Raw genomic sequence first — 144179 nt, forward strand, 5'->3', positions numbered from 1 at the left:
CTCGGGCAATACTTTGACGTCGGTCAATATTCTCCAGTATTGCGCTCATAAACAGTTATTATAGGGTTATTACTTTTAGTCATATTTTCACTTCTACACATAGACAACTATGACACCCATCGAACAAACTTGACACCCATCGGACAAACTTGACACCCATCGGACAAACTTGACACCCATCGGATAAACTTGACACCCATTGAAAAAACTTGACTGCAATATGTGTGCGTAGCATTACTACATCTCATCAGATACAAAACAAAGCGTTTTAAAACCTCCAAAAGACATACCAGATTGTTCTCTACCAACATTTGCGAGAATTTCTACAGGTTCCCAAATCGGGAACTGCTCCCAAATTTTTAAAAAAGCAAAAAATGCTACTAGCATGTTCACTGCAGCGTTTTTTTTATTTGCCACAAAGACACAATGAGCCAACCTTCTCCCCTATAGATTGTGAACAGTACAAGGGCGGAAGCATCACTGATGCTTTTTACAGGTATATTCTGCTGTTCTCAGACACACAAACACCCTTCGCCACATTTCTCATACCAGGACAATCACGCAGATAGACGGTTCGCGCAGCCTTGTATTCTTGGAATAAAAGCAGGTTGAAATGACGAAGCACTTGATACTCGTTGTACAATTTTGTTTCTTGATGTGCAAGGTAATCACATCACTGGCTTTTTGTTCCGCTTCTTGAAAGCCGTTATTACCGGTCGATAGCTAACAAACAGAGCATAGTTCTGATTCTACGGTGAACGGAATGATCAAAACACCCTGTATGTAGTTAAGTCTATTGTGATCTACTTAAAGAATGCCATGAGAAAAAATTCGGTTTAAGCAACTTGGTAGTCATGTGATTGGATTTACGTCGTTTAGAAAAAAAAAAAACGCTTACCTAAACACGAAAAGAAATATGATTGGTTATTATAATTACAATACTTTTTTTATCACACCATGACTATATAAATAATTTGTTTTATGTTGAACAAAAGAATAATTATATATGTAATCAATGTTGCATGACGATTACCAATAAGACAACATAATATAGTGTGGGCTTGGTTTGTCATACACTTTTAGATTTCAGCGAAGAAAGTTCAGCAGCTTTTAACGTCAGCACATTTTTTTAAAAAAGATAAATATATATTTATATACAATTATTTATATATCAACTCTGTTTCACGGGTGAGTTTAGTCAGTTCTCCATCTTTTTTGATAATTATGTTTAAAATATCATTGACTGATATTATCGATATTTAGTCTCCTTGGTTCTTCAAAGATGATTTTTGATTTTTTTAGTTGAACAACATTTAACGTTGAAAGAATTTCAGAACGGAAAATATAGTTATATATATATTTACAAGAAATCACGTTACACGGGTAAGTTTAGTCACTTCTTCATCTTTTTTAAATATTATTGTGGTGATACTTTCGATTTTATAATACTGTCTGTTTTCATGTTTACTTTTTTGTTTCCTTATTTTCTTGTCTTTTTATTTTGCTTTCTTGCATTAAGTTTGTTCACTTGCATTTTTGTCAGTCTGACGCAGGTTTTTCTAACCTTTTATTTTAAAATTAATCACAGCCATCAAGTAGCAAAAAGTAGTTTCTTTTTAATACAAAGAATCACAAGTTTCTTCAGCAACATGTTTCTTATAAAACAAATGCTATTCAATATAACCAAACCCATCTCAGCCTCGTCCCCAGGGCATCTTGTATCGCCGTCCCAGGGTCAGCAAAGATACAAGATGCCCTGGGGACGAGGTTGAACTCAACCGACAATATTTCTTCCTACAGTCTGGGACAGCAATTAGAGGGCTTGGAACGAGGTTGACGGCAATACCTAATAATATATTTTGCAAAATAAAATTTAGAAAATGTTAATGATGTAACCTCAAATAGTTGATGACAAAAACTTTGGTGAAGTATAGAACTTGGCAAGAGAGTGTAAAAAAGTAAAAAATGATGACTCATGTTTTTCTCATGACAAGATGCGTGTAATTAAATAAATAAATACTTGAAAATATTTGCATTCCAAACTACTCTTTTGTAACAAAAACTCTCCTTCGTCGACGTTTTTAGTAATAATATTTTCAGTACTAATATAAAGGAATTCAATACATATACTACAAAGCGTTGAAAAATGCTCGGGCGTATATCTCAGTGTGTATCTTTAGGGGCGTCTAACTTAGAGCTGGGGATGAAGGTCTAAAAAAGAAAATTTTATAAAATTTTACAATTTTATATCTCTATCATCATATTAAAAGCTAGTGGAGCATTTATCATATGTTCTTCCTTCCTTCATTCCTATGTTTAAAGAGGGTTTTTTCTCTTTTTTTTTTACTGAACAGACAAAAGGCGCTGGGGACGAGTTTGAAACAGCCCTTTAAAACAAAGGCGGTGGCGTTATTAGATGAGCGTTTATTAAAAGAAAATACTGGAAGGACAAAACAATAAATTGAGAAAGAATTTAAATAAACGTAGCGAGCGTTTATTCAAGGAATTTCAGTAGTTTTCTCACAAAAAATTAAAGATAGGGGTGTACTAAAACGATAATTTTATAATAATAGGGAGGAGTGTGTTTGTGCATATTACATATAAACAATTTCGTGGTCAGATAGACGAAAGTAAAAAGAAGATAATTTTAATTAAAATCATGGATTTTGTTGTTTACGTAAGTAGAGCGATATGAACTTTAGACATATCATATGAAGTAGACGAAAGTGATAGCGATAGGAGAATGAGAGTAATTAAATAAAAATAGACGTGTATTGATTTATTGACGTCAAAGTTTGAAGTTAAAATACATAAAGACATTAAATTATGATGGTGCAATTCAGTCTTTATGTAAGTTAAGCTAGTTACTTCCTAACCTCCGGACTAGAAGCAACCTCGTCCCCAGGGCATCTTGTATCTTTCTGACATCAATTTTTATATTTACCGAAAACCTCTTTGGGGAAGAGACTATTTAAAGCTAGTCCATGACCCGTTAAAAAATCCACGGGTTTTTTTTGCTCTTTTTACACCGCTTTGCTTGCGTCTTGCTACTTACGGTACTATTTTGCGTGACAGACACATGTAGACGGGTATTAATAATATAAATTACTCGGTAGCCCGTGGATAAACCCATATATTCCATAAAATATATGTTTGTAATTATGTGTATGTAGAACGCTCTTATCTGTAATTAGATATGATTGCATGTTATTTTTTGTATGTAAGAATATTTCTTCTACAAAAGCGACTATATAAAACATCCCCCTATACCTTTTTGATTGGCTAGAACAAATCACATGACAAAATTAAAGTCATTTCACTTGCTAGGAATTTCATTGTCTGCCAACTTAATCTCAATGGCGGGTTGTGTAACTACAATGAATGTAAATACTTTGTCACAAATTTATGTTGGGACATATTCACGTTGCCTACTTTGTTTAAATCTTTTTCATTGAATTAACAAACGTTTTAGGATAAGAAACAACAAATTAAAAAAAAATTCTGCACGCGGTTTCTTTCACGGGTTTAAAAATGAGTATTTTACTACGCTAGTTCCAGTCTGTCTGTAACAAGCAAAGTAGATGTGTTGTTTTTGATTAAAAAAATAGCCGTAGCAACATTTGACATTTGCCAATTTATATTGTTTAAATAACACTTGGGGCATGAAGAAAAAAATCCAGTAAATTCGGACTTGCTATAGTTTCCAATTGTTTTGTCAAATGAAGAAATTATATACAATTAAATCCATGATAAAATGTCTGTTCCGCCTGTAAGTGCAGTTTTGTAGACTTGATTCATCCGTGCTCCGTCGGCGTTCACCTCCGCATTAGTTAAGAACCGCATGGCTGGATTTCTTGTGTAAGACCTGGTTACCAACGACGAAGGGGTCAGGCAAAAGAGATTCATATCTACGTAGTTCTTTTAACTAAGTCAGGAGTCAGTGAATTAGCTAGGATGGTCAGGCTGGCTATGAATAGGCTTGCTCATGGATAAAAAGGACCAGGACTAATCGATAATTCTGAGATCTAAAAGTGTTCGACCAAGACGGAAATCTATCGACGTTTTGTCCGATGAACGTTCTAAACGAGCTAAGGACATCTCCGAACAAACTGGAAATGTGGCGGGCATTTTGCCTGACGAGTCTCCAAAAATTATTTGGAGGGCTGCCATCGCACGTGATTTACGCGTGTGCCAAGGCATGCCTGTTGTTTTTAATTTACAATCAAATATTCTCGTCGTCAACTTAATTAGTCTGAGAAAAATCAAATTCAGGTATTTCCATTTGGATTTGGAGATTCTCTACGTATGCTAGACACGACACAAGATGGTATCACCCGACGAACACCTTTTCCCAAGTGGTTATGAACAAACCAACAAAATTTGCGGTATGCCGCATATCGATAAGATCTAAAAATATCATCTTCAAAAAAGATTCGAAGCAAGAGTGCTAGCGACTTATTTGTTAGAAACTTCGTCCTTTTTTTAAGTCCACGGCTTTCCTGATTGTGAAGAGCGACTAACGCTGTCCACAAAGTGTTCTTTAAAATCACAACAGCATTGAAATCTTCGTGCTCTGTTATAAATTTCTTATCAAAAACACAATAGAAACCTTATACCCAGGCGCTCATTTATAATACAACCAAAAGAAAAAGGTGAGGTCAAATTATATAAGTAGCGTAGCTGGAAGTAATTTATAGGGACCACCTCGTTACAGCACAAACAGTCAACAGCTATAGGCATCCTTTCGCACTTGCACATAGGCACCACTCACTGACCTGGTGTGTCTGCTTCATCGTCATTATAAAAGGGGAATTTGTTGTTCGTTTTTGAGTCGTTTTGGCTCAAACTGAAATCCAATTATGTTTACATTTCTGTTTGTGAACATAATTGATAAACGTAAAAAAATTCTGTTGGGAATATCATTAACGTTTTTTCTTTATTTCTCTAACTGCATGCGCCAACCTCTACACGGGGGTAAATCAATAAATACGTCATTGCATAAATTGCGCATATTAATGTTTTACCCAGTCCTTTTCCGCGTTCGAAGTTCAGGAAAGATGAGGATTGAAAATGGCATGGTCAAGTAAACAAATTCAGTTTAAACTTAAGCTGGATTTCCATCAGTGCAAGTTCTCTTATCGCTCTGGCTTTTTTGAACCATTGATATTTTTTCGCTCTGGTGGAAATTCCAGAGCGACACTTTTTTTTGCTCTTATCATGGCGCCGTAGATTAGTGGTTTATGGCGCCGTAGATTAGTGGTTATAGCTTTATAGTGGTTCGATTCCTCTTGACGGGGATTCAACATGGGCGAGTGAATGTTACCATAGCCCCGGGTTAACCCAAGCCATGTGAGGGAAATTGGGAAGATGGCACACTGTGTGGGCCGTTGGATGTTGCCGGGAGTTGTCTAGTAGAGCGCGGGCCCTAATTGGGTCTGCGTCGCTCAAAATGAGCATTAAATACTCTAGGACTCTCCATCTAAGCCATGGCCCCTCCTAGAAGTAATAGACAGGGTATATCCCTCGATATTTGTGAGGCTAGCCATGTAAAATATGCACATCTATCTATCTATCTATCTATCACTCAATTTCAGTGCGATAGAGCGACAATTATCACAAAGTTGTGATATTTATCGCTCTGGGTTTTCTCCCAAAAGTGCAACTTCAACAAAATACCGAATGCCCTTTTAAAGAAATTGAATAGATTCTATTGAAGTGTAACTTCAGCACATGCTTACACGTGTTGAGCACAAGAAATAGTTTCACATGTGTTATGAAGCGAGCAGTGTTGTAAAGCAAGTTTTATTAAATGGGAAAAACAAATAGGTGGAACTTAAAGGGAAGATGAGTATTTAGCAGAGGCTTTTCGAAATTTTATTATGTCTATACGACAAAAGTTGCAAAGGAGTATCGAGAAAAAAGATCGAGTGGCAAATGCTTGGAGGAAAGTTGAGGATGAATTAGGATGTGAAGAGGGTAAAGTTTATCCTTTTTCGTCAGTTCAATGCGCTATATTTTTGCGCTGTTAAACCTTGCGCGTATTCAGCTTGTTCTATTACTTAATTGGAAAAAATGTTTTTAAATTCAACTGTTTTAAAGTTAAGCTTTTCAAAGATGAGACAACTTAAAAAAAGATACAGCAAGGAAAGGAATAACCTAAAAAGGAAATCTGCATCGGGATCAGGTTTGGCTGACGTTGAATCGTGTGTCAAATTTTAAAGGAATACTCTTTTTTGTCTTGGCTTGATAAGCATTTAAATTAGACACAAAATCAAATATAACGGCTCCGGAGGATGAGGAGGATATTGATTCTTATTCGGAGGCGGCGGTTGAAATTATTTAATTAACAAGAATGACCCTACAACAAAGTCACCAAGTTTGGCCTAGATGACAACTATTGACCTCATTGTGCAATTTCACTTCTTAAAGCAGTTGATTATGCACTCCTTTCAATTCTCTTTCTCTATAAATTTGACGAACACGAGAAAATGGCGATTTTCTTCGTCTCTTTTTTTTTACTATTAAGGCCACAGCTTTTTCTTTTTTCTGAACTGTCTGCCATCTTGAAATGCGTGTGTACACATAAGAAAATTTCGCACAAATAATAATTTGTATTGGCATGCTGTCGCACTGAAACTCATTTGCAGCGTAGAACTCCTGTCGCACTAAATTTTTGTGTAATTTTAGAGCGATAGGAAGGTTGTATTTTAATACTTTTTTCTTTACTTTTCTACCAAGATGTAACTATTATCAAGTTTTAATTTTTTACCAGACAATACCTTTATAACGCGTAAAAACCTCTTTGAAAAATTTTGCGCAACTTCGGTTTAAATAAGTCTAGTTTTGAATTTATTTTGCTTTATGATCATTTTTATCATTTACCAGTCAGCTATTTCAGGTTAACTGTCTATAAGTTTTTTTTAACACAAATATTTATATATGGTTTACTTGCGGAGATTTATTTTGATCACATGCGTCATCTGTGAAGAATACTCACCAGACCACAGACATTTATGTCAACATTCTTTGATCTCTTTAATAAAAGCCGTATTCTATCTGTCTGTTTGCGCACGAGAAAAAAAGTCGTGTTGCGTAACATGAAATGCTACCAGTATAATAATTCTTAAAGAGTATTATGGTAGTTTTATTTATTTTTCGAATTTTTATTAGACACCTTTTGAATTTTCATCAAATTTTGTGTTGGACGTGATAAAAAAGGGAAAGTGAACAGAGATGTCTGCTTTTTGTTGATAACAGCGCTGGTTAATTAATCAAGTTTTGAATGTAGATAATCCCCAGTTACCTAGGGTGGAGCAGCTGATGCCAGTTGTGTCTGAAAGATTTCCCTTTTTTAGTCTCACACTCAAAAGTGCAATGCAATGGCTTCGCTAATTTTATAACGAATTGACGGCAGTCTAAAAGGCTTTAACGTCTTGACGTAACGTCGATAAAGTTAACAAATTATACATAACGGTTTTAGCGGCTTCAAAATTAAATGAAAACAACCCATTCTTCTTATACACTGTCACCATATTATGATAAAGGATTAAATAAGTAAATTAGTTCTCTCGAAGTGTGCTTATTACTACAACTAGTCGTTATCCCGTGAAAAAATTCACAAGAATTCATCTGCCAGGAATATCCACAAAAATATTCCCGTCACCATTTGCAGCTACCATTTGACACAGTGAGTATCCTAATATAGACTAGTCGTTAACCCATAAAAAACACACGAGGTGTCTCGTCTTTAAGTTACACGTTAGTTTGTGTGCCTGTAACACGATATGTTTTTTGCGACATGCATGCAGAATATGTCTGTTGTTAATTACACTTGTTGGCATTCCGTGGAAAAATCCAAGAACCACCGGTGAATCAATATAACACCAAATATATTAATCATGTATTTATGATGCCATAATAATAGAATTTCATGACTAACTGTAGCGAATGCTGTGCTGAGATCAATAAGGTTTGATATATCTCTTGACTCAACTGAATGATTACATGATCATTTGACTGGCCTGCCAAACAGCCAAATGTCTTATTATACTCGCACTTTGTCGGAATTTAAGTTTATGTATATTTTTAAAAGTCTTGGGTTGTTTTCCTTACTGATAACGTTGCGTAAATAGACTGTAGTAACACATGGGTGTTAAAGCACAATCTGGAGTATTTCCATTCAGACTGAAGAAGTAAAGAGGGGTAGAGTGGAACAAAATTCGAAAACGGACTTCAAATTCCAATCTTATCTTTTGTTTTTTCAAACCAATCAAAAATCAGTTATACAAAACTTTAACCCGCAAAATTATATCTTAAAAACAAATTGGGACACTGTGAAGTCTTAAGTTGTAAAGAATTCGTTATATAGTCTCCCTTTCTCTAATATTATTGTAAGAGAAAGTAAAAAAATGTGATCTCACATCAGTTTTAAAAAGTTGTGATGAAAAACAAATAAAGCAATACGGTAAAATTAAAAATAGCCATTTTACAAATTGTTTATCGGTATACTACAACCTGTATGCTGAATAATTAATTTAGTAGTATTAAAACTATAATTTGCTTCGTAGAAACAACGAACAAACGCACTAATAAACATTATATTTAGAAACAGAAGAAACGTTCTGTTAAGAGCATTTTTGAAGAAAGAACGTCAACGCGGGTGTGTTGTTGTTCTTTTAATTAATTGATCTAATGTTGCTACAGGACACAAAATAACAAATGCAATGTATCTCTATCGACTTTGTTGCGATAGGCGAATTTCCATGAACTTCTAGTAATTTTGTTGATAAACAGTATGAAAAACTTGTATTGATATTTCTTGAATTGAAATTGAAATTATCTTATAGATATTATAGTCATGGCAACGGCAGTACCTCCAACAGGATCTTCTCACCACGCATTGATCGCAAACAATGAATATCAAATTAAATTGGTCACGCTTCTCAATGAATGTTGTGACCACTTACGTGAAATTTTACATGATCCTGCCCGTGGCAACATGCCAAGGGATAAGAAACAATTATATCTGTCATTAAAACAATATAAGAAACGTTTAAACCATTTGAAAAGAGATCAGCTGGAAATCGTTTTTCCACAAGATAAGGAAACAGATTCGGGATTGTTTGACATCACTATTTTATGTGACGTTCTAATTAATTGTTGTCACGGTATACAAGCACCAATTGGTGGATGGAGGACCAGAACACCGCAACCAAATGATTTCAGTGTCGGTGCTGACATCATTCGAATCAGAAATGAGCGGAATAATGTTATGCATGGAAGAGCAATGAGTTCAGCACAATATAATCAGCTATGGAATGCCATAGAAGGTATATTAAGAAGACTCGGATACGACATAACAAAAATTAAAGATTTGAAATCTGGTTGCTTGAATGACTTAGACTTATTTAAGATTGAAATTATGAAAGCAGTTACTGAAATTTTAAATTTCAATGTTAACAAAAACCAAGACAATATAAAACAAAATCAAGATGACATCAAAGCAAATAAAGACAGTATTCAGCAAAACGAAGATGGTATTAAACAAAATCAAGGTGACATCAAAGCAAATAAAGATAGTATTCAGCAAAACGAAGATGGTATTAAACAAAATCAAGGTGACATCAAAGCAAATAAAGACAGTATTCAGCAAAACGAAGATGGTATTAAACAAAATCAAGGTGACATCAAAGCAAATAAAGATAGTATTCAGCAAAACGAAGATGGTATTAAACAAAATCAAGGTGACATCAAAGCAAATAAAGACAGTATTCAGCAAAACGAAGATGGTATTACACAAAATCAAGGTGACATCAAAGCAAATAAAGACAATATTCATCAAAACGAAGATGGTATTAAACAAAATCATGGTGACATCAAAGCAAATAAAGACAGTATTCAGCAAAACGAAGATGGTATTAAACAAAATCAAGATGACATCACAGCAAATAAAGACAGTATTCAGCAAAACGAAGATGGTATTAAACAAAATCAAGATGACATCAAAGCAAATAAAGACAATATTTATCAAAACGAAGATGGTATTAAACAAAATCAGGATGACATCAAAGCAAATAAAGACAGTATTCAGCAAAACAAAGATGGTATGAAACAAAATCAAGATGACATCAAAGCAAATAAAGACAGTATTCAGCAAAACGAAGATGGTATTAAACAAAATCAAGCTAACATTAAAGCAAATAAAGACAATATTCTGCAAAACAAAGGTGGTATTAAAGAGAATAAAGAGAATTATAATCGATTAGCAGCCGAAGTGGAAATAGTAAAGCAAACTATTTCTTCATCATTATGTGATCAGAAGAGTTCTCAGTTGGAAGAAACTATAAAAGAACAACCCAGGTGTGTAATTCTTTTTCTATATTGTTCTATCATTAAATTGATTCTGTCAACTTAACATAAAAGGCAAATATGGTAAAGTAAATAAGTTACCATTCAATTAAATTCCACTTTATCTTGGTGTAACTAAATCACTTTTCTGTAATGATTTCAATGCATAGGAGAGTCATCAGCAATAAGAGTACATCAGATTGAAATTATGACAGCACTGATTGAAATACAAAAATGTAAAGTAAATAAAAACAAAGACAACATTAAGTAAAATCTATATAACTTTAAGAATGGACTATTTATATTCAAGTTGATGTAAAAAAAACCCAAAACGAAGTTAGGAACATTCAAAACGATTATGATTGAAAGACGGAATGGGAACAGTAAAGTCCTTTGTTGTCATCGTGTCGTTCAAAAACTTGTCACTTAAACACTATTGACTTAAAACGGCCTAGAAAGAAGATACCTTTCTTTCAGAAAATAAGATTTTATCGTTTTTTAGGACAATATTTCATACAGTTACTTATTATTCTAATTTATATTTTAATGTTTATTTTAGTTATATACTATTAAAAAATTTCCGAGGAGATTTTCTAATACAATTTGAAGATGGCTGCTCCCACTGGTCTATGAAAAGTGTACAAGTCATCATTACTGAAAATTTTGTGATAGAATCAAAAGAACTTCATGTCGACAACGATTACATTGTGGAAGAAGAAGAAGGGACACTAATCCTGATTATTTACAATCACATTGCCAAATCGATTAATGGGTTATCAGTTAAGTTAGTTGACAGTGAAAGTAAAACTCATTTGATTCCAATTGAAGGTGAGTAAATTTAGATAATGTATTCTATCTAGTACGGAAAAAATGAATAAGGAGTTGGAACAATAAAAACAAAACAGAACAAAAAAATACATTACTTACTAATGTAGCTGTGCATGGGGGCAGAGCACAAGTAAAACAAGTTGGGAAAGCTATATTTACAAGTAGAACAAATTTAATCTTAAGGGTTTATTTAAAATATTATTCGAACCATAAAGAAAACATTGTCAAGATTTTGTTAGAATAGCAATCATTTCAACGATGCAAGCCATTTACCTCGACAAAAGTTTTACTTTGGCTATGCGAACGCAAAAATATATAAAAATTATTGCAAAGTTTCTTGAATAATAACGTTTAGTATTCTACACAAAAAACTTTTACGTCTCTAGCGCGTTGTTTTGTACAGCACTTTAGATTAAAATTGTTTGAGTAGAAATGTTGCAAAGTAAAATAATTTTTTTAATTAGATATTGCACTGGTCCGAGCACATATGTGTACAACCAGCTATTTTGATGTTAGAACCCACAACAGTGGAAGAATATCTGAACAGATAAAATGCATTGTAGGAGCAGAAAGAGAAGAAACAAATATTGAATTTATATGTGGTGGTAGCCTGCAAACAATGGAACCTAAGGAGTACGAAGCATTTGAAAGAGATTACATCCAGCGTTATTTCACCGTCAATGGTAAATGCATGGAAGAACCACTCCAAATTCCACCCCCAATGCCAAAAGTCACACATTCCTTATTCGCACAAAAGATAAAGGATGTTATAATCGAATTACAACCTCGTTTGTTTACAATATTTACTCATTATAACACGAAGGAACATATTCGATTTCTAAAACTGGATAAAGAATTTTCTTTGAGTTTGGAAAGCACAATTACTGATAACAAAAGAATTCTACTTGTGTTGCCAAATTATATCATCAACATTAGATACACAGAAACAACCGACGCAGTAAGAATACAAGATGAAGTCAAAGCGGGCGAAGAAGACTTGAAGGAGCTATCTATCATCACTAAAAAACATCTTAAAAATGGTCACCTGACAATGGTTAATGTTGTAGCTGCACCACATTTCGAAGATATCGAAAATATCCACCTTTGTGTAGATTGCAACTTACTCTCCAAAAAAACTTTGGCTGAGGATAGAAATATGACGAAGTTCTTTTCAAATATTTTGCAAAGCTCACAAGTACAAAATAATGTTCAGGACAACAAGGAACGGTATATCAACATAGTTGGTAAAGTCATGTGTTTTATGGCTACAAGAAAAGCACTCTATTCTGTTCCTTCACTCAGTAACAACGTCCACGAACAAATAAGCTCGTTAATACTTTCTCCACAGCAACTCCGTCATTTATACAACAACTCTTTAAAAAAAATTATAATCGGTCCTCTAGGCAGTGGTAAGACAGTGCTAGCTTTAGCACATTTGGAAATAGCTTACGAGCGCTCTGAGAATAGATCGGTCATATACTACGTTATTTGGGACGGCAACACATTGCTTAAACGGGATATTGTCAATCATACTAAAAGATTTAATTACAAAGCCGCTGTCGAAGTTGTTGTAAAGGATAATGTCGAATTAGCTAAGGATTTGAAAATGAATGAAGTGCCAACACCATACCAGTTATTAGAGTCATTGGTTAAGAAACATGTTGACCAAAACCTGCATCTAATAATTGATGAATTAAATGGAGAGTTATTTAACAAGGAAGAATCATCTTTGCTTAAACACTATCTGGAAACTGAAGACAAATTAAATAACTCTTTCATCATTTTTTTCCCACAATCCATTGAGAAACATAGAACATTAATTTCACACCAAAGAGTCACAATACATGACAAGTACAAGTATGAAGAAACAGGAATGAAAGTTTTAAAACTGAACAGAGCAATGAGAACAACCCGGATAATCTTTCAGTTTTTAAAGGCTTTTGAAAATGAAGTAGAACAAGACAAGGTAACAATGAAGCTTCCCGATCAGCAATCAAAAGAAGGAATGTCCACCAAAAAAAATATCGAAAAAATACTGAATTTCTTTTCCAAAATTTGGAAAAAACAACCACAACAGCAGCAAGAGCCACAACGGCGACAACAACAACAACAGCAGCAGCGGCAGCAGCAACCACCACCACCACCGCAACAACAAGGACAAACTACCAGTAGCAATGTCACGCCGATAATAAAAGGAGAAGAAGAAAGTTTTGAAACACCGGTTGATATTGATGTCGTTGCAGCTTCCATACCAGATGGGGATCTTTCGGGTAATGTTAGAATTGACACTTCATTAAAATTTAATACAGCGTATTCAATCGGTCATAATATCAAAGGAACAAAACCGTTATTGATACATCCGGCAAAAACTCCAACAACAGACAAAGAGTTTATACCAATGTTAGCACTTGTTTTACAAGATGTATGTTTACATCATGCCACTAAACGTTTGTTCATATATAACACATTCCCTCAAAAGGATATTTTTTACAGATTACTGAAACTGTTAAAAATTGATTTTCTTCGCTACGACAAGTACACTGACTGGAAAGTTTTAAATTGTGATGATATCACAGTTAAAAATCCCTTACAGAGTCAAACTTATAACCTGCTCACTACTATTGAGGGAAGTCGTGGAGTTGAAGCAGCCGAATGCATCTGTATAATTGAAAGCAATGATTGCAAGTTAAAACATTTGACGTTAGAAGCAATGTCCAGAGCAACACAAAATCTGGTCCTTGTTTCAACGTCCAACGTTTACCAATCAGATACAGTAAAATCATCAACTGGTAATATCATAAGTAAACTGTTAGCTGAACATTTGGTTGAATACAATGTAGAAGTCTCAAACGATAAAGATACGGAAATACCGTTCACAAAGTCTATGAAAAGTAACAATAAAATAGTTTTTAACATAAAACCACAATATTGGAAATTCAAAGAAATGATAAAAGATTTGGAACATGTTGGTTGTCAGGCAACGGATGAACGCCTAAATGCGCACGAGATCGTTAGGAAAAAGTAAGTAAAATTTTTAAACAATAGAGAACAAATCCTCTTCTGAATAGTTCTTAAAAGATTTTAAATTTAGTGATTCATATTAAAGAATTGGATGGTAATGGTTGTGTTATATTAAAATAAAAAGCTCACACGAGATGACTAAAGTGTGATCATTTCACAATCCTCTCTCCTTTCTTTTGTGAAATTTGTTCTAGAGAGGCAAAAAAATCACGACATATGTGTCAGGGCCTATTCTGTACTTAATAAAAACATTGTAAGAGTTTTCTGATGTTAAAAATGTTAACCTGCTGCTAAGCATGAAAATAAAAAAAATTATTAGACAAAATTTTGATCATCTTTTAATTTATTTTATTAAGTAAAAGTCATTAGTTTTGTTAGAAAATATGATATAAATGCAATATTAATAATTTTAGCTTTTATCCTCCTGGAAAAGTGAGCAATATAATTTGCTCATATTTGTCACCTACATCATGTATATTGAGATGGCAAAAGGACGCTAATAAATACACCGTTAGTAGACAAGAAAGTAAAAGTTTAACCTGGAATAACTTAGCAACTGACATTTCTTGCAATCAATACATCGTTAATGACATGGTAATTGGTGAATCGTGCAAGTTTTGTGTAGTTGCTAAAAATCATCTTGGTGTATCTGATGACAGCACTGTGTCTTATCGTCACGAGTAAGATTTTATTCAACTTCTATTAAAAACATTTTATAGCCATGTGTTAAAAAGTATGTCAGGCTTCAGGAATATTAACATGTGCTCAATTTTTTTAGACTTCCAGACGTCATGGGTGTCCAATTTAAAGGTAAGAGAAATAGTTATCGTTTTATCAGCATAATTTTAAGCTAGAAAATCACCACAACACTCTTTGTCACAAAATAGTCATAAAAAAATTAGCTTGACAAAATAGACAGAAATAAGTGTTGACTAATTGTGTGATTTAAAAAAAATTAACATTTATTAAAAAATTTTCTTGTTCATGTTGTTATTTACCTGTTACAAAAAGAATGCGGAATAGTTAAATATTTGCTTTCTTCGTTACCCATATTACAACAAACAAATTATTCTAATTATTTGTTAAACATTTAATTTATTACTGTACTTATACCATGGGACACGCAAAGTCAATTTAATGACACTATTGTCTGAAACAAATTTAGTCCTAGAACCTTTTAAGAATTTTTTTTCCATCTGGTGTTGCTTTTAAAACAGATCTTTACTAAAAACGTAAGAGGTTATTAGACGTTTTTGTTTTCCTTTTGTAAAATTTCGACAATGTTTTCTTTCTCGGTCATATGACATTAATTAAGAGAAACTAAGTGTTATCAAGTAAAAATAAATCTACTCTGCACATTGGTAATATATATCCTAAAAGGAGGCTTTGGAGTGACAAAACATCAAAGGCAAAAGTACTTCCGCTAAAATGTAGTGTGCTGATGTTGCTGTTGTGTCAATAAAAGTGATACAAAACTTCTCACTTGGTATTAATAAAGTTTTCAAACTTTGTCAATAGAAAAAATTTTGTTCAAATATTGCCATTAATTTTGTTACTATCTCGTCGTTGCTCGATTTATTCAAATCATTTGTTTAGCATAGATTATTAATAATTTAAAAGTAATACATATTTTCTGCATAATTTCTGGTGTAGTTTAGCCTAGTTAGCTAAGTTTTTTCTCGGATATCTAATTCAGTTTTTCTCAAACGAAAGTTTAGACGCAAACAAATGTCAGAGCAATTCCCTTAAATTTAAATTCAAACCACGCATTATTTATGGCTATATCGTACTTTGCTGGGCATAGTTAAAGAAGCAAAGATAAACTGCTCAACAAGTGTATGCAAAGTGAGAACGTCCTTTTGAGACCTACATTTACCTGCAAAAGGGATATTTTTACGAAGCGAATTGGGAATAGCGAATTCGGCGGCTAATTACCAGCGAAATATCTATTTGATTTTCACGGGAAACAAAAAAAACATGTGACCAATTTAACATTCTCAGTGTAAGCACTTTTTCTGGTATTAAAAACCGGATAGTTATTTTGAATTCTAAATAAACAGTTTTCTTATTGGTTAAAAGATATTTTATAAAATATTTCTACTTTTCGGGGAAGAGAATTTTTCAAAGCAAAATCAAAACAAACAAAACTTTGCATGCTCAGATATATTTAGTTGGCGAACTCGTTTAGCAATACAAACAATGAGGCTGAGTAAAAGAAAACAAAATAAGAACATCGGCAAGACTAAAACACCAATTTTCTCTCTACTCCCGAGAGAAATACATTTGGCAAAAAGAAATTTTAGCAGAATCAATCGCAAATGTTTTTATGAATCTTTGAAATGAATAACAAAATAAAAACTACTTTTACCGGTACATGTTATAATAAGGAACATTTCAGGCTGTAACGAATATAAGCGTATATATTGTAAATGTACCTTCAAGCTTCAAGTTTACTCCAATACAACACTAAAGCTTGCTGACTTACCAAATTTCACACCAAGTTTAAAAAAACTATTCCCTTTTGCCTTTTCTTTTTGAACCCGTAGCTAGCTCTCGGTCATACTTAAATTTCGCATAATAATTTGAAAGTTGATCACTTTGTGCAAAGTTGGACAATGTTGTATGATGCGAATTCTCCCTGTAAGTCGCTTGGCGCACTATTTACAGTAAAACTCTTATAACGACTACAGCCTCGTCTCTATGTTATATGGACTTTGCAGAGGGAAAAGCCTGTTATTCAAGTTAGTAATGAAAAGCCTTGTTTTCAAGTTACCCACATTTGAAAAATATTGCTAATAGTAACCACCCGGTGAGAAAAAACAAACAATCATAAGCAAATCAAATCATTTCGTCGTAAAATTTAGACTGATTTTTTCTTTCCTTGTTCTGACTAGAACGAACAAACTCCCCAAATTTATAGTGTAGCGTGTGAGTCTGAGTTAGTGTTAGGCAGTTGATTTTGATATTTAAAGCGCATATTTTGTAAATATACATCATAGATTCAATTTTACTCCAACACATACTCTAAAGCTGGCTTAACATACCGAATTTTGCACCAAGTTCGGAAACACTATTTACATTTACCTTTCGTTTTTGAACACGTGGCTCTCGGCCATACTTAAATTTTGCTGAATACTTTTCAAGCAAGATGCCTCGTACCACTTTACTGTTCCATGCAAAGTGGCTTTCCTGAAGTTGATCACTTTGTACAAAGTTGGTCAATGGTTTATGATGCGATTTCTCACTGTAACTTGCATGGCGTACTATTAACAGCAAAACTCTTATAACGACTACAGCCTCGTTTCTATGTGATTTGATTTTTGTAAAAATTACATTAGAAATTTGCAGAGGGAAAGCCTGTTTTTCAAGTTAGTTACAATATAGTATTGAATAACCTCGTTTTCAAGTTTTCCACATTTTTTAAAAATTATTGTTAATACTAACCATCCGGCGGGAAAAAAACAATCATAAGCAAATCAAAAGTCATTTCATCGTAAAATTTAGACTCGGTTGGTTTTTTGTTTTAACAATATCTTTTTCCTAAAGCTGCTGAGTTTGAATTTTTGCAATATCTAAGGCTCGTGCTCTTTTTTGTTCTTATAAAGAAACCCGCACAGTTTTTAATCGATCGCGTGTCAGAGAAACATCTTTGAAATGTTCGTGCAGACGAAATCGAATATATTGAGTACAGTCATTCTATTTTTATCACTATATCATACTCAACCAAAACGAATATGTTTCATTCAAGAAATAATGTTGATAGAAACTGGTCGTTTGAGGTGAGAGAAAATTTAATTTTGATAAAAGAAGTAGCTAGTTTTTATTATACATTATTTTTATTCCTGAGAAACCCGTTTACAATTAACGGAGTATTTACTAAGAGCTGTGTACCTAAGTCTCGTGTTCTTTAGAACTTGTTCTTATAAAGAACCGATCGCGTGTCAGAGAAACAATCTTTAACATATTCGTGCAGACGAAATCGAATATATTGAGTACAGTCATTCTATTTTTATCACTATATCATACTCAACCAAAACGAATATGTTTCATTCAGCAAATAATGTTGATAGGTCGTGTGAGGTGAGAGAAAATTTAATTTTGATAAAAGCAGTAGCTAGTTTTTATTATACATTATTTTTATTCATGAGAAGTCTGTTCACAATTAACGGAGTATTTACTAAGAGCTGTGTAATTTTAATTTTTTTTTAGAATTTAAACTGAAAAAACTAACAAACTCTTTTTGCGTGCTTGAGATTATGCTCTGTCTTGCAATTTTCTCCATACAATCTGAAAAAGCGTTATTTGTTCAATATTAATATTTAGTGAAGTTTTTTCTTTGTTCGTAAGAAACTAAATAAAGTCATGGAATAAGCATACTAGCCAGCCTCGGTTTTAGGGATTCATCGCCGTCTTCCCACATGCCATATAGATAAAAAAATCCCTAGGGACAAGAGTGCTAGATTAGACAATACTAATATTTGGTAAAATTTTTCCTTTGTTTTAAAAAGCTAATTGAAGATTCATGAAATAAGCAGACTATCCAGCCTCGTTTCCAGATCTAGCCCAGATTTATCTTTTTGTTATTTTCCGGCATAAGAAATAGATAAAAAATCCCTGGGAACGAAAGTGCTAGACTAGGTTGGTTTATAAAAACGCATTATGTTATCGTAGTAATTGTAGGAATAGCTATATTTACTTCCGAGATTTTTATTAAAAATGTCATGTGAAATTATTTTAACAGGCGAAAAATTTTAGGGTCTCGACATTAACTGAAACATTTCCGTGGTTCATACAAGTAAAACAATTTTCTGCTGATGCAAATTATCCTATACATGATGACGTCAACATATTAATATTAACTTGAATAAAAATAAATTATTACTATACTTTTTGTTTCTGTGTTTTCACAATTACTTTTTTTATGTTTAATACATTATAAAATGTTTTACAATAAAAAAAAGTATTTAATGATGTCATAAGTTTTTCGTTATCATGTTTCATTAATTTATAAATTTATAATTTTTATTCATTTATTATTTTATTTTTAGATATCGTGGAAATTATTATAACTAACGATATCGAGAAACTGCAAAAATTACTATCCATTCATCCAAACATCGTTCACATGAGAGATGAAGATGAACGCACACCATTGATGTGGACAGTACGGAACACCGACAATACATCAATGGTGGAAATACTCATCTCATATGGGAGTGATGTTTGGGCGGAAAATAGTGTGAAACGAAACAGTTATCATTCGGCTGCAATATATGATCGTCACACAATATTGGATATGTTATGTCGACATGATGTAACAAACATCAACCGTGGAAATGTTAACAACCGCACACCATTACATCATGCTGCAGATAATGGTCACATCTCATGTGTTGATGTTTTGTTGCGTCATGAAAATATTGATGTGACGATCGAAGATATACATGGAAGAACAGCTTATGATTATGCTGGAAGATGGAATGAACACAACCGGGAAATAATAAGACGAAAAATAAAAGAATACGAAGTAAGTTATTAAGTTGATTTAATAAATTAGAAAGAAGAATAAATTTGTATTTTATTTTAATTTGAAAATAATAAGGATTAAATAATTGTTTAAATAAATATTTAGGTATGGAATGTTTTTATTTTTTTAAATTTTGGTGCGAAGAAATTAAAAGTTAATAAATTAGAAAGAAGAATGAATTTTTTATTTCTTTTAATTTGATAATAATGATGATAAATGAAAGTTAAAAAACGAATGAAATGATTCGCAATAATAAAAGGATGGATGATTTTTATTTGAGTGGAGTAAACTAATTAACAAATTGAAGGATATAATGAATTCAAATTTAAGAAACTTAAGAATAAAATGTTGAATGTCAAGAATATTTTTTTATAACAAATTGGATAAAATGAATAAAATACTTAAGAATAAAATGTTGAGGTTGTCAAGTAGATTATTGTGACAGTCCAAAGTAGAAAGTATTTTTAATAAAAAATAGTGAATAATTATAGCTGTTAACAATTCTGACAGCATTAATTTTTATGTATGTAATAATAATGAGAGGAGATACTGTAAGAGATAAGTATATATTATAACGAAATTAAAAATAATAAATTTTATAAGAGAAAAAGAAGAAGTAAAAATACAATTTCGTACCCAGACTGTTTTTTATTTTACATCTTCTGAAATTGATAGTTATTATTGTTAGCATGAATTGAATATTATAGATCTGAAAATATTTAAAATAAAAGATATTTAAAACATTCAAAAATAAGAATGCCACGATGTTAAACTTTTTTTTCGTAATCCGAAATTATTTTATTTTTTGCACAGCGATTGTACAAATTTCGCGTTATAAAAGGATTTTATGAACAAATTGACAGATTGTCTCTCATTTAGAAGACATGGCCATGACGATGGTTGTTCTAATACTTAAGTAGCTATACTTTAAAATAACACATCTATTTATCTTTTAGGACAGGACGAAGTAAATATTTCAAATGATTTTGTTTTGAAAAACAACAATCAGTTTGTAAGGTGAGACGATACTTTATACAATTGGATATATTTCTCTTTTGTTATTTCTATTTTTAACTTTCTTTCATGAAATTTATTTATTTTTTAGATGAGGAACGAGTCCATTTTTTAGTTTTATTTTATATTGTAATAAATTTATTTGTAGTAAAACGTACTGAAACATTTTTCTGTTCGATTTTTATCAAGCCTTGTTTCGTTTATATTTCATTCAGGAAGCGACACATGTCAAAGGTCACGTGTTTTTTTAAACTGTCTCAAACTTGCCGCATGGTGCAATGTAGAGTGAATCTTATTTATTACAAACGTGAACTGATATACTTTCTCAACCTCGTCCCCAAGTCTTGTTAGGCCTTTATATTTTGAAGGCCCTGGCTGGTCACGTGACGACAGAATACCCACGTATAGTGGGTATTTTGAAAATAATTATTTGTCTCGCTCTTCCAAAATATACACAAGCAGTCGAGAAAAAAATGAAAGAACTGACACAATTATTTAGAACTAGTCGTTGCCCGTGGAAAAATCCACGGCTTCGCCCGTCCTTTATATTTACCCGTCGCAACAAAGTGGATAAAAATATATCGCATTTGATATTCGTGTTTCCGTAACATCATTTTCTAACTCAGCGGGGGGTCCGAGCAGAGACAGACAGACGGAATACGGCTATTATAATAGAGATGGTTAAAATAATATTAATAAGAAAAAAATATATATATATTTTTATATAAATATTTTTATATAAATATTTTTATATTGTAAAAATTATTTTTATTTATTTATAATAACATTGTTTAATGTATAAAAGAACTGTTAATAAATATTGTATAATATATTAAACATTCACACTTGCTTACCTGTTTTTAATTTCCAGTACTTCTCCCCTTTTCTTAAACTTCTTCCCATTTTAAAAAAGTTCATCTTATCCTGATTGTACTGAAGAATAGCAATTTAACATTTATTAAGTAAAATTCGAAATAATAAAGCAAATATAAAGACATATTTTTTTGTGTTTACATGATACTTGTCAAAAGCCGCCATTATATGGAATTTTTTTTGTAGGATGAAACCCAGTTTGACGTCATCTCCTAGATGGTAAAAGAAAGCCCATGAATATGTTGCCGCAAAACTCATAAAACATTTTTGTGAATAATTATAAAATTAATGTCTAAGACAAATAGAAGTAGTGCCAAAAAGCATTCTTTCTTTTCAGCCTCCCAACAGGTAAGAATCAACGAGTTGCGTGAACTATCCTCGTCCCCAGGATTTGTTGCCTGATAAGTCAAATCCGCTAGCGCTCAGGCTACATCTCAATAAGGCAAGAACCCCTGGGAACGTGGTTGTGCGTGGACCCATGAACAGAGTAGATACTTTTTCAAAACGAGTATAATATAAGATGAACACTTTTCACCGGATGTTTTGATCAAGGCTGTCAAAAAGCCTTTGGTAAATTTTAATCATAGTAAATGGAGTCCTGCGCAAATTTCAGCATAGATCCTGCGCAAATTTCAATACGCACTCGTCTTTTACGTTGCACCTAGGGCTTCCCTTATTATAATACAGGAATTTACGGACTTCTATTTTGATCTGCGCGTTATTTTTGCTTGCCAGAACCTTTGATCGTTTGCGTGAATTCCATCCTCGATCACAGGACATGTCGTGATGATCAACGCTTTCTGAATCAAAAACGCTTGCTGAGTTAAACTGTGTAATCAACAAAAACTCTGTCCATGTGGGCATTGCTATACATTTTCTACTCTTTTGCGGACTTTTTCGTGAGGGAAGTAGCAAAATAAGTTATTGCTCATCTCCAGTACCTGTTACAATCTCATCTTCAAACAAAACAAAACAACCGTATGATATATATAAATCGCTTATCCATGTGGGTATGGTGACATGATCCATCGATTTGGGAGATCAGTTCTAGAACTAAGTATGATTTCAAACTTCGTGTAAATTTGATTGATCAGCATTTTAAGTACAAATTGCGCGACCTCACTCAAAATTGGTTAGCTTTAATAAAGCTCAGAGAGTATGCTGATGCTGGTCATGAGTAAAATTCTGCTGGGGATTATTTGTTGATGGAACTATCCGTCCAATATGTCGAACCAAAAGATGTCAACAAGCTATATACAATGGCAATAAACAGATCTATTCTTTTAAATTTTAAAGCGTTGTTGGACTAAACGGTTAAATTGCGAGTTTGTATGGACCTACGGAAGGTAGGAGACACGATTGTGCTCTTTTGAATACTTCCGGATTACTTCAAAGTTTACAACATTCACATTCGCCTAATGAACAGTTATTGTGCATTTATGGTTATCTTGCATACCTCATTCGTCCACAAATAATATGGCCCTTTAAGGATGCGAATATACTACTAATCAAAGACCGTTAAATGAGGCCATGAGCAAAGTGAGAATATCTGTGGAATGTATATTTGGTGACATTGTGAATTACTCGCATTTTTAGAAAAAGTTGAAGATAGGCTTGAGTGCTGCTGGAAAAATGAATTCACTTTGTGCACTTCTTCATGATGAATTCAGAATTCTTAAAGTTCTCTGGAGTTTATCGGTTCATGTTAAGAAAATTTTGTACCATATTCGTTTAAAATCTTTGCAACGTCAGTGCAAAAATAACTTTTATATTCCATGCAAAGAACACGAGTTCGTGTAAAGTATTCACAAACTTTCTTTTTTCTTTAACTTTTGTGATCATTCGTCAATTGATTCTTGATCTTTCGACTTTTGCGCTTCGCTCTTTTTTTCTACAAAAAATAAGTAAAATACATTACAAAGTCAATCTTTAACAGAGACAGTCTGTTTAGAATTTTGAGGTCGACAAAACAGGCCCTGTTTAAAATATCTCTGCCCTAGAACTGTAATTTCTAAAAGACAAGGAAGTAGCAAAAACATATCATAACTTATGTTTATTAACATCAAAAATAAATATGTATTTCTAAATAACTATTTAGTGACAAGTATACAAAAGTCGTCCACAGAACATTGTTTTTTTATGCTTCAGGAGTATAGATTTATAGCATGTGTAACAATATTTGTATAGTATGAAGAATAGAATTTTTATGATGATATGTTATGGCTAATTTTATGTTGGTGAAGTTGATGTACTCTTTCTTGTGAGATAGCTCTGTCAAAACCATACTCTTCATATGCTTGAAATTCTTTTAAAATAATTTCTGAGAAAACATTGTCCTAGTTACTACATTTTCCAATGTCTTTCTTAAAAGTTTAGTTATAAATTCTTCGTCAACTAGTTCTTCCTTTTGTTCATCTTCCTTTTTAGCCTCAAACTCATTATTATTGTGCTTCTTAATGAAGTTTTAATCCACCTTTACTTTTGCACACTTTGTCACATACTTCACAGGAAAAATTGCCAAGTTCGATCCTAAATGATAATAATGTCGTCATATCTGTGACATACAAAAGGCTTTCCCTCCCTCCCCCCAGCAGCCTAGCTAGTTAGTCTTACTTTTTCTATCAAAACAGCACAAACAAAAGAAAAAATTACTTACGTCTTCACATAGATCGTTTGCGAATTCATTTAAATATTCATCTTCGTTTAAAACTTCAATAATATATTCAAAGTGTCATCCTCAAAAATATCTAAGGATACCAAAATACTATCATTTCCTCCTGCATTAGACGTTAGGGAGAACTGCAAATTAGATTATTTCTCATAAATAAGGTAGTAGCTAAATTAGGAGATTTTTAATAGCTTAACTTGGAGAGAATAGTCTAAGGAGATTGAAAATTTAATCGACGATATCTTCGCAATCTTTGTCGATCGCGCCATCATTTTTCCTGTACTACTTGCTGACTTAGTCATCTTTGCTTAGTTCGAATCTCATAGAATTTGCATGTCGGAAACGTGCGCACCAACCAAAATCGTTTTCAATCGACTAGAACAAGGTCCTGGGCAAGATTGTCCAAATAGCTTATTTTGTCTATGATAGCGTAATTAGGACATTATAGCCTAACCATCCGCCATCTTTTTTTAAATCAAAATAGTGTATTTAGGCTGTTTTTTACTAGAAATTAAAAAAAGGTTGCGAAGCATTACGCAATATGTTTTAGATATATACTGATTAATTTTTGTCATTTTGCAACATTTTAACGCCGTGTTACTTGTAAATTGTGTTTAATTAAGGTTGCTACTGTGAAGGTTTGACCGTGAAAAGTCTACCTTGTACCCCCATCGGAGAGCAACTCCTTCCGACCGCAAGAATATACATATTGTTCCAATGATCTCATTTTGGACAACTGTGTTCTTGTGAGATGCAGCTTTACCATGTTTGTATATATACGTCAATATTGGAAGGATTGGAAATACGTAAATTTCGAATAGCTGCAACCTGGGGGAAATAAGATCGAAGTTTTACCATTATATAAATGCCATTTGTATATACCTTTTTTGTATGATGTACCAAATTCATTACTTAGAGTCTATGTTTTGTCGAGCATGTGTCCAATGTAACAGGTGTGTCCATGTAAGATATGTTATCTATTTAAGTGCTATTAACGATTTCTGTAGCTACCATTCTCCGGAGAGAACACGCGGATGAGCTGCAATTCTCTTTGAAGTTTCAGAACGTATCACCTCTCTTTTCAACTTAACGTTAACGGAGTTAACTGGGATAGGTAAAGAGGATTCTGGATGGTCAAATAAAATCTTAACATTTCCGTTGCTTTCCTTCCACTGCATCACTACTTCCAAGCAAGCTCTCGTCTGCTTCAAACTTCCCATGCTCCAAGTTTAATAGAGCAGCAGGAAAAACAATTCCATTAATTATTTTACCCGATCATTTACAAAGGAAGCTTAGAGGTGATGGCCAAAACAATATTCTTCTTATTCTTAACTGGAAAGAGATCAGCAAGTAAATGAAAAATAATTAATTTTCCAAATACATAGGCAAAACTGCCTTTAACAAAGCGATAAAATATATGATTTGCGTTGTTTTCAGGCAATATTCAAAAACATATACTTGCTTTAAAACAACAATATGTACTTTAGAGCCACCTCCACAACTACTTAGTCTTCACAGTGCAGTCTTCACTAAAAAGTTCCATTTTTAACGATCACGATAAGAAGTAAAAAATTCTGGATAAGCGAGACACGAGTGCATTAATTAAAAATCTGCGAAAATCAAAGATTTTTGACCAGCCTCCACCAGGGCCATGTTCGTTTCGCCGTCCGATATGCAAAAAGAGACAACATGTCCTGGGATCGAGGTTGGTCCCTAGCGCTTTTTGTTTCTCTTTGATATAATACGGCGAGGTTCTAACACCTTACTGCAGCTGATATCTGGAAATACACCAACACTGAATGTCATAGACGTAAAAAACCCTAGGGACGAGGTTGTAAAATAAACTCACCGCGGAACAACAACAACTTTTTGGCAAAAATACAATACAACTATATATATGCGGAATATTTCTTCTCAGAAAGTACGAGAAGTTTAGATCGCGCGAAACTAAAGAAAAACGATTACTGAGAAATTTCGTAAAACCTCGTTCCACAGAATTATAAAATTAAATATTGATAATAATCACAATATTGTCAGTGTTGGCCGACGTAGATCCAACATTGATGAAGCTTTTAGCGCCAAAAATCCATGCAAAGTTATACTTTTATAAAGTTAAAACCCTTATTTTAAAAGAAATGCAATATATCGAGTTGTGCAATCCGTAGTGTGCGAAAATGTCACGAATTAAGGGGATGCTCGTCGTAAGGTACACTCCTTCAACTGGAAAATAATACTCGGAACGCTAATAATAATAGAGACTTTCGCGTTAACGATAGCAGCTTGTGGGTTTTTCTTCACGTAAAAATAACGGCATTAGTTATGAAAACCGATTTCTTAAAGCCACAGAATCTGCTGCGATGAATTTCGAAGACTCACGGGAAACAATAAAGAAAAACAAACAATCTACAGGAACGAAAACAATTTATTAACTTTATCAAGATTTATAAGACAGCTTCAAATTTTTGACAGAAAAACTATAACAACGCGGTGTGAGATTTCGCTTTCTTCTTTTTATCTCACGTATTGAAAGATAACATCTCTCGCTCTCATTGTACGCAATCTAAAAAGAAACAGAAAACATTTTTATATAGTATATTATATTATATATATAGCAAAGTCTCTAAATACATTAAAATCCAGTGCCTTTGAGGACAATATTTAGAGTTAAATTCTAAACTACAAATATATATCATTTTCTGGGACAGAGTGCTCAAAAAGTATGTTTACTAGATACAATATGCTTGATATAATTAATAAAGTCACGCAACTCTGTGTACTTTGAGGGTTCTCCTCTCTTGGGGATTGGTAGTTCAGTCGGTAGGGCGTTCACTTCATATTCATATGGGCTCAATCCCACGTAACAGTTGTTGCTTATTGAACAGAAAGTTAAAAGGTTTCTGTAGCTCAAATGGAAGCTTTTTAACACTCTATAACCGTCTATGTTGTCCCTCCTGGAAAAAATTGACAGGGTAAATATATTGGAATTAATGACTAACCACATAAAATATAGATCACTACTTTTTGTGGCCAAGACAACAGAATTGAAAGCACTGTTTTTCATTTGGAAAGTACAAATTGTATTTAAAAAGTTGCCCAAGCTTGCCCTCATACTTATGGCTTTTTTGGCCAATTGACACGCATACTAATCTACCATACTGAACACAAACGTTACGAAAAACAAGAACTTTGATTAAGGTCTATTATGTGGTTTCTTAAAGGGTCATTCAAGAGTAGTTTTTACGTATCATAACTTAACTATACCACATTATTGTAAGCTCATGAAACACAATGCAAAAACATAGGGTTGTAAAGAAAATGATGAAACCCTGAATATTTTTTTATCTTTTTTAATTATTTTTATATATCTAAACTTAATCTCTCAAAAACAATAATTACATTAACGGTCGCCACCATTATCGAACAAAAGTTCACTTGGTCATTCGGGACTTCACACGTCGTACATAGCTCACTTCTTGAAAAAATTATTGCAAGGTTTGAGTGTTGAAGAATTTAACAACATGCGAGAGTAGGTAAACAAAGTAGAACGTCCAGGTAAAGGCACCGTTTGATAAAATATTTCAGATTTAGAACAGTCAACAGAAACGGGTGCTTAAAAATGAGATGCGATAATGCAAATAATCGTTTAAATCATCAGAACGCTCTAATAAAAGTAAATAAATTTTTCTAAATCTAAATGTAGTCCAATTTGGGTGCAAAGATGTTGAAAATAAGCTAACTCTTTCAAAATAACACTAGTAAAAGTTAATTATTTTACCTTTACTGAAGTAAATTCTTTTCAATTTTTAACAGCTATCAGATGGCAGTGAACATTTTTTTAAGGAATTTTCAATTCTAATACACAGTTAAAGAAAGGAAAACAATAATATTCTGTTTCGTATGAAAAAATGCATACCGTATTTCCGTCATAGGAACCTCATTTCATATAAGCTGCAGTTAATTAAGATAGGAGAAACTCCAACAACATTAGATAACCCTTTGTGTAAACCATTTCTTGTTATAAGAAAAATCAACCAGTGTGTTTTTCTTTGTTATACAAGAATATGTAGCAACAACATATTATTTACTGACCCACATAATAAATCTAACGCATTTTTATAAAATCGTCAAACCAACTTTGCCTGTTACACACGCTGTCAAGAAAAGTGATACGAAACCTCTCACTTGTTATTAATAATGTATATTTTCCATATTGACCCATACTTTTCATCATTGTCGATAGAAGAAATTTTATTCAAATATTGCCATTAATTTTATTACTATCTCGTGGTTGCTCGATTTATTCAAATCATATTTTTAGCACAAATTATTAATAATTTAAAAGTAAGTTCTGGTGTAGTTTAGACTAGTTAACTAAGCTTTTTTCGCAGATACCAAATTCATGTTCTCTTGAACGAAAGCTTAGAGGCAGATAAATGTGAGAGCAGACACCTAAAATTCAAATCTACCTCACAGCAAACCATGGATTACAAGGAAGCAATGAGCACAATGTCGGCGTTGTTAAGGTGTATATAAAGGGACAACATCCTTTTCAGCCATATCTTGACCGAGAAACCGAATTTGGTAGCAAATTAGCAGCGAAATATCTTTTTGATTTTTACGAGAAACAAAAAACGTTTGGCGAATTTAAATTAACGTATTTCAGCGCTCTCATGGGTATTAAAAACAAGACAATTATTTTCAATTCCTAAAAGTGATGAATTTTTTTTAAGAATAAACACTAAATATTGCATTCTAATTAGTTAAAAATTTACAGCACAAAATTTTGTGGCTGGGAAGTAAGAAATGTTACGGGGAAGCGAATTTTTCCAAGCAAAGGCAAAACAAACAAGAAACCGCGGTCTGGTTAACATCATACTTATCAAAGAAACATTTCAGTGTACGCATTCCGGCCAAGAACAGAATAATGTGTCGCTAGGATACCGATCTGGATATTATTGGAGAAATTAATTAGCTGTATCCAGTTGCCTCGATTGTATGTCCATATAAATTCTGTATTAGGGGGATGGCAAGTGGGGTAGTAAATATTCATAAAAATAACTAGAACATTGTGTGTCAAAGGAGAAAGAAAAATTAGTGAAGAATAAAGCCAAACTTTGATATTCTGAATAAGATATTTAATAAAGCCCCGTTTGTTTGTTTGTTTGTTTGTTTGTTTGTTTGTTTGTTTGTTTGTTTGTTTGTTTGTTTGTTTGTTTGTTTGTTTGTTTGTTTGTTTGTTTGTTTGTTTGTTTCCTTGTTCGTTTCTTTCGCTGCAATGAAAAACTTCCCTACATAAACTTTCTGAATTCTAACTAACTATAAGGAACTCTACAACGTTTTTTTAAAGATAGCCTCCTTTCAAGTCATGTACAGATGGCACGGCAGCAACAACTTATTTCTTCATCTTAATTAACGACCATACTTCAATAAAAACAGGTAAAAATGAAGTCCTTAACTTTATATCAGGAAAGCACAACTGCATTAGCTTTCTCTTTACGCGAGAAAATTGTAGAGAATTTTTGTTCCAGTGAAATGATCAATAACAATAACTATAATCTTTTGTTTCGTGAACGAGTTCGTCGTCCAATTAGCTTCGTGAAATCCCTCGTAATGCCTGCCACGTGACTCTAGCAAGGCGCATAAAGAGGCTGTGGAAAAAAAAAAACCAACAGGCTTTATCGCCTGAAGGTTAGCGCCAAATGAAAAATAAATAATCTTTAAGGTATTTTACAATATGATATGGTAAGAGGAATTACGCACAAATTGCAAAATTTACTCTGAAATGCAAACCGACGCTTTTAGATCTGCCCGCCCTAAACATGTTTTTATTATAGTAAATATATTTTAGCTAAAAACGTTGTTTTTAGTTAAAACATATTCACCATAATCATATATTTATATATTCATTGCCTGTGTAAAGGATTTTGTAGATTTTTTGTACAAATCTTATAAGAAAATCACGGTAAAATATGTATTGTCCCTTTCTCGGAATTTATTTCTGTAGGCTGTATGAAGTTTTGTTAGTATATTCGGCATATTTCCTAAAAAAATGATTCAAATTAGCCTACTCATTTCAACGCGTTCACCTTCAAGCATAATATTTGTTAGAAGTTCATCCATATCAAGAAAATTGGACTCGTGATGGAGATTTACATACAGGTGGCTTCCATATGTTATAATATAATCAAGATCGCGATTTCAAACTTTTATGCGATTGCATTAACTACAGTCATAAGCTAAAACGTTGATTTGCTTCTTCAGTAAAACCGTACTGTCCACTCCCATGTACAGCTACACCTTCTTACAGTACGTGTTGCTATAATCTTTTTTTGCCAACATTTAGTTTTAACCTTTGGGCTATAGCTGGTGCTAGCTCTTTAGCTAGCTAGCTAGCTAGCTAATATTTTGATCAGACAGTCAGGGAGAACGTTAAATACGACTATTGTGTTTGAGTACGCTAGGTAGTGGCTCAATTAGAACAGTTTTCATAGTTAAAGAGAAGGATCAAATGTCGTTATTTCGACGTGGGGTGGGGACGGGCTTCGATCGTGACGTTTATCTAAATATCGATTTGGTTTAACATCACTGTGACTAACTCAGCTTATTTGAAAACGGAATAGCCTAATTTTTAATTTTTCCTGACTGTCAGTATCCATATACATGCATAGAAACCCTGTTCTGTTTTGCTTTTTCTTTTTCGAAATCTTTTGGACATATTCTGTTCAATTTTTTTGAGATTTTTGGAGAAAAAAACCTCGTGAAATCAGTTACTGGTTTCAAGATTTCTTTATGATTTTTTTTAAAGATGAAAGTCAGATTTATTAACATAAACCAACCTAGAATTTACAATATAAAACACAAATGACTAAAGACATTATACGTGGAAAGATAACACCTTGAACATTGAAAGGGTGACATTACAATACGAAACGACATATAACTAATATTGATTTAACAGTACATTTACATGCAATCGTAAATGGATGCTCTATTCGCCAACGCAAAGTCATTGAGATTAATATCCCTATCTAGCGTCGATCTAGAACCCCGAGCACATCGAATTGTCGACCGTACCAACGAGAAGCATATCTTGGTTCTTATAACATTCGTTGCTAAAGATACTTGAATGGACCTTTTTTCAGCAATTATATCGACTAAACGTTTAAAGAAGGCTTTGCACTCATCACCCATCGCACCATTTGTCGCGAATACTTCTTATTTACCGTTTCGTTTTTCTGGAATGTTCTGCTTATTTCCATATCCCTGTAGCTCTGAGCGTAGGCATTGAATACCCTTCAGTCTAAATATACTCTTTGGTCAGGAATCCAGAAACTGCGTGCACTCACATCCACTCTTGATTCATTTCCGTCGTTTGCCATGCGTTGTTGGAACCTTTCGCCATTGATTTGAAGAAGACTCAGCTCTACTCATACATCTTTACATACTTCCTTGAGAAGGTCTGCAGTTATGTTGAAAATCTTGTTGTGGAAGCGTTGTCAACCAATTTGAGACTCCCGTTCGCATATTAGATTCATTGATTTGTTTCTCCTCGTCTGTCATCTCAGCTCGCAATGTTTCAAGATCTTCTTGAAAGCGTCTGCGTTGTTCTGATTGAATTTGTTGCTTGGATTTGTCACCTTCTTCATTGTTCACCAGGAGAATTTGATTTCTCAGCGAGGCTGTCATTTTCTCGAGTTCTAATACTCGATCGTTGCATTTTTACAAAACACATCAATTCCCAATCCACCAAGCCTCGTGGGGAGTGCTAAAAGTTTCCTTTCATTATCGTTAACGATGTGACCACCAGTTACCGCAAGGATAAACTTGTGTGCGAATAACTTCATCGACAGGTGTCAGGAACTCTTCTATTCCAAAGATCGTTCTTAGAAAGTATGTAAATTTGTTCTTGTAGCCATCTGCGTGGTATGCAGCTTGCGGTTGCGTTACTGCTATGTCTGACAGTAGATTGATCTCCCTGACCCATTTGGTCACCATAGCTTTTACATACGTCTCTTTGTATTCAACGCTTCCTATTACAGCACCCATGTGTCTTTCACCCTCAACTGTATTTTAAATGCATGTACCTTCGAACTGCTTTCTGGCTTGTTCAAGTTTGCTTGATTTCACGATCAGCCAAGATTTTAATGGTTGTAGGAAGTATCCGAAACTGGGACCGATTCGCGTCAGATTGTGCCACCATTTTCGTATTGACTCAAGATTGCCGGATGGGGTGAGGTCATCAGCAAAAGCCATTGTTTTGTTATGATCTGTACCAATGAGATACATCGGAGAATAGAGAATGGGGTGTAATTCCTATTGCATATATCGCCATACCAACAGGGTCGTCTTGTTTTTTACCTTCTTTAGATATGCAATTCAGCACCTCCAATGACGAAGAGTCGTGGTGGTCGCGTGTAGCAATATTTTACAAAAGTCGATATTTCAGGACAGATAATTCCAATGTTGTGTAGTAATACCGATCTATTCAAGCTGTTAAAAGTATTCGCTGCATCTACAAGTAAAACTGCATCTGAGTTATCATCTTCAAACATCACTTTCATTGCGTGGATTGCTGCTTCGCTACCTGCTTTTTGTCCACGCATTTGAGATTTAGATGATGCAGCAACAACATCTTGTTTAACAACACTCATAACAATTTCCCCTGCAACTCGCCTCAAAACTTCTCCAACTCCAAATGGTCTTAGACTTGACAAGACAAGTCTTGAAGCTAACAAAGCTTCCAATGTACCATCATCAATTTCTTCAATGCGCATCTTCTTGACTACATTTGCAAATGCAGTTCGAAGATCTTTTCCAACTTTACCATATATTTTGGATGTGAGGATCTTTCTCCAGCAATCGGCGTCCATACCAGAAGGTTCTGCACCACCTTTCGTCAATAGTGCAGCTTTTAAAACCATGGCTTCATCTATCACGCCATAGATAACCGGCTCGACCGTTTTCGTTGTCCTTGCATTATCGCGTCTTCGCCAGCCTCTTTTGCTATGGGTTGCTTCATCCGTAGCAGATCGATAGTCTGATTATTTAGTGGCATGTTGTTCGTTGTCAGTTTAATCGCTCCATTCACGTTACCTTTCTGCATTAAATCTTCAAACCTCCGAGATATAGTGTTGATGTCGCTTTTTGTATTTTTGCTAGACATTCTTGACTCTATAGCCGCTGCCTCAGCAAGTAGCTTTAGAAAGTCTCCATTTCGCCAACGAGTTGCTTGGAGCTTGTGGTGGAAGTTGACTAACTTCGTATTCATGCACCTCGCTTGATTTACGGAAACGTAGATGCTGCAGGACCCCGCGGGCAGACTTGCATCTTTTTCCACACATTTCGCAGTATGATAGCGCCTAATCTTCGTTTTCATGACTTTCGTTTTCATCCACATCATTAATATTCCGATTTTCGTTACGTTCATTCTCACAAATTCTTGTTTCCCCCATGATTGTTTGCTGAAAACTGATTAAATCCAATTCCCCGTTCCCTCTATACGGCTAATTCGCAATGCATTATGGTAGTTGTATTCCGCGAAAACGTAAACAAACCATTCGTAGTAACAAAAATGGCCGAACAAGTACACTTCATCCTTAATTCTACTCAAAACCAAAGCGATATACAAAATTCTAATCAAGACAACAGTTTTTTTCAAAACTTGGGCTCTCCTGCAAGCATTGGCTCAAACTTTTCATCAAGTTCAAGCTTTTTATTGCAAGCTAAAAGTAAAGGAGGAGGGATAACTTGCTGTGTACCTCTCTGTCAAAACAACTCAAAGAAGAATCCAGACTTATCTTTTTATGTCATTCCTAAAGACTCAGAGCTTCGAAAGAAATGGCTTTTTATGATCAGTAGAAAGGATTTTGTACCTTCTACATCGCATAGAGTTTGCTCTGTTCATTTCACTGGTGGAAAGAAGACATATATGAACAATGTTCCCACAATAGTCCCAAAAACTATCAAACCAACAGCTAGCAAACCAAGAAAAACTCTCAACAGTACAAACTGTAAATTGCAACTATTTTCTCCTGTGAGGGCTACGACAAATGACATTGCTGCAGAATTATCTGTGGAGGAAGAGTTAAAACAAGAGTTGGAAAAATTGAGAGCCGAAATTAGTTGTATGAGAATTCATGAAAAGGAACTTGATCAAACTATTGAAAAACAACAAGCCACTATAAGTGACATAGCATTTTCAATTGACCGGTTTAAACACAATGAAGCACACTTTAAGTTTTATACCGGATTCGAATCTTATAAATTATTCAAAGCAGTTTTAGAATATTTACAACCAGCTGCAAATAAACTAATATATTGGGGTTCAAATACTAACACTGAAAATACAAAAAATATAAACTCTACAAAACGAGGCCGATCACGATCATTGAGCGCAGAAGAAGAATTCTTTATGATACTGGTTCGAATTCGATGTGGACTTTTGTTAGAAGATATGGCTGTTCGATTTAATATGTCGACAAGTCACATAAGCAGAATATTGATTACATGGACAGATTTTTTACATTCACAATTCCGTATGGCCTCTGATGTAAAGTTTTTATTTTTATTTAGACATTTTTGTAATATGCTTTTTGGATGTATATTTTTTCTTCTATTTATAATAGATCCAAAATTGGATGATGTTATGCGTTTCTTTCTTTCTGTGTACCACATATCACATTTATACTGAGTACATGTGGATTTTTCTATGTCTCGAACTTGTTCGGCATTGACATGAATGAAATTGTTTACAAATGACTTTTGCTCATCTGATAACTCTGCTATTTCTGGTTCAAAGTCAAGAGCCTGCAAAAATAAATTAACTGTCGGACGTAATTCAACTGTTTCACTGTTTGTCTGTTCAAAATTAAATTCTTTTATAGATGTGTCATAAAATGATGATGGTTTATAGTCATTTCCTTGTAATAAATATGCCATTGAAGTTCCTTGCCCTATTTCAAATAAGTCTGTCGCTAATTTTTTGACTTTTTCGGTTGAGGGCTCATGTGCAAACAGTGGTGTAGAACAAAATTTTCTATTTCCTGTGACCAACGGTCTTTTGCGACTTTCATTTGTGTCTTTCGTAAGGTCTGCTTTCTCGAATGCCATTGCAGAAAATTTTATTGGTGCAGAATTTGCACTTTCTCCAGGTACATGCCATTTTTGTAACAAATCTGTGCATGTCTTGTCATCAGGGACAATTTTTAAGTCCAACTGTTTGTATTCAACCAATTGAAATAGAACTGCTGCGACATGCTTACAGCATCCTCCTGCTCCAGCTTTACATAAACATTTCGCATACAAAATATCACCACTTCTTTGACACAGGTGGACATAAACAGAATATTTTTCTCTTTTCATGGAAGCAGCTACAAAACATTTCACAAGAAAAGTTAATTTTTCAGCCATAACATTACTTTTAACTCTCACTTTCTTCACGTAGCTCTCCTTGAATAGTTGGTATCCAAGAATTTTATGCTTTGTAGCACCCTTCGGCTTGCTATCACAGCTATTTCCAAGAACTAAATATTGGTGAATTTTCTCCTGGGTGATCGAAGGCATAGCTGCAAGATCAGTTGACCATTGACTTATATCTTCGTGTGTTCTTTCCTCCACTTCTTCGTCCCTCTCGGCATTTGTTAATTCTTTAAAAACAGGTCTTGGTACCACACAAGAGCTTTGAGAAAAGCTAGGCCCAAGATCTGTAGAGCTTAAAATTATATCTAAATCTGTATCCTTATTTATTACTTCCATTTCGACTTCTTTCACTCCTAAAACCTCACTAACTAACAATATTTAAATGTTTACATCAATAACACGGGTTTTGGATAAGGGAGATAATGATTTTCTTGAGGAGATTTGAAAATTATCACAAACAATAACGGCTTTTTGTTATTATCGCCACAATAAAAAGAATGCTGTTATTTATTTACAAACTCTCGCTTCTGGGAGGGAAAACTGTAGAATACAACTACCATAATGCATTGCGAATTAGCCGTATAGAGGGAACGGGGAATTCCCCGTTCCCTCTATACGGCTAATTCGCAATGCATTATGGTAGTTGTATTCTACAGTTTTCCCTCCCAGAAGCGAGAGTTTGTAAATAAATAACAGCATTCTTTTTATTGTGGCGATAATAACAAAAAGCCGTTATTGTTTGTGATAATTTTCAAATCTCCTCAAGAAAATCATTATCTCCCTTATCCAAAACCCGTGTTATTGATGTAAACATTTAAATATTGTTAGTTAGTGAGGTTTTAGGAGTGAAAGAAGTCGAAATGGAAGTAATAAATAAGGATACAGATTTAGATATAATTTTAAGCTCTACAGATCTTGGGCCTAGCTTTTCTCAAAGCTCTTGTGTGGTACCAAGACCTGTTTTTAAAGAATTAACAAATGCCGAGAGGGACGAAGAAGTGGAGGAAAGAACACACGAAGATATAAGTCAATGGTCAACTGATCTTGCAGCTATGCCTTCGATCACCCAGGAGAAAATTCACCAATATTTAGTTCTTGGAAATAGCTGTGATAGCAAGCCGAAGGGTGCTACAAAGCATAAAATTCTTGGATACCAACTATTCAAGGAGAGCTACGTGAAGAAAGTGAGAGTTAAAAGTAATGTTATGGCTGAAAAATTAACTTTTCTTGTGAAATGTTTTGTAGCTGCTTCCATGAAAAGAGAAAAATATTCTGTTTATGTCCACCTGTGTCAAAGAAGTGGTGATATTTTGTATGCGAAATGTTTATGTAAAGCTGGAGCAGGAGGATGCTGTAAGCATGTCGCAGCAGTTCTATTTCAATTGGTTGAATACAAACAGTTGGACTTAAAAATTGTCCCTGATGACAAGACATGCACAGATTTGTTACAAAAATGGCATGTACCTGGAGAAAGTGCAAATTCTGCACCAATAAAATTTTCTGCAATGGCATTCGAGAAAGCAGACCTTACGAAAGACACAAATGAAAGTCGCAAAAGACCGTTGGTCACAGGAAATAGAAAATTTTGTTCTACACCACTGTTTGCACATGAGCCCTCAACCGAAAAAGTCAAAAAATTAGCGACAGACTTATTTGAAATAGGGCAAGGAACTTCAATGGCATATTTATTACAAGGAAATGACTATAAACCATCATCATTTTATGACACATCTATAAAAGAATTTAATTTTGAACAGACAAACAGTGAAACAGTTGAATTACGTCCGACAGTTAATTTATTTTTGCAGGCTCTTGACTTTGAACCAGAAATAGCAGAGTTATCAGATGAGCAAAAGTCATTTGTAAACAATTTCATTCATGTCAATGCCGAACAAGTTCGAGACATAGAAAAATCCACATGTACTCAGTATAAATGTGATATGTGGTACACAGAAAGAAAGAAACGCATAACATCATCCAATTTTGGATCTATTATAAATAGAAGAAAAAATATACATCCAAAAAGCATATTACAAAAATGTCTAAATAAAAATAAAAACTTTACATCAGAGGCCTGCAAATGGGGCTTAGAAAATGAAGTTAATGCTCTAAACTGGTATCAAACCGAGAAAAATATTGAAGTCGAAAAATGTGGTTTCGTTATTAATCCAAAATGGCCGTGGTTAGGTGCAAGTCCTGATGGCGCAACAACTTTGAATGGGAATGCTCGATTGATTGAGGTGAAGTGCCCATATTCAAAAAAGGATTGCTCTATTTCTGACGCATGCAAAGATAAAAATTTTTTTTTACAAATATCGAATGGCAAGCCAAAACTCAAAGAAAGACATAATTATTTTCACCAATGTCAAGGTGTGATGGCAGTAACACAAGTCAATGAAATTGATTTTATTGTTTATACAAAAGTTGACCGACATGTGGAAACAATAGTTTTTCAAAAGGAAAAATGGAACAGAATTACTTTGCCTGAGCTAACACACTTTTATTTCACTTTCATGCACAGCAACATTACAGAACAACAGTGTGAGTAAATAAAATTGTTTCCTCACAATATTGTTTTGTCTTTATATTTCATGATCTAGTATATATATATATATAGTGTACGAAAGTTTATAATTTTTAGTCATTCGTATTTACATCTGGTACCAACTGTGGTAAAAAATTAACTAAATAACAACAAATAACCCATATCTTATTGAGTTCAGCAGCCATTGATAGTTTGAAAACTGTTTGTAAAATTCGGTAATTTTTTATACGTTCGATTGCTCGTTCGACATGTACACGTACAGATGCTATTCTTCTAGTTTCGTTTTCCTCTAATAAACTTAGCTGAGGTTTTCCATCTAAAAATGGTGGAATATTTAATGTTACTCCATCAGGTAAATCTTCCTCGAGCTCAAATCCTCTATCAGCCATCACAGAATCCCCAGGCTCTAGCAAATCGTATATACCACTATCTTTTGTTATTCGTTTATCCGAAAAGCGTCCACCATACAAATCAGAGACAAATGTCACTGATCCATCAGGAGCTATTCCGACTAATCCTTTTGCTGTATTATGGTGTTTGTAATTTGAAAAGGTACTGGACTGTGTGCGATATGACGTAGGCATTTCCACAAATACTTCTGTACAATCTAATATGACACGGGTATTTGGGTAACTTTTTTGAAAACATTTCGGCATTCTATTTTGTACTGTTTCTTTTGAAGCCCATATTGGAAGCATACGGAATTGTGAATGTAAAAAATCTGTCCATGTAATCAATATTCTGCTTATGTGACTTGTCGACATATTAAATCGAACAGCCATATCTTCTAACAAAAGTCCACATCGAATTCGAACCAGTATCATAAAGAATTCTTCTTCTGCGCTCAATGATCGTGATCGGCCTCGTTTTGTAGAGTTTATATTTTTTGTATTTTCAGTGTTAGTATTTGAACCCCAATATATTAGTTTATTTGCAGCTGGTTGTAAATATTCTAAAACTGCTTTGAATAATTTATAAGATTCGAATCCGGTATAAAACTTAAAGTGTGCTTCATTGTGTTTAAACCGGTCAATTGAAAATGCTATGTCACTTATAGTGGCTTGTTGTTTTTCAATAGTTTGATCAAGTTCCTTTTCATGAATTCTCATACAACTAATTTCGGCTCTCAATTTTTCCAACTCTTGTTTTAACTCTTCCTCCACAGATAATTCTGCAGCAATGTCATTTGTCGTAGCCCTCACAGGAGAAAATAGTTGCAATTTACAGTTTGTACTGTTGAGAGTTTTTCTTGGTTTGCTAGCTGTTGGTTTGATAGTTTTTGGGACTATTGTGGGAACATTGTTCATATATGTCTTCTTTCCACCAGTGAAATGAACAGAGCAAACTCTATGCGATGTAGAAGGTACAAAATCCTTTCTACTGATCATAAAAAGCCATTTCTTTCGAAGCTCTGAGTCTTTAGGAATGACATAAAAAGATAAGTCTGGATTCTTCTTTGAGTTGTTTTGACAGAGAGGTACACAGCAAGTTATCCCTCCTCCTTTACTTTTAGCTTGCAATAAAAAGCTTGAACTTGATGAAAAGTTTGAGCCAATGCTTGCAGGAGAGCCCAAGTTTTGAAAAAAACTGTTGTCTTGATTAGAATTTTGTATATCGCTTTGGTTTTGAGTAGAATTAAGGATGAAGTGTACTTGTTCGGCCATTTTTGTTACTACGAATGGTTTGTTTACGTTTTCGCGGAATACAACTACCATAATGCATTGCGAATTAGCCGTATAGAGGGAACGGGGAATTACTTCTATCGTCACATTTCTTTATAGATAGATAGATAGATAGATTGCTTTATTTATAGTCGATAATGTACAAAAGATTTAAAATATACTAATAAAATATACTAATAAAAAAACTAATAATATATAATAATAAAATACCATTTCTCTAGTAGAATCAATCCGGAAGCTTTTTGGCTGAAAAACATGAAAGACTCTACTGGAGAAGATGGTTAGTCTATTAAGACTAATTAAAATCGACTGTTTAAACGAAAAATTAAATAATCCCTAAATTAATTATGTATTCTGCACAGATCCGACATTTGCATTGGAAAGAAGAAAATTCGCCCATAGCTTTACAGAATTTAACCAAAGACTCTGCAGATTTGATTTCATCAGGAAGAGAATTCCATAATTGGGAGGCTATATATCCAAATGTTTGCAGCCCATATTTTGAAGATTTTATTCTAGGTCTAACTAAAGCACTTGATGACCTTAAATTATATCCAGTATCATTTCTAAACTGAAACACACCTTCCATGTAGGAAGGATTCAATTTCCATTTCGTCTTGTAGACCTCTTTTAGTAATTGTCTACAATGTTGCATATGAATTCTTTTCGTAGAAGAAATGGATTCCACTTTAGACTGAGACCTTGCCCTTTTTAAAACTCTATCCACCTTTGAAATAGATTTCCTGCTATTAAATCCCCAGACTAAGGGACAATAATTGAACTCAGATGCTATGAATGTTGCATATAATAAACTTTTCTGTTTATTATCAACAATCCAGGAAATTCTCTTCAGGGCATTAGATTTACAGCTAGCTCTTTTGCACAGTGTGTTTATATGATCTGCAAAAGTAAGTTGACTGTCAAATTTAATACCAAGAAGCTTTACACATTTGGATGCAGATAAAATTGCTCCATTTAAATTTAAATGCCGGATTTGTGGACTTTCTGGCTTTCCAAATATTATAAAATCGCATTTGCTTGCGTTTAATTGCAAGCCATTATCGGAAAACCATAAAGCTGCTGACCTAAAAAGTTGTTCTAACATATATTTTACTTCGTGAAAGGTTTCAGCTGATGCACAAAACGTATTATCGTCAGCATAGTTACACACTAGAATATCAGAGCAGGGCGGCATATTCACGTCATATTGAAAAAGAAAATCATTTAAAAATATGTTAAACAGTAACGGCCCCAAAATTGACCCCTGTGGTATACCAGAAAAAATTTCCTTCCAACAACCAAAAACCCCATCAATACCTACTCTCTGAAAGCGCTGCTTTAAATAGCTCCAAATAAAAGATAATGCACTAGAAGAAAATCCATAAGCATGAAGCTTAGCAATATAGGACATTTTCCCCTCCATGAACTCACTTATCTGTTCAAATAAGATTTTTTCAAACACCTTAGCCATGTTTGGCAGTTTACTAACTGGTCGATAATTTTCTTTGCAGACCCTAGACTTTGCTTTGTAGAGTGGAGACACATCCGCAAATTTCAAAGACTCAGGAAAGATGCATCTATCTACTGAGTCATTAAAACAGTGACTCAACTGCTTAACAAAAACATTTGCGTGAGCTTTGAGAAGATCTGCAGGTATGTCTCCCTCTGGACAAGCCTTGCCACTTTTTAAAGAACCAATATAAAGTTTTAATTTTTCAACAGAAACATGACAGAATTTCATTTCGTCCATGTCAGCACTTTTGGAGAATTTTGATTTGATATTTTTTATGCTCGGATGTTCTTTGAAACTTGAAATAATTGCATCAACCTCGGTACGAGAGCAATCATCAGCTGTTCCTGGATTGTTTTCAGGGATGTTGTTTACATTCAGTGATCTTGTGATATTTACGAAATAATCATTCATGACGTTTGCAATTTCAACTTTATTTCGTAAAACAGCATCATCTTCGACTAACGAAGTTATATTTTCCTTGATTGCTTTCTCGGAGAAATTTGGTTTCACGATTTTCCAAAATGCTTTGTTGTCTCGAACTTTCGACACGTCAAGTTTTCTGTAATAATTCTTTCTTACATCTCTGACAATCTTTGCACACTTATTCCTTTGAATTCGAAAAGAGTTCCAATTTTCAGCAGTTGGATTCGAATTATATACGTTTCTTTTTCTACTTCTTATCATAATTTCTTTGCGTACTCTCTTCGTAATAAATGGTGCATGATTGTTTCTAACCATCTTTTGCTTCACTGGCATATGTTTTTCAATTACGTTCTTAAAAGCTGTATCGAGGTTTGCGAAATTCACTTCCTTTAACTCCATTGACTTAGTAAGGTCTTTTTGGAATTCGGATTTATTGAAGTTTTTTATAGACCTGTACTTTATAATGCGGGGTTTCTTTTTTGGCATCTCCGCTTTTATAACAGTCACAGTGAGTTTGTGCCAATCGGACAGTCCTGTCTCCATTGCACAGCTATTTGTGAACATTTTCTTGTCAGAAACCCATATATGATCAATACAGGATGGGTTCGCAGGGTTCTTGTAACAAGTTGGTGAATCAATTAAGTTTGAAAGATTATAGTGAGTTTTTAAGATTGATAATTCGGATTCGTGGCTGTTGAAGTCGCCCATTATTATACAATTTTCGTAATGAAACGAATCTAGGACTTTACCAAGGTTTTCAAGAAAATAATCGCAGCGTTGATTGGGTGGTTTGTAAATGCCCAGTACGGGCCATTTTTGTGCACGAAGGATAACTTCGATCCCAACTATTTCGATATCTTCAGGTAAAGAAGGGAGTTTTATAGCATTACTAATTATTTCGCAATTAACATACAAAACCAATCCCCCGCCATTTTTGTTTCGGTCTCTTCGATAGGGACGTTTGAAACCATTTAAGGCAATTGAAGCATCGGTAAACGATTGATCAAGTTTCGATTCAGATATCAGCAGAATGTCCAAATGATCCTTGACAACCTCCTGTAAGGATAGTACTTTGCTTCTGAGTGAATTTATATTTAGATGTCCGATCAATAGTTTTGTGGGGTGCAATTTTTTTATGTTTAATAGCGCGCAATCGTCAGCCACTATAATTTGTTGTTCTGACGAAACGTTGGATCCATGCTCGACTTGTCAGTATTTTTCCAAATGTCCGGTGAGGTTTTTAATTAGATTTTTTGTCCCTTGTTTGTTTAAATGAAGCTTACTGGCATTGAGATGATTACACGTGATGTTGTTATGCTGTATAAAGCCAATGTTTCGTTGAATACATAATTCACGTAAAAAACTGTTTACATAACCCGCCTTCATTTTCAATTTATCATCCCTCGTTATTATTTCAGAAACTGAAACAATCATGTTTTTTCCCGTAATAACTTCAGTTGTCATATTTACAATTTTTGAAGCAATATTTTTAGGAGTTTCGTTAGACGGTAAATCGTTCGTTCCAATATGAATAATTAAATGATCAGGATTAACTTCGTCCAGCGTTGGTTTCAAATAATTTACCATGTGCGCCGTTTTTGCACCAGAAAATGACTTGACAATTATTTTTTGCTTTGATGTCAATTTGTTGTTAATTTTCCAGTGTGAGACATGCTTTAACATGCTATCTCCCACAATACAAGTTACGCTGTTTGATTCGGCAGGAATGGTTTCATCGCCTGTAGTTCTGCAAGCTTCATGATTCGTAATGGTTTATGATTGCGCTTAACTTAGGATAATTTGAGAGAATTAATCCCCACAAAAAGTCGAAAATAGGCTGATCCACAGAAAAATTTTATATCCCAGTAAGAAAGATTCAACAATTATAATTTGCTATCGTGGAATCTGCCTTGTGTATTCCGTAATGATTTAAATAAGCGCTCAACGTTTTTTAAGCACTTCCTTGAATAAGCGTCCAGTTAATTTCCTTACTGTTCAATAAGCGCCCTGCAATTAAGCACCTTCTTTAATTAAGTCCATATAAAGGGGGCACTTAATCAAAGACTGCCTTGAGGAACTAGGTGCTTATTAGAAAACATTTCTCTATTTTATTGGGAATAAAAAAAACATGCATCTTATGTCGTGAACATTTCTATAGAGCATAAATCGCAAATTTTCTTTACATCTTTTGTACATATTTTTCAAAGAACAGTAGAAATCAAAACTATTATGTCGTTCTTAATTTATACAATGCTTAGAATAGTTCTAAAGCACACCCCTTGGTTCAGCGCCCCTGTCAAAACTTAAATAAGTGCTCAAGCCGCTTATTTGGATCATTACGGTATTGCGGTATTTAAATATCACAACTGATAATGCTAAATTGAACATAGAATTTGTACAACAATGCTACCAAGTCAATTATTAAGAGCGATGCGCGATTCTTCTATACTACTTGCATGCAGTGCGTGTGCAATGCATTATTGTGTATATGCTATTCTACATTTAAAAAATGCACAATACTGGGCTCGGCTTTCTAGCTAGCTATTTACATGTAAGCTTGCGTGAAGCGAATAGTAGACACGCGTGGCCTGGATGACAAAATAGACCTTTCCTTTGCAAAATACCGTCGGAGGCCTAAGTGCCGACCGAGCTTGCGACTTCGATGCAATGACTGAGGGCGATATTTTCGGTACAGCACGAGGTAATAGGTTATTATTGTATTAGTTAACCGTTTTAGTTAGATAAATAAAAAATAAGAATTTTGGTTTAATGTTCTTAGAATAATATAATCCACTAGTACTACTTTCGTTAATACTCGAGGTCGAAATTCGAAACAATCCTGTCTAAAAACAAATATTTTATTTAGAATTCAAAATTTCCTATGAAGTAAATCTTTGTAAACAAAACAATAAGATGTTCGACACTCACAGAAGAATATAAAAAGTTAAATGTTCAACTAAAATTTAATTACAGCGAATATTGAAGCAAACTTTCAACTAGCTAGCTAGCTAGCCAAAAATAACATGGGCTGCAACGACTTTTATATTGGCTGAGTAACCAAGAAACCGAATGAACGGCAGGGGCGGACCTAGCCAATTTTCTTATTATGTCAGAGCGTTAAATATAGAAAAACAAGGCTGGCGTGTTCAACGCGATAGCTTCAGAATCTTTTGTTACTGGAACGAGTTCTACGTACTATAATCCGCCAAGCTAACAAAACAAATAATGTGCTTAACACTGTATAGAAGATTTAAAAAAACTCAACGGATTTTTTTAGCTTGATGCCTAATTAGAATGTCAACATTTTACAACTTGTTGGTAACAAAATGTGCTAAATTTGTGGACAGTAGTTATAAGTACAAAGGATACCTATCTCTCTTCTAATCAAAAACATCTAAAAAAAATGATGAATTTAGTTTACCAAAATAAACGCCAGAAATAAACTAGCCAAAAAAGTAGAGACCTGAAGACACATATAGCTAAATCTGCCACAAAATTGACTAAAAAGTGCTCTTCTCAGTCCAATGTTTTACACGTTTTGATTAGCTAAGATTATAAACAAAACGTTCTAGCCATATAAATATGGAGAAAAACATACCTTAGCTATTATAGGAACAAAAAAGATTAACAAAAACAACTCATATTAAAGATATTGTGCAGCGATGCTTGGCAGGAATATAAACTCTGTAGGTTAATTTCTTCGGATTAAATAAAAATATCCTTGTCTGTGTAGCACGTCAGGAAAAGGTAACATCTCTCAGGTTGTTGAAAGTCATGTTGGTAACGAAAAGATCCTTCTGAACATGTGCGACAGATATTTATACCAAACGCCTATAATCTTTATCAATACCTAGAATTAACCTTGACAGGGTTTGTGTTCTATAAAGTCTAGTTCTAACGTCAAAGCTTTACGAGAAAACATACTGCAGTGATAAAAAACCTTGACAGGGTTTATGCGCTATAAGGTCTAGCGCATAAACCCTGACACCCTGTCTTACGGAAGGACATATCATAGTAATAACTAGAAACAACCTTGTCAGGGTTTGTTTGCTATGAAATATATGCTAACAGTCTGACATAAAATAGATTTAGGCTAACATCAGTTCATTTAATTCGCGTTGTGATATAGTAGATAGCGCAAAGCAAACTATGAAGTAGAAGTACTTGAGATTCCAGGTATAATTTGAAAACCCTGGGATTTATTTCGGAAAATATTTCTCGTACACTGCAGCGTAACATTGGGTTCATTTTTTTACTACGTCGCGTTACAGGGTGAGGAGACTGTATTTGTTACAATTTCGTCTTCCTGTATTTAGTAGTTTTGATAAAACTGAGTATGAGATCATCCTTTTCTATGGGCAATGTAGCTAGTTAACTAGCTATGTTGAAGAACAGCGAGAAGAAATGCTGCTGAAACTGGTTAATTTAACTGCTAAACTTACCATTGTTGTTGTTTCTATCCAATGAAAATGTTTTTATTGACAAATGTATTGTAGGAGTTAATATATAATCATTTCCAATGCTTCTTAAAACATTTTTTTCGAGATTGTTTACATTATAAGGTATCATTTTTGGATGACGGGCAATACGAATCCATACCGGCCCGTCGTCAAGAGCGCTAAGCCAATCAGAATGCCTAAAAGTCCGTATTGGCCGCTTGCAAAATCCAGATGGTTAACAATATTCAATAACGCGTTATATGTGATCACATCTTGGTTTTTTGTTGCTAGTTCTAAAATCATTAAAACTATTTTATTTGGAAGCTGATCAAAATGTTTCTTCGATGCCTTTTGTTGTTGTTTGAAATCCGACGATTCCGACTGCTTCAACGATTTTGGTTGGTTGAGAGACGGGGTCTTCAATGGTTCTGGCTGGTTGAGACACTGGATATTCAACGATTCTGGTTGGTTGAGACACAAGATTTTTAAAGATTCTGGTTAGTTGAGACACGGTATTTTTAACATCTTGTTGGTGGAGACACGGAATCTCAAACCATTCTGGTTGATTTAGACACAGATCTTCAACGATTCTGGTTAATTTAGACACTGGACCTTTACATATTTATATTTCGTCACTTTGATTTTTGATTACTAACAACGCGCATAAAGGAGAGTTTACCATAAAAAAATATTCAAATTGCTTGAAAATTCGATGGAATGAAATAGCTATGAAGAGTCATCACAGCAGGAGTCCTTTTTTCCAAGGAAATAAGGACTCTCCAAGTCGAAAAACAGAAAAGTCCTTATTGCCTAGAGGGAGTACTTTTTTCATAGGATATAAGTAATGGGGGAGTATTTATTTCCTGAAATTATTCCAGGGAAGTAATTATTGACAGTTACACCGTGTTTCTTTTTCTTAATTTGCATGGGTATGATATTTACTGACTTTTTATGCTGATCTCTTTGACACATATATCCAATTTTTAGGTTCTATACCTCTTTAATCTTTGACATTGGCTATTCCTTCAAAATGCCTCTTAAATTTCAGTAAAATAATTTTAATCAGGATAATATAATGAATTTCCTCAATATTAACTTTAGAAATTAACCTCGCGACAGAACTTTATTTCACCAAGAAAAATTCTGCCGTTAATGTAGGAAATTTTATCACCTCTCTATTCTGATTTTTCCGACTTTAATTACAATTCAAAATTCGTGGAAGAACTTTTTGGCATCTTTATATTCCAGTTATTTAAGAGGGAAAAAAGCATACCTGTTATCAGAACCTTTAAACAGAATTTAAGATTTGTTTTAAAAGAAAAGTAATTTAATTCCAGACTTTGTTAATGTAAATAAAAAAATTGATGGCGCGTGAGCTTGTGGTTATGGAGTTTGATTCGTAATTGCAAGGTCCGTTGTTCGGTCCACAGGGCAGGAATGTTTAGCAAGTGTGTTTACTACAGCTACGGTTCAACCCATGCCATGTGAGAGAAATTGGGTTGGTAATTCCGGTGTATACTTATTATATACATTCCGAACACAGGACCCACACTGAAGTGGCTATATCCTGTATAAATATTCGGAATAATATTAATATTAATAATAAATGACTTTTTTCATAAATGACGTAATAAGACTGAAAAAGCCTATCAAAAGTTATGAAGAAGAGACGGTATCAGTCCTCAACTGGTCATAATATCTTCAAAATATATAGGAGGAAAATTCAAAGATAATAGGGCTAATGAAGTTAAGTTGTGTTTTTATATCAAGAACAAAGTACGAACAAATCACGTTGAAAAGTAGCCTCACTTAATACAATATATTAAGTGAGGCTATTTTTACTATAATAATATACGGAAATGATTGTTTTTTAAAAGAAAAAGACGTTCTTTTGTTGTTGTTTTTTTCGGTGTCGGGGGACACCATTTTTGTAAAGAAAGCCGTTAAATTTATTTCAGCAAATCAAGTTGTTCCATTTTGATCACGTGATGTAGACAAAGCAAACCAGCTAGCAAAATGGACATATTTCTTTCGGCGACTTCAAAAAGAATTTCGGCAACATCAAAAGAAAATGACGATATCAACTTTGCCTGTTACAGACACACAGACACACTCTCCGTATTATTATAACAGATATATAGAAGGAAAATTCAAAAATAATAGGGCTAATAATGTTAAGTTGTGTTTTTATATCAAGAGCAAAGTACGAGCAAATCACGTTGAAAAGTAGTTCAACTTAATGATATACGGAAATTATTTTTTAAAAAAAACTGAGACTTACTGCGAAATTGGAGTAGTTAATTTGGGAAAACTTTTGCTGGGTTTCAAGCGATTTTTTTGCGGCCAGAAACTGGCCGAGCTTTTTGATTGGCTAATTCTATTGTTCTTTGCCCACGTGGTCCATATCAGGGATAGCCCATTTCATCCGAATATTGGGGAAGTGGTTTCTTTCACCCTAACAAACATTACTAAACTATGAAGATTTTACCATAGTAAGATGCGACCAAACTTGGTAAACAACTTTCAAATAAATTAAAATGGCCACTGAAGCGGACATTGTTTAATATAAACTTGGTGTTTCCGCTGAGTCATTCGTTTGTCTCTAAGCTTTTGTTTGAGAGAAACTCATTTTATTAACCTGGAAGAAGAATGCTTAGTTAACTAGGTCAGATTTTTATTTCTTTGTTCTGAGTAGAACCAACAAACCTCCAAGATTTAGGAGTTAATTGAAAATATAGTGTAGCGTCTGAGTCTGAGTTAATAGTTAGGCAGTTGATTTCGAATTTCGCACCAAATTTAAAAACACTATTTGACTCTACTTTTCGTTTTCCAACACGCACCTCTTGACCATACTTAAATTTTCCATAATACTTTGCAAGAAAGATGCTTTGTACTGGTTCACTGCTCCTTACAAAACTGAGCGGCTTTGCAGGTTGTATGATGCCATTCTTTACTGTAAGTCACGTGGCGTAATAATTACAGAGAAACTCTTATAACGACTATAGCCTCGTTTCTACGATATTTAATTATTGTGAAAATAATTTTATAAAGAAGAAATATTACATCAGAACTTCGCAAAGATAAAGCCTCCTTTTTAAGTTCGTTACAATATAGTAATGAATAAACTCTTTTTTAAGTTGCTCTTTCTTAAAAAAGCAAATCAACAATTCATTTTATGGTAAAATTTAAACTCCGTTGGTTCTTTGTTTTTCCTGTTCACCTTTTTTTGCGGTCTTGCAGCATGCCATATAGATAAAAAAAAAAAACCTAGGGACGAGAGTGCTAGATAAGGCAATATTGATATTTGGAAATTTTTTTCTTCCTTCTAAGAAAAACTAAATAAAGCCAAGATATAAACAGCTGGTCATGCTATTCTCCAGAAAAACAGATATATATAAAAATCACTGGGGTCGAAAGTGCTAGACTAGGCAGTATTAATATTTGGTAAATTTGTTCCCCTTGTTTTATAAAAGGCTAAATAAGTCATGGAATAAACAGCTAACCATCCTATTCTCCAGGGATCATTACCTGTTCGTTCTTTTCCCGCATAAGAAGTAGATAAAAAATCCCTGGGGACGAAAGTGCTAGACTAGGTTGGTTTATAAAAACGCATTATGTTATCGTAGTAATTGTAGGAATAGCTATATTTACTTCAGAGATTTTTATTAAAAATGTCATGTGAAATTATTTTAACAGGCGAAAAATTTTTGAGTTTCGAATTTAACTGAAACATTTCCGTGGTTCATACAAGTATAATATTTTCTCCTGAATTTATGCTATACATGATGACGTCAACATATTAATATTAACTTGAATAGAAATAAATTTTGCAATTAATTATTTGATGTTTAATACATTAACTTTGTTTATAAAATGTTTTATAATTAAAATGTATTTAATCATGTCATATTTCACGAATTTATAAATTCATTTTTTTCATTCATTCATTTAGTATTTTTATTTTTAGATATCCAGAGACTAACGATATCAAAATTCAACAGTTATCATTTGGCTGCATCATATGATCGTCACTCAATATTAGATATGTTATGTCGACATGATGTAACAAACATCAACCCTGTAAATGTTAACAACCGCACACCATTACATTATGCTGAATTGTATGGTCACATCTCATGTGTGGACGTTTTGTTGCGTCATAAAAATATTGATGTGATGATCAAAGATAATCATGGAGGAACAGCTTATGATTGTGCTGGAGGGAGGTTGAAAAAACAAAACTGGGAAATAATAAGACGAAAATTAAAAGAATACGAAGTAAGTTATTTAAATAAATTGGAAAAGAATAAATTTGTATTTTATTTTAATTTGAAAATAATAAGGATTAAATAAATTTTTAAATAAATATTTAGGTATGGAATGTTTTTATTTTTTTAAATTTTTGTGCGTGGTATAAGAAATTAAAAGATAAATTAAGAGTAAAGTTTTATTTTTTAAAATTTCATAACAATAAGGAGAAATAATAGTGAAAAAACGGATGTAATGATTCGCGATGAGAAAAAGATGATATTTTTAAACGGAGTAAACTAATTAACAAATTGAATGTAGTGAATAAAACTTGAGAATAAAGTGTGGAGGTTAAAAATAGTGAATACTTATAGTTTTAATAATTCTGACAGCTTTGATTTTTTATGTATGTAGAAATAATGAACAGAGACAGCGGAATAAAAAAGAGATAAAGTGTGATGTGTGTGAACATGCCAACCTGGGCGTTGGCGAAAGCTTGCTGAAAGATATATTTGGATATGTCGTAGATTTTGTCGTTCTTATTATTTTTTAAAATAAAAAATTATAATGAAATTAAAAAAAATAAATCTAAAAGAACAGAGAAGAAGTCAAAATACAATTTCGTACCCAGACTGATTTATATTTTACATCTTCTGAAATTGATTGTTATCATTGAAAGCATGAATTGATTATTATAGATCTAAAAATAATTAAATAAAAAGTTATTTAAAAAATTTAAATACAGAATGTCACGATGTTTCGTAATCCGAAATTATTTTGCATTTTTGCATAGAGATTGCACAAATTTCGCGTTATAATGTGAGTTATGTACAAATTGACGCATTGTCTCTCATTTAGAACGCATGGTCACATGATGGCTGTTTTAATGTTGAAGTAGCTATACTTTCCAGTCTTATCCTGATTATACTGAAGAATAGTAACATAACAGTTATAAAGTAAAACTCGAAACAATAAAACAAATATAAAGACACATTTTTTTGTGTTTACACATCACAAAAGCCGCCATTTTGTGATCATTGATTTTTCGTATTATTCGCAGTTTGACTTCATCTCCCGTTTTCCAAAAAGTAGCACCATAAACATACTGCCCTAAAACTCCTGAAACAATTCTTGGCGAAAAAAATGAAGATGAAATTATTGAAACTAAATTTATTTTTGTGAGTAATTATAACACACTTGTCTAAGAAAAAGGGAAGTAGTGCCAGAAAGCATTCTTGCTTCAAAGGCCTTCCAACAGGTAAGAAACAGCCAGCTGCTTGGACCATTTTCGTCCCCTGGATATGTTGCCTGATATGTCAAAGCAGCTAGCGCCCGGTCTCCAAGTCAAGACGAAAGAACCTCTGGGGACAAAGTTGTGCGTAGACTTATTAACAAAGTTGATACTGTTCAAAAAGGAATATAAAATAAGATGAGCACATTTCGTGATAAAGATAAAAATCTCAAATTTCTAATTAACAATTACAGACAATAGAATTCCAACACCAACGATTTTGATTGATCTATTTTAAAAAAACATACTGCGTCTAATTCTAGTTGTTGTGTTTGGGTTAGCAGTCAAAAAATTCATTATTGAAGTGAAACTGCGTCTAAATTAGCTGTCAGCAAGTTTATTAAAAAAAGAAGTATATTGTAGACTGTATTCTAAAAACAGCAGCTTGTTTTGTAGCCCATAGAACCTTATGAGCACTTCAGAATAACAGATTATCTTTATACCAAATTTAAATTAGGGTATTAAATACTTTACGACGTCAGACAAAAGCATTCAAACGCAAACGTATTTGACTGATTTAATTTAAATAATATACTGCATGTTTGCGTAAATGATTGGGATTTTTATATACAATGTTAAATAGATGTCTGAAAATTTCATAAACAATATATAGCTAGCTGTTAGAAAATGTATTTACTGGATCACATTTAAAGAAAATGAAAAACGTTTTCTTAATTATTTACAATTACTTTAAGGCTAGGAGATTCAAAAAGTTAAAGTAACAATTAAAGTAAGAGCCCTTCACGAATTTCCATAACTTAATTGATAAAAGGATTTATTCTTCTTTTAAGTATAACTATTAAGTTAAACTATTTTTTCTGTCATTACAACTTTTCCTATTCTTATTAAAGGGAAACTAAGGTCAAAATTTTTTTTTTCATAAAAACGTTTATTATACTATTTAAAAAAGATACCTTAAATTTTTTTTCAAAAAAAATGTATTTTTATGAGGATTTTAGAGTAAAAAGGTTATTATTTACATCTCCGTTAGAGTACATAAAAAACTCTACGATGGAGAGCAATGACGTATGATCCGCGAGTGAGTAAGTGAAACCATACTATAAGGTTCGCCTGATTTGATGTATGAAGACATAAAAGATGAATTTTACTTCTTAACTATAATTGTACATTTTGTCTTTACTACTCAAAATGCCAAGTTGCCTGGCATATGGATGTTCGCAAACCACTGGGAGAGTAACTGCTAAAAAAGGTTTTTCATGATCCCAAAGCCAGTGAATACAACTGAGAAACTTCGCGCAGCACAATGGTTGCATAATATTGGTACTGGATTGAATGTAGAAACATTTCCATTTGGGAAAAATAAAGTTGTATGTGAAGACCACTTCCATCCTGACTGCATAAAAGATGATTTAAAAGGACGTCTATCGGGGATAACGTCGAAACGGAAAGAACTACTTTGTGGAGCAGTTCCAACTATTTTTAAACACAAAACTTACGAATTTATTAACATGGATGGCACTACCGTATTAAAACGTGATTCATCTTTAAAAAGAAAAATGCAGGAAGAATGCCTACATGTGAGTTACAAAAATCATGTTTTTTAATTTCAACCTTTTCTGGTACAACTCTTTTAGCGAACATATTTAATTAGATAGCCTGGTTTCTATATTGTAATTAAAATATAAATGTGTTTCGTAATTTTTTTTAAGTAGTGAAAATAAGTGGAAATTTTATAAAAATTTCCATGAAAAATTCTTAATAAAATTTGGAAAAACGCACGAATATTATTACTAGTATTACTTTTTATTATCATATGTTATTTTTGTTATCAATGTTAATGAAAACCAGGTTAAGTTTTCATGCGCACCTGGCTGGACTTCGAAGAAAAATATAAGGGTTGATCTACACTTCATTTTTTTATTCTAGACCGTAAAGAAGTTACTTAGTGAAAACAAAGAAACCACACTTTCACAGACATTACATTTCATAGTAATGCACCCAAGCCGTATATTGTCTGTATGCTGAAAAGCGTAGTTGTCTAAAAAGAATATAATATGTTTTGTTGTTGTGGAACCTAGGCCTTACAAAATGTTGTATACATATTTTTAAATATTCTTTGACTCACATTCAGTAAACGAACTTTTATGTAGATAAAGAACGCACTTTTTTTTCGCATATGAAGTAATATTTTATATTTGTTTTGAAAGGTAGAATAATAAGCTTACTTGTTTTGAAAAGATTTTATATCCTTGAAATTATTTTGATATCTGCGATGTCTAATGCTTGCTGTCTCTAATACGGTGCGATTTAAACAAAGAATATTAAAATCTTTATGCAAGGTAATACATGTATTCTCTTCCAGCTTTTCTCCCAGTAAAGTTGTAAACTCCAAACAACACTTGCATTCTTCAACAGTCATTAACTCGTGTATATCACATTTTTTACACTTACACCAATGTAAGTTTTCTAACCTGCTTGAGTCTAAATCCTCATCTTCGTCGTCGTCTGAAATATCATTCGCAGTTTTTGATGAACAAATGTTTTTCAACTGACTTTCAGTATATTCAGGTTCGTTATCATAACACCCTTTGCAAATACTTTCATCTGTTTCAGAACTATATACTTCGCTATGTTCACTAGCACAACTACTTTTTTCGCTACTATCCATGACTAAGTGATTTTGAGTCTCGCGGCTCATACGTCATAATTCTGTATGGTTCACGAGGAACCGTGAATGGAGTACACGGTTAATTTCAGAAAACCTTAGAACTTTAATGGGCTAAAACAGCCTAAATAATGAAAATTAAGAGTTAATTTTTTTTTCAATAGTTTATTTAGATGTTATACAACGTTCTTAATTTTTTTTTAATAACATTTTTTTTTGACCTTAGTTTCCCTTTAATATTCCGAATATCCACTTCATGTTTTAGGAGAATTCGTATTCGCCTAAAATTGTGTTTCCTGGAAGAGAAAAGCAAAATACTTATGTCATTGTACGGATGAACTTTGTTTTTAGTGCGGGCGTTGCAATGTTTCAAGGAAACGCAGAAAAATCAGTCTTAATAATATTTTGTCCGGAATTGTTGAACTAAAACTTTTTTAAAAAAAATAATTATTTGCCCTTAATTCCATCCGTACCTTACATATAACATAGGAACAAAAGTGCATTTTAATTGGTTTGAGTGCACTGAATTTTAAGTTTTTATATGTTGACGGAACAGTAAAGTCGAGATTAAGTCATGCGATTCATTTTTCTTGTTAAAAAAATTAAAATAATTTGAAGATATGAACCTTCATTTCCTGAAGCTTCCAGAGAGCAAATTTATTATTTTATGTTTTATACCGATGTACAGTATACTCTCCAATTAGCGGACACCATCGGTAAATCATTAAAGTGTCTAACGTTTGGAAAGTTTTACATTTTAAGCCGCAAATTAGAAAATAAGGCCGATTTTTCTATCACAAAGGAAAAATAACAAATTATAATATAATATTAACATAATTATAACGAAACAAACTTTCAATCTTTACAGATCTTTAAAGTCTTTCAAACAAATTTTAACAAATGACGGAGGATTACAGATTTTATTTCGAAATGTTTTTAATTATTTTTTGTTTTCTGCTATTTATCTTGACGATCTTTAGCCTCTATTGAGATCGTTTATTTTTTTTGAACTGTCCGCTAATTGGAGAGAAAAAAAACCATATTTGCTCTTTGGTGCAAAAAATATTGTCTGCTAATTAGAGTGTCCCCTAATTAAGTGTCCGCTTTTTGGAAAGTTTTTATGAGTCTTTGACTATAAAACGGTCAGTGTATGAGCAAAATGTCCGCTAATAAGATGTCTTTGCCTTTTAGAGTGTCCCCTAATTGGACAGAATACTGTATAAGAAAATGCTTTCAGGTTTTATTAAAAATTCAGCTTTTTGGAAACACAATATTCCTTTTTGAGAAACATTATATGCTAACAAATACACTTGCCTGGTGGATAATTAATATGACATTTGAAATATCATAGAATGGAGCTGCTATATTAGAAACAGTTTTATGCAAAATTGAGTGCATTAAAAGCTTTAGTCATAAACGATATTCAAACGCTTTCTTTGATTAATAAACAATTCTTTACAACTTTTTCTTGAACTAGTTATTATTATATAACATAAATGTAAATATGTAATAACTATTTTAAGAGCAGAGAAAGAGAAAACACGATCCTACGCGATGTGAAAATTAATGAATTATACTCTTATTTTTTCGTTTTATGTTATAAATTCAGCTTTACTTGCAGAAAACTGTTGAGTACATTATTCTCAAATATCAAAAATCATAATAATTATGACGTTTCCGAAATTTTATAATGGTTCAACGAACTGAAGTTTTTAGATCAATATAATATTCCTGTTAAATTATATTTAGATTTGAAGAACATAACTATTTTGGAAACAAGGCTACTTTCAGAAGGCTCCTCTATATGAAGAGTGTGACCGTAACATCGCGCTCACAATTGGCAATGGCAAACCAACTTTAAAGATTAATTCAGTATTCTCACCACAAGAGCATCTAATCACAAAAATAAATCAGCAAAAATTTGTTTTAAATTTTTCTTTCAATGGCATAATTGACTGGCATAACTGTAAGGTTTGCCTTTAATATTTTCTGAGCCTGAGCTTATGGGCGTTTCTGAAAATGGGTAAATTCTGGAATATAAGAAAGTATGATGATAACAAAACATTTATTTGGTTAAATTTCATCGAACCAGCCCAAAACCATATCAGACCAAATGTCAAGTCAATAGGTTAATATTGGAGTATGGAACTTTTAAGTAAAAGGACACTATAATACCCGGTTTAGCCTTATTTTGTGGATTTCTTATGTTCACTGCTTTGTAATTAGTATTAAAAGTCATGAGATAATATATGTTTGATATCTACTACTATTGTTAGTGGATCCTGGGTTTGAATCACATGTCAGGTTGAGCGCTCAATCTAGGTGTGCCTTAAAAAATGATTGTGTTCGATTTACGTGAAATTTCTTCATAGCGTCTTCTTAGGTCAAGCAAGAATCGTTTTACAAAAAATCTTTTTACTTTTTTCAGTATTAACATAAAATTTATAGGTATATAATCTTTAACAAAACAACTATGTAATTTTGTTATGCCTCATGCAAAAGTAAATTCTATCAGAAAGGTTTGAAATTACTCCTTTTAGATAAATATCAATTTATTTAGAATATTAAAGAAAGCATGTCAATCTTTTTTGTTACTACATTCGATCAAATTTAGAACGGAAATGATTTTCTTCCATTTTTCGGGCTTTTCCACAAAATAACTTAAACTATACCATTATCTTTTTTAGTAGGCTAATATTAAACACGTTTAATAACCATTAATTGACGTCTAAAACGTGCCATAGCAAAGTGTCTTCCAATTCAAAGTTCCCAAGCAACTTTTTCTTTTCATTTACAAGCATTATTTTGCATGTATCACTCATGAAACTTTAAATATGACAACAGGTATACATCAACAATCCTATTAGTTGTGCAATTTTGTATTATAATACCCTTGTGTGTACAACAATACTTTAATTGATTAGTTAATTTTAAGCCAATTCTCGCAGCTGACAGGAAAACAACATCAGCATATTTTTACACTAAGAATTGTAAAGAACTCAGATTATAATAAAATGCAAAACTTTAATCAACTCAAATTCAGTGCAAATAAAATGTCTCAAAAAGGACCGTTTCTACTGCGACAAAATTGTTAAATCAACACGGGACATACCACCCAATGCCCGCATGTGTAATTTAAAAATAGGATTGATCAATATGTGAAAATTCATCTAGGAAAATTGGGTTTAAACAACAATTCGTGTTGTCATAGTAATTAATAAAAAACAAGTATTTCAAATATTTCTTTACTTTGAACTTTCACCACAGTGAATTAGTTATCACAACATGTGATTTTGATAAAGCCATAAAGGCCTTTTGTTCCATTCCACATTTTTCATGCACGCCATATAATTTTATAAAGTTTACCATTTCCACTGCAAAATGTTAAAACATCAAAAAGAACTTTAAAAATGTAAACTCCTTCATTCAATTTGACTTTTACTGCTCTTTGTTTACACCATACGCAGGAATGTGTGTTTCGTTTAGCCTTTCTTCGTCTCGGAATAAAAAATGAACACATTGGTGAATATTTTACACGGAGCCAATTTATGTGCGAGATTACATGAGACACTAGCTGAGGCGGTAAAAGTTTTATTTATAAAGTGGGTTGACATTGATTTTCAAAAGAATGTCTTAAGATCTAGTGCTCATAATGTTGTATTTATTATAGTGTAGTTAAGTCTAGCTTAAGATAAACGTATTTCATATTCCGAGACAAGTTACCGAGTCACACCTTAGGTGGCTAGTGTTTGGAAACGAAACTTCAGGAACGAAAAGTTGTTTAATGACGCGCCGTTTATTCATTTTTGTGAAAAAGCGCATATTTCCCTTTGATTTTTTCAATCATTATGAGTCTTATATCATATGTATTGGATGTTGGATGGTTGGTTGTTACTTGTCGTGGATTTTAATGTATGTATTTAGTTCTTATCTTAAAACATATTGATTGCATCAATTATAAGGAACTTATAGCTAGCTATAACTAAATTACGTGCATTTTGGAAATTCATTCTGCAGACATTGATTCTATTTTTTATTCCATTTTATTTTATTTCTAAAGTTTTTACCAGTGTTGCTAATGATTTTGTATCTTTATTATGATGATACGATCATCTTGAAAATTTTCATTTCAGATGATTCTTCAGCCCAAAAGTCTTGACATCAATCAAATATAATTGTAAACACAAGGTTTCACTTATTTATAGACAACAACATCATTGGTTACATCACAAATTTATCCCCAATGAAGTCCAGGATTTTGCATTTGTTAGGTTGTTGAGATTTTTCAAATCGAAGAGAAATAGGCTGCGTAGGAGCTTTTATATTATTTAGTATGTATATGTAGAGCCTAGCATATTTGACATTGGAAAAAAAGTACATCACAGAATTAAGACGTAAATCACGAAATTAGGACGTTTTAGCTAATTCAACCGGGAAAAATTTCCACTTTGTTTACTTGCATTTTTGCAAAGTTATTTTATGGAATAGAAACCACGAGGGTGCCGATAAGCCGCATACACCGTTAAAAGTGCGGGTGTTTTCTGGCGAGTTATGCGTTTTGAAAAAAAATAGGTATTTGCCTGAAAAAACCCACAAAGAACCGAACAATGCTTGAACAAACAAAAAATATTCACCAAAAAAACACTCAATAATTCACCACAAATTATTTAAAAAAGTATAAAAAATAAAATGAACTAACTATATATGTGGTACCGAAGTGCTTAAAAAAACTGTTTTTGATGGTTTTTAATAAGATTTACTTCATAAATAACTTATACATAAGAGAACTAATCAATTTACTCAGAATTGTTTATGTCAATAATGCGTGTCCTATTCTATTTTAAAAGACGTATTGTTAAAAATCATGTCCGTATTAAAGGTGTTTAATATCTAGTAGTAAGGTTTAGGCGACCATTAAGGAAAAGGTTTTGGTTGAGATAGGAAGCAGAAAAAGAAGGCAAAGTAAGTATTATAAGTTGTTATTCATTTTACTGTTTTTTGTTTTGTATTTTTCCCCATTATGCAGCGAAATTTGAAAGTACGTCAAAATGCGTCCAGATATAATTAGAGGTTTACACTACTATTCCCACCGTGAATTATGTAATTGAATGAATCAATAATTAAATTTTGTGCGTTCTAATGAAACAACATATAAAGTAACTCGCCCGGTAATCACGCAGTCTCTTACGTATGACGCCATAATATTTATGAATATGTGTTCTCGACTATATAGTATATCCAAATGTGTATTATGTGTGAATTGTTTTGTTTAAGCGAAACATTTCTTTTGAATTAAAAAAAAAAAAATTTAACGAAAAATTAGTACGTCTACCCGATTACCTTCACATACTGTAAAACCCGCATTGGCATTATGAAAATGACTTTTAATCTGCAGTAAAATATTTTTTTACAAGAGGGCGGTTTAATCTTCCCCTATATGCATTACACACCTTGGTTGTTATAATATCAACCAATAAAAGTATCATTAATTAATAAAATACCACTAAGTATTCTAAATATTTGTTTACTTTGAACTTTCAATACATTGGATTAGTTATTGCAAATTGCGGCCGTAACAATAAACAACAGATTCTATGGTTCCCTCAAACAAGTTCTAGAAACAGGAAATATAATATAATTACGCTCGTCAAAACAAACATTTTTATCCAGCAATGTTTCTCAACAAATTGTTGTTACAATCTTGGAGGAAGAAAGGCAGAAGGAGAAATAACTATTTTATGTATGCTTCAAATGTATTGAATTTTCTGTTGCTTTTAATTTCAAAAGAATCAGTGCGCGAAGTGCTCGACCAATTGTTTTCAGCGAAAAATTAATCAAGTTCTAAAATCTCCTTTAATTGGAATTTCTTTATTCTGTGAAAGTCTGGCTCTGAAACATCGCTGTGTAGTAAAATTTGGACGGACAAAATACTGAATATATGTTGGTAAGCATTGCATGCAAAAGGTTTAACAAAGAGTTTCAAAATATTTATAAAGCTGGAATAATAAGCTTTTTAGAAAAGCTAGAGTATAGTTAACTGATCATATAAAAAAGTACCGATAAAAATGAGCCGGACAAAAGTTGACAAAACATGTGGAATATTAATCCTTATTTTTACTGATAAAATAAGATCCGATTCTAGAAATTATTTAGTTTGTTAACAACGGTATATAGCACATGATGTCGTTGCTAATTATGTATTTGTTATAATATAATTACATCACTATGAAGTTGCAAATTCGGTATGTACTTCAGAAATTAATCAGATCAAAAATACTGTAATCGGTGCACAAAGCCAATCATATCCGGTTATTTCAATTTACGAATAATTTATTCACAAAACTGCAAAAGTTTAAGTTTAAGCGCAGTATTTTAATAAAATCAAAAAGTTGTTTACTGCCTAAATCATTTATTAAATGTCTACTATATAATGAGAACGTATACTACAATCAATTACTTGCAAAGTTATTTTATGGAATAAAAACCACGAGGGTGCCGATAAGCCGTGTTTTCACTCGTTCACATTGCATCAGTATTGTCCCGTGACATTCATCGAACAAAGTGTGTGCGTAACGTTACATCGCGACAGAAAGATCCGCTTTGCTCTACTACTTGAAAAACACCTACAAGATCGTTCTCTACCGATATTAGTTTTTACACAAACAAAGAGAGAATATTTCTGATTCTACCGTTAACGCAACGATCAAAACATCTTGTAACACACAGTCAAAGTGTGTTATGACCTAATTAAAGAACACAATAAGAAAGAGTTTCTTGTGAAAGCTCTAAGCAACTAAGTAGTCATGTGATTACATTTGCGTCGTTTAGAGAGAGAAAAAACACTTACGTAAACACGAAAAGAAATATGATTGGTTAATATAATTACAATACTCTTTGTATTACACCATGACTATATAAATAATTTGTTTTATTTTGAACAAAAGAATAAGTATATATGTAATCAATGTTGCATGACGATTACCAATAAGACAACATAATATATTTTAGGGTTGGTTTGTCATAAACTTTTAGATTTCAGCGAAGAAAGTTCAACAGCTTTTAACGTCAGCACAATTTTTAAAAAAGATAAATATATATTTAGATACAAATATTTATATATGAAATCTGTTTCACGGGTGAGTTTAGTCAGTTCTCCATCTTTTTTGATAATTATGTTTATAATATCATTGACTGATATTATCGATATTTAGTCTCCTTGGTTCTTCAAAGATGATTTTTGGTTTTTTTAGTTGAACAACATTAAACGTTGAAAGAATCTCAGAACGGAAAATATAATTACATATATATTTACAAAAAATCACGTTACACGGGTAAGTTTAGTCACTTCTTCATCTTTTTTAAATATTATTGTGGTGATACTTTCAATTTTATAATGCTGTTTGTTTTCATCTTTCCTTATCTTCCTGTCTTTTTATTTTTTCCCATGTTGCATTATGTTTGTTTACTTGCATTTTTGTAATCTATATAACAGATAGAATGTTGATGTAAGAATTTCCAGTCTGACTCAGGTTGTTTTTAACCTTTAGTTTCATTTAGCAATCTAGTAGCAAATGTTTCTTAATTTTTTAATACGAAGACTCACATATGACTTTCTTATAAACATGTTTCTTATCAAACAAACCCTTTTCAGTAAAACCAACCTCATCCGACAATTTACTTCTTCCCAAAGTCTGGGACAGCAATTAGAGGCCTTGGAGCGAGGTTAACAGCAATACCTAGTAAATATATATTGCCAGATAAAATTTGGAAAATGTTAATGATGTAACCTTAAATGTTCAAGAAAAATTGAGTTGATGACAAAAACTTTGGTGAAGTATAGAACTTGGCAAGACTGTTAACAAGTAAAAAATGATGAGCCATGTTCTTCTCATGACAAGATGCGTGCAACTAAATAAATAAATACTTGAAAATATTTGCATTCCTTTGTAATAATATCTCTCCTTCGACGACGTATTAAGTAGTAATATTTAGTACTAATACTTTTAGTACTAATATAAAGGAATTCAATACATATACTACAATGCTTTAAAAACGCCCGGGTGTGTATCTTTAGGGGCGTCCAATTTAGAACTGGAGATGAAGGTTTAAGAAAGAAACTTTTGATAAAATTTTACAATTTTAATTTATCTCTATCATTATATTAAAAGCTAGTGCAGTGCAGTGCAGTATAGTCAAAAGTATACAAAGAGAGTACCCAGGGTGTAAACTCATTTCTCGAACGATTTTTTAATTTATTATTTCACAACTAAACCCATGAGACTTGTAGTATTTAAAAATATTTTCATTTTTGATGAGACGCTGAATAAAAGAAGTTTAATCGCCGGCAAACGAAAACCCGCGACTTCCCGTAAATCCCGGACTCGGCCCGTATAGTCAAAAGTATACAAAGAAAGTACCCAGGGAGTAAACTCATTTCCCGAACGATTTTTTAATTTTTTTTTTCACAACTAAAACGCATGAGACTTGTAGTTTTTAAAAATGTTTTCATTTTTGATGAGACGCTGAATAAAAGAAGTTTAATGTCCGGCAAACGAAAACCCGCGTCTTCCCGTAAATCCCGGGCTTGGCCCGTATAGTCAAAAGTATACAGAGAAAGTACTATGTGAGTAAATTCATTTCCAAAACGATTTTTTAAATTATCTTTTCACCACTAAAACGCTTGAGACTTGTAGTTTTCAAAAATGTTTTCATTTTTGATGAGACGCTGAATAAAAGAAGTTTAATCGCCGGCAAACGAAAACCTGCGATTTCCCGTAAATCCCGGACTCGGCCCGTATAGTCAAAAGTATACAAAGAAAGTACCCAGGGAGTAAACTCATTTCCCGAACGATTTTTTAAATTTTTTTTCACCACTAAAACGCATGAGACTTGTAGTTTTTAAAAATGTTTTCATTTTTGATGAAACGCTGAATAAAAGAAGTTTAATCGCCGGCAAACGAAAACCCGCAACTTCCCGTAAATCCCGGACTCGGCCCGTATAGTCAAAAGTATACAAAGAAAGTACCCAGGGAGTAAACTCATTTCCCGAACGATTTTTTAAATTTTTTTTCACCACTAAAACGCATGAGACTTGTAGTTTTTAAAAATGTTTTCATTTTTGATGAGACGCTGAATAAAAGAAGTTTAATTTCCGGCAAACGAAAACCCGCGTCTTCCCGTAAATCCCGGGCTTGGCCCGTATAGTCAAAAGTATACAGAGAAAGTACCCTGTGAGTAAATTCATTTCCAAAACGATTTTTTAAATTATCTTTTCACCACTAAAACGCTTGAGACTTGTAGTTTTCAAAAATGTTTTCATTTTTGATGAGACGCTGAATGAAAGAAGTTTAATCGCCGGCAAACGAAAAACCGCGATTTCCCGTAAACCCTGGACTCGGCCCGCATAGTCAAAAGTATACAAAGAAAGTACCCAGGGAGTAAACTCACTTCCCGAACGATTTTTTAAATTATTTTTTCACCACTAAAACGCATGAGACTTGTAGTTTTCAAAAATGTTTTCATTTTTGATGAGACGCTGAATAAAAGAAGTTTAATCGCCGGCAAACGAAAACCTGCGATTTCCCGTAAATCCCGGACTCGGCCCGTATAGTCAAAAGTATACAAAGAAAGTACCCAGGGTGTAAACTCATTTCCTGAACGATTTTTTAAATTATTATTTCACCACTAAAACGCATGAGACTTGTAGTTTTCAAAAATGTTTTCATTTTTGATGAGACGCTGAATAAAAGAAGTTTAATCGCCGGCAAACGAAAACCTGCGATTTCCCGTAAATCCCGGACTCGGCCCGCATAGTCAAAAGTATACAAAGAAAGTACCCAGGGAGTAAACTCATTTCCCAAACGATTTTTTAAATTTTTTTTCACCACTAAAACGCATGAGACTTGTAGTTTTCAAAAATGTTTTCATTTTTGATGAGACGCTGAATAAAAGAAGCTCAATCGCCGGCAAACGAAAACCTGCGATTTCCCGTAAATCCCGGACTCGGCCCGTATAGTCAAAAGTATACAAAGAAAGTACCCAGGGAGTAAACTCATTTCCCGAACGATTTTTTAAATTTTTTTTCACCACTAAAACCCATGAGACTTGTAGTTTTTAAAAATGTTTTCATTTTTGATGAGACGCTGAATAAAAGAAGTTTATTCGCCGGCAAACGAAAACCCGCGACTTCCCGTAAATCCCGGACTCGGCCCGTATAGTCAAAAGTATACAAAGAAAGTACCCAGGGAGTAAACTCATTTCCCGAACGATTTTTTATATTTTTTTTCACCACTAAAACGCATGAGACTTGTAGTTTTTAAAAATGTTTTGATTTTTGATGAGACGCTGAATAATAGAAGTTTAATTTCCGGCAAACGAAAACCCGCGTCTTCCCGTAAATCCCGGGCTTGGCCCGTATAGTCAAAAGTATACAGAGAAAGTACCCTGTGAGTAAATTCATTTCCAAAACGATTTTTTAAATTATCTTTTCACCACTAAAACGCTTGAGACTTGTAGTTTTCAAAAATGTTTTCATTTTTGATGAGACGCTGAATGAAAGAAGTTTAATCGCCGGCAAACAAAAAACCGCGATTTCCCGTAAACCCTGGACTCGGCCCACATAGTCAAAAGTATACAAAGAAAGTACCCAGGGAGTAAACTCACTTGCCGAACGATTTTTTAAATTATTTTTTCACCACTAAGACGCATGAGACTTGTAGTTTTCAGAAATGTTTTCATTTTTGATGAGACGCCTAATAAAAGTGGTTTAATCGCCGGCAAACGAAAACCCGCGATTTCCCGTAAATCCCGGGCTTGGCCCGTATAGTCGAATGTATACAAAGAAAGTACCCTGTGAGTAAACTCATTTCCAAAACGATTTTTTAAATTATCTTTTCACCACTAAAACGCTTGAGACTTGTAGTTTTCAAAAATGTTTTCATTTTTGATGAGACGCTGAATAAAAGAAGTTTAATCGCCGGCAAACGAAAACCCGCCATTTCCCGTAAACCCCGGACTCGGCCCGCATAGTCAAAAGTATACAAAGAAAGTACCCAGGAAGTAAACTCACTTCCCGAACGATTTTTTAAATTATTTTTTCGCCACTAAAACGCATGAGACTTGTAGTTTTCAAAAATGTTTTCATTTTTGATGAGACGCTGAATAAAAGAAGTTTAATCGTCGGCAAACGAAAACCTGCGATTTCCCGTAAATCCCGGACTCGGCCCGTATAGTCAAAAGTATACAAAGAAAGTACCCAGGGTGTAAACTCATTTCCCGAACGATTTTTTAAATTATTATTTCACCACTAAAGCCCATGAGACTTGTAGTATTTAAAAATATTTTCATTTTTGATGAGACGCTGAATAAAAGAAGTTTAATCGCCGGCAAACGAAAACCTGCGATTTCCCGTAAATCCCAAATCGGCCCGTATAGTCAAAAGTATATTTTCATTTTTGATGAGACGCTGAATAAAAGAAGTTTAATCGCCGGCAAACGAAAACCTGCGATTTCCCGTAAATCCCGAGTCGGCCCGTATAGTCAAAAGTATACAAAGAAAGTACCCAGGGTGTAAACTCATTTCCCGAACGATTTTTTAAATTAATTTTCACCACTAAAACGCATGAGACTTGCAGTTTTCAGAAATGTTTTCATTTTTGATGAGACGCTTAATGAAAGTTGTTTAATCGCCGGCAAACGAAAACCCGCGATTTCCCGTAAATCCCGGGCTTGGCCCGTATAGTCGAATGTATACAAAGAAAGTACCCTGTGAGTAAACTCATTTCCAAAACGATTTGGTAAATTATCTTTTCACCACTAAAACGCTTGAGACTTGTAGTTTTCAAAAATGTTTTCATTTTTGATGAGACGCTGAATAAAAGAAGTTTAATCGCCGGCAAACGAAAAACCGCCATTTCCCGTAAACCCTGGACTCGGCCCGCATAGTCAAAAGTATACAAAGAAAGTACCCAGGGAGTAAACTCACTTCCCGAACGATTTTTTAAATTTTTTTTTCACCACTAAAACGCATGAGACTTGTAGTTTTCAAAAATGTTTTCATTTTTGATGAGACGCTGAATAAAAGAAGTTTAATCGCCGGCAAACGAAAACCTGCGATTTCCCGTAAATCCCGGACTCGCCCCGTATAGTCAAAAGTATACAAAGAAAGTACCCAGGGTGTAAACTCATTTCCCGAACGATTTTTTAAATTATCTTTTCACCACTAAAACGCTTGAGACTTGTAGTTTTCAAAAATGTTTTCATTTTTGATGAGACGCTGAATAAAAGAAGTTTAATCGCCGGCAAACGAAAAACCGCCATTTCCCGTAAACCCTGGACTCGGCCCGCATAGTCAAAAGTATACAAAGAAAGTACCCAGGGAGTAAACTCACTTCCCGAACGATTTTTTAAATTTTTTTTTCACCACTAAAACGCATGAGACTTGTAGTTTTCAAAAATGTTTTCATTTTTGATGAGACGCTGAATAAAAGAAGTTTAATCGCCGGCAAACGAAAACCTGCGATTTCCCGTAAATCCCGGACTCGCCCCGTATAGTCAAAAGTATACAAAGAAAGTACCCAGGGTGTAAACTCATTTCCCGAACGATTTTTTAAATTATCTTTTCACCACTAAAACGCTTGAGACTTGTAGTTTTCAAAAATGTTTTCATTTTTGATGAGACGCTGAATAAAAGAAGTTTAATCGCCGGCAAACGAAAAACCGCCATTTCCCGTAAACCCTGGACTCGGCCCGCATAGTCAAAAGTATACAAAGAAAGTACCCAGGGAGTAAACTCACTTCCCGAACGATTTTTTAAATTATTTTTTCACCACTAAAACGCATGAGACTTGTAGTTTTCAAAAATGTTTTCATTTTTGATGAGACGCTGAATAAAAGAAGTTTAATCGCCGGCAAACGAAAACCTGCGATTTCCCGTAAATCCCGGACTCGCCCCGTATAGTCAAAAGTATACAAAGAAAGTACCCAGGGTGTAAACTCATTTCCCGAACGATTTTTTAAATTATCTTTTCACCACTAAAACGCTTGAGACTTGTAGTTTTCAAAAATGTTTTCATTTTTGATGAGACGCTGAATAAAAGAAGTTTAATCGCCGGCAAACGAAAAACCGCCATTTCCCGTAAACCCTGGACTCGGCCCGCATAGTCAAAAGTATACAAAGAAAGTACCCAGGGAGTAAACTCACTTCCCGAACGATTTTTTAAATTATTTTTTCACCACTAAAACGCATGAGACTTGTAGTTTTCAAAAATGTTTTCATTTTTGATGAGACGCTGAATAAAAGAAGTTTAATCGCCGGCAAACGAAAACCTGCGATTTCCCGTAAATCCCGGACTCGCCCCGTATAGTCAAAAGTATACAAAGAGAGTACCCAGGGTGTAAACTCATTTCTCGAACGATTTTTTAAATTATTATTTCACAACTAAACCCATGAGACTTGTAGTATTTAAAAATATTTTCATTTTTGATGAGACGCTGAATAAAAGAAGTTTAATCGCCGGCAAACGAAAACCCGCGACTTCCCGTAAATCCCGGACTCGGCCCGTATAGTCAAAAGTATACAAAGAAAGCACCCAGGGAGTAAACTCATTTCCCGAACGATTTTTTAATTTTTTTTTCACAACTAAAACGCATGAGACTTGTAGTTTTCAAAAATGTTTTCATTTTTGATGAGACGCTGAATAAAAGAAGTTTAATGTCCGGCAAACGAAAACCCGCGTCTTCCCGTAAATCCCGGGTTTGGCCCGTATAGTCAAAAGTATACAGAGAAAGTACTATGTGAGTAAATTCATTTCCAAAACGATTTTTTAAATTATCTTTTCACCACTAAAACGCTTGAGACTTGTAGTTTTTAAAAATGTTTTCATTTTTGATGAGACGCTGAATGAAAGAAGTTTAATCGCCGGCAAACGAAAAACCGCCATTTCCCGTAAACCCTGGACTCGGCCCGCATAGTCAAAAGTATACAAAGAAAGTACCCAGGGAGTAAACTCACTTCCCGAACGATTTTTTAAATTATTTTTTCACCACTAAAACGCATGAGACTTGTAGTTTTCAAAAATGTTTTCATTTTTGATGAGACGCTGAATAAAAGAAGTTTAATCGCCGGCAAACGAAAACCTGCGATTTCCCGTAAATCCCGGACTCGCCCCGTATAGTCAAAAGTATACAAAGAGAGTACCCAGGGTGTAAACTCATTTCTCGAACGATTTTTTAATTTATTATTTCACAACTAAACCCATGAGACTTGTAGTATTTAAAAATATTTTCATTTTTGATGAGACGCTGAATAAAAGAAGTTTAATCGCCGGCAAACGAAAACCCGCGACTTCCCGTAAATCCCGGACTCGGCCCGTATAGTCAAAAGTATACAAAGAAAGTACCCAGGGAGTAAACTCATTTCCCGAACGATTTTTTAATTTTTTTTTTCACAACTAAAACGCATGAGACTTGTAGTTTTTAAAAATGTTTTCATTTTTGATGAGACGCTGAATAAAAGAAGTTTAATGTCCGGCAAACGAAAACCCGCGTCTTCCCGTAAATCCCGGGCTTGGCCCGTATAGTCAAAAGTATACAGAGAAAGTACTATGTGAGTAAATTCATTTCCAAAACGATTTTTTAAATTATCTTTTCACCACTAAAACGCTTGAGACTTGTAGTTTTTAAAAATGTTTTCATTTTTGATGAGACGCTGAATGAAAGAAGTTTAATCGCCGGCAAACGAAAAACCGCGATTTCCCGTAAACCCTGGACTCGGCCCGCATAGTCAAAAGTATACAAAGAAAGTACCCAGGGAGTAAACTCACTTCCCGAACGATTTTTTAAATTATTTTTTCACCACTAAAACGCATGAGACTTGTAGTTTTCAAAAATGTTTTCATTTTTGATGAGACGCTGAATAAAAGAAGTTTAATCGCCGGCAAACGAAAACCTGCGATTTCCCGTAAATCCCGGACTCGGCCCGTATAGTCAAAAGTATACAAAGAAGTACCCAGGGTGTAAACTCATTTCCTGAACGATTTTTTAAATTATTTTTTCACCACTAAAACACATGAGACTTGTAGTTTTCAAAAATGTTTTCATTTTTGATGAGACGCTGAATAAAAGAAGTTTAATCGCCGGCAAACGAAAACTTGCGATTTCCCGTAAATCCCGGACTCGCCCCGTATAGTCAAAAGTATACAGAGAAAGTACTATGTGAGTAAATTCATTTCCAAAACGATTTTTTAAATTATCTTTTCACCACTAAAACGCTTGAGACTTGTAGTTTTTAAAAATGTTTTCATTTTTGATGAGACGCTGAATAAAAGAAGTTTAATCGCCGGCAAACGAAAACCTGCGATTTCCCGTAAATCCCGGACTCGCCCCGTATAGTCAAAAGTATACAAAGAGAGTACCCAGGGTGTAAACTCATTTCTCGAACGATTTTTTAAATTATTATTTCACAACTAAACCCATGAGACTTGTAGTATTTAAAAATATTTTCATTTTTGATGAGACGCTGAATAAAAGAAGTTTAATCGCCGGCAAACGAAAACCCGCAACTTCCCGTAAATCCCGGACTCGGCCCGTATAGTCAAAAGTATACAAAGAAAGTACCCAGGGAGTAAACTCATTTCCCGAACGATTTTTTAAATTTTTTTTCACAACTAAAACGCATGAGACTTGTAGTTTTTAAAAATGTTTTCATTTTTGATGAGACGCTGAATAAAAGAAGTTTAATGTCCGGCAAACGAAAACCCGCGTCTTCCCGTAAATCCCGGGCTTGGCCCGTATAGTCAAAAGTATACAGAGAAAGTACTATGTGAGTAAATTCATTTCCAAAACGATTTTTTAAATTATCTTTTCACCACTAAAACGCTTGAGACTTGTAGTTTTTAAAAATGTTTTCATTTTTGATGAGACGCTGAATGAAAGAAGTTTAATCGCCGGCAAACGAAAAACCGCGATTTCCCGTAAACCCTGGACTCGGCCCGCATAGTCAAAAGTATACAAAGAAAGTACCCAGGGAGTAAACTCACTTCCCGAACGATTTTTTAAATTATTTTTTCACCACTAAAACGCATGAGACTTGTAGTTTTCAAAAATGTTTTCATTTTTGATGAGACGCTGAATAAAAGAAGTTTAATCGCCGGCAAACGAAAACCTGCGATTTCCCGTAAATCCCGGACTCGGCCCGTATAGTCAAAAGTATACAAAGAAGTACCCAGGGTGTAAACTCATTTCCTGAACGATTTTTTAAATTATTTTTTCACCACTAAAACACATGAGACTTGTAGTTTTCAAAAATGTTTTCATTTTTGATGAGACGCTGAATAAAAGAAGTTTAATCGCCGGCAAACGAAAACGCACGAATATTATTACTAGTATTACTTTTTATTATCATATGTTATTTTTGTTATCAATGTTAATGAAAACCAGGTTAAGTTTTCATGCGCACCTGGCTGGACTTCGAAGAAAAATATAAGGGTTGATCTACACTTCATTTTTTTATTCTAGACCGTAAAGAAGTTACTTAGTGAAAACAAAGAAACCACACTTTCACAGACATTACATTTCATAGTAATGCACCCAAGCCGTATATTGTCTGTATGCTGAAAAGCGTAGTTGTCTAAAAAGAATATAATATGTTTTGTTGTTGTGGAACCTAGGCCTTACAAAATGTTGTATACATATTTTTAAATATTCTTTGACTCACATTCAGTAAACGAACTTTTATGTAGATAAAGAACGCACTTTTTTTTCGCATATGAAGTAATATTTTATATTTGTTTTGAAAGGTAGAATAATAAGCTTACTTGTTTTGAAAAGATTTTATATCCTTGAAATTATTTTGATATCTGCGATGTCTAATGCTTGCTGTCTCTAATACGGTGCGATTTAAACAAAGAATATTAAAATCTTTATGCAAGGTAATACATGTATTCTCTTCCAGCTTTTCTCCCAGTAAAGTTGTAAACTCCAAACAACACTTGCATTCTTCAACAGTCATTAACTCGTGTATATCACATTTTTTACACTTACACCAATGTAAGTTTTCTAACCTGCTTGAGTCTAAATCCTCATCTTCGTCGTCGTCTGAAATATCATTCGCAGTTTTTGATGAACAAATGTTTTTCAACTGACTTTCAGTATATTCAGGTTCGTTATCATAACACCCTTTGCAAATACTTTCATCTGTTTCAGAACTATATACTTCGCTATGTTCACTAGCACAACTACTTTTTTCGCTACTATCCATGACTAAGTGATTTTGAGTCTCGCGGCTCATACGTCATAATTCTGTATGGTTCACGAGGAACCGTGAATGGAGTACACGGTTAATTTCAGAAAACCTTAGAACTTTAATGGGCTAAAACAGCCTAAATAATGAAAATTAAGAGTTAATTTTTTTTTCAATAGTTTATTTAGATGTTATACAACGTTCTTAATTTTTTTTTAATAACATTTTTTTTTGACCTTAGTTTCCCTTTAATATTCCGAATATCCACTTCATGTTTTAGGAGAATTCGTATTCGCCTAAAATTGTGTTTCCTGGAAGAGAAAAGCAAAATACTTATGTCATTGTACGGATGAACTTTGTTTTTAGTGCGGGCGTTGCAATGTTTCAAGGAAACGCAGAAAAATCAGTCTTAATAATATTTTGTCCGGAATTGTTGAACTAAAACTTTTTTAAAAAAAATAATTATTTGCCCTTAATTCCATCCGTACCTTACATATAACATAGGAACAAAAGTGCATTTTAATTGGTTTGAGTGCACTGAATTTTAAGTTTTTATATGTTGACGGAACAGTAAAGTCGAGATTAAGTCATGCGATTCATTTTTCTTGTTAAAAAAATTAAAATAATTTGAAGATATGAACCTTCATTTCCTGAAGCTTCCAGAGAGCAAATTTATTATTTTATGTTTTATACCGATGTACAGTATACTCTCCAATTAGCGGACACCATCGGTAAATCATTAAAGTGTCTAACGTTTGGAAAGTTTTACATTTTAAGCCGCAAATTAGAAAATAAGGCCGATTTTTCTATCACAAAGGAAAAATAACAAATTATAATATAATATTAACATAATTATAACGAAACAAACTTTCAATCTTTACAGATCTTTAAAGTCTTTCAAACAAATTTTAACAAATGACGGAGGATTACAGATTTTATTTCGAAATGTTTTTAATTATTTTTTGTTTTCTGCTATTTATCTTGACGATCTTTAGCCTCTATTGAGATCGTTTATTTTTTTTGAACTGTCCGCTAATTGGAGAGAAAAAAAACCATATTTGCTCTTTGGTGCAAAAAATATTGTCTGCTAATTAGAGTGTCCCCTAATTAAGTGTCCGCTTTTTGGAAAGTTTTTATGAGTCTTTGACTATAAAACGGTCAGTGTATGAGCAAAATGTCCGCTAATAAGATGTCTTTGCCTTTTAGAGTGTCCCCTAATTGGACAGAATACTGTATAAGAAAATGCTTTCAGGTTTTATTAAAAATTCAGCTTTTTGGAAACACAATATTCCTTTTTGAGAAACATTATATGCTAACAAATACACTTGCCTGGTGGATAATTAATATGACATTTGAAATATCATAGAATGGAGCTGCTATATTAGAAACAGTTTTATGCAAAATTGAGTGCATTAAAAGCTTTAGTCATAAACGATATTCAAACGCTTTCTTTGATTAATAAACAATTCTTTACAACTTTTTCTTGAACTAGTTATTATTATATAACATAAATGTAAATATGTAATAACTATTTTAAGAGCAGAGAAAGAGAAAACACGATCCTACGCGATGTGAAAATTAATGAATTATACTCTTATTTTTTCGTTTTATGTTATAAATTCAGCTTTACTTGCAGAAAACTGTTGAGTACATTATTCTCAAATATCAAAAATCATAATAATTATGACGTTTCCGAAATTTTATAATGGTTCAACGAACTGAAGTTTTTAGATCAATATAATATTCCTGTTAAATTATATTTAGATTTGAAGAACATAACTATTTTGGAAACAAGGCTACTTTCAGAAGGCTCCTCTATATGAAGAGTGTGACCGTAACATCGCGCTCACAATTGGCAATGGCAAACCAACTTTAAAGATTAATTCAGTATTCTCACCACAAGAGCATCTAATCACAAAAATAAATCAGCAAAAATTTGTTTTAAATTTTTCTTTCAATGGCATAATTGACTGGCATAACTGTAAGGTTTGCCTTTAATATTTTCTGAGCCTGAGCTTATGGGCGTTTCTGAAAATGGGTAAATTCTGGAATATAAGAAAGTATGATGATAACAAAACATTTATTTGGTTAAATTTCATCGAACCAGCCCAAAACCATATCAGACCAAATGTCAAGTCAATAGGTTAATATTGGAGTATGGAACTTTTAAGTAAAAGGACACTATAATACCCGGTTTAGCCTTATTTTGTGGATTTCTTATGTTCACTGCTTTGTAATTAGTATTAAAAGTCATGAGATAATATATGTTTGATATCTACTACTATTGTTAGTGGATCCTGGGTTTGAATCACATGTCAGGTTGAGCGCTCAATCTAGGTGTGCCTTAAAAAATGATTGTGTTCGATTTACGTGAAATTTCTTCATAGCGTCTTCTTAGGTCAAGCAAGAATCGTTTTACAAAAAATCTTTTTACTTTTTTCAGTATTAACATAAAATTTATAGGTATATAATCTTTAACAAAACAACTATGTAATTTTGTTATGCCTCATGCAAAAGTAAATTCTATCAGAAAGGTTTGAAATTACTCCTTTTAGATAAATATCAATTTATTTAGAATATTAAAGAAAGCATGTCAATCTTTTTTGTTACTACATTCGATCAAATTTAGAACGGAAATGATTTTCTTCCATTTTTCGGGCTTTTCCACAAAATAACTTAAACTATACCATTATCTTTTTTAGTAGGCTAATATTAAACACGTTTAATAACCATTAATTGACGTCTAAAACGTGCCATAGCAAAGTGTCTTCCAATTCAAAGTTCCCAAGCAACTTTTTCTTTTCATTTACAAGCATTATTTTGCATGTATCACTCATGAAACTTTAAATATGACAACAGGTATACATCAACAATCCTATTAGTTGTGCAATTTTGTATTATAATACCCTTGTGTGTACAACAATACTTTAATTGATTAGTTAATTTTAAGCCAATTCTCGCAGCTGACAGGAAAACAACATCAGCATATTTTTACACTAAGAATTGTAAAGAACTCAGATTATAATAAAATGCAAAACTTTAATCAACTCAAATTCAGTGCAAATAAAATGTCTCAAAAAGGACCGTTTCTACTGCGACAAAATTGTTAAATCAACACGGGACATACCACCCAATGCCCGCATGTGTAATTTAAAAATAGGATTGATCAATATGTGAAAATTCATCTAGGAAAATTGGGTTTAAACAACAATTCGTGTTGTCATAGTAATTAATAAAAAACAAGTATTTCAAATATTTCTTTACTTTGAACTTTCACCACAGTGAATTAGTTATCACAACATGTGATTTTGATAAAGCCATAAAGGCCTTTTGTTCCATTCCACATTTTTCATGCACGCCATATAATTTTATAAAGTTTACCATTTCCACTGCAAAATGTTAAAACATCAAAAAGAACTTTAAAAATGTAAACTCCTTCATTCAATTTGACTTTTACTGCTCTTTGTTTACACCATACGCAGGAATGTGTGTTTCGTTTAGCCTTTCTTCGTCTCGGAATAAAAAATGAACACATTGGTGAATATTTTACACGGAGCCAATTTATGTGCGAGATTACATGAGACACTAGCTGAGGCGGTAAAAGTTTTATTTATAAAGTGGGTTGACATTGATTTTCAAAAGAATGTCTTAAGATCTAGTGCTCATAATGTTGTATTTATTATAGTGTAGTTAAGTCTAGCTTAAGATAAACGTATTTCATATTCCGAGACAAGTTACCGAGTCACACCTTAGGTGGCTAGTGTTTGGAAACGAAACTTCAGGAACGAAAAGTTGTTTAATGACGCGCCGTTTATTCATTTTTGTGAAAAAGCGCATATTTCCCTTTGATTTTTTCAATCATTATGAGTCTTATATCATATGTATTGGATGTTGGATGGTTGGTTGTTACTTGTCGTGGATTTTAATGTATGTATTTAGTTCTTATCTTAAAACATATTGATTGCATCAATTATAAGGAACTTATAGCTAGCTATAACTAAATTACGTGCATTTTGGAAATTCATTCTGCAGACATTGATTCTATTTTTTATTCCATTTTATTTTATTTCTAAAGTTTTTACCAGTGTTGCTAATGATTTTGTATCTTTATTATGATGATACGATCATCTTGAAAATTTTCATTTCAGATGATTCTTCAGCCCAAAAGTCTTGACATCAATCAAATATAATTGTAAACACAAGGTTTCACTTATTTATAGACAACAACATCATTGGTTACATCACAAATTTATCCCCAATGAAGTCCAGGATTTTGCATTTGTTAGGTTGTTGAGATTTTTCAAATCGAAGAGAAATAGGCTGCGTAGGAGCTTTTATATTATTTAGTATGTATATGTAGAGCCTAGCATATTTGACATTGGAAAAAAAGTACATCACAGAATTAAGACGTAAATCACGAAATTAGGACGTTTTAGCTAATTCAACCGGGAAAAATTTCCACTTTGTTTACTTGCATTTTTGCAAAGTTATTTTATGGAATAGAAACCACGAGGGTGCCGATAAGCCGCATACACCGTTAAAAGTGCGGGTGTTTTCTGGCGAGTTATGCGTTTTGAAAAAAAATAGGTATTTGCCTGAAAAAACCCACAAAGAACCGAACAATGCTTGAACAAACAAAAAATATTCACCAAAAAAACACTCAATAATTCACCACAAATTATTTAAAAAAGTATAAAAAATAAAATGAACTAACTATATATGTGGTACCGAAGTGCTTAAAAAAACTGTTTTTGATGGTTTTTAATAAGATTTACTTCATAAATAACTTATACATAAGAGAACTAATCAATTTACTCAGAATTGTTTATGTCAATAATGCGTGTCCTATTCTATTTTAAAAGACGTATTGTTAAAAATCATGTCCGTATTAAAGGTGTTTAATATCTAGTAGTAAGGTTTAGGCGACCATTAAGGAAAAGGTTTTGGTTGAGATAGGAAGCAGAAAAAGAAGGCAAAGTAAGTATTATAAGTTGTTATTCATTTTACTGTTTTTTGTTTTGTATTTTTCCCCATTATGCAGCGAAATTTGAAAGTACGTCAAAATGCGTCCAGATATAATTAGAGGTTTACACTACTATTCCCACCGTGAATTATGTAATTGAATGAATCAATAATTAAATTTTGTGCGTTCTAATGAAACAACATATAAAGTAACTCGCCCGGTAATCACGCAGTCTCTTACGTATGACGCCATAATATTTATGAATATGTGTTCTCGACTATATAGTATATCCAAATGTGTATTATGTGTGAATTGTTTTGTTTAAGCGAAACATTTCTTTTGAATTAAAAAAAAAAAAATTTAACGAAAAATTAGTACGTCTACCCGATTACCTTCACATACTGTAAAACCCGCATTGGCATTATGAAAATGACTTTTAATCTGCAGTAAAATATTTTTTTACAAGAGGGCGGTTTAATCTTCCCCTATATGCATTACACACCTTGGTTGTTATAATATCAACCAATAAAAGTATCATTAATTAATAAAATACCACTAAGTATTCTAAATATTTGTTTACTTTGAACTTTCAATACATTGGATTAGTTATTGCAAATTGCGGCCGTAACAATAAACAACAGATTCTATGGTTCCCTCAAACAAGTTCTAGAAACAGGAAATATAATATAATTACGCTCGTCAAAACAAACATTTTTATCCAGCAATGTTTCTCAACAAATTGTTGTTACAATCTTGGAGGAAGAAAGGCAGAAGGAGAAATAACTATTTTATGTATGCTTCAAATGTATTGAATTTTCTGTTGCTTTTAATTTCAAAAGAATCAGTGCGCGAAGTGCTCGACCAATTGTTTTCAGCGAAAAATTAATCAAGTTCTAAAATCTCCTTTAATTGGAATTTCTTTATTCTGTGAAAGTCTGGCTCTGAAACATCGCTGTGTAGTAAAATTTGGACGGACAAAATACTGAATATATGTTGGTAAGCATTGCATGCAAAAGGTTTAACAAAGAGTTTCAAAATATTTATAAAGCTGGAATAATAAGCTTTTTAGAAAAGCTAGAGTATAGTTAACTGATCATATAAAAAAGTACCGATAAAAATGAGCCGGACAAAAGTTGACAAAACATGTGGAATATTAATCCTTATTTTTACTGATAAAATAAGATCCGATTCTAGAAATTATTTAGTTTGTTAACAACGGTATATAGCACATGATGTCGTTGCTAATTATGTATTTGTTATAATATAATTACATCACTATGAAGTTGCAAATTCGGTATGTACTTCAGAAATTAATCAGATCAAAAATACTGTAATCGGTGCACAAAGCCAATCATATCCGGTTATTTCAATTTACGAATAATTTATTCACAAAACTGCAAAAGTTTAAGTTTAAGCGCAGTATTTTAATAAAATCAAAAAGTTGTTTACTGCCTAAATCATTTATTAAATGTCTACTATATAATGAGAACGTATACTACAATCAATTACTTGCAAAGTTATTTTATGGAATAAAAACCACGAGGGTGCCGATAAGCCGTGTTTTCACTCGTTCACATTGCATCAGTATTGTCCCGTGACATTCATCGAACAAAGTGTGTGCGTAACGTTACATCGCGACAGAAAGATCCGCTTTGCTCTACTACTTGAAAAACACCTACAAGATCGTTCTCTACCGATATTAGTTTTTACACAAACAAAGAGAGAATATTTCTGATTCTACCGTTAACGCAACGATCAAAACATCTTGTAACACACAGTCAAAGTGTGTTATGACCTAATTAAAGAACACAATAAGAAAGAGTTTCTTGTGAAAGCTCTAAGCAACTAAGTAGTCATGTGATTACATTTGCGTCGTTTAGAGAGAGAAAAAACACTTACGTAAACACGAAAAGAAATATGATTGGTTAATATAATTACAATACTCTTTGTATTACACCATGACTATATAAATAATTTGTTTTATTTTGAACAAAAGAATAAGTATATATGTAATCAATGTTGCATGACGATTACCAATAAGACAACATAATATATTTTAGGGTTGGTTTGTCATAAACTTTTAGATTTCAGCGAAGAAAGTTCAACAGCTTTTAACGTCAGCACAATTTTTAAAAAAGATAAATATATATTTAGATACAAATATTTATATATGAAATCTGTTTCACGGGTGAGTTTAGTCAGTTCTCCATCTTTTTTGATAATTATGTTTATAATATCATTGACTGATATTATCGATATTTAGTCTCCTTGGTTCTTCAAAGATGATTTTTGGTTTTTTTAGTTGAACAACATTAAACGTTGAAAGAATCTCAGAACGGAAAATATAATTACATATATATTTACAAAAAATCACGTTACACGGGTAAGTTTAGTCACTTCTTCATCTTTTTTAAATATTATTGTGGTGATACTTTCAATTTTATAATGCTGTTTGTTTTCATCTTTCCTTATCTTCCTGTCTTTTTATTTTTTCCCATGTTGCATTATGTTTGTTTACTTGCATTTTTGTAATCTATATAACAGATAGAATGTTGATGTAAGAATTTCCAGTCTGACTCAGGTTGTTTTTAACCTTTAGTTTCATTTAGCAATCTAGTAGCAAATGTTTCTTAATTTTTTAATACGAAGACTCACATATGACTTTCTTATAAACATGTTTCTTATCAAACAAACCCTTTTCAGTAAAACCAACCTCATCCGACAATTTACTTCTTCCCAAAGTCTGGGACAGCAATTAGAGGCCTTGGAGCGAGGTTAACAGCAATACCTAGTAAATATATATTGCCAGATAAAATTTGGAAAATGTTAATGATGTAACCTTAAATGTTCAAGAAAAATTGAGTTGATGACAAAAACTTTGGTGAAGTATAGAACTTGGCAAGACTGTTAACAAGTAAAAAATGATGAGCCATGTTCTTCTCATGACAAGATGCGTGCAACTAAATAAATAAATACTTGAAAATATTTGCATTCCTTTGTAATAATATCTCTCCTTCGACGACGTATTAAGTAGTAATATTTAGTACTAATACTTTTAGTACTAATATAAAGGAATTCAATACATATACTACAATGCTTTAAAAACGCCCGGGTGTGTATCTTTAGGGGCGTCCAATTTAGAACTGGAGATGAAGGTTTAAGAAAGAAACTTTTGATAAAATTTTACAATTTTAATTTATCTCTATCATTATATTAAAAGCTAGTGCAGCATTTATCATATCTTATTCCTTCCTTCATTCCTATGTTTAAAGTGGGCTTCATGAATATCATTATTAAACAGCCCCAAACTCGTCCCCAGCGCCTTTTGTGTCTTTTTTTTAATGAACAGACAAAAGGCGCTGGGACGAGTTTGAAACAGCTCTTTAAAGAAAAAGGCGGTGGTCTTATTAGATGAGCGTTTATTAAAAGAAAATACTGAAAGGACAAAACAATAAATTGAGAAAGAATTTAAGTAAACGTAGCGAGCGTTTATCCAGAGCATTACAGTAAAGAAGATAATTATAACCATGGATTTAATTAAAACCATGGATTTTGTTGTTTACAAAAGTAGAGCGATATGAACTTTGGACATATCATGTGAGGTAGACGAAAGTGATAGCGATAGGAGAATGAGAGTAATTAAATAAAAATGGACGTGTATTGATTTATTGACGTCAAATGTTAATATGGAAATAAATAAAAGATATTAAAATACAATCGTGCATTTCAGCCTTTATGTAAGTTAAGCCAGTTCGACTTCCTAACCTCCTGACTAGGAGCAACCTCGTCCCCAGGGCATCTTGTATCTTTCTGACATCACTTTTTATTGTTTACTGAAACCTTTTTCGGTGAAGAGACTATTTAAAGCTAGTCCACGGATTTGTTTGCCCTTTTTACACCGCATTGCGTGTGTCTTGCTACTTGCGCAACAGACAGACGTAGACGGGTATTAATAATATAAATTAGTCGTGGATAAAGCTATATATTCCATAGATTTAAGTTTGTAATTATGTCTATGCAGAACGACCTTATTTGTAATTAGATATAATCATTAATAATATATAATTGCATGTTATTTTTGTATGTAAGAATATTTCTTCTACAAAAGCGACTATAAAAAACATCCCCCCAAAAACTTCCATTTACATTCTTGATTGGTTAGAACAAATCACGTTGCAAAATTAAAGTCATTTCACTTGCTAGGAATTTCATTGTCTGCCAATTTAATCTTACTGGCGGGTTGTGTAACTACAATGAATGTAAATACTTTGTCACAAATTTATGTTGGGACATATTCACGTTGCCTATTTTGTTTAAATCTTTTTCATTGAATTAACAAACGTTTTATGATAAGAAACAACAAATTAAAAAAATTTCTGCACGTGGTTTCTTCCACGGGTTTAAAAATTAGTACATTACTACGCTAGTTCTAGTCTGTCTGTAACAAGCAAAGTAGATGTGTTGTTTTTGATTAAAAAAATAGCCGTAGCAACATTTCACATTTGCCAATTTATATTGTTTAAATAACACTTGGGGCATGAAGAAAAAAATCCGGTAAATTCGGACTTGCTATGGATTCCAATTGTTTTGTCAAATGAAGAAATTATCTACAATTAAATCCATGATAAAATGTCTGTTCCGCCTGTAAGTGCAGTTTTGCAGACTTGATTCATCCGTGCTGCGTCGGCGTTCACCTCCGCATTAGTTAAGAACCGCATGGCTGGATTTCTTGTGTAAGACCTGGTTACCAACGACGAAGGGGTCAGGCAAAAGAGATTCATGTCTACGTAGTTCTTTTAACTAAGTCAGGAGTCGGTGAATTAGCTAGGATGGTCAGGTTGGCTATGAATAGGCTTGCTAATGGATAAAAAGTGTTTGACCAAGACGGAAATCTATCGACGTTTTGTCCGATGAACGTTCTAAACGAGCTAATGACATCTCCGAACAAACTGGAAATGTGGCAAGCATTTTGTCTGACGAGTCTCCAAAAATTATTTCGAAGGTTGCCATCGCACGTGTTTTATGCGTGTGCCAAGGCATGCGCGTACGATCGCACGCCTCTTCTGAAAAAGCCTGTTATTTTTAATTTACAATCAAATATTCTCGTCGTCAACTTAATTTGTGTGAGAAAAATCAATTTCAGGTATTTATTCACTTTCTTTGAAGCCAGTATACACCCCCATTCGGACCTGGATATTCTCTACGTATCCTAGACACGACACAAGATTGTATCACCCGACGAACACCTTTTCCCAAGTGGTTATGAACAAACCAATAAAATTGGCGGTATGCCGCATATCGATAAGATCTAAAAATATCATCTTCAAAAAAGATTGGAAGCAAGAGTGCTAGCGACCTATTTGTTAGAAACTTCGTCCTTTTTTTAAGTCTACGGCTTTCCTGATTGTGAATAGCGACTATCGCTGTCCACAAAGTGTTGTTTAAAATCACAACAGCGTTGAAATCTTCGTGCTCTGTTATACATTTCTTATCAAAAACACAACAGAAACCTTACACCCAGGCGCTCATTTATAATACAACCAAAAGAAAAATGTGAGGTCAAATTTTACAGTAGCGTAGCTGGAAGTAATTTATAGTGTCCACCTCGTTACAGCATAAACAGTCAACAGCTATAGGCATCCTTTCGCACTTTTGCACATAGGCACCACTCACTGATCTGGTGTGTCTGCTTCATTGTCATTATAAGAGGGAATTTTTTGTTTGTTATTGAGTCGTTCTGGCTCAAACTGAAATTCAATTATGTTTACATTTCTGTTTGTGAACATGATTGATAATTGTAAAAAAATTCTATTGGAAATATCATTAACATTTTTTCGTTATTTCTCTAACTGCATGCGCCAATCTCTACACGGGGTAAATTAATGAATACGTCATTGCATAAATTGCGCATATTAATGTTTTTACCCAGTCCTTTTCCGCTTTCGAAGTTCAGTAAAGATGAGGATTGAGAATGGCATGGTCAAGTAAACAAATTCAGTTTAAACTTAAGCTGGATTTCCATCAGTGCGATTTCTTAAAAAAGATACAGCAAGGAAAGGAATAACCTAAGAAGGAAATTTGCATTGGGATCAGGTTTGGCTGACATTGAATCGTGTGTCAAATTTTAAAGGAATACTCTTTTTTGTCTTGGCTTGATAAGTATTCAAATTAGAGACACAAAATCAAATATAACGGCTCCGGAGGATGAGGAGGATATTGATTCTTATTCGGAGGCGGCGGTTGAAATTATTTAAATAACAAGAATGACCCTACAACAAAACCACCAAGTTTGGCCAAGATGACAACTATTGCCCTCATTGCGCAATTTCACTTCTTAAAGCAGTTGATTATGCACTCCTTTCAATTCTCTTTCTCTATAAATTTGACGAACACGAGAAAATGGCGATTTTCTTCGTCTCTTTTTTTTACTATTAAGGCCACAGCTTCTTCTTTTTTCTGAACTGTCTGCCATCTTGAAATGCGTGTGTTCACATAAGAAAATTTCGCACAAATAATAATATGAATAATAATTTGAAACTCATTTAGAGCGTAGAACTCCTGTCGCACTAAAATTTTGTGTAATTTTAGAGCTATAGGAAGATTCGCTCTAATGGAAACCCACCTTTATGAAAGACAATTTTGGTTGTATTTAAATACTTTTTTCTTTACTTTTCCATGTAACTAATATCAAGTTTTGATTTTTTACCGGGCAGTACCTTTATAACGCGTAAAAACCTTTTTGAAAAATTTTGCGCAACTTCGGTTTAACCCTATTCGGTCCGGTGGGGGGGGGGCGGATTCCGCCCCCCCTGACGGTTTTTTTAATAACTCCTGATTGCTTTCTTATATGGCTATGATACTTACTGAGTTTCACCATTTATCTATTAGACACCTGCATGCTAAATTGTTAGGTCCCATACCTTTCAGAGGCTTTGATATTGGCCATTACTCGAAACTACCCCTAAAATCTCTATGAAATCCTTATAATGGGGAAAATATAATAACTCCTGTTAGGATAATCCTTAGAACTTGAAACTTGCAAGCTTTGTTTCATCAAGAAGAATCATTTTGAATAATTTTAACACGTGACTATTCCGATTTCCCGATTTTGTCGGATTTTACCCGAAAATCCGGAAAAAACGGATTGTCGGGCAATTTTTGGCAATTTTTTATTAGATCCATGTAAAAACCGGAAAATATGTTAAAAGAATTTTATTTAGCTTTCAGAAACTTCAAACAGAATGTAAAAATTCGCTCTAGAACGAAAGTAATTATTTTTTAAGCAGATAGTGGCATTTTTAACAATTTTCAAGCCTCTGATGACGTCACAGAAAATGTGCTGACGCAAGCAAACATTTTTTGCCACCATTTTGTTCCTTTTATGACGTACTATAAGTGTGCCAAGTTTGATTCAATTTGAACAATCTTATGAAAAGTTATTGAGGTCATAGTATGTTCGAAAAACCCCGGACCGAATAGGGTTAAATAAGTCTAGTTTTGAATTTATTTTGCTTTATGATCATTTTTATCATTTACCAGTCAGCTATTTCAGGTTAACTGTCTATAAGTTTTTTTTATCACAAATATTTATGTGGTTTACTTGCGAAGGTTTATTTTAATCACATGCGTCATCTGTAAAGAGTACTCACCAGACCACAGACATTTATGTCAACATTCTTTGATCTCTTTAATAAAAGCCGTATTCTATTTGTCTGCTTGCACGCGAGAAAAAAAGTCGTGTTGCGGAAACACGAAATGCGAACAGTATAATAACTATTAAATAGTATTATTGTAGTTTTATTTATTTTTCGAATTTTTATTAGACACCTTTTGAATTTTCATCAAATTTTGTGTTGGACGTGATAAAAAAGGGAAAGTGAACAGAGATGTCTGCTTTTTGTCGATAACAGCGCTGGTTAATTAATCAAGTTTTAAATGTAGGTAATCCCCAGTTACCTAGGGTGGAGCAGCTGATGCCAGTTGCGTCTAAAAGATTTCCCTTTTTTAGCCTCACACTCAAAAGTGCAATGCAATGGCTTCGCTAATTTTATAACGGATTGACGGCAGTCTAAAAGGCTTTAACGTCTTGACGTAACGTCGATAAAGTTAACAAATTAGACATAACGGTTTTAGCGGCTTCAAAAGAAAATGAAAACAACCCATTCTTCTTATACACTGTCACCATATTATGATAAAGGATTAAATAAGTAAATTAGTTCTTTCGAAGTGTGCTTATTACTACAAACTAGTCGTTATCCCGTGAAAAAATTCACAAGAATTCATCTGCCAGGAATATCCACGAAAATATTCCCGTCACCATTTGCAGCTACCATTTGACACAGTGAGTATCCTAATATAGACTAGTCGTTAACCCATAAAAAACACACGAGGTGTCCCGTCTTTAAGTTACACGTTACTTTGTGTGCCCGTAACACGATATGTTTTTTGCGACATGCACGCAGAATATGGCTGTTGTTAATTACACTTGTTGGCATTCCGTGGAAAAATCCAAGAACCACCGGCGATTCAATATAACACCAAATATATTAATCATGTATTTAAAGATGTTATCTAGATAAGAAGATTAAATTGGCTGGGGCACTTGGAAAGAATGGAGGAGGATAATTGGGTAAGAAAGTGTAGAGACTTGATAGTTCCTGGGGCAAAGCCCAGAGGCAGACCGAGAAAGACTTGGCAGGAGGTTATAAGGACAGACTTGATAGAGAGGAAGTTGAGTTTAGATCTAACACAGTCTAGATCAGATTGGAAGAGGGTCATTAATATACCCCGTCCAACCCATGCTAGCATGGAAAACAGACGTTAAGCCGAGAATGATGATGATAATGATTATGATGCCATAATAATAGAATTTTATGACAAACTGTATCGAATGCTGTGCTGAGATCAATAAGGTTTGAAATATTTCTTGACTTAACTGAATGATTGCATGATCAGTTGACTGGCCTGCTTGATAGCCAAATGTCTTATTATACTCGCACTATGTCGAAATTTAAGTTTATGTATATTTTTAAAAGCCTTGGGCTGTTTTCCTTACTGATAGCGTTGCGTAAATAGACTGTGGTAACACATGGGTGTTAAAGCACAAGCTGGAGTGTTTCCATTCAGACTGAAGAAGTAAAGAGGGGTAGAGTGGAGCAAAATTCGAAAACGTACTTCAAATTCCAATCTTATCTTTTGTTTTTTCAAACCAATCAAAAATCAGTTATACAAAACTTTAACCCGCAAAATTATATCTTAAAAACAAATTAGGACCTGTGAAGTCTTAAATTGTAAAGAATTCGTTAAATAGTCTCCCTTTCTCTAATATTATTGTAAGAGAAAGTAAAAAAATGTGATCTCACATTTCAGATCTCACAAACAAATAAAGCAATACGGTAAAATTAAAAATAGCCATTTTGCAAATTGTTTATCGGTGTATTACAACCTATATACTGAATAACTAAGTGAGTAGTATTAAAACTATGATTTTTTTCGTAGAAACAACGAACAAACGCACTAATAAACATTATATGTAGAAACAGAAGAAACGTTCTGTTAAGAGCATTTTTGAAGAAAGAACGTCAACGCGGGTGTGTTGTTGTTCTTTTAATTAATTGATCTAATGTTGCTACAGGACACAAAATAACAAATGCAATGTATCTCTATCGACTTTGTTGCGATAGGCGAATTTCCATGAACTTCTAGTAATTTTGTTGATAAACAGTATGAAAAACTTTTATTGATATTTCTTGAATTGAAATTGAAATTATCTTATAGATATTATAGTCATGGCAACGGCAGTACCTCCAACAGGATCTTCTCACCATGCATTGATTGCAAACAATGAATATCAAATTAAATTGGTCACGCTTCTCAATGAATGTTGTGACCACTTACGTGAAATTTTACATGATCCTGCCCGTGGCAACATGCCAAGGGATAAGAAACAATTATATCTGTCATTAAAACAATATAAGAAACATTTAAACCATTTGAAAAGAGATCAGCTGGAAATCGTTTTTCCACAAGATAAGGAAACAGATTCGGGATTGTTTGACATCACTATTTTATGTGACGTTCTAATTAATTGTTGTCACGGTATACAAGCACCAATTGGTGGATGGAGGACCAGAACACCGCAACCAAATGATTTCAGTGTCGGTGCTGACATCATTCGAATCAGAAATGAGCGAAATATTGTTATGCATGGAAGAGCAATGACTTCAGCACAATATAATCGGTTGTGGAACGCCATAGAAGGTATATTAAGAAGACTCGGATATGACATAACGAAAATTAGAGATTTGAAGTCTGGTTGTTTAAAAGACTTGGACTTATTTAAGATTGAAATTATGAAAGCAGTTACTGAAATTTTAAATTTCAATGTTAACAAAAACCAAGACAATATAAAACAAAATCAAGATGACATCAAAGCAAATAAAGACAGTATTCATCAAAACGAAGATGGTATTAAACAAAATCAAGATGACATCGAAGCAAATAAAGACAGTATTCAGCGAAACGAAGATGGTATTAAACAAAATCAAGATGACATCAAAGCAAATAAAGACAATATTCAGCAAAACGAAGATGGTATTAAACAAAATCAAGATGACATCAAAGCAAATAAAGACAGTATTCATCAAAACGAAGATGGTATTAAACAAAATCAAGATGACATCAAAGCAAATAAAGACAGTATTCAGCAAAACGAAGATGGTATTACACAAAATCAAGATGACATCAAAGCAAATAAAGACAATATTCAGCAAAACAAAGATGGTATTAAAGAGAATAAAGAGAATTATAAGCGATTAGCAGCCGAAGTGGAAATAGTAAAGCAAACTAATTCTTCATCATCATGTGATCAGAAGAGTTCTCAGTTGGAAGAAACTATAAAAGAACAACCCAGGTGTGTAATTCTTTTTCTATATTGTTCTATTATTAAATTGATTCTGTCAACTTAACATAAAAGACAAATATGGTAAAGTAAAATTTTCATTCAATTAAATTCCACTTTATCTTGGTGTAACTAAATCACTTTTCTGTAATGATTTCAATGCATAGGAGAGTCATCAGCAATAAGAGTACATCAGATTGAAATTATGACAGCACTGATTGAAATACAAAAATGTAAAGTAAATAAAAACAAAGACAACATTAAGTAAAATCTAAATAACTTAAAGAATGAACTATTTATATTCAAGTTGATGTAAAAAAAAACCAAAACGGAGTTAGGAACATTCAAAACGATTATGATTGAAAGACGGAATGGGAACAGTAAAGTCCTTTGTTGTCATCGTGTCGTTCAAAAACTTGTCACTTAAAACGGCCTAGAAAGAAGATACCTTTCTTTCAAAAAATAAGATTTTATCGTTTTTTAGGACAATATTTCATACAGTTACTTATTATTCTAATTTATATTTAAATGTTTATTTTAGTTATATACTATTAAAAAATTTCCGAGGAGATTTTCTAATACAATTTGAGGATGGCTGCTCCCACTGGTCTATGAAAAGTGTACAAGTCATCATTACTGAAAATTTTGCGATACAATCAAAAGAACTTCATGTCGACAACGATTACATTGTGGAAGAAGAAGAAGGGAAACTAATCCTGATTATTTACAATCACATTGCCGAATCTATTAATGGGTTATCAGTTACGTTAGTTGACAGTGAAAGTAAAACTCATTTGATTCCAATTAAAAGTGAGTAAATTTAGATAATGTATTCTATCTAGTACGGAAAAAATGAATAAGGAGTTGGAACAATAAAAACAAAACAGAACAAAAAAATACATTACTTACTAATGTAGCTGTGCATGGGGGCAGAGCACAATTAAACAAGTTGGGAAAGCTATATTTACAAGTAGAACAAATTTAATCTTAAGGGTTTATTTAAAATATTATTCGAACCATAAAAAAAAACATTGTCAAGATTTTGTTAGAATAGCAATCATTTCAACGATGCAAGCCATTTACCTCGACAAAAGTTTTACTTTGGCTATGAGAACGCAAAAATATATAAAAATTATTGCAAAGATTCTTGAATAATAACGTTTAGTATTCTACACAAAAAATTTAACGTCTCTAGCGCGTTGTTTTGTACAGCACTTTAGATTAAAATTGGTTGAGTAGAAATGTTGCAAAGTAAAATAATTTTTTTAATTAGATATTGCACTGGTCCGAGCACATATGTGTACAACCAGCTATTTTGATGTTAGAACCCACAACAGTGGAAGAATATCTGAACATATAAAATGCATTGTAAAAGCAGAAATAGAAGAAGAAGATATTGAATTTATATGTGGAGGTAGTCTACAAACAATGGAGCCTAAGGAGTACGAAGCACTTGGAAAGGAATACATCCAACGTTATTTCACCGTGAATGAAGAATGCATGGAAGAACCACTCCAAATTCCACCCCCAATGCCAAAAGTCACACATTCCTTATTTGCACAAAAGATAAAGTATGTTATAATCGAATTACAACCTCGTTTGTTTACAATATTTACTCATTATAACACAAAGGAACATATTCGATTTCTAAAACTGGATAAAGAATTTTCTTTGAGTTTGGAAAGCACAATTACTGATAACAAAAGAATTCTACTTGTGTTGCCAAATTATATCGTCAACATTAGATACACAGAAACAACCGACGCAGTAAGAATACAAGATGAAGTCAAAGCGGGCGAAGAAGACTTGAAGGAGCTATCTATCATCACTAAAAAATATCTTAAAAATGGTCACCTGACAATGGTTAATGTTGTAGCTGCACCACATTTCAAAGATATCGAAAATATCCACCTTTGTGTAGACTGCAACTTACTCTCCAAAAAAACTTTGGCTGAGGATAGAAGTATGACGAAGTTCTTTTCAAATATTTTGCAAAGCTCACAAGTACAAAATAATGTTCAGGACAACAAGGAACGGTATATCAACATGGTTGGTAAAGTCATGTGTTTTATGGCTACAAGAAAAGCACTCTATTCTGTTCCTTCACTCAGTAAAAACGTCCACGAACAAATAAGCTCGTTAATACTTTCTCCACAGCAACTCCGTCATTTATACAACAACTCTTTAAAAAAAATTATAATCGGTCCTCTAGGCAGTGGTAAGACAGTGCTAGCTTTAGCACATTTGGAAATAGCTTACGAGCGCTCTGAGAATAGATCAGTCATATACTACGTTATTTGGGACGGCAACACATTGCTTAAACGGGATATTGTCAATCATACTAAAAGATTTAATTTCAAAGCCGCTGTCGAAGTTGTTGTAAAGGATAATGTCGAGTTAGCTAAGGATTTGAAAATGAATGAAGTGCCAACACCATACCAGTTATTAGAGTCATTGGTTAAGAAACATGTTGACCAAAACCTGCATCTAATAATTGATGAATTAAATGGAGAGTTATTTAACAAGGAAGAATCATCTTTGCTTAAACACTATCTGGAAACTGAAGACAAATTAAATAACTCTTTCATCATCTTTTTCCCACAATCCATTGAGAAACATAGAACATTAATTTCACACCAAAGAGTCACAATACATGACAAGTACAAGTATGAAGAAACAGGAATGAAAGTTTTAAAACTGAACAGAGCAATGAGAACAACACGGATAATCTTTCAGTTTTTAAAGGCTTTTGAAAATGAAGTAGAACAAAACAAGGTAACAATGAAGCTTCCCGATCAGCAATCAAAAGAAGGATTGTCCACCAAACAACCACAACAGCAGCAAGAGCCACAACGGCGACAACAACAACAACAGCAGCAGCGACAGCAGCAACCACCACCACCACCGCAACAACAAGGACAAACTACCAGTAGCAATGTCACGCCGATAATAAAAGGAGAAGAAGAAAGTTTTGAAACACCGGTTGATATTGATGTCGTTGCAGCTTCAATACAAGATGGGGATCTTTCGGGTAATGTTAGAATTGACACTTCATTAAAATTTAATACAGCGTATTCAATCGGTCATAATATCGAAGGAACAAAACCGTTATTGATACATCCGGCAAATACTCCAACAACAGACAAAGAGTTTATACCGATGTTAGCGCTTGTTTTACAAGATGTATGTTTACATCATGCCACTAAACGTTTGTTCATATATAACACATTCCCTCAAAAGGATATTTTTTACAGATTACTAAAACTGTTAAAAATTGATTTTCTTCACTATGACAAGTACACTGACTGGAAAGTTTTAAATTGTGATGATATCATAGTTAAAAATCCCTTGCAGAGCCAAAATTATAACCTGCTCACTACTATTGAGGGAAGTCGTGGAGTTGAAGCAGCCGAATGCATCTGTATAATTGAAAGCAATGATTGCAAGTTAAAACATTTGACATTAGAAGCAATGTCCAGAGCGACACAAAATCTAGTCCTTGTTTCAACGTCCAACGTTTACCAATCAGGTACAGTAAAATCATCAACTGGTCATATCATCAGTAAACTGTTAACTGAACATCTGGTTGAATACAATCTAGAAGTCTCAAACGATGAAGATACGGAAATACCGTTCAAAAAGTCTATGAAAAGTAACAATAAAATAGTTTTTAACATTAAACCACAATATTGGAAATTCAAAGAAATGATAAAAGATTTGGAACATGTTGGTTTTCAGGCAACGGATGAACGCCTAAATGCGCATGAGATCGTTATGAAAAAGTAAGTAAAATTTTTAAACAATAGAGAACAAATTCTCTTTTGAATAGTTCTTTAAAAAATTTAAATTCAGTGATTCATATTAAAGAATTGGATGGTAAGGGTTGTGTTATATTAAAATAAAAAACCCCCACGAGATGACCAAAGTGTGATCATTCGCAATCCTCTCTCCTTTCTTTTGTGAAATTTGTTCTAGAGAGGCAAAAAAATCACGACATATGTATCAGGACCTATTCTGTACTTAATAAAAACATTGTAAGAGTTTTCTGATGTTAAAAATGTTAACCTGCTGCTAAGCATGAAAAAAAAAAAATATTATTAGACAAAATTTTGATCATCTTTTAATTTATTTTATTAAGTAAAAGTCATTAGTTTTGTTAAAAAATATGATATAAATGCAATATTAATAATTTTAGCCTTTATCCTCCTGGAAAAGTGAGCAATATAATTTGCTCATATTTGTCAAGTACATCATGTATATTGAGATGGCAACAGCACGCTAATAAATACACCGTTAGTAGACAAGAAAGTAAAAGTTTAACCTGGAATAACTTAGCAACTAACATTTCTTGCAATCAATACATCGTTGATGACATGGAAATTGGTGAATCGTGCAAGTTTTGTGTTGTTGCTAAAAATCATCTTGGTGTATCTGATGACAGCACTGTGTCTTATCGTCACGAGTAAGATTTTATTCAACTTCTATTAAAAACATTTTATAGCCATGTGTTAAAAAGTATGTCAGGCTTCAGGAATATTAACATGTGCTCAATTTTTTTAGACTTCCAAACGTCATGGGTGTCCAATTTAAAGGTAAGAGAAATAGTTATCGTTTTATCAGCATAATTTTAAGCTAGAAAATCACCGCAACACTCTTTGTCACAAAATAGGCATAAAAAAATTAGCTTGACAAAATAGACAGAAATAAGTGTTGACTAATTGTGTGATTTAAAAAAATTAACATTTATTAAAAAATTTTCTTGTTCATGTTGTTATTTACCTGTTACAAAAAGAATGCGGAATAGTTAAATATTTGCTTTCTTCGTTACCCATATTACAACAAACAAATTATTCTAATTATTTGTTAAACATTTAATTTATTACTGTACTTATACCATGGGACACGCAAAGTCAATTTAATGACACTATTGTCTGAAACAAATTTAGTCCTAGAACCTTTTAAGAATTTTTTTTCCATCTGGTGTTGCTTTTAAAACAGATCTTTACTAAAAACGTAAGAGGTTATTAGACGTTTTTGTTTTCCTTTTGTAAAATTTCGACAATGTTTTGTTTCTCGGTCATATGACATTAATTAAGAGAAACTAAGTGTTATCAAGTAAAAATAAATCTACTCTGCACATTGGTAATATATATCCTAAAAGGAGGCTTTGGAGTGACAAAACATCAGAGGCAAAAGTACTTCCGCTAAAATGTAGTGTGCTGATGTTGCTGTTGTGTCAATAAAAGTGATACAAAACTTCTCACTTGGTATTAATAAAGTTTTCAAACTTTGTCAATAGAAAAAATTTTGTTCAAATATTGCCATTAATTTTATTACTATCTCGTGGTTGCTCGATTTATTCAAATCATTTGTTTAGTATAGATTATTAATAATTTAAAAGTAATACATATTTTTTGCATAATTTCTGGTGTAGTTTAGCCTAGTTAGCTAAGTTTTTTCTCGGATATCTAATTCAGTTTTTCTCAAACGAAAGTTTAGACGCAAACAAATGTAGAGCAATTCCCTTAAATTTAAATTCAAACCACGCATTATTTATGGCTATATCGTACTTTGCTGGGCATAGTTAAAGAAGCAAAGATAAACTGCTCAACAAGTGTATGCAAAGTGAGAACGTCCTTTTGAGACCTACATTTACCTGCAAAAGGGATATTTTTACGAAGCGAATTGGGAATAGCGAATTCGGCGGCTAATTACCAGCGAAATATCTATTTGATTTTCACGGGAAACAAAAAAAACATGTGACCAATTTAACATTCTGAGTGTAAGCACTTTTTCTGGTATTAAAAACCGGATAGTTATTTTGAATTCTAAATAAACAGTTTTCTTATTGGTTAAAAGATATTTTATAAAATATTTCTACTTTTCGGGGAAGAGAATTTTTCAAAGCAAAATCAAAACAAACAAAACTTTGCATGCTCAGATATATTTAGTTGGCGAACTCGTTTAGCAATACAAACAATGAGGCTGAGGAAAAGAAAACAAAATAAGAACATCGGCAAGACTAAAACACCAATTTTCTCTCTACTCCCGAGAGAAATACATTTGGCAAAAAGAAATTTTAGCAGAATCAATCGCAAATGTTTTTATGAATCTTTGAAATGAATAACAAAATAAAAACTACTTTTACCGGTACATGTTATAATAAGGAACATTTCAGGCTGTAACGAATATAAGCGTATATATTGTAAATGTACCTTCAAGCTTCAAGTTTACTCCAATACAACACTAAAGCTTGCTGACTTACCAAATTTCACACCAAGTTTAAAAAAACTATTCCCTTTTGCCTTTTCTTTTTGAACCCGTAGCTAGCTCTCGGTCATACTTAAATTTCGCATAATAATTTGAAAGTTGATCACTTTGTGCAAAGTTGGACAATGTTGTATGATGCGAATCCTCCCTGTAAGTCGCTTGGCGCACTATTTACAGTAAAACTCTTATAACGACTACAGCCTCGTCTCTATGTTATATGGACTTTGCAGAGGGAAAAGCCTGTTATTCAAGTTAGTAATGAAAAGCCTTGTTTTCAAGTTACCCACATTTGAAAAATATTGCTAATAGTAACCACCCGGTGAGAAAAAACAAACAATCATAAGCAAATCAAATCATTTCGTCGTAAAATTTAGACTGATTTTTTCTTTCCTTGTTCTGACTAGAACGAACAAACTCCCCAAATTTATAGTGTAGCGTGTGAGTCTGAGTTAGTGTTAGGCAGTTGATTTTGATATTTAAAGCGCATATTTTGTAAATATACATCATAGATTCAATTTTACTCCAACACATACTCTAAAGCTGGCTTAATATACCGAATTTTGCACCAAGTTCGGAAACACTATTTACATTTACCTTTCGTTTTTGAACACATGGCTCTCGGCCATACTTAAATTTTGCTGAATACTTTTCAAGCAAGATGCCTCGTACCACTTTACTGTTCCATACAAAGTGGCTTTCCTGAAGTTGATCACTTTGTACAAAGTTGGTCAATGTTATATGATGCGATTTCTCACTGTAACTCGCATGGCGTACTATTACCAGCAAAACTCTTATAACGACTACAGCCTCGTTTCTATGTGATTTGATTTTGTAAAAATTACATTAGAAATTTGCAGAGGGAAAGCCTGTTTTTCAATTTAGTTACAATATAGTAATGAATAACCTCGTTTTCAAGTTTTCCACATTTTTTAAAAATTATTGCTAATACTAACCATCCGGCGGGAAAAAAACAATCATAAGCAAATCAAAAGTCATTTCATCGTAAAATTTAGACTCGGTTGGTTTTTTGTTTTAACAATATCTTTTTCCTAAAGCTGTTGAGTTTGAATTTTTGCAATATCCAAGGCTCGTGCTCTTTTTTGTTCTTATAAAGAAACCCGCACAGTTTTTAATCGATCGCGTGTCAGAGAAACATCTTTGAAATGTTCGTGCAGACGAAATCGAATATATTGAGTACAGTCATTCTATTTTTATCACTATATCATACTCAACCAAAACGAATATGTTTCATTCAAGAAATAATGTTGATAGAAACTGGTCGTTTGAGGTGAGAGAAAATTTAATTTTGATAAAAGAAGTAGCTAGTTTTTATTATACATTATTTTTATTCATGAGAAACCCGTTTACAATTAATGGAGTATTTACTAAGAGCTGTGTACCTAAGTCTCGTGTTCTTTAGAACTTGTTCTTATAAAAAACCGATCGCGTGTCAGAAAAACAATCTTTGAAATATTCGTGCAGACGAAATCGAATATATTGAGTACAGTCGTTCTATTTTTATCACTATATCATACTCAACCACCAAAACGAATATGTTTCATTCAGCAAATAATGTTGATAGGTCGTGTGAGGTGAGAGAAAATTTAATTTTGATAAAAGCAGTAGCTAGTTTTTATTATACATTATTTTTATTCATGAGAAACCCGTTTACAATTAATGGAGTATTTACTAAGAGCTGTGTACCTAAGTCTCGTGTTCTTTAGAACTTGTTCTTATAAAAAACCGATCGCGTGTCAGAAAAACAATCTTTGAAATATTCGTGCAGACGAAATCGAATATATTGAGTACAGTCGTTCTATTTTTATCACTATATCATACTCAACCACCAAAACGAATATGTTTCATTCAGCAAATAATGTTGATAGGTCGTGTGAGGTGAGAGAAAATTTAATTTTGATAAAAGCAGTAGCTAGTTTTTATTATACATTATTTTTATTCATGAGAAGTCTGTTCACAATTAACGGAGTATTTACTAAGAGCTGTGTAATTTTAATTTTTTTTTAGAATTTAAACTGAAAAAACTAACAAACTCTTTTTGCGTGCTTGAGATTATGCTCTGTCTTGCAATTTTCTCCATACAATCTGAAAAAGCGTTATTTGTTCAATATTAATATTTAGTGAAGTTTTTTCTTTGTTCGTAAGAAACTAAATAAAGTCATGGAATAAGCATACTAGCCAGCCTCGGTTTTAGGGATTCATCGCCGTCTTCCCACATGCCATATAGATAAAAAAATCCCTAGGGACAAGAGTGCTAGATTAGACAATACTAATATTTGGTAAAATTTTTCCTTTGTTTTAAAAAGCTAATTGAAGATTCATGAAATAAGCAGACTATCCAGCCTCGTTTCCAGATCTAGCCCAGATTTATCTTTTTGTTATTTTCCGGCATAAGAAATAGATAAAAAATCCCTGGGAACGAAAGTGCTAGACTAGGTTGGTTTATAAAAACGCATTATGTTATCGTAGTAATTGTAGGAATAGCTATATTTACTTCCGAGATTTTTATTAAAAATGTTATGTGAAATTATTTTAACAAGCGAAAAATTTTATAGTCTCGACTTTAACTGAAACATTTCCGTGGTTCATACAAGTAGAATAATTTTCTTCTGATGCAAATTATCCTATACATGATGACGTCAACATATTAATATTAATTTGAATAAAAATAAATTATTACTATATTTTTTGTTTCTGTGTTTTCACAATTACTTTTTTATGTTTAATACATTATAAAATGTTTTACAATAAAAAAAAGTATTTAGTGATGTCATAAGTTTTTCGTTATCATATTTCATTAATTTATAAATTTATAATTTTTATTCATTTATTATTTTATTTTTAGATATCGAGGAAATTATTGAATCTAACGATATCGAGAAACTGAAAAAATTACTATCCATTCATCCAAACATTGTTCACATGAGAGATGAAGATGAAAACACACCATTGTTGTGGACAGTATGTTACACCGACAATACATCAATGGTGGAAATACTCATCTCATATGGGAGTGATGTTTGGGCGGAAAATAGATGGAAATATAACAGTTATCATTTGGCTGCATTTCAAGATCGTCACACAATATTAGATATGTTATGTCGACATGATGTAACAAACATCAACCGTGGAGATGTTAAGAACATCACACCATTACATTATGCTGTAATGTATGGTTACATCTCATGTGTTGATGTTTTGTTGCGTTATGAAAATATTGATGTGACAATCAAAGATAAATTTGGAAAAACAGCTTATGATTGGGCTGGATGGAGGAATAAACAAGACCGGGAAATAATAAGACGAAAAATAAAAGAATACGAAGTAAGTTATTAAGTTTATTTAATAAATTAGAAAGAAGAATAAATTTGTATTTTATTTTAAATTGAAAATAATAAGGATTAAATAAATGTTTAAATAAATATTTAGGTATGGAATGTTTTTATTTTTTTAAATTTTAGTGCGTGGTATAAGAAATTAAAAGTTAAAAAATTAGAAAGAAGAATGAATTTTTTATTTCTTTTAATTTGATAATAATGATGATAAATGAAAGTTAAGAAACGAATGAAATGATTTGCAATAATAAAAGGATGGATGATTTTTATTTGAGCGAAGTAAACTAATTAACAAATTGAAGGATATAATGAATTCAAATTTAAGAAACTTAAGAATAAAATGTTGAATGTCAAAAATATTTTTTTATAACAAATTGGATAAAATGAATAAAATACTTAAGAATAAAATGTTAAGGTTGTCAAGTAGATTATTGTGACAGTCCAAAGTAGAAAGTATTTTTAATAAAAAATAGTGAATAATTATAGCTGTTAATAATTCTGACAGCATTAATTTTTATGTATGTAATAATAATGATAAGAGATGTATATATTATAACGAAATTAAAAATAATAAATTTTATAAGAGAAAAAGAAGAAGTAAAAATACAATTTCGTACCCAGACTGTTTTTTATTTTACATCTTCTGAAATTGAATGTTATTATTGTTAGCATGAATTGAATATTATAGATCTGAAAATATTTAAAATAAAAGATATTTAAAACATTCAAAAATAAGAATGCCACGATGTTAAACTTTTTTTTCGTAATCCGAAATTATTTTATTTTTTGCACAGCGATTGTACAAATTTCGCGTTATAAAAGGATTTTATGAACACATTGACAGATTGTCTCTCATTTAGAAGACATGACGATGGCTGTTCTAATACTTAGGTAGCTATACTTTAAAATAACAAATCTTTTTATCTTTCAGGACAGGACGAAGTAAATATTTCAAATGATTTTGTTTTGAAAAACAACAATCAGTTTGTGAGGTGAGACGGTACTTTATACAATTGGATATATTTATCTTTTGTTATTTCTATTTTTAACTTTCTTTCATGAAATTTATTTATTTTTTAGATGAGGAACGAGTCCATTTTTTAGTTTTATTTTATATTGTAATAAATTTATTTGTAGTAAAACGTACTGAAACATTTTTCTGTTCGATTTTTATCAAGCCTTCGTTTATATTTCATTCAGGAAGCGACACATGTCAAAGGTCACGTGTTTTTTTAAACTGTCTCAAACTTGCCGCATGGTGCAATGTAGAGTGAATCTTATTTATTACAAACGTCAACTGATATACTTTCTCAACCTCGTCCCCAAGTCTTGTTAGGCCTTTATATTTTGTAGGCCCTGGCTGGTCACGTGACGACAGAATACCCACGTATAGTGGGTATTTTGAAAATAATTATTTGTCTCGCTCTTCCAAAATATACACAAGCAGTCGAGAAAAAAATAAAAGAACTGACACAATTATTTAGAATGGTTAAAATAATATTAATAAGAAAAAAATTATATATATTTTTATATAAATATTTTTATATAAATATTTTTATATAAATATTTTTATATTGTAAAAATTATTTTTATTTATTTATAATAATATTTTTTAATGTATAAAAGAACTGTTAATAAATATTGTATAATATATTAAACATTCACACTTGCGTACCTGTTTTTAATTTCCAGTACTTCTCCCCTTTTTTTAAAACTTCTTCCCATTTTAAAAAAGTTCCTCTTATCCTGATTATACTGAAGAACAGCAATTTAACATTTATTAAGTAAAATTCGAAATAATAAAGCAAATATAAAGACACATTTTCTTGTGTTTACATGATACTCGTCAAAAGCCGCCATTATATGGAATTTTTTTTGTAGGATGAAACCCAGTTTGACGTCATCTCCTAGATGGTAAAAGAAAGCCCATGAATATGTTGCCGCAAAACTCATAAAACATTTTGGGAATAATTATAAAATTAATGTCTAAGACAAATAGAAGTAATGCCAAAAAGCATTCTTTCTTTTCAGTCTCCCAACAGGTCAGAATCAACGAGCTGCGTGAACCGTCCCCAGAATTTGTTACCTGATAAGTCAAAGCCGCTAGCGCTCGGGCTACATCTCAAAAAGTCAAGAACCCCTGGAGACGAGGTTGTTGACAGAGTAGATACTTTTTCAAAACGAGTATAATAAAAGATGAACACTTTTCATCGGATGTTTTGTCAAAAAGCCTGTGGTAAATTTTAATCATAGTAAATGGAGTCCTGCGCAAATTTCAGCACAGATTCTGCGCAAATTTCAATACGCACTCGTCTTTTACGTTGCACCTAGGGCTTCCCTTATTATAATACAGGAATTTACGGACTTCTATTATGATCTGCGCATTAATTTTGCTTGCTGGAACCTTAGCCCGTTTGCGTGAATTCTATCCTCAATCACAGGACATGTCGTGATGATCAACGCTTTCTGAATCAAAAACGCTTGCTGAGTTAAACTGTGTAAACAACAAAAACTCTGTCCATGTGGGCATTACTATAGATTTTCTACACTTTTGCGGACTTTTCCGAGAGGGAAGTAGCAAAATAAGTTATTTCTCATCTCCAGTACCTGTTACAATCTCATCTTCAAACAAAACAAAACAACCGTATGATATATATAAAACCGCTTATCCATGTGGGTATGGTGACATGATCCATCGATTTGGGAGATCCGTTCTAGAACTAAGTATGATTTCAAACTTCGTGTAAATTTGATTTATCAGCATTTTCAGTACAAATTGCGCGACTTGACTCAAAATTGGTTAGCTTTAATAAAGCTCAGAGAGTATGCTGATGCTGGTCATGAGTAAAATTCTGCTGGGGATTATTTGTTGTTGGAACTATCCGTCCAATATGTCGAACCAAAAGGTGTCAACAAGCTATATATAATGGCAATAAACAGATCTATTCTTTTAAATTTTAAAGCGTTGTTGGACTAAACGGTTAAATTGCGAGTTTGTATGGACCTACGGAGGGTAGAAGACGCGATTGTGCTCTTTTGAATACTTCCGGATTACTTCAAAGTTTACAACATTCACATTCTCCTCATGAACAGTTATTGTGCATTTATGGTTATCCTGCATACCTCATTCGTCCACAAATACTTATGGCCCTTTAAGGATGCGAATATACTACTAATCAAAGACCGTTAAATGAGGCCATGAGCAAAGTGAGAATATCTGTGGAATGTAGAAAATTTTGTACCATATTCGTTTAAAATCTTTGCAACGTCAGTGCAAAAATAACTTTTATATTCCATGCAAAGAACACGATTTCATGTAAAGTATTCACAAACTTTCTTTTGTGTAAATTCTTTGAAATATCACGATACAATGTAAGAACTACGTTTATATTTCACACACAGAACACAAGTTCGTGTAAAGTATTCACGAACTTTCTTTTGTGTAAATTATTTGAAATATCACGATACAATGTAAGAACTACGTTTATATTTTACACACAGAACACGAGTTCGTGTAAAGTATTCACAAACTTTCTTTTGTGGGAATTTTTTGAAATATAACGATACAATGTAAGAACTACGTTTATATTTTACACACAGAACACGAGTTCGTGTAAAGTATTCACAAACTTTCTTTTGTGGGAATTTTTTGAAATATAACGATACAATGTAAGAACTACGTTTATATTTTACACACAGAACACGAGTTCATGTAAAGTATTCACAAACTTTCTTTTTTCTTTAACTTTTGTGATGATTCGTCACTTGATTCTTTATCTTTCGACTTTTTCGCTTCGCTCTTTTTCTCTACCAAAAATAAGTAAAATACATTACAAAGTCAATCTTTAACAGAGACAGTCTGTTTAGAATTTTGAGGTCGACAGAACAGGCCCTGTTTAAAATATCTCTGCCCTGTCATTTCTAGAAGACAAGAAAGTAGCAAAAACATATCATAACTTATGTTTATTAATATCAAAAATAAATATGTGTTTCTAAATAACTATTTAGTGACAGTATACAAATGTCGTCCACAGAACATTGTTTTTTTTTGTTTCAGGAGTATAGATAAATTGCAGCTGGTGCTGTCACCTAGCTTACTTTAAATACACAACATCGAGTACTATAGGAATACAAACATCGTTCGAAGTTAACCTTTACCCAAAACGTCATTTGTTTAAGCGAATAAAGACAACACGGTTTTGTGTGATGACACAGTTACACAGTTCTTTGTGTGCTGTGAAATTCTATTTGTTGTGATTTTCCATATGTTTCCACAAACCAGTTAGTATCTGATTTCAATATATTGCAGGATAAAAAAATTCACTTATGGAACTAAAAACCCCGCAAAATTTACTACGCTTAAGGGTTATATACTCATAACTTTTGTAAATCTGTTGCAAAAGTTTCTCTTTAAATGATATATACTCATAGCTTTGGTAAATCTGTTGCAAAAGTTTATTCTCTTTAAATGATATATACTCATAGCTTTGGTAAATCTGTTGCAAAAGTTTATTCTCTTAAAATGATATATACTCATAGCTTTGGTAAATCTGTTGCAAAAGTTTATTCTCTTAAAATGGTATATACTCATAGCTTTGGTAAATCTGTTATTCTTTTAAAATGGTATACACTCATAGCTTTGGTAAATCTGTTACAGAAGTTACCTAGCCTTAGGTGGAAAATACCCAAAGCTTTGGTTAAAGTTGGTCTAGATACATTTCGAAATATTATGTTAAAGAAAGAAAATAGATTTACTTGAGAAAGAAAAAAAACTCCTAAATGGCGACTTGGAAATAACTTTTTGTGTGAACCAGTACTTTCTAAGGTATTTTCCAGAATATAAAAAAACATTTTGAGGGGGTGTATACAAACTCACAAATTCTAGATGAATTAATTCGTAATACCTTCTTCAAACGTGTAGATTTTTGTGAGTAGGCTGTTTAGCTCTAAATAACAACAAAAACAACAACATATTACTTCCTACAAAAACAAATTAGCGATTTTCATCTCTATATATGATTACAATCTATCCTGCACATTAATACGCGCCATTTGAAATGGAAAGCATTTACTATGCACGTGTTAAGGTACCCAGGATATATGAAACACGCATTACCCAAATTGATGTAAAATAAAACTATGTAAGATGAATTTGTTATCGAATAGTATTTCGACTTACCGACTCTCAAGGCTCAGAAGAACAAACAGAAAAACCAAAACCTTCACAATCTCTACAGTAATAAGGTCTAGTTCCGAATTTGTACCAAAAAGGTTTTTACTTTTCTTGTCTGTTGTATGAGAACAATTTCATTTTAAAGCACAGTTATTATTTACCCAGGATAGCCTTTTCAGTTTCTAATAATGCTAAATGTGCTATTTTGCTTTTAAAGCTCTAATTTGAGCTATGAAAAACATTTAAGCACAATAGCTGCTTGTTTAACCCTATTCGGTCCGGGTTTTTTTTTAATAACTCTTTAATGTTATGTTGCATGGCTAGAATACTTATTGAGTTTCAATATTTATCTATTAGACACCTGCATGCAAATTTTGTCATGATAATTTGATATTCTATCTGAATATCCTCATTTGAAAAGCATAGAACTATTATAAAATTTTGAATAACGTCATAATTATTACAAACTAGTCGATAAGGCCCGTGGAAAAATCCACTGAGGCAGGATAAAAATTTTGATGACGTCAGCAACCTACCATTAATAATTTAGAAGTTTTGTTTTCACGTTGCATCTATCGTGTAGAGATTAAAGTGCTGATCAAGAAAAGGTATATGATCATGTGCTTTTGATATGAGCAGTTATTGAGATATAAGGAGAGTTTTAAAAATTTAAATCAGTAATGGCCTCATCAAGATCGAAAAATTTTTTTTTATAAATTTGTATACCTATTGCCTTCATCGTATAGATCTTGAAACGCTGATCAAAAAAATGTATAGGATTATGTACTTTTGACAAACGGTTGCAGAGATATCAAGGTTTAAAGGTTTTTTGATGACGTCATCAACCCGTCCGGATTCGGGGACCCAGGTTTGGAAAACTCACACAAATTGGTCCTAGGTTTTCTCTAGTTACCTACGCAGTGAAAAATCATTGACGTCACCACCTCGCTTCCAAGTTATTTGGCCTCTAAGTTTTAGGTGCACTGTAATGGCTTCATTAATTTAATATAGGATATTGACGTTAAAGTAGTGTTATTGACGTCGCGCCGTAACGTCAGAAAATTTAACATATTAGACAAGTTTTTCGGCAACATCAAAGGAAAATGAAGACATCCACTTTGCCTGTTACAAACAGAGACAGTCTCTGTATTATTATAAGAGACTAGCTACGCCTTTTCTTTTTTCCTTATATCAGAATATAAGATAAAGCTAGCTAGCTTTCATCAGTCAAAAATGTACAAAATAGTACATAAAGCTATACACCGTTTATTAGCTTGGTATTAAAGAGCATGTCATGAAAAAAACAAGCTGTTTATTGATTACTAGTCGATAAGGCCCGTGGAAAAATCCACTTAGGCAGAAGGACAATGGAAAAATAGGTTGTTTTAGATTTTTTGCTGCCGTCAGCAGTGCAATTACAAAAATTTCTGGCGAAATTTAGTTTATTCGTTGCCTGTACTGTGCAGAGGTATAAACGCTGACTAAGAAAATGTATATGATCATGTCTTTTTGATAAGCGGTTAATGAGATATAACGGTTTTAAAATTTTGCTGACGTCAACAATGGCCAGTCAACCCCCCAAAAATTTTTTTTAAAAAATTTGTATACCTGCTGCTTTTATTATATACGTCTTGAAACGCTGATCAAGAAAATGTATAGGATCGCGTATTTTTGACAAACGGTTGCAGAGATATTAGGGTTTGAAGGTTTTTTGGCGACGTCATCAACCCGTCCATTCCGAAACGGATTCGGGGACCTAAGTTTGGGAAACTTACCCAAAGTGGTCCCTAGTTACCTACGCAGAAGATGACGTCAGTTATTTTCACTCGTTTCCAAGTTATTTAGCCTTAAATTTAAAAGTGCAATGCAGTGGCTACACTAATCTTAATATACTTTCCTTTGGCGTCAATATTGCTCTAACGTCAAAGTTTGCTAATTTACAGAACAAATTTATAGACGATGTTTTATAGACTTTATTAAAGAAATTTTATCCACTTTGCAAAAGTCACAGACAGACAGACAGACAGACAGACAGACAGACAGACAGACAGACAGACAGACAGACAGAACTGGCGTATTATTATATAGATTATAAAATTCAGGAAAGGTGTTTTAGCCGTTTTATTTCAAGAGATACTCCTCTTAATTTGCGAGCGTGGCAATCGACTAATTTGAAAAAATAATTTTTTATATGAAAAGTATATTAAAGTTGAGGACGGACTGGTTACATTTTCGGACTCAAAATAATAATAATAAAAGTAACAAAATTATAAGAATAAAAATTAAGGAAAAAAGTAACGAAAAATTGCTCATTTTCTTTTAAAGCAGTACTTGTGCCGTGTAAAGCATTAGACACCAGCATGCAAAATGTTTAGGTCCCATATATTTCAGAGGCTTTGATATTGGCTATTACTCGAAACTACCCCTAAAAATCTCTTTGAAACCCTTTTAATGGGGAAAATATAATAACTCTTGTTAGGATTTTGTTTAGAACTTGAAACTTACAACACAACTTTGTTTTATCAAGAAGAAACATTTTGCATGTTTTAGTCACGTAGTTAATCCGATTTATCGATTTTTTCGGGTAAAATTTTAAATTTTTACCCGAAAATCGGAAAAAACGGATTGTCGGGCAATATTTGGCAATTTTTCATACGATCTATGTAAAAACCGGAAAATATGATAGATAACTTTCATTTAGCTTTCAGAAACTTCAAACTGAATGTAAAAATTCGCTCTAGAACTAAAGTAATTATATTTTAAGCAGATAGTGGTATTTTGAACAAATTTCAAGCTTTTGATTACGTCACAGAAAAAGTGCTAATGCAAGCAAAAATTTATTGCTGCCATTTTGTTCCTTTTGACATACTATAAGTGTGCCAAGTTTTATTCAATTTAGACAATCCTATGAAAGGTTATTGAGGGGGAGGGGAAGAGGGAATCCCACCCGGTCATAATATGTTCGAAAACCCCGGACCGAATAGGGTTAAGCTTCGTTTTCAATGGTGACTAATGCGAAATAACATAATTAATTTTTGAACATAATTTCTTAGTTCAAAGTGGAAACATGTTTAGTTTGTGTTATTTCAAACTCAAAACTTCAAGTTTCATGAAACAACGTGAACTTGACATCTAAATTTTTTGGTACTGTTCCTCTTTACTTCATGAAATAAGGAAACATCAAAGGAATACTGATATTTTTATGCAAATATGAGTTGCAAAACATACAGTGTAAGAATTTTCGAGATAAATACGCTTTAGAAACACGTATTTAAGGTTTAAAAAAGAACATTTTATAATAAAAGTGAATTTGTTTTTTTCATTGGCGGAACGTTAGCAGAAAGGATCGAATTACACTTTTATAGCCCCTGATATGACTTGATCATCGATTGAACCCACAATCTTCCGCACTGGAGGCAAAAGCTCTACCACAAACCCACCATTTTATGGTGAACGCTCTGCCTCAAGGACACCAGTCGTTGAGGGTTAAGCATGTTTAATATTTTATTTATAACTTCGTTTACTTTTAATCCCCAAACATACTAAGGTATACCAGGTAACAATGCTTTTGAGATATCAAGATTTAAATTTTGTGAGAAAAGGTTCCATTTATTTTCCCATTTTTTATCTGTTGTAGGAGTTACAAGCTCTATAAGTTTTTCAAGAATACAAAAATAAAAAATATGACAAAAATAACCATTTTGATTCTTTATTGATTCTTAGTACAAGTTTGATTGTATTTACTTCCAGTATAACACAATGACCGATTAAGCACCCAGTGCTTAATTAACCGCTCAATCTGAAGAAACACCGCTTTAACTTAGTGTCGAAAAGCGCCTAATGCCCAAGTATGCATTCACTCTGATTGACTGTCCATGGTCTTTGACTGTGGGGCTATTTAAGCTAGTGGGTAAGCTGTGAATTAATACAACAAGTAAATAGTCAAGTAATTCCAAGATGTTACACATTTCCAAAGAACGTGTAGTCTCAAAATGAGAATATTTATCAAATTCTGCATTACCTTGGTCATCAGCCTCTGCTTCCTTGTCTTTATTTTTTTCTTTGACATCTCCTTCCTCTTTTTTCTTGCTTTTCCCTTCCTTTTTCTCTCTTTCTCGATCTTTCTCTTTCTTCTTTTTCCTAAGGAAATGCATTGCTGACTTTAAAAAAAATGAATCAAGTTATATAGGTTGAGAGGATTATCAATGGTAAAAAATACTGCATGCACAAACTAAACAATAATTTTAAACATCTGATCCGGCATTGTAAAAGCAGCATCAAATACTTCTACTTTTAAACACACCAAAACGTAAGCACTCGTCAATGCTTTTGAAAACGTGCTACGAAATACCAGTGCTTTTTGTTTGTGAATGAGTAACTTTAGCTTATAACATAAAAAAAAATTATTCACCCTGATGCATTCTTTTAAGTTGGTATTGAGGAAAACTAAGTGACCAGCCTGCAAACAACTTTTCCTAGCTACTTTTTTATTATATCTGACACATGTTTGTTACCATTATATTTCCATTATTTAAAAAAAAAACGATGCACAAATAATTTTGAGTTTAATATTTTTGCAGAATATAGGTATCAAATGTTGCAAATGTATGGAATAAAAACATAAAAATAGAAAAAATACGTTTTATAATGATATATAACTATAATATAAGTGAATAGTAAGTGAGAATATTCATAGCATATTATAAAAAGATTGTTACATCATTTTCCATTTCACCTAATAAATCCACACCAAATCCTCTTAAAGTAATAAATTCTAAAAAATTCAATAGCAGATGGCTACTACAAACAATATTCAGTTTGGATAGGTAACGTGACAATTTATTTTAGGGTAACTTTTTACTTGTGATTTTTTTGCATATCTCTGTAAATAGCTAGCTAGCTATAACTGTCCGCTGTGAAAGTCAGATTAAGGAAAACGTAAATATTTTAATTGTTAACTTGAGTGTCAACTACAAAATAATTTAGATATCCATTGTTAAAATTATATTTTTAGTATCTAGATCCAAATAAGTAGCCATTTAATTTTGACAGCCACGAAAACAACATTGACTTCAGGATTTGGATTATAAAAAAAAAAATCTTAAATAAAAACTTTGAGGTGATTATTTTAACAAACATTTGTTCTTTTTTAATCGAATCTGCTTCCAACATCTCGTAGCAAACGGCAGTAAACTCAACTTTAAATTGTGGAAATACAACAATTATTTAACGTTTCAGTCTGTTTTTGCTTTGTTCAACTTTATTTCCAGTCAGGTGCGCACTTTTTGCCATGTTTTTATCCTCTTTAGAACAGAAATCAGTCCTGGCAAAACATTTTTATTAATTTAATTAAAAAATACGAATAATATTTAATAAAGTTGAACAGGCGGATCCACAATACTTTGAAGCTGATGCTGCAAAATTGCTAACTTATTTATGTTACTTTATTCTCTTGAAGTCATTAAAGCAACCATGTAGAATCAACATTTATCTACAATTGGGTAATGAAGTTTGAAAAAACAAGAAGAGGAAGATCTTAATTATACAATTTGTATAATTAAGCAATTCAGAATTCACAAAACCAAAAATAGATAAAGAAACAACCAAGGTAACAAAGAATCCAATATACAAGCACGCAAGAACTATCATATTTTCAAGATAGGAATTTCGCAAATTACATTTCTAGTCTATTTTGAAAAAATGGAACACATTAGTACCTGTGATATTGCCAACATACAGTATTTCTTTATTAGATAATGAAGAAATCGTAATTTAAACAAATTCTGACGACAACTTGTATCAAGTGACAAATAACAACAAGTCAGTGATCATATACATACTTGGAGGATGATCTATCAGGAGACTTGGAAGTTGATTTCCGGGATTTTCTTCTTGCAGGAGAACGAGATCTTGATTTTGATTTTTTTCTAAATAAATTTAATAAAAATGAAGTTCAAAAGAGGTTTAAAATCTCTTTTTCAAGCAGTTCTTTTTATGAAGTAAATTTACAAAAAAGTAAAGATTTGACATCTGTTATAGATGCACTTCTCCATGCAGGGCTTCCCAATCAAAAACACTTCATTCGTGAGAAATAAAAGTGTTTTCATACCTGGATCGTCTTCTAGGAGACCGCGATGAAGATTTGGAAACAGACTTTCGTCTTTTGCGTCGATCTCTAAATAGCAGTTATTTATAAATTTATTTATTTTCATTATCCACATAAATTAATGGGTAGAAGTAAACACTGTGCTTCATAAGTTAAATACCTTATTAAGGGCATTATACCTGACACCAGTAAATAAATTAACCAATGTTAGATATATTTTTGTTTGAACGATTTTAGGAAAACATTGGTGTAATAAAAATAAATACTGAATGTATTTATTTTTGTGAATGTGATGTGAAAGAAATATAAGCGGCTTCTAGAACAAAAATCTAACTTATAACTTACCTGGAACGAGATCTTGATTTTCGACGTTTTGGAGACCTGAAATAACAAATACCCGAGTTACAATTTCGTCTCTTTTTATAAAATTATTTTGTAGATACACATTATTCATTGCAGATCTTTAATTTTGTGTACTAAACCTATTGATTCTAACCCTACCTTATAGAAGATGTTAATTAGCTGTTAACAACTAATTTGAATAGTATGGGGCAATTTATAGCTCGGTAATTTGCCAAAGTTTTGTTATATTAGATTATAATTGATCGAGGGAATTGATTAACACCAAAGCTGGAAGATTTGAACAGGTTTTACTGAAGGTTTTGGAGGGTGTGGAAGTAAAGTGAACAAAGAATTGTTAAGGAAACTGATCAGCCAGAAAATGTAAAAAGTATAAAATTGCTTTGCTAAAAATTCTGTTCCACGTAGCTTCCATATTTTAAGTCTGTTTAAGGTAACTTAAAAAGAAGTGAACAAAAAATTATGGAGGAAACTGATCAGACACAAATATGGAAAGTACAAACTTGCTTTCCCTAAAATTCTATTTCACGTGGCTGTCATATATTGAAAGACTGGTAAAGGTAACTCAAAATGAAGTGAACAAAAAAAATTACTAAGCAAATTAATCAGCCACAAACATATTAAAGAAACTGAAAAGTGTGAGTTTGCATTCATTATGGCACAGCGTGAATTTTTAGAGGAAGTATGAATTCATTCAAAACGTGCTGCAGTGTGTGGTGTAAAACAACCAAAAGTGTACAAAAACAAACAAAAAAGATCAAACCACTGGAAGTTAAAAAACTGTAATTTCAAGCACGGAAGATTTAAAAGAACGTAAATACCTTGAGCGAGATCTACTTCGACTTCGTCTACTGCTTCGTCTGGGAGATCTATAAAGAAGGGATATCATGAATCTGATGCTAAGATATTTCTTTACTAGCAATTTTAGATTTGCAAATACCTGGTAACTATGTGAAATTTAATATAGTTAGTGCCATATTAATTCAATGCTAGAACCAATATTTTTAAATCAGATGAACTGATGTAAGTTTTGATGAATGACTTTAAAGTTGATTGATGTTTTGTGTCACTCAATCGCCACACTCTGAGCAATAAATATCATTCATAAAAACACCCTTTGCTAAGTCAGGATAAAGAAAATTAAACCAAAAATATAACACCAAGCATTATTATGTGAATAATTACAAAAATTTCTGGAAATATTATTAATGACCATGATCAGATTTGAACAATAGGAAAATTTTTGAATATATGACATTTTCCTTTTTATTGTAAGCATTGGCCCTATTGTGCTTGCAGGCTAACACTCCCCCAAACTCCTTTAAGTTAGGTTAATTAGACAGAGAATGGTATACAACCAGAGGAAAACATAATAGATGAATTATCATAATACCCAGCCTTTGTTTTGTCCAAAGCCGCACTAAATGATAAAAACACAATGCAACAATTCACCAATGGTTGTAATTACGTCCATTCAAAAAAGTAAAATAACATTAAGTTGGTTTAAAAATACAGAAACTTACATCGAAATTAAATTTCCACAATGGAAAACAACATTTGGTTGGGAAACTATATGGATATGCATTTTTATTTCATTTTTTACTTAAATCTTTTATCATATCTTTTATAAGAAGTCTAGAAGTCAGTTGAACAATTCAGATATTTAAGTGACAGGAAAAACAACTACAACAAAATTTAAATACCTTGAACGAGATGGACTGCGACTTCGTCTACTACTGCGTCTTGGTGATCTGTGAAATAATAAACAATATCCAAAATTAGATGCTTACACAACAAATGTAAAATTACATTTACCGATGTGTTGATTTTAACATTTTAGACATAAAATAAAAGTCCTTGTTCAATCAATCTGGCTTTTGGTACCTTCAATCATAAATAACAGCTAATATAAGCTGGTTTGTTGCACATGATACAACAATAAATAAGTTCTTAACAGTTACTGTCGCAGTTTCTATTAAGAGAACTATTTGGTCCAATGATTCTAATTACCACCCAAGTTTTTTATCCACAAAGGTAAATAAAAACTCATTTTCTATTAAGATTTTCACAAAAAACAATAGATTTAAAAGGTACTCGTACAACACAGGGACACGTAATAGAGGAATTATTATAATACCCTGTTTTTGTTTTGTCCAAAGCTGCACTAAATGATAAAAAGAACAAGATACAAAAACTCACCTAATAAAATGTGGTTGTGTGAAGTGTTTTAAAAAAATATAATTATTAAGTATTATTAAATTTTGTTCATTGACAACACAGAAAGTTGCATTATCTTGGCAAAAAGTTAGGGTTAAAAAAATCTCCCTCTCTTTAGATTTAAGTTTGTTAATATATAAACAATAGTATATACTACCTTGAATAGCTTCTTCTTCGCCGCACTGGAGATCTAAAAATTAATAAAAAACAAATTTTGAATTGTTCAAACAACAGCAGGAGCACAAAAACCGAATAACAACTTGAAAACTGCATTAATAGGGATTTAGAACTTTTACACTGTATAACGTGCTTTTCTATTCAAAGTCATGTATTATATTATTTTTCATTCAGGTGATCATGTCTAGAAACATGAAAATGGTCACGTTTGCTTTAATTAAAGATCAAAAATAAAATATTAGCTTGGAGTATGTAAGTAAAGGTAAGTAAAAAATAATTTAAAGGCACAACAGATCGGGACTAATTGAAAACATATATTTAAATATATATATAAACAAATAAAAAACATAGTGCCCTAGCTTCGTTAATACACAGGGACGTAGGGCAACTTATTTTTAGCCAATTACATTCTACATTTCTGCAATCATACCATTTTATAGCTTCAAAAATTATTCGTGCCACAGATCTGTCACAAGAGGCAGAACATACTGCAATAAGACTGCATGGTCCATTTAATAAAGATCATAAAATTGTTGAAGTGGGGACTAATTTATGCAGAAATGAATCATGGCCTAAGAATGTATCTCAATTTACTAAACTAATATACATCAATAGAAAAATGATAGATTAATACCTAGTACGGGACCTTCTACGCTTTGGAGATCTAGACCTAAAAAATATCAAAACATTGGACACCATAAATTCTTAACAACTACAAGCGCTTAAAATAACGGACTGTCAACGGTCAATGACTGCCAAAATTTAGCATTTGACTATCAAGATACAAAAAAGGAACGGTAAAATTCACTGGCAGCTTATTGTGCCTTCCACGAGGAAAAATAAAGACGCTCCTAAAATTCACGCAACAAAAATAACACATAGTTCAACAAGAGTGTAGCTATATGGCAAAGCGTAAAGTGTATAACCGCTAAAACTCAAAGCGAATAAACAATTAACATTTACAACAAGCTTCAAAAAAAAGTTTCATATATCACTTGTGGGCAAATTAAATTGTGAAAAACACGTCAATTTTTACTTAATTATTATGCTGTTTTCCTCGCCAATGGTTAAATTTCATATGTTTAAGATTTCCACATTGCTTCTCAGACTTTTTTTTGATTCCCCCAAAATTGACTTGACCTGTCATTTTAAATTCTCAGCAGTCACGGTATTTTAAGCAATGAACTTCATACAGTTAATTCAAAAAGTAGAGTGGAAAATAGAAAAAACTGTCATTACATTTATCCTAAAGCAATGGTATAAGAAAGAAAAGAAATTTACACAATTCCTGTTTTCACGGGGATATTTGTTTTATTCACATTTTGCAAATCTATTAAAAATTGTAGTTAAAACTGCTTGTTGATCTAATTTGTTCTACATATCTTCAAAATAAATAAATATAATCAAACAATATGAATAATGCAATGTGTAGAAACATTTTGAAATTGATCCTAAATACATCTGATCCAGACAGGTCAAGTACCTTGACTTGCGACGTCTAGAACGGGACCGAGATCTGGATCGTCGGGTTCGGGATCGACTGCGTCTTCTTGTAGGCGATCTATAATTACCAGTGGAGTCGTTTGGAATCGACTTAACATCAAATAAACTAAAATTATGAAAAAACTGTCCCCAAAAATCTTATTAAAAAAGAAAGAAAAAGTTGAGGAAGTGAGGTTGAGATGACAAAGTTTTTGTATCTTAAACAATATGGCAAAAATAATGAACTACAGAAATCACATTTATAGGCAAAAATGTTTTTACTTATCTTATTTTACAACAAGATTCATATACAATCAATTCTATTTTTACAGTCTCTTTTAGAATGATAGTAATAGCAATCGATTATAAATTAATATAACACATTACAACTTGTCTTATTCCAAGTACTCATGTCAAATCTTTAGGATCGAATCTTCGTCCTCAGTTCCCCAATTTAAATTAACACAAATAAGAAAAAATGCATTTGGGAAAAAGTGATAGGAAAAGATTGAAAAATAACTTTAAAATATCATACCTTGATCTTGTTTCACCTAAAAAAAGTAGTAAATATTTCTCAGTGAAAACTTTCATTTCATCATTTATTTCGGTTTTGTAAATAATAGTACGCACAATTGTTTGGGATTATAGCTGGCTAATTTTCATCATACCTAATTGGTACTGCAACAAAATGTAAACATGAAAATTCCTGTTTTAGTATTTCTGTGATATGTTAGAAATAAAATAAAATATGTATGTTATATATTTCCAACAAAATTACATCATCGATGGAGTGCTGTACGATTCAATGCCTGAGATATCTTAACCTACATCTCAGTAATGGTCGATCTAACAGCAAATAATACATATTGTTGTACTCGAGTTGAGTAATTCAAAAAAATGTTTTTACGGTACATATAATTAGAAAATACAAGGATTACAGATTATTTATAGCACAACTTGAGCCTTACATTCCTCATTAGGAACTAAAGTTCTTCTAAAGAAAACAAATTATTGTTAATAAGAAAGAAACTACAAAAAACAACTTACGGTCGAAAGTGGGGCGTTTTACAACATCACGCATAGTTCTTATTGTAGATCTACCTGTTGCAATCCGTTCACTCTCGGGCTTCACAACTGGGCTCTTCGCATGAGTTACTCTAAAAATAAACCATTGCATGAATTTTATTGCAAGAGGTTAAATTTTAGACTAGATAGATAAAGGTATAAAAACAATAATAATTATTATACTTAAGAGAACGATTTCCAAATAAAACTCCATTATACTGCAGAGCAGTAGGTACAGATTCAACCATGGAAAATTCAATGAAGGCATATCTAAAAAGAATTAATAACAATTTTTTACACAACTGTTACAGACTTCAATCAATACTTAAAAGCAGTTTTCTTTTCAGTCAGCCACTCAGTATAAAAGATGGTTTTTGTACCTTGAATTTTGCATAAGTTGAAGAAAAACTGGTACACAATTGGACTTAACAGAGTTCAGAATCCATATGAAATTAAAGTAGATGGCCCCAAAATAGGGTCATAAAATCTTAAACACTAATCAAAATCGAACCAAATTTTCTGAAAATTCTTAAAACCATAATGTCTTTAACATAAGTAAAATTTTGGGAAAACTTGTTTATCTCACTTATTTCAGTATTCCTGATTTCTACAGAAAATGACTTCCTAAACAATTTGTTTGTCAGAAAATTAATATGCATTAAACAAATTTTTGGTTGACAGAAAGGCAAAAACAACATACAGTACTGTCATAAGGTTTGTTAACATTGTGTTCGTGTAACGATTGTGGTGCATGCGAACCACAATGCCATTGTGGTCTCCACGATTACCAAAAATTCCAACATTGCATCGTGGCCTCCATGCTAATATCATTATCTTCACAAAGGATCGTGTGTCCCATGATCATTTTCGAGAGATCCATGATTTCTTGTTATTGTATAGCAATTATAATTTAATTGTTTCTTTCAAAAAAATATGTTATGACAGTTAATTTGTTTATTTCAGCTTTTATCCCGTTCAACGAAGCATGTTTTTTGCTCTTGCTTGATATATTTCTACTATCCCGTTTTTATGATTGTTACACAATCTATGGCGATCTTTTCTCTTTCTGCGATCCCGTTTTTACTGTTTCTAAACGATGTGCAACGATCTTTTCGCTTTCTACAATGCTGTTTCCATGATATTTAAACGTTCTACAGTGACCTTTTTGTTTGTGCTTTTTCATGAATTTTAAACAATCTACAGCAATATTTTTGCTTTCTACAATGCCGTTTTCCTATAAATCTATATCCTATAGATCTATAGCGATCTTTTAGCGTCTTACCATCCCGTTTTCACGATTTTTAAATGACCTGAGGCAATAGTCTGGCTTTCTACGATCTAAACGATCTACAACGATCTTTTCGCTTTCTACAATCCTGTTTTTATAATTTTAAAACATCTTTTTGTCGTCGCTCAATTGACGAAGGATCAAAATCTAATATAACTACATCTACCAACAAATAAAAAAAATGTTAAACATTTTTATCGCTGCTGGTTTTAAATTTATTTAATTGTTAAGTAATTTATTCTTTGTTGTTGTAACAATACAACAAATCTATTGTGGACGCCACAATGTAAAGTTTAATCTTTAATCGTGTAAGCCACGATGTAACGTTCGTGGAGGCCATGATTAGTAAAAAATAATGCACTGTGGACTTTCGTGGTTCGTGTGCAGCGCGGTAAAAATACGAACCATGATGTTAACAAACTTTTTTACAGTACTGTAAGTTTTATGAAAAATTTAACTTCAAATCAACTTACTTTTGTTCTTCAGATTTACAAAGTCGCATATATTTAACTTCACCAACTCCAGAAAAGAATGCCATTAACTGTTCAGAGGTAATCTAGAAAAAGAGATCAACAAGTGAACAAAAATAACATTCGCTTTATACCACAAATAAGGAATTTCCAGCAAAAACCAAATAGTTGATAATGAATTAAAGTCAGGAAAAGCGCTAAAAATCTTTCTTTAAAAAGCCAATCAAAAGTGCTGCATGTATCAGCAAACATATATGAAATTAAAGCAACATTGCAGACATACCGAGTCGTGAATGTTTTCTACAAATATTGTCCTTTTAATTTCTTCCAACTCCATCGGATCTGTGGTGCATGTTATCACCGGTGGTGGAGGCAAACCTGGTATATTTGTGGGTACCTAAATTATCCCAAAAAAAACATTTGGGTTAACAAAACTGCAATATTAAGAATCAATACAAAATTTGTAAAAATCGAAGCATCTACACACCTACCCACAGACATATAAGTCAAGTAAGATGTGCTATCAATACCACATGTGCCAATTTAGTACCTAACCTATTTGATGCACATATGCCAAAATCTTCAAGAAGTCTGCCATTGTCTGTTTTGTTAAAGTTGTAAATAAATACCCTGTTTTTATCATAAAAAAAAACATAAAAATGGTATTACATCTTCAACAGGAAAGGCTTGTGATAAGTACCCATTTGCTGTCATTTGGGCATATGCGTTTGTTGTGTTGAGTAAATGCTGACATTCTACCTCCTCTGGAATTTCCTCTAAAAAAACAAAAATTATTCATAAAACTAGCAGTGGTTAAATATAAGGCAGGCGGGGATACAACGTTTGATTTTAAACAAGTTAGACGTATTGATAGTTTTGAAACCAATTGTTTGTTTGACTTAGACTTTGTATGATTCCCTCTGTTTTTGCTTTGTACGATTATATTTTGATGGTGTTAAAATGAGCTACGTTGATGATTTAACTTCCCAGGATCCTGTTTTGATATTTTTTTTAAACAAAGTTACTGTGATGTTTTTGCTTCCTATATGATGTGGTTTTGTTAGCTTTGTGATAAAGAATAAAGATATTGAATATATCAATTATCAAATAATAATTAGTTTCTTCAAAAATTGTGTAATATACATGTGTTACACTAAAAGCGATTTGGAAACGATTACGAAATGATTTTTAATTCAACGAAGCGATTTAAAACTTTTTGAAACTAATTGGAACAAATTTGAAACATTTTTTTTTTGTAAAAATTATTTTCCAATTTAATTTTAAAATCGTATAGAGATCATTTCAAATTAAATATTATACATATTGAAATGATCAGTTTAAAAATGATAGGGCGGACGATCCCTAACAATCTGAATATTATGTATAAAATATCTTTACCTTGATTTAAAGGCACGACAATAAGTGCCTTGTCAATGAAAACTGTGTTTGTCAAATGTTGAGCCACGCCACACTGTTCAGAGTTTTCATACTTAATATAACATAATTTAACGGCTACCGGTAGAGTGTCACTAAAATTCACAAAATGATTTGTGTAAAGTAAAATAAACCAGGCAATACAATTCCATATTTATAATTCATTAGTTGCATCTACGCCATTTCTTCTTAGGAAGTAACCTATAGCAAATATATACTGCAGGATTACATTGAATGACTAAACGAAGAGAAAGGCTGCGTCAGATCATTTATTTCCTTTGATTTAACAAATAAAGTTTTAAAAGGTTTTTGCACTGAAAGACTTATACTGAAAGACTATCCTTTTTTAAAAAAAAAAATGAGAATGAGTTTAAGATTTATTTTAGCAGCATGTGTTTACATTGTATGTATTAAAAATAAAACAGGTCCCTCAAGAGCTTGTGGCAAAAATTAAATCGCAAATGAGCCATGCCAAAACATTCTTTACATACAATTATTGTGTAACACTTCTCTTTCAAGAAAGGAAAAAAAAATTAAAAATTTTAACAAACATTTTTTATACATTTAAGAATATGAAAATAATATAAAAACTAAATTAATACATGAAAACAAAATAATATTAAAATTTTACTCAAGAATAATATTGGAAAACACAAACCAAGCTTTAATGAATAATGCTCAATGTTTTAATCCTTCATTAAGAAGAAAATATAAACATAAATGTTCTAAAATATAGCTTTGCAGGTAAATTGTGCAATTTTTCAAGAGCAATTGGTAATTTTTACATATGCGATAGTCAAAACACCCAAATAACATTTGAGAATGTGTGAGCATAAGTGCGTGCAATCATACACGTCTTATGAAAATCTCTGCAATATTTAGTAAATTAAATTTTAAAAATTTAAAAAAAATTGAAAGACGTATCACTTACCCTATTTTATCTGGAAGGGGGCAAGTGCACAGACTGTTTGGCTAGACATGTGATCAAATAACTTTTGTTGGGTATGAGGGATAAAATATATCTTATATAATAATACAAAGTGTCTGTGACAGGCATAGTGGATGTGTTTGTTTCTCTTTCAGGTGGCTGAAAACATATGTATTATTTGTTAACGGCCTGATGCATTTAGACTGACGTTGATTCATTAAATAAAAATAGTGAAGCCAATACTTTGGAAACAGTTGGAAATAACTGACGTCATTTTTAGCTATATATTTTTTTAAAGTTTCTAGCCCTTTATTGTATATCAACTTTAAAGAAACAATAAATAAAAATAACCTTGTGTGGGTAACTGGGAACTGGCTGGGACCAATATGAGACCAATTTCCTAAGCATTGGTCAACTCACCTGTTTTCAGGACCAAAAATCTTTAATTTTTCCATTGTTCTCCTGCCTAAGCGGATTTTTCCACAGGCGTTATTAACTAGTTAGCTTTGAAGGAATAAATATTCCAGAAAAATGATGTCTTTTCTAATCTCAATCACATTATTATTTCGTTTTCCTTACTTCGAACATTTTTAAATGAAAAAATATACAACATAAAAAGTTTAATGACATGATTGTCAATATTTATAGAAAATGGATCTTTTATCTGTATCATTAAAATAGCAAACTTTCTTCTTAGGGAAAATAGCTCAGGTATAATAGAGCTAACTATTGTTCTTAAGTAAATCTTTATCATGAATAAATTAGATACTCATTTAATGTTGTTGGTAAAATAAAACCCTGACCACTGGGTTGCTATTTAATATATATAAATGTTATTTTATTCTATCTTGAAGGTACATGTAGTTGATATTTACATACTTACTCTAATGGGTAAAGTCGGATATCTGTTACTGTGCCTAGAAACCCAAATAGTGTTGCCATTTGTTCTACAGTGGCACCAGGAGAGACATTTGTAACTTGAACAACTTTTCCAGTGAAAACAATATCTTTACTAGCATTTTCATCTTTAGTTGCACTTCCATTGACTAACACAGATTCTTCCTTTTGGTTTATAGTTTCCTCAGTAGCTGTTATTTCTTCATTCATCATGCAATTATATTTCTCTGTAATAAATATGCTGTATTGTCATTTAAAAAATGATATATATATATATATAATATAAGAAAAAGAGTTGTGGGAAACTTCAATAAACTTTTACAAACGAGGGGACTTTGATCCACAATCAGGCCTATCAATAAGGGGAGAGCAATTGCTCTTGCTCACGCAAAGGCTCGCCCAATTCTGAGAAATGAGAAACTAGCTGAGCCATTAGCCAGAAAGAAGCAAAATAGATAAAAAAAAGATAAAATAAAATTGATCAAAAAGACTTTGTGGTATGTATGTGTTTATAAACTTACTTTATTTATTCAGATTGCTCGCCCAGTTTAAATTATTGTAACCTTGAGGGAGCGATTTATTGCTCTGGTGTTATTTTCTTATTAATAGGCATGCACAATCCAACAAAGTTGCTCTACTTCAATTTTATTACGAAAATTATATAAAGTCACCTAATGAGTCATGATAAACCTTCATTCATGTGTACCAGACCATTTCATGAGATTTTAGGTAGGGGTGTTGTGAATCACACATCTTATTAATTCTACACATGCAATCCTAAAGAATCAAATCTGACAAAATTGACAGCAATAAAAACTAACAGAACTAACACTCCATCGCAGCTTATTAAACGATGAGAGGAGGTAAACATCACACTTCTTTAAGAGTTTAAGGAAAACAAACATTCTTCCGTGATAACTTTTCTTGCCGTGTTTCGTTTTTAATAAAAAGTACACATATATAAGTTGTATCTTATTATTTTTAACGTTTCCTGAAAATTTGAAAGAAATTGATACAAAGGAAGTTAAAAAACTGGAGAAGACACGCTTTCGTCTCTAACAAACTCTTTTAAAAACATGTCTTTTACCTCCTTTCGTCCGATATTGTAAAACGATGGAGAGGCATAGGAAAGCATACACAATTGAATTATTGTTAAGGTGTAATCGTTTAACCTCATACACTACACCTTTACCTTGTGTTGTCTGCCTAATTCCGCCAGTCAGTAAATATTATGTGATTCTTTTTTTACTGTGATTCTTTTTTAAAGTAGCCATTATAATTTGAGAAAAAACACGCCACTAATGTAGTATAAGCCTTTCATAAATTGGGGGTAAATTTCTCATAGAACCTTTGTTTATATTATAGTGGAAGGTTAAGAGCCGACATTCAGTTTGTATGCAAGCGTTGCAAAGGTGAGATTATAGAGAATGAAGTATTTCCAGCTTTAATGATGTACAACAGTGGCTCGTTAGAGATAGTTGAGAACTTCTGTTACTTAGGTGATATGTTGGGCAGTGAAGGGGGTGTTGGAAGAAGTGTTACTTGCAGGATTTTCTGAACTTTTTCCAAGTAGGATACTGCTTGGAAAAAGTTCAGAGAGTTACTTCCTTTGTTGACTAGCAGAGTCCTGTCAATTGAGGTAAAAGGTAGGTTGTGTGAGGCCTGTGTAAGAAGTGTTATGTTGTACAGTAGTGAGACATGGGCAGTGAAGCAGGAAGATCTTGACCGTTTAGAAAGGAATATGAGAATGGTTAGGTGGATGTGTAACGCCAGTCTGAGAGACAGAAAGAGTTCAGATGAGCTAAGAAGCAGGTTAATTCTCTGTAGAATTAAAGATGTTATCCGGATAAGAAGATTGAATTGTTTGGGGCACTTGGAAAGAATGGAGGAGGATAATTGGGTAAGAAAGTGTAGAGACTTGATAGTTCCTGGGGCAAAGCCCAGAGGCAGACCGAGAAAGACTTGGTAGGAGGTTATAAGGACAGACTTGATACACAGGAAGTTGAGTTTAGATCTAACATAGTCTAGATCAGATTGGAAGAGGGTCATTAATATACCCCGTCCAACCCATGCTAGCATGGAAAGCGGACGAAAGAGTTCAGATGAGCTAAGAAGCAGGTTAATTCTCTGTAGAATTAAAGATGTTATCCGGATAAGAAGATTGAATTGTTTGGGGCACTTGGAAAGAATGGAGGAGGATAATTGGGTAAGAAAGTGTAGAGACTTGATAGTTCCTAGGGCAAAGCCCAGAGGCAGACCGAGAAAGACTTGGTAGGAGGTTATAAGGACAGACTTGATACACAGGAAGTTGAGTTTAGATCTAACATAGTCTAGATCAGATTGGAAGAGGGTCATTAATATACCCCGTCCAACCCATGCTAGCATGGAAAGCGGACGTTAAGCCGAGAATGATGAATGATGATGATGATAACTTCAAACCAGACATACTGTGTAGTTTAAGGTGAGTTTTAGCTTTACTTTACTCCACATACTTGCAGTTCTTGTTTAACAAAACCTTCTGTGAGTGTTTGACCGTGAAAAATGTTGTTTTTCCTCAATCAAGTGGTACCACCCACGTGACATTCTGACCGGGAGAATGCCTTTTTTGCCCTGGCAAGCTCTCACAACACAACATATAATTGATTTCTGCCTTCACACCATGCACGTAGCCAGAATATAGAATTTTGTATTTGGAGTTTTGCAGCTTAGCTAACCAGCTATTTACATTAAAAATTCATTATCACTAACTCTAGCTTGCTACTACACAACACACAACATGGCACATTGCCATGGGCAATGGGAGATGGCACACTGCGGGCCGTTTGATGTTGCCTGGCTTGTAAACAATAGGTTTTAACATTAGATTACTGAATTTAATCTTTCAACAAAACAAATTTGCACAAACCAAGATTCACACAAAAAACAGCGGCAAAACAAAAGCAGAAGGACCACACGATATTTTTGATGTAAAAGATATATTGGTAAGTCGTCCACGTATTACTTCCTGAATATAAAGGAGATATAGTATTCAACATGTGTTAGACCTATGTACGTTCCCAAGCCTTGTCGAGATAATGATGTGCTATTCTCCATAAAGCACAAGTATAGTAGCCTGTAGTAGAACGTAGTAGAATGTATTTCTCTGTAGTAGAGCGTATTTCTCTGTAGTAGAGTGTAGTAGCGTGTAGTAGAGCGTAGTAGCGTGTAGTAGAGCGTAGTAGAATGTATTTCTCTGTAGTAAAGCGTATTTCTCTGTAGTAGAGTGTAGTAGCCTGTAGTAGCTTGTAGTAGAGTGTAGTAGCGTGTAGTAGAGCGTGGTAGAATGTATTTCTCTGTAGTAGAGTGTAGTAGCCTGTAGTAGCTTGTAGTAGAGTGTAGTAGCTTGTAGTAGAGTGTAGTAGCGTGTAGTAGAGCGTAGTAGAATGTATTTCTCTGTAGTAAAGCGTATTTCTCTGTAGTAGAGTGTAGTAGCGTGTAGTAGAGCGTAGTAGCGTGTAGTAGAGCGTAGTAGAATGTATTTCTCTGTAGTAAAGCGTATTTCTCTGTAGTAGAGTGTAGTAGCCTGTAGTAACTTGTAGTAGAGTGTAGTAGCGTGTAGTAGAGCGTAGTAGAATGTATTTCTCTGTAATAAAGCGTATTTCTCTGTAGTAGAGTGTAGTAGCCTGTAGTAGCTTGTAGTAGAGTGTAGTAGCGTGTAGTAGAGCGTAGTAGAATGTATTTCTCTGTAGTAAAGCGTATTTCTCTGTAGTAGAGTGTAGTAGCGTGTAGTAGAGCGTAGTAGCGTGTAGTAGGGCGTAGTAGAATGTATTTCTCTGTAGTAAAGCGTATTTCTCTGTAGTAGAGTGTAGTAGCCTGTAGTAGCCTGTAGTAGAGTGTAGTAGCGTGTAGTAGAGCGTAGTAGAATGTATTTCTCTGTAGTAAAGCGTATTTCTCTGTAGTAGAGTGTAGTAGCGTGTAGTAGAGCGTAGTAGCGTGTAGTAGAGCGTAGTAGAATGTATTTCTCTGTAGTAAAGCGTATTTCTCTGTAGTAGAGTGTAGTAGCCTGTAGTAGAGTGTAGTAGCGTGTAGTAGAGCGTAGTAGAATGTATTTCTCTGTAGTAAAGCGTATTTCTCTGTAGTAGAGTGTAGTAGCGTGTAGTAGAGCGTAGTAGCGTGTAGTAGAGCGTAGTAGAATGTATTTCTCTGTAGTAAAGCGTATTTCTCTGTAGTAGAGTGTAGTAGCGTGTAGTAGAGTGTAGTAGCGTGTAGTAGAGCGTAGTAGAATGTATTTCTCTGTAGTTGAGCGTATTTCTCTGTAGTAAAGCGAATTTCCCTGTAGTAGAGTGTAGTAGTGTGTAGTAGAGTGTAGTAGCGTGTAGTAGAGCGTAGTAGAATGTATTTCTCTGTAGTTGAGCGTATTTCTCTGTAGTAAAGCGAATTTCCCTGTAGTAGAGTGTAGTAGCCTGTAGTAGCTTGTAGTAGAGTGTAGTAGCGTGTAGTAGAGCGTAGTAGAATGTATTTCTCTCTAGTAAAGCGTATTTCTCTGTAGTAGAGTGTAGTAGCGTGTAGTAGAGCGTAGTAGCGTGTAGTAGGGCGTAGTAGAATGTATTTCTCTGTAGTAAAGCGTATTTCTCTGTAGTAGAGTGTAGTAGCCTGTAGTAGCCTGTAGTAGAGTGTAGTAGCGTGTAGTAGAGCGTAGTAGAATGTATTTCTCTGTAGTAAAGCGTATTTCTCTGTAGTAGAGTGTAGTAGCGTGTAGTAGAGCGTAGTAGCGTGTAGTAGAGCGTAGTAGAATGTATTTCTCTGTAGTAAAGCGTATTTCTCTGTAGTAGAGTGTAGTAGCCTGTAGTAGAGTGTAGTAGCGTGTAGTAGAGCGTAGTAGAATGTATTTCTCTGTAGTAAAGCGTATTTCTCTGTAGTAGAGTGTAGTAGCGTGTAGTAGAGCGTAGTAGCGTGTAGTAGAGCGTAGTAGAATGTATTTCTCTGTAGTAAAGCGTATTTCTCTGTAGTAGAGTGTAGTAGCGTGTAGTAGAGTGTAGTAGCGTGTAGTAGAGCGTAGTAGAATGTATTTCTCTGTAGTTGAGCGTATTTCTCTGTAGTAAAGCGAATTTCCCTGTAGTAGAGTGTAGTAGTGTGTAGTAGAGTGTAGTAGCGTGTAGTAGAGCGTAGTAGAATGTATTTCTCTGTAGTTGAGCGTATTTCTCTGTAGTAAAGCGAATTTCCCTGTAGTAGAGTGTAGTAGCCTGTAGTAGCTTGTAGTAGAGTGTAGTAGCGTGTAGTAGAGCGTAGTAGAATGTATTTCTCTGTAATAAAGCGTATTTCTCTGTAGTAGAGTGTAGTAGCCTGTAGTAGCTTGTAGTAGAGTGTAGTAACGTGTAGTAGAGCGTAGTAGAATGTATTTCTCTGTAGTAAAGCGTATTTTTCTGTAGTAGAGTGTAGTAGCCTGTAGTAGAGCGTATTTCTCTGTAGTAAAGAGGCGTTCATAATGGTCCCGCACTATATACAAACGAAAAATTATCGTGACATCTTCGCACAAAGAGATTCTTATCAGTACATCACTTGTAGTTGGTAGATAAGCAAGGGATGTTGGCCGATTCGCCTGTGGTCATCATAATATCAGAGACAAAGAAACAAATTTAGCAGACACGCCTAAATATTCATTTTCAATTTCACATCCTGTGTTTTACTGCGCTTACCCAACGAGACATGATCCGTTTGTTTGAGCCTTAGAGAATACATTACAAGCAATGTATGTCCTAAATAACATGAGTGTTCACTATTATGCTTTGTATTCATACATCAATCGTCAATTCCTCACAGGTTACTTTGGGGATATTAATTTTGCTCTTGATTGTTGAATGTCTAGTTGCGGTTTTATGAAAGAATAGTCGAAATTTCTATCTTTGAGCTAGAACGTGAACAACCAGTGTGTAATGTCATCCATACTTCATAATTTTCAAGTGCAGAAATTGTGACTTTAAAATTGCTCTACCGTGTTTAGTATTTGCGAAAACACTACAAAAGTCTTCATGGAAAAAATAAATGAAGCCTTTTCAATGTAGTTTATATGTTCAAACGCAATTCATGATAGCCGTTCACTGGGTGAAGCAAAACTAAATTTGGATATGTTTACATCCTACAAAGAGCTTTTTCTCAGTAAATCAAGTGTAGTTGGCAGATAAACAAGGCATAAACGTTGATTTGCCAGTGTTCATCATAATATCACATACAAAGAAGCAAATTTAGGAGACCCGCCTAAATATTCCTTTTCAATTTCACATCTTGTGTTCTTCTGCGCTCACCCAACGAGTTCGAAATACCCTCAATGCTCAATGAACAAATACAACTGGTAAACGAGACGGAAGACAACCCATTTATCCCAGATGCCGAGGAAATGATTGATGCGGCTCCCTTAGAGACGATCGTAGACGAGGACGAAGAAGGCAATAGTGATATTGAGATCGATTAGCGTTTGTTTTTATTATACTTTTAGAAATATATGTTGTGTTTATTAAAATTGTTGTTCTTATTTTTTAGCACACTAAGACTTTTGCATAATTTTAAAAGTCCCCTCCCATTTAACCCCCCGCCACGCCCCTCCCGAATAAGCCCCGTCCCCCAAAACCCATTTTGACAAATAAGCCCCCAGGGGCCTAATCGATCATTAACGGTAGACGTAATAGATCTTTCACGGTTGCGCAAAGCATTCTGGGTAATCACTATGACAAAATACAACACCGCTGCTAGCATGGAAGCGAAGTTTATGTGGTGGCGTGGTTTTTCTGTTTATACAAGTTAATTTTTAATCAATTCTTATATATTTTACACAAAAAAATTAATTAAAAAAGCTAAAAAGTTAAATCAAGTGAGCTTGATGGCTTCGGTTGAAGATATTAAATGTTTGCAGAATTTTTTAGAACTTTCTATGGCTGAACTTCAATTTTTCCTTTCCCAGCGTGGGCTTCCAACATCTGGATCACATGGAACGTTGGCTGTAAGAGCTCTGATTGCTCATGAGCAAAAAGTAGAAGTAAAAGCCACTGCTGAACATACAATTTGCTTCTGCGTAACATGCGAAAAGACATTTGATTCTGACGAAGAGCTGACTTGGAATGTTTGGAAGGGTAAGTCGGTTTAAAATAGCTGAAACAAATATCCTTTTTGGTTGGTTCGTTTTTAACGTAATTTCGAACGTTTTCTTCTCCCTTTAAAATTTGAACTGTACATTCTAATTTAAGTAGTTGTGGATTAAAATTTGCCATACACTCAATTATAGTGCCGTATTTTTCCTGCGCGCGCAGAAATTGAGGTAACTTTTCTGATTAGTTTGTTTACATTTTTACCTCCATTTCTGCGTGCGCATCGGGTTATACATAATCACTTAGATGCGTGCGCAAGTAAATATCAGGACTGTGATTCCATGTATTGGTATTCCATCTAATCATGTGCAAAATTTGATTGTTGTTTTAAAGATGAAAATAGATTTCAGCTATAAAATGGCTACTGACCGGTTTTGATTCTGCCCTGTAAAATACAAAGCCATTTGTCAGGGGCACAAACCTCACAAGCTCGGTCTGTACTTTTGAGCCAGGCTTTGTATTTCACAGTACGTTATCAAAACCGGTCAGTATTTATTTATTAATGATTAGGCGGACGTCACAAATATTTGGTGTTAGAGTCACCCGACTTGATCGAAATTTTTGATATACTGAGTCGGAAAAACTAAAATGACAAAAAATATTATACGCTTGTTGTCTCTCCACAGCAATTGCAGCGATTGTTGTGCTTCGCTTTAAAATGTGAAAAGTGTTCACGCGGAAACTGCCGGAGGTGCCAAAGTTATCATTAAATATTGGCGATTTAATGGCGCGCGTTAATGGCTGGATGGTTGGATAAAATTTTTCGAAATTTTGAGTTATCATTCGCCGATCTACCAACCGACTCTATTTTTGGTGCTCAAATGACTCTAACACCAGATATTTGTGACGTCCGCCTTATGTAATTTGAATGCCAGTTATCGTTCAAAGTGTTTCCACTCTTTGAAGGCTTGAAATGCATAAAGAACTGTCAATTCTGAATTCCAGCTTGTATTAAGGCTTTCGGTGGTAAAGTAGCTGTATATTTATTTTTACTATAAAGCCAATGTTTAGCTAGCTACTAATAAAAAGCCTGTAATTAGTAAGTTAAAAAAAACACCCACTGTGCTGAATGATAAAAGATAAATGGGCTGTGGTATTTCTTTTGAATAAACTTCACTTCTTTTATTCTGAACTTCTGGTAACCAATTAAACTGGGGCTATGGTAACATTCAGATTCACTCACCCATGTTGAATCTCCGTCAAGAGGAATCGAGCTCCGGTCAGAGTACGAGAGCTATAACCACTAATCTACGGCCCCACAAGTAACCTCGAGATTTCCTCCTTTACACAAACCAGGGTTTCAAATAACCTGGAAAATACTTAAACTTGAAGTATAGACCTATATTCTGAAATTTTAAAAGTAAATATTAATTATTACGATACACAACATTACTACAATATATCATTGGCTATCGGTTGTCTTTTCAGAAATGGAAAAGGATGCAGCCTGAAAGGAAAGCTGAAATATTGAGGTATCAGAAAATATCTATAAAAATAATTCGATGGCTCAAAAGGTTTGACTCACTGATGGTATGACAATACTGGGATCTATTAAAGATTAAAATTAAAGAGGCGTCCAGGGCCTCAATCTTGACAGTCCCACCAGTGAATCAGAACTAGAGATCAAGACTATCACTGTATAACATATGCACATTTTACCAGGAATTCCATGAAAAAAAAAACACGCATGAATCTATATTGAAGAATTTGCGCATGCAATTTTTTAATTTTTAGTATTCACTTATTGAATGGTTTAAAAGTGTTAAATATATTAACACATTGTTTTGTCGGTAGAAGTAACCTATAGCAAATATATACTGCAGGAATACATGACAAAGGGAGGGCTATGTCGTACGATGTTGTATTCACTGCAATCATCTACTATTTCATTTGCCGTGTCAATCCGCCCCTCAACATGGCCGCAGATTATCTTTTCACAGCAGGTTATATTTTCTCGTAACGATTGTGTTCCTTACTAAAAGACATTCTTTTTTAAACTCCAATTCCATTTCAATCTTTTGCTCCATACAATTCTTTTTTTCGTGGGCAAGATGCATGTGCATTGATGTTTTAAAACAGATGATCATTCCAATTTATTTTAAAAAAATTTATAATTTGTTAGGATTTGTGCATTTAATGTTTACAAAATCAAGATTTTTAATTGTAAAAATGTTACCACAAGATTTTTAGTTCCGTAAATTCTCAGTGATCTGCTGTTATAAGACCAAAAAATAACTTTTTGAGGAAAATGATGATAATAGGTATAATTTACATATAAAAATTGATTCTTTCCAGTATACAATTTCTGGCAACAATAACTTACGCTGTTGATTGTCTTAATACTTATTACAGCCATTCATTGGAAAGCCATGCTATTAATAGTACACATTAACTGTGGAAATTTCCTATTAAAAAGTTAAATTGGGGTTGTTGTTTTTTCAATTATCTGCTGAATAATAATTTTATAAAAAGATTAAAAAATAATTTTTTGAGGAAAACGTTAGTTTTTAAAATCTGATGTGGTGGAAAAGTAGGCCAGGGTTGATTTTTTATATAAAGAGAATATTTTTTTAAATATAATTTCCACCAACATGAAATGCAGCTAATTCCATACTGAATACATGTTCTGAAAGAGCTGGCACATTTATATTTATTTTTGAAAAAAAGAGACAGTGTACGTCATCTATTCAAAGATATCTGAGTTAAGCATATAATTATATTTCTGTAGCCTGACCTAGATTGAATTTTGTTAATTATTTTGAGTAAGCTTATTTTTTAAAGAAAGACAAATAGTGCTGTGTGTTCACTTTAGTAGTAGGAATACTTTTTGCCACTTGAAATACAATTGATCCGAAGATATTTTTTGTCTTGTATGAAAGAAATTTGGACAATACTTTAAGGCAAGAACTTCTATTGTTCTTTGCTCATGTGATCATTATTGGGAAATCTTTTCTTCTTTAATGTTAGATGTGGCCATGCTGGCTTTATGCATATTGGTTGATTTTAATTCGGGTTGCACTGAAAAATTATTATATAAAAAACTCAATTTTAATATCTCAAAGAAAACTTAGTTAAAGGAGCACTCCAGTGAAAAAAAAATATTTAAAAAAAAAATGTTATATAAAACATAGAATCGGATAATTCTCTTCATGAGAAAGACTTTACAAAGCTACAGCCACACGACTTCGAACCTCTTCTGTCTCACAAGGGAGAAATTATTAATGATGCAAAGTGATGAGGTGTCTTTTACTGGCTCAAGCAACGTTCTTAGCAAAATATTTTTTTTTTTTTTTTAAGAAATAAATATACTTAATCGCTTTTTTTAACATTCTTTTCGTCAAAAAACTTTATCATTTGCTTCATTAAAAAACCTTTCATACTTTACAAGCCAATTTATTTTTTTTACAGTTCAGCAATATTTTTCCTCTGCACGCGCTTTTTTTGCGCACAAATGTAAACAAATTTTATGTAACGTTAAAATTTTCTCCGTGATGGAGGACCATTGAAATGCGTGATATAAAATCAAATAATGTTTGGTTCTAGATAAGTTGGTAAAACGGGGTATTATTATTGTATAAATAAAAATCAATCTTATGATTATGGTAGGTCATAAATGTGTTGCAGAAGCTACTGACTTGCAAGTGGTTGTTTTGACAAAGCTGTTTTAGAAACTGCATTATCAGCATTACATGCAGCCGTTATAAAGTTACAAAGATTGAAGAAAATGGGTACATTTACCCCCTGAAAATACTTGGCATGTCCTTCCATCAAAAAAGCTTCTTTTTTGAAAAACAAAGAATAGAAACTTGAGCGCTACAAAAGATACATGTGTAACTAGAAAGCTTTTTTGTCGGTTTTTGTATTGGAAATTCGTATAATCTTCTCTTATTTAATATAAAAATGTACAAAACGTTATTTGGTTGAGTTCTGTGGATATAAGTACAAATATTGAGATGAGAAGAAATGAGAAACTTTAATCGCGTTCACTAGCTAAAATGGCATTTTTACAAAGTGGCAGAGTATCTTAATATGGAAGTTTATTTCCTGCAGATATCTGTTAAAAGAACTATCTGTGAAGTGCACCAACCAAATATAAAAACTTTGATCGCTTGGTAGATCACCTGCACGACGTATTTTGTTTAGCCGTTTTTGAGTTCTTTCTTTTTCACGGACGGGATTCTGTGAAAACTTACTTCTTTACACTTCTCTGATCGATCGGTACATAGAAACACAGAGCAACTAACCATTTTTTAAAGATTTAAACGTAAATTACATACAAAAAGCGATTTAATGTAAGCTGTATTTATAGGTCTTATAACATGCGCTCGCTTAAACTTTCTGCACGATGTGATGTCATTATTTATAATCGGGTCCAGTCCGAAATGAAATCGCGCCTGTCTGTTTTTTATGAGAAAAAAATTGAATATGCGAAGGCTTGTACAACAATTTTAAATAAGAAAAACAAGTAAAGTAAGTTTTTTTTGATTTCTTATGCTTTTCTGAGTACGTATAAAACAAACAAAAAAAAGAAAAGTGATTTTTACTGGAGTTCCCTTTTAACTAGGCTAGACATGTCTGAAATCTGTACAATCCTTGTTAAACTGAGACAGTGTAGAGATACTGCTAACTTGGTACCATAATTATTCAAATAAGTAGTCAAATTTTTATTCAGTATATTGACTTTCAGGAGGGACATGTTATATGTACAGGTAATATTGGCATTTGAAATACCCCCTAGTTGAAGTATATCCCTCTCTTAAGTCAGCTAATTTCCTACCTCAAGGCTTTATTGCGACTTATGCTGAAAAATTGAATAAGCAATTTCTGAAACTTTTACACCCTGTTTTAATTTAGAACAATCGTGGAGTGGTGGAATTAGTTTTACAGTGTAATGATTTTAAAAACTAGATAAATTTCTGTTGTTTTAATTTAATGATGATGCGCGATGTTTTTTGTTCACAACTCTTCTCGGGATTTTTCTGTTCTAATTTATACTTTGCTTTTTATGTTAATCAATTTGGTGGTAATTTTTGCTTCTTTACTGTTTTTTTTTGTTTTGTTTTTGTATTTCTAATGCAGGTAAAACCAAAAAAAACTTTGATGAAAATGATTCTTGGAAGAGTGGGATAAGGAAGTTTTCTGGTAACAAAATTAGTTTTGTGTAAATACTGATACTATGTGTGACCTTTTGTATTTCTGTGTTATGTTATTTAAAAAATATTTCCATTGTTGTAAAACCATGAAAGTTATTGGTTCGAATCCAATCCATCTTTAAAAGGTGGTAGTTCAAATGGAAGAACAACATGGTGTGTAATTAGTTTCATACTGCAACAAACAATAATGCAAATCAATTCAAAACAAATGTTTCAAAAAAGAGGTAACTATAAGAAAAGAAATGAAAGAAGGAAATTTTTTAATTTACTCGGGATATACGTTCAGTTATTCAGGTTTTGCTGAGCTATAACTACAATCATGTTCATAAATTATTGGAAAAACGGCTTTTGAGGCTTTTTTCAGAGTTTCCCCCCTCTCCCTCTACAGTCAGTGTTGATTTTGTGTTGATTTGTGCCCCAAAATACTGCCGGCGACTCTGGAAAAGACCTCCAACCAACACTGAAGAGTGGGGGGAGGGGGAAAGTGGTTTTTCCAAAACTATTATGAACATGATTGTCTCTATAATGTGAGATTTAGTTTTTTTAAGTGGCTTTTTTTTTACAAAAGCTTTTGTGTGCGTTTGTGTTGGCTGAATTAAGGACAAGTACTACTTTGTCATTCCTTATACCGTGCATGCAGAGCTGGTTGGTTTTCTTGTTTCATAAACTAGGTTCCAGGCCTCCTAATGTCTGTTTGTTTCTTATTGTTTGTCGTATGTGGCAAGAGCTTTTATATGCTTATATATTGTATATACATGACTAAAATTGTTCTTTGTATAACATAGACACTTTGTAGTATAAAAGAAATGGAAAACACACACGTTCCACACACGTTCCACTCAAGTTCCATAGCCAAGTCTACAAGAGGAGACTGCAGTAGCACACGTTCCACACGTTCCGTCAATTTTTTATAAAAATTAAAATTTACTTCAATTTCATTGAATTTGACGGTACGTGTGGAACGTGTTCAATCTAGGTGCAACCGATGGTGGAGCACCTTGGAACGGGTGTGGAACGTGTACGGAACGTGTGTACGTGTCATCAAAGCAAAATTTTGGCTCTAAACAAGGAACAAGGGCAACCCCTTTTCAATTTTTTTTATGTCATTTACAGACAATCATGTTCATAAATTATTGGAAAAACGGCTTTTGAGGCTTTTTTCAGAGTTTCCCCCCTCTCCCCCAACAGTCAGTGTTGATTTTGTGTTGATTTGTGCCCCAAAATACTGCCGGCGACTCTGGAAAAGACCTCCAACCAACACTGAAGAGTGGGGGGAGGGGGAAAGTGGTTTTTCCAAAACTATTATGAACATGATTGTAGTTGCCATGTGAAAATCAAATCCAATAAGTAAAATTTAGTTAAAAAAATAATTTTTTGAGGAAACTAATTTATCACACCGCAGTTTGTAACATGTAATTGGTAATAATGTAATAATGTAATTGGTTCAAGAAGCTTGAAAGGTGGATATATTTTGGATAAGGTAGAAGATTGGATTAATGAATTAAAGATGCTGAGTAAAATTGCTAAAACAGAGTCGCAAGGGACATAAAGTTGTTTTATCAGTGGCTGGCTACAAGCATAAATTAACATACTGTATGCGAACATACCACACATATATAATTATTGGAAGAAGTACTCGTAGTTATTAATTCGAATTAATACCAGCACTGACGGGAGGTATTAAAGTAAACAATAACGAGAGACAACTGCTGTCACTCCCGGTTAAACTTGGTAGTCTTACGAATATTCTAAAACTTATCACAAATAACTGAATATCTTGGTAAACAAATAAAAAAACAGACTCGACAATATGAAGAAGATCCAGAACTGAAACAAAAGAAAAAACAATCAAACAAAATAAATTGCTAAGATTAGTGTCATTCTTGATCATGTCGGAAGTGAAATGTGTAAGCAGGAAATCAGACTGAACGATATCAACCAGGAAGCAGTGTATCTAGTTGACTGACTACCTTCAAGGAACGAGAGATACACAATTAACAAGCTATGCTTCTGGGCTCAGATTCGAATTTCAAGTTCACAATTTATCATGCTTTGTCATGCAAATAATGTGGCTTCCTTTCGCTTAGACAATGAAATCCGTAATGTCACGGGGATGTAACTAAAAGAGGTTTGTCATGATGTACGCATTGAACCGTGTCTACAACAGTTACCTGGTGAGCCATTGAGCCAGTGGACAGCGAATGTTTCTCAGGAATCGAGAGTTATGTATGCACAAGAGGCTTTTGGAACACTGGTCAAATGGCATTTTTAGATGCGAAGGTGTGCTACCAAAAGCATATGATGTAAATAAAAAGGAAAAAAAAAAAAAATTCCAATAAACTTATTTTGCAAGTAGAGCATGAAACTTTAACGCCACTAGCGATATCCGTGTGTGGCGGAATGGGTCGCGTGTGTCGAAAGTTCTATACTCGGCTTTCCGAAATGATTTCTGAAAAGCGTAAACAACATTTTTTAAAACTTTCAGCATAGATATGACGTAACATTTGTTTTGCGCTTATCAAGTCTATATGCATGTGTGTTCGAGGAAGTCGATCAGTCTTTTCATCTAACCTTGTCGCATCTCTGTCAGTGGATCCTAAAGTAGTTCTGCTACCTTTATATATCATACTTATGTCGACATCAACTGAATAGCATTTTTCTTTTAATAAAGCGGCGATATTTCGGTATAGAAAAATTATAACAAATTATTTTATTGAAATGTATGTACAGTTGACTCTCTCTAATCCGAATCTCAAGGGGGATAATTCTCTTTCAGATTACAGAGAGTCGGATAGTAGAAAGTAGATTATGAGAGTTTCTTAAGGAAAATTGACGCTGATTTTTAATTTGTTCGGATTATAGTTAAAAATTCGGATAATAGAGATTCGGATCGGAGAGAGTCAACTGTATATACGTTTTAATTAAATATAATGTTCAAAAAAGGACCATAATTTTTTTGTAACATACTGTGTGCTTCTATGCTACCTTCGTGTAGTATGGATGGAGCATGATGACGGGTCTATTCAGAGCAATACGCTAACTATCTTGTGAACTGCCTTAGTCTATTAGAATTACTAAAACCTTTTAGAAATAACTCAACAAATTTTACTGTTTTGCAAAAAAAAAAAATGCTAGAGTACTATTTCTTTTTAGGAGTCAAAATATACCCAATATTAGCTAAATCAAATTCTATTCATACTATTATTACCTAATAGCTATTTTCAACCGGTTATTATGAGAAAGTCTTAGCGTTCAATGGCTAGAGAGCCTTAAGAACGGGCCTAGGACAGCACAATATAACTTAACTTCGTAGCAACCATAACAGTCATAACTCAATTTTATTTAGCTAGTTAGACTATATTAATAACTATGTCCCTCCAATAGTTTTTCTAACAGCTACGAACAAAATAAGTCCATATACATTTTTATCATTTTTGTCATAAGGTTTTAGTTTTAAAAATATTGAAAGTTCAAAATCGCATTAAACTGCTTCCTATGAACAGCAAAAAAACATATGATACACATAAGTATTTTTCTGAAATATCGTTTTTTTTGTGTATGGATAGTTATTCAACTCTACTGCTTGTTTCAATATCTCTCTTTTGATAGATGTATGGATAGGTGTCCCACATTCCTTCATTTTTACTGCGTCGAATAAAGTATTCCGTGAATTGAGCTGTTAGAACATCTAAGGTTGGCGTGCTAAATATTTTAATTCGCGCGAAGGGTAAGATCAAAAAATGCGTTTTTCAAATGATGCATGTATATTGATAAAATCTCTATTTTTATAAGGTATGGATGGATCTCTCATTTGATTGGTTGTTTACTGAGTAGAACTAATTTTGTATACACAGGTCTGCTAGGACATGCTGTATGTTTTTCCGCCTGAAGATATTTTGCAAAATATCCTTTTAATATTGTATGGTGGTATGGATCGGTCTCCCTTGTTCCTGCTTCTTACTGAGTGGAATAAAGTCTTCCCGTGAATTTACATGCTAGGACATCTGATATTATCGCGCGTGATTGTTATCGGAGTGGAACGAAGTGTTTTTAGACATATCTGGTAGGGTCTTCTTCTTGATTGCTTCTTTGTGGTGTAGAATAAAGTTTCGCTTTTGATTCGCTTACTAGCTAAATCTCCTTTTTAGTAGTGTATGGATGGATATCTAACATTATATTCAGCGTGAAAGGCAACTTCCAAAATTCTCATTTCAAATGATGTATGGATAGGTCTAACACTCTCGTGCCTGTTTTCTGAGTGGAATAAAGTCTTTTCTCGAATTGGCCGACCAAGAGATTTAATACTTCACCTTTCGCGATAGCGTTTTTATCAGATATCTTTTAGGTTGTATGTCAGGATCTTTTGCTCCCTTGCCTGTTTACAAAGTAGAAGAAAGGCTTTTTTATTCGCTTGCTAGAACATTGAACATTTCATTTGGTGCGAGCTTCTTCCTACAATGTGCGAGAGAGCTTTAACAAAATCTTTGATGTATGCACATGCAATGATATACGCACGCGCGTGCTACTCGCCCTTTCGATTTTTGAGTAGAAAAAAGTGATCGTTGGACCGTTTTTTATTCTGTTCTTTTTTTTTATATTGCGTAAGATTATTTCCCAAAATACTTTTTTAATGATGAATTGATAGGTTTCGCTACTTGTCTAATTGTTTTTTAATCAGAATAAGATTTGCCTTGTTTAGCTTCACAAAACATTCAATATCGTATATATTGCGGGAATGGTTTCCTAAATTTTGTTTTCAGTATTGTATGTGTAGGTGTGGATGTGCCAGGCTAATTGCCTAAATATTTACCCTAATAGGACATCTTTCCCAATTACTTAATACAATTCGCTTGCTTGTGTACTGACTAGAATAAAGTTTCCCCTTGCTTTTTTGTTTCCGAACAAACTCGTTAAAATTTAGAACAGTTGTACACATTTCATGTGATAAAAAAAGACCTTAAATGTTAATCGAGATATTTAGTAGGCCTTTGCGTTTTAATTCTTAGTATTTAACCAGAATTTTAAAATTTGTTTAACGATGAATTTCACGTTGCAAAAAATAAATGCGTACGGTACGGTATGGATGGATGCGTTGTTTTATGAATGACGAGCATATGCCATAACCCATTGGGTAATCAATTACTCTGCAAGTAATAAAAGAGACACAGTTACATTAATACATGCAGCCATGCCGCCGAGCATGGTGATACATACTAACTTTCTGCAGCCCTTCCCTGGCCACTTCCCAGCTGAACTTGTGTTATGTTATATAAGTACAACGTCGTCCGTAGCGAGGTTATAATAATACAACCTCGTCCCTGGCTATAATCGCTGTTGCGATGTCAGAAAAATACAACTAGTAGCTGGATATTTACGTTACACTTTAATAAGGGACATTAAATTAACGTGAATTTTTAAAAAAATCTGGCTAAAAAGCGAAAATAGCCGAAAACCAGTTGGCTGCAACAAAGTTTTCAGATAGGTGGCTACACCCTTTACTTTAGAAAAAAATTTTGCGAAAGTCTAAAGTTTGTTAATTCAAGGAGACAACAGTTTCAACAAACCTGTAATACTTAGCTACGGTTTTTAACTCACAATTAATTTTGTAACAACAAGCTTTATGATGTGTTTTTATTTGAAGTGACATTGAATTTCGTGAATTCCAAGTAAATTAAGTCTATTGTTGCAAGACTATGAAAGTTATTGGTTCGAATCCAATCCATCTTTAAAAGGTGGTAGTTCAAATTAAAGAACAACATGGTGTGCAGTAATAATCCAAAACAATAATCCAAATCAATTCAAAATTTGTAATTCATTCAGTAATACACTTATTCTATCTTTTTGTGTGCAAAATTGCAGTGTAATAGAATAAGCTACATTAATCTCCGGTATTTTAATTATTTTTAATTGCCATTGATCATAAGAACCGCCGTACGCTTTGTTACCCAGTCTTTTGTAACCACATCATCAAGTTCTATCCAAGCCAGTACCGGTAAGTAACGATATGGAGGAGATTCTTATTTATCTTTTGCTGCTTTTTTAAAATGGAAACAAATCAGAAATTTAAGCTCTTCGAATTTTTCTACCGTGATTAATCAAAAGTTAAGGCTCTTTACATTGCTTTTTAATGGTTCGACAACGAAGATTTGAACAGCCAGATTTGAATAGTAAAGTTGTTGGGTTTTGACAAGGTTTAAAATGTTCTCCTTATGACATTTTTGACTTCTAAGGGCTTTGTTTTTACAACATACTCACTATAAAAAACGGACAATATATCGATAATGTAGAATTGATATTATGTCCATATGCACTGCAATGAACGGGCTTCTAAATATTGACATATTGACCATATGTATGAAAAATGGATATATTGATGATTTTTTCAGGAGATCCGAGAATCCATATAATATAGAGAACTGGTGACTATGTCAGGACGGAGTGCATCGCTGCTGCGTCTATCCGCTGCACTGCAGGGCGCTCCGCGGTTTACGGACTACTGCATCCTTGTTCCCCATCCTCTTCCCTCTTTCAAACAAGGAAATATAACACTAAGATTTATTTATTAACGTCATCATCAGGTATCTACAAACTTGAGAAGCCGCCACTTACACTAAGCTGAGTCTGTAGCCAGGATACCCAGCTCAACCTTCCATAACATTTCATATCATACTTTATGACTAACCTAGTTATTTAAGCTTTCTTTGATAGAGAAAGAAAAAATTGATCATAAAGGCGGTTTGAAGGGAAAACGCTGGGTCTCCTGGCTAAATTTGTGGCTAGACAGACTCGTTTTTTCACAGAACTGTGCGTTTCTCTGCACGATAGTCGTTTAGGGGACGTAGGTAATGTTTATTTACAGGTAATCAAGATTCTAATATGATTCTAATAAGTGGAAAACAATAAACTGCCGTCATTAGCTAGGAGGGGGAGAGGTGGGGGTGGCTTTTGGAGATGGCCAGTCAGTTAGGCGCGTACAAGAGTTATCTTACCTTCTTTCTTGCCTCCAGCGGTGAGTTAGGGGGCCACCAATCCATACTGTGTATTTTACCGTGGTCACTCACAAACAGAGTTGTTTGCCATGGTATAGACAACCGCAAAAAACTAAATTGTTTAAAAAGGATAATTACCATAGCACAAGAACTCACAGTATAGTACTAAATTTGCACAAAGTAAAAGGCTAAGAGTATAAAATATCAATTGTTTAATAACATTCTATGAAGTATTCCATAATGGAAAATCATTTGAAACTTAAGTAATCAGCATGAGATAGTTTGTTGGGAAAGGTTGCTGAATATCGTTCCATTATTTAAAAGAATGACCGCTGAGCGAATGTAAATTGGAGGTGGTTGTTTATCTACACTAGGTACACTAGGTACACTAGGTAACTTGTGAGTGAAGTGCAGAGCAAGTATATTTCGAGCTAAAAATGGTTCCTTCCTGATCAATATAGTAAATTTCAAAAAGAATAATTGAAACAAGAACGTATTGAAATTTCAATAAACACATTGAAAATGTGTATGTACTTTTCAAGAAACAATCACACAATGGTTCCATGGCGAAAATCTATTTCATGAAATTTAATTTCATTTTTTTAAAAGTTTTCTTCAATTCAATTCAATCTTGCAAAGTTTCTATGATTACAGTAAGTAAGATATATTCTATCATCTGAATATATCTTCTTGTTTCATGCAAAAGATCTAGAGTGGATCTCAACAAAGAATTATCCTGCTAGCAAAATGGAAAATTTACTCCGTGAAAAACTTAAAAATAACAACAGCAAGCGAAAAGAAACGACACCTTATTTCATGGGCAGAAGCAACGCATATAAGGACAAACAAGAAACAAAGAAGGCAGATAATAAAAGGAGAATTGAATTACATAGTATGTAAATCTGTGGAGACGTTGATAAAGACTTCATGAAATGTTATAACACCATTGCGGGGGCATTGGTGTACCTCGTGTTGAGGAGAAGTCTGGCGAAGACAGTGATTTTGATTTCCCATGGATGGAAAATATAGAGATTGGTAAGTAGAATTGTTGTTACATTTCTTGACACTTCATATATCATGATTTTACACTCATTGTGAAAACATTCGGGTTGAGGTACTGTAGGGTTTAAAAAATAATGGCGACAACGAAAATGAGTTGTTGAAAAGATGCGAAGAAGAAGTCGGCATACTCAAAAAAGAAATGTCTAGCTACTGGCTTTTTTACAGTATAATTGGAAAATGAGATAGATGTCAATAGCTTCAACTTTTATGCGAATGAGGTATGCTGAGTGCTTCTTTTGCCTAATTGTGCTAGTTTATATTTATATTTTTTTTTTTTTGGTTTTGTCAAATGTTCAGGATTCTTCTTTATTGTGTGCTTTTGATTGGGATATCTTAACAACAGCTCTTGCAGTTTTAAAACTTAGGATTAGATATGGTTTCTCAAATGCTTTTCTATGACATTTTTTTATATTTCAGTGCTTACCAATGGCGAAAAGGTTAATCCTGAAGAGAGGCATGTTTCCCTGTCCGGCTCAGACAGTGACCCGAAATAATGTAGCTGTTATCGTCTGTATTTATTATTTGAACTACCATAGCTCTTTTCCGGGATTACATATTTTTTTAAGATTTCGTATCGTATCCGAAATCTTGTTTAAACGGGCTTTTTCCTCCTTCGTTTTCCTTCTTATCCTTCTCACTCATTTCACACAGTATGTTCTATTGTTTGTAATCTCTTTAATAATAGCCGTCGTCTGTCTGTCTGTGTGTCCGCGAATACCGTGTCCCGTAACGGAAACACGAATTTTTAAAATGCGCATCAATACCAAATGCGATATATTTCTGTCCACTTTGTTGCAACGGGTTAATTTGAAGGACGGACGACCCCGTGGATTTTTCCACGGGCTAACGACTAGTCTCTATAATAATAGCCGTCGTCTGTCTGTCTCTGCGCGGACCCCCCGCTGAGTTAGAAAATGATGTAGCGGAAACCTGAATATCAAATGCGATATATTTTTATCCACTTTGCTGCGACAGGTAAATATAAAGGACGGGCGACTAATTAACGACTAGTCAATTTATATTATCAACTTGTGTCAAGTCATTAAAGTATGTTTCTGAACTATAAAGGGAATGAAATAAATTGAATTTGTTCCGAAATCTTTTAGCCTGCAAGGACTTTTCATTCTACTTTAATCAAGAAGAGAAAAACTAATAGCTCTATACTATATTTTAACTATTTGTAGAATATATATTTTTCCCTTTTTAACAAGTAGTTAATTGCTTCTTAGAATAATACAAGACGTATAATATACGTAAAACTAGCACACCTCATACGTGACACTGTATTATACATATTCATTTGTGGAAATAAATTGAAATCAATCACAATGGGCTATCAAACGGAAAGTGAATGTCTCAAAATATCATTCCCTATGTAATATATTAAAAAGGATGACCACAAGCTTGATCATATTATTTTTGAAGTAATCATATAAAAAACTTCCTATATTAACAAAAAGCAATTCATAAAGAAGTAGCAATCTTTTTGTAAAACATTCTGTGATGCCACGGATGCTAATTGTTTTGACTTTCGTAGTGCATGAGCATATTTTTAGAAAGTAACTTTTAGTCTGTGAAATACACAAACACCACTAGATTTCATCAAGACTCTACAACTATAACCTACAATCGTTCAATATATATTAACAATTGTTTCACAAAAAACGGATTCTTCTATATTCGAAAGCATAACAGATTAATCCTTGGCGAAGACGGCGTGATACATATTTGCCGAAAACTTTGTTCCGGTATATGTTAACAAGTTTTAATGTTGTGAAACAAAAAAAGGTTTCTTTCAACCAAGAGATAATCGGCATATACAAAAGTATTCAGGTCTTAATTCATCGAAACAAGACAAGTAGAGTTCGTATATGTGACAATACCTTAGACACATTTCATTTTCCGGCCAAAATTAAGCGAAACGAGAGAAACATGGAGCGCTTAATTGATAATGGCATAGACAAGTGCCGACTTCGGTGATTTTTGGTCTAAAATTTCGTTTTATATTGTCAAAATTGAACGAAACAAGAGAAACATGGAGCGTTTAACTGATATTATCATAGACAAGCGCCAAATTCGGTAACTTTTGTTCTGAAATTTTATATTCCGGCCAAAATTGAATGTTAAAAAGTATTATCTAAAAGGTTATGAAAGGCCCAATTCACCAAAACAACTGAACCTGTTATGTATAGATTGCTTCTAGAAACATGACCATTTTCCTGAATTTTTATCAATGGCCTAGCTCACCGAAACAAGTAATTCTATTATGTACGGATTGCTTCTCGAAACAGGATCTTTTTCCTGAATGTTTATCAATGGCTCAATTTACCGAAATAACCGCATCTGTGATATATGGATTGCTTCTAGAAATAGGAGCTTTTTCCTGAATGCTTAACAATGGCCCAATCCACCGAAACAACTGAATCTGAGATGTATGGATTGCTTCTAGAAACAGGAGCTCTTTCCTGAAGGTTTATCAAAGGTCTAATTTACTGAAACAACCGAATCTGTGATGTATGGATTGCTTCTAAAACAGGAGCTTTTTTCTAAATTTTTATCAAGGGTCTAATTTACGGAAACAACCGTATCTCTTACGTAATACTGATCACTCGCCTTCACTAATGGTATTTGGAACATACGTTGCTTGTGATGTATTCTGTTAGACTCAAACAAACTGATCATGTCTCGTTGGGTAAGCGCAGTAAAACACAAGATGTGAAATTGAAAATGAATATTTAGGCGTGTCTGCTAAATTTGTGTCTTTGCCTCTGATATTATAATGACCACTGGCGAATCGGCCATCATGGCTTGTTTATCTACTAACTACAATTGATGTACTAATGAGAATCTTTTTGTGGGAAGATGTCCAGATAATTTTTCGTTTGTATATAGTGCGAGACCATCATGGCGATGGTAGTCACTTGAACGCCGTTTTCCCCAGTTCAATTTAACTGAAAAGTTAGAATATTTTTTGAAACTATTTGTATGAAGCTTAACTGCTGTAAACCCCTGCGCTTCTTAACAGGCTACTACACTCTACTACAAGCTATTACAGGCTACTACACTCTGCTACAGAGAAATACGCTCTGCTACGCTCTACTACAGGCTACTACACTCTACTACAGAGAAGTACGCTTTACTACAGAGAAATACATTCTACTACGCTCTACTACAGGCTACTACACTCTACTACAAACTACTACAGGCTACTACACTCTGCTACAGAGAAATACGCTCTACTACGCTCTACTACACGCTACTACACTCTACTACAGAGAAATTCGCTTTACTACAGAGAAATACGCTCTACCACAGAGAAATACGCTCTACTACGCTCTACTACACGCTACTACGCTATACTACACGCTACTACACTCTACTACAGAGAAATACGCATTACTACAGAGAAATACGCTCTACTACAGAGAAATACGCTCTACTACGCTCTACTACACGCTACTACGCTCTACTGCACGCTACTACGCTCTACTACAGGCTACTACACTCTACTACAGAGAAATACGCTTTACTACAGAGAAATACATTCTACTACGCTCTACTACACGCTACTACACTCTACTACAAGCTACTACAAGCTACTACACTCTACTACAGAGAAATACGCCTTACTACAGAGAAATACATTCTACTACGCTCTACTACACGCTACTACACTCTACTACAAGCTACTACAGGCTACTACACTCTACTACAGAGAAATACGCTTTACTACAGAGAAATACATTCTACTACGCTCTACTACACGCTACTACGCTCTACTACACGCTACTACGCTCTACTACAGGCTACTACACTCTACTACAGAGAAATACGCTTTACTACAGAGAAATACATTCTACTACGCTCTACTACACGCTACTACACTCTACTACAAGCTACTACACTGTACTACAAGCTACTACAGGCTACTACACTCTACTACAGAGAAATACATTCTACTACGCTCTACTACACGCTACTACACTCTACTACAAGCTACTACAGGCTACTACACTCTGCTACAGAGAAATACGCTTTACTACAGAGAAATACATTCTACTACGCTCTACTACACGCTACTACGCTCTACTACATGCTACTACACTCTACTACAGAGAAATACGCTTTACTACAGAGAAATACATTCTACTACGCTCTACTACACGCTACTACACTCTACTACAAGCTACTACACTGTACTACAAGCTACTACAGGCTACTACACTCTACTACAGAGAAATACATTCTACTACGCTCTACTACACGCTACTACACTCTACTACAAGCTACTACAGGCTACTACACACTACTACAGAGAAATACGCTTTACTACAGAGAAATACATTCTACTACGCTCTACTGCACGCTACTACGCTCTACTACAGGCTACTACACTCTACTACAGAGAAATACGCTTTAGTACAGGAAATACATTCTACTACACTCTACTACAAGCTACTACAGGCTACTACACTCTACTACAGAGAAATACGCTTTACTACAGAGAAATACATTCTACTACGCTCTACTACACGCTACTACACTCTACTACAAGCTACTACAGGCTACTACACTCTACTACAGAGAAATACGCTTTACTACAGAGAAATACATTCTACTACGCTCTACTACACGCTACTACGCTCTACTACACGCTACTACACTCTACTACAGAGAAATACGCTTTACTACAGAGAAATACATTCTACTACGCTCTACTACACGCTACTACACTCTACTACAAGCTACTACACTGTACTACAAGCTACTACAGGCTACTACACTCTACTACAGAGAAATACATTCTACTACGCTCTACTACACGCTACTACACTCTACTACAAGCTACTACAGGCTACTACACTCTACTACAGAGAAATACGCTTTACTACAGAGAAATACATTCTACTACGCTCTACTACACGCTACTACGCTCTACTACACGCTACTACGCTCTACTACAGGCTACTACACTCTACTACAGAGAAATACGCTTTACTACAGAGAAATACATTCTACTACGCTCTACTACACGCTACTACACTCTACTACAAGCTACTACACTGTACTAC

General features: G+C 33.2%; 9 protein-coding genes across 16 annotated transcripts; 4 read left to right on the plus strand and 5 right to left on the minus strand.

Annotated features, from left to right (window-relative positions):
• The first annotated feature begins 1043 nt into the window (after positions 1 to 1043).
• On the plus strand, positions 1044 to 21586 carry LOC130629422 (uncharacterized). 2 transcript variants are annotated; one of them, XM_057442603.1, is made up of 10 exons: positions 1044 to 1188; positions 1303 to 1383; positions 8847 to 10359; positions 10907 to 11175; positions 11640 to 14196; positions 14610 to 14876; positions 14975 to 15006; positions 19245 to 19723; positions 20680 to 20740; positions 20829 to 21586. In XM_057442603.1, exons 3-9 carry the CDS (start codon positions 8858 to 8860, stop codon positions 20692 to 20694), a joined length of 5121 nt encoding a protein of 1706 aa, XP_057298586.1. In that variant the 5' UTR covers positions 1044 to 1188; positions 1303 to 1383; positions 8847 to 8857; the 3' UTR covers positions 20695 to 20740; positions 20829 to 21586. The 2 variants fall into 2 exon arrangements, with proteins under 2 accessions (XP_057298586.1, XP_057298587.1); XM_057442604.1 differs by lacking the exons at positions 1044 to 1188; positions 1303 to 1383 and adding an exon at positions 5273 to 8659.
• Positions 21587 to 38333: 16747 nt separating this feature from the next.
• LOC130629769 (uncharacterized) lies at positions 38334 to 39065 on the minus strand. The gene has a single exon (XM_057443108.1). The coding sequence runs from the start codon at positions 39063 to 39065 to the stop codon at positions 38334 to 38336; it is 732 nt and encodes a 243-aa protein (XP_057299091.1).
• A 1183-nt stretch (positions 39066 to 40248) lies between these two features.
• LOC130629770 (uncharacterized) lies at positions 40249 to 45872 on the minus strand. The gene is made up of 8 exons (XM_057443109.1): positions 45858 to 45872; positions 45458 to 45462; positions 45056 to 45069; positions 44883 to 44947; positions 44589 to 44702; positions 44409 to 44493; positions 43143 to 43613; positions 40249 to 43037 (listed from the first exon to the last, which is right to left on the minus strand). The coding sequence occupies exons 1-8, from the start codon at positions 45870 to 45872 to the stop codon at positions 40249 to 40251; spliced, it is 3558 nt and encodes a 1185-aa protein (XP_057299092.1).
• A 4097-nt stretch (positions 45873 to 49969) lies between these two features.
• Positions 49970 to 51250, plus strand: LOC130629771 (ankyrin repeat and death domain-containing protein 1B-like). The gene is made up of 4 exons (XM_057443110.1): positions 49970 to 49976; positions 50266 to 50576; positions 50974 to 51066; positions 51245 to 51250. Exons 1-4 carry the CDS (start codon positions 49970 to 49972, stop codon positions 51248 to 51250), a joined length of 417 nt encoding a protein of 138 aa, XP_057299093.1.
• A 1241-nt stretch (positions 51251 to 52491) lies between these two features.
• Positions 52492 to 56726, plus strand: LOC130629432 (uncharacterized). 2 transcript variants are annotated; one of them, XM_057442619.1, is made up of 2 exons: positions 52492 to 53375; positions 56213 to 56726. In XM_057442619.1, exons 1-2 carry the CDS (start codon positions 53055 to 53057, stop codon positions 56216 to 56218), a joined length of 327 nt encoding a protein of 108 aa, XP_057298602.1. In that variant the 5' UTR covers positions 52492 to 53054; the 3' UTR covers positions 56219 to 56726. The 2 variants fall into 2 exon arrangements, with proteins under 2 accessions (XP_057298602.1, XP_057298601.1); XM_057442618.1 differs by lacking the exon at positions 56213 to 56726 and adding an exon at positions 53725 to 54030 and having other exon boundaries at positions 53055 to 53375.
• On the minus strand, positions 53761 to 54496 carry LOC130629430 (uncharacterized). The gene is made up of 2 exons (XM_057442616.1): positions 54024 to 54496; positions 53761 to 53836 (listed from the first exon to the last, which is right to left on the minus strand). The coding sequence occupies exons 1-2, from the start codon at positions 54494 to 54496 to the stop codon at positions 53776 to 53778; spliced, it is 534 nt and encodes a 177-aa protein (XP_057298599.1). The 3' UTR covers positions 53761 to 53775.
• A 14117-nt stretch (positions 56727 to 70843) lies between the features above and the next one.
• Positions 70844 to 71938, minus strand: LOC130629431 (uncharacterized). Its single transcript, XM_057442617.1, has 2 exons — positions 71278 to 71938; positions 70844 to 71090 (listed from the first exon to the last, which is right to left on the minus strand). Exons 1-2 carry the CDS (start codon positions 71748 to 71750, stop codon positions 71030 to 71032), a joined length of 534 nt encoding a protein of 177 aa, XP_057298600.1. The 5' UTR covers positions 71751 to 71938; the 3' UTR covers positions 70844 to 71029.
• Positions 71939 to 77178: 5240 nt separating this feature from the next.
• Positions 77179 to 98858, plus strand: LOC130629423 (uncharacterized). 2 transcript variants are annotated; one of them, XM_057442605.1, is made up of 11 exons: positions 77179 to 78853; positions 78968 to 79048; positions 86164 to 86255; positions 86443 to 87577; positions 88107 to 88375; positions 88839 to 91347; positions 91761 to 92027; positions 92126 to 92157; positions 96699 to 97177; positions 98120 to 98180; positions 98269 to 98858. In XM_057442605.1, exons 4-10 carry the CDS (start codon positions 86454 to 86456, stop codon positions 98132 to 98134), a joined length of 4695 nt encoding a protein of 1564 aa, XP_057298588.1. In that variant the 5' UTR covers positions 77179 to 78853; positions 78968 to 79048; positions 86164 to 86255; positions 86443 to 86453; the 3' UTR covers positions 98135 to 98180; positions 98269 to 98858. The 2 variants fall into 2 exon arrangements, with proteins under 2 accessions (XP_057298588.1, XP_057298589.1); XM_057442606.1 differs by lacking the exon at positions 86164 to 86255.
• A 1701-nt stretch (positions 98859 to 100559) lies between these two features.
• Positions 100560 to 119496, minus strand: LOC130629429 (probable splicing factor, arginine/serine-rich 7). 5 transcript variants are annotated; one of them, XM_057442614.1, is made up of 22 exons: positions 119457 to 119496; positions 118772 to 119012; positions 116925 to 117055; positions 116196 to 116302; positions 115810 to 115923; positions 115530 to 115612; positions 113952 to 114038; positions 113751 to 113860; positions 113239 to 113254; positions 112705 to 112782; positions 111856 to 111891; positions 111202 to 111234; positions 110965 to 110991; positions 110531 to 110578; positions 110221 to 110247; positions 109649 to 109696; positions 108813 to 108848; positions 108471 to 108536; positions 108202 to 108288; positions 106383 to 106501; positions 102093 to 102134; positions 100560 to 100995 (listed from the first exon to the last, which is right to left on the minus strand). In XM_057442614.1, the coding sequence occupies exons 1-22, from the start codon at positions 119479 to 119481 to the stop codon at positions 100910 to 100912; spliced, it is 1647 nt and encodes a 548-aa protein (XP_057298597.1). In that variant the 5' UTR covers positions 119482 to 119496; the 3' UTR covers positions 100560 to 100909. The 5 variants fall into 5 exon arrangements, with proteins under 5 accessions (XP_057298597.1, XP_057298593.1, XP_057298594.1 ...); XM_057442610.1 differs by having other exon boundaries at positions 112705 to 112830; XM_057442611.1 differs by lacking the exon at positions 110965 to 110991 and having other exon boundaries at positions 112705 to 112830.
• Positions 119497 to 144179: the final 24683 nt, after the last annotated feature.

This window comes from Hydractinia symbiolongicarpus, chromosome 2 (genome assembly GCF_029227915.1).
Source record: "Hydractinia symbiolongicarpus strain clone_291-10 chromosome 2, HSymV2.1, whole genome shotgun sequence".
Taxonomy (NCBI): Eukaryota; Metazoa; Cnidaria; class Hydrozoa; order Anthoathecata; family Hydractiniidae; genus Hydractinia; species Hydractinia symbiolongicarpus.

Coding starts and splice junctions, on each gene's coding strand:
- LOC130629770 (XM_057443109.1), bottom strand. Junction 44,703..44,882: donor TAAAAGTCGTTGCAGCCCAT/GTTATTTTTGGC, acceptor ATTTGTTTTTAG/ACAGGATTGTTTCGAATTTC. Junction 43,614..44,408: donor CGCTTCACGCAAGCTTACAT/GTAAATAGCTAG, acceptor CGAATCATGAAG/CTTGCAGAACTACAGGCGAT.
- LOC130629771 (XM_057443110.1), top strand. Junction 50,577..50,973: donor GAAAATTAAAAGAATACGAA/GTAAGTTATTTA, acceptor AATAATGAACAG/AGACAGCGGAATAAAAAAGA.
- LOC130629423 (XM_057442605.1), top strand. CDS start 86,454: ATGGCAACGGCAGTACCTCCAACAGGATCTTCTCACCATGCATTGATT. Junction 87,578..88,106: donor ACTATAAAAGAACAACCCAG/GTGTGTAATTCT, acceptor TGTTTATTTTAG/TTATATACTATTAAAAAATT. Junction 88,376..88,838: donor TCATTTGATTCCAATTAAAA/GTGAGTAAATTT, acceptor TTTTTTAATTAG/ATATTGCACTGGTCCGAGCA.
- LOC130629432 (XM_057442618.1), top strand. CDS start 53,055: ATGATCCCAAAGCCAGTGAATACAACTGAGAAACTTCGCGCAGCACAA. Junction 53,376..53,724: donor TGCAGGAAGAATGCCTACAT/GTGAGTTACAAA, acceptor TTTTTATTCTAG/ACCGTAAAGAAGTTACTTAG.
- LOC130629429 (XM_057442610.1), bottom strand. CDS start 119,481: ATGAAGGTTTATCATGACTCATTAG. Junction 109,697..110,220: donor TTGGACAAAACAAAGGCTGG/GTATTATGATAA, acceptor CCTTCTTTATAG/ATCTCCCAGACGAAGCAGTA. Junction 100,996..102,092: donor AATCTACACGTTTGAAGAAG/GTATTACGAATT, acceptor TATTTTTGGTAG/AGAAAAAGAGCGAAGCGAAA.
- LOC130629769 (XM_057443108.1), bottom strand. CDS start 39,065: ATGATACTGGTTCGAATTCGATGTGGACTTTTGTTAGAAGATATGGCT.
- LOC130629422 (XM_057442603.1), top strand. CDS start 8,858: ATGGCAACGGCAGTACCTCCAACAGGATCTTCTCACCACGCATTGATC. Junction 14,197..14,609: donor CACGAGATCGTTAGGAAAAA/GTAAGTAAAATT, acceptor TAATAATTTTAG/CTTTTATCCTCCTGGAAAAG. Junction 14,877..14,974: donor ACTGTGTCTTATCGTCACGA/GTAAGATTTTAT, acceptor CAATTTTTTTAG/ACTTCCAGACGTCATGGGTG.
- LOC130629430 (XM_057442616.1), bottom strand. CDS start 54,496: ATGAGCCGCGAGACTCAAAATCACTTAGTCATGGATAGTAGCGAAAAA. Junction 53,837..54,023: donor ATAAAATCTTTTCAAAACAA/GTAAGCTTATTA, acceptor TATTCTTTTTAG/ACAACTACGCTTTTCAGCAT.
- LOC130629431 (XM_057442617.1), bottom strand. CDS start 71,750: ATGAGCCGCGAGACTCAAAATCACTTAGTCATGGATAGTAGCGAAAAA. Junction 71,091..71,277: donor ATAAAATCTTTTCAAAACAA/GTAAGCTTATTA, acceptor TATTCTTTTTAG/ACAACTACGCTTTTCAGCAT.